Raw genomic sequence first — 144179 nt, 5'->3', positions numbered from 1 at the left:
CTGCTATAGATCTGTCACTTCACCCTCTTTGGACAGTCTCAAAAGCCTCCTTTCTGACCCAATCAAATTTGTCTATGGAGAGGGGGTTTCCCCATCAAATAAGGGGGATTCTCTGAGTTCAGTGTTCTCCCCTCTGTTGCATTTCCCCCCACTCCATTGTTGCAGGTCCCATCCCCGTTTCTCTTTTCTCTTCCTCTTTCTCCTTTTTTTTTTTTTTTCTTCATCTTACATAGTTATGCTGGGATCTTTGTAGTCCTTTCTAGTGTCCAAGGTCTTCTTCTAGTGTTCAGCTGGTTTTCTGTGGAAGTTGTTGCATCCACTAATGTACTCCTGATGCATCTATGCATCTGAGGAGAGAGATGCACTCCATGTCCTTCTATTTTGCCAACATCTTTACTCCTTCTCAAATTTTGTTTCTTTTGATTTCCATCTAACTGTGGGGTGCTTTAGAGGGCCCCTGAGGTATCTTAAGGAGAAATACTTAACTAGGATTATTTGGTATGTTATATGTAATCATTCATAATTACAGTTATTTTAGGTAAGTTTATTGATTATACTATAATGAGATGTTTAACTATATCTTTTAAGTCTTCTGTCATTTAGAGATTTTTTGTACTCTGATGCTGGAACAAAAAGTGATTCTTCATCAATGAGATTCATAGAAAGGTTATGGAAGCAATTACAACAGTTCCACACCAAGATGATGGCTATGAGAGTATTCCAGCCTATACTCAAAATAAGAAGATGTCCTGCCCAAGGGGCCCCTAGATCTCTCATCCAGTGATTTTTTAATTCCTGAAAGGCAGGGTCAATGCCACTACTCAGCCTTGAAGGGGTTACAAGGGATGGACTATTGGCCTTCTGCTTTCCATAAGAATATGGGAGTAAAATTTCTGTGGGGGGAATGAAACATGAGAGGAGGGGGCAGGGCATAGCCTTTGAAAGAATTGCATAGCCTGAGAACAGGACATAAAATGAGTAGAGGCAAATGGGTTCAAGATGGCAGACAAGTTGACTTCCACTAGACCTTGAGCCTCAGTAATAATCATAAGTATCAAAAAGTGGGCAATGGCCTATTTCTTGGAAATCCCTACCCCTTCCTGAAGTAGTTGGAATACTCTTCCCACTTATTAGCCTATGTAATTGCCTACCACATAACAACTGACAGCCCCAAACCCTGGTTCCTTTCTCACCTTCTGACATGGCCCACAGTCTGTCTGTGGAGTGTGTTTCTCTCTAAATAAATCCGCCTCTTGCCTATCCGTTTGTCTTATGATGATTTTTTTCTTTGATGTGATATTAAGAACCTGGGCTTCAGTAAGTCCTGAAACCAGGTGTGTGATCTCAGTTGGAAGACCTTAGGTTTTGCCTGAGATTGAGTCCTAACCTCTGTGTATATTCCTAAGCTAAGGTTCTCTTTTCCAATTTTTTCATCATGTCAAATTGATTGATACAAATTAAATATAAAAGCAGCCATGACCTGGACTTACCTTGTGGAACAGTCGAGAAGATTCTGGCCTCCCAATGCAGGAACCTGGGTTCAATACATGGTCAGGGAAATAGATCCCACATGCCACAACTAAGAGTTCACATGTGACAGCTAAAGATCCTGCATTCTGTAACTGAAGATCCCATGCACTGCAACAAAAACACACACAGCCAAATAAATGAATATTTTTTTAAACTCAAATGCTATTCCATTGTATACCTCTACTATATTTTCTTTATCCATTCAACTCTTGATGGATCTAAGTTGTTTCTACCTCTTGAGTATTGTAAATGATACTGTAAAGTACATGACAAGACAAATATCCCTTTGTGCTTATGATTTTTGGCTTTTGTAATAAATACCTAGAAATAAGAATGCTTGATCAAACAGGCATTCTCTTTTTTTTTACTTTTTTGAGGCGTCTCGATTATGTTCTCCAGCAGCTACGACATTGCACATCCCCACCAACAGTGTGCAGGCTTCCACATCTTTGTCAACACTTGGAAACTTTTGTTTTTTGATAATAACCATCCTAATGGATGTGAGATGGTATCTTAGTGTCATTTGATTTGTATTTTCCTAATAATTAGTGAGGAAGCACTATCCTTTTCTCACATTTACAGAATGGAAAATCGATCTCCAGAAATGAACTTATCAGAGTCACTAGTAGGTTTCAGAGGTGAGATTTGAATGCAGGCAGAAAAGCTCCAAGATGTTCATGTCTGGTGGGTGTGCTGCACTGTCTTCCATGTGCTTAGCAAGCCTGGGATCATGCTGCTTTGCATTCTCTTCTTTTTTTCTCAATGTTATATGAGAATGATTTCACAGAACACTAAATATTCTCCTAAAAAACAATTTTAAGGAGGTTGATTGCATGACGGGCTATCTATACTGTGGACACTTTATGTTTAATGGGTCTTGGGAATGTCCGAGCTTTTCCCATTTGTAAGAGACTCTGAGGACTACATCTTTGCTTATTAAACTTTTCAGGTGGTTCTGTTCAATGCTTCAGCATAAACCTTAGAAGCAAAATTGCTGGGACAAAGACCATACATATTTTAAGAATATGTCATCTCAAAAATATTCTACTAATTTACACTCTTTGAAGAAATGTTCAAGATCTCTTTTTCCTTTATTTTCTACCATTCCCCTCACTAGTGGCTATAAAATTCTATGGTTTGCAATGAGTAAAGGATAAAAGTGGAATGTGGAGGATGTTTATTGCTTTCAAATTCAGAATTTGGGGCTTCCCTGGAGATTCAGTGGTTAAGACTCTGTTCTTCCAGTACAGGGGATGTGTATTTGATCCCTGGTCAAGGAAATAAGATTCCACATGTTGTGTGGTATGGGGAAAAAAAAAGATAGATAAAAAAGTTGATTAAGATCATAATTTATCCTCATGTTGGTAGCCCAAGGTACAAATATAGAGCCTCAGGTACAGTGACCTCATTAATAAACACATCTCCAGCACTGGCCTTACATTCATCTAGGGAAGAAAAGCCTGACTTTATCTGTTTGATATTATGGCAGTAAGCCATGCTGACACCATATGTCTCCCAAAATGGATGGGGCAGTGTGTTCTAGTGGAAACATCTATAAATTCATCCACTCATTTATTCAACATGTATTTATTGAGGGCCAACTATGTGACTGTCACCAGTACTGGGGACATAAGAGTGGAAGTGGCTTCTTTCATCTATACAACATGGGTCATGCCCCGCAAGGAGATGAGGAGACAGCGAAATGGCATAAGTAATCAACCAGAGCTATTCTTCTTCTTCTTCTTCTTTTTTTTTTTTTTTATTTCTGGTTTCTTACCTACAGAGAGACCTTGCTTATAGTTCCATGAAAGGCACTTGGTAAAAGTGTTTGGCAAACTGCTCACTTGAGTCTCCAAAAGACCAGATCATGACATTTACTGTTTAAAAATTAACACAGGTTCTGTTTTCACATTTACCACCTTTATGAACTTTTGCAACTGATTTTATTTTACTCCATTCAGGGCAATCATTATCCAGTGCCATCCCAAAGGGACAAGGCAGATCTGCACACACATGGGAACTGCAGGGCTTAGGAGTGTGTTTTACCATTGGGTAATAAGATTGAAATCAAAGTGCTCCCCTTGACCTACTGCAATATTTTCCTGGCTCCCTAAAGAGGAAGCCCCTCAGTCCTCTGGTCTCCTACCCACACATCTATTGTTTTCACTGTCTGGCCTTCCTCATTGGGGTTTGTCTCTTTGTCTCCATGAACCGTTGGTGGATTCCTAACCTGACCCTTTATCCCTGGGGTCTACCACAGCTCCTGGAACACAGGAGGTGCTCAGTAAATTTGCACTGAATGACAAGATGGGGAAGGAAGGGAGACGTCCCTTTTGCTGATGTTTGTCTTGCCTGAGTAAAGACCCATACTATTCATTGGAGTGTGTTTTCCATCTTATTCAAGCTTTCCTGCTTCTTCTCTCATCTAGGTCTCCGTCCGCCTTTAATCCTTACTATCCCCATTTTGTGTCTCTGCCTAGGGTCTCCAGGTTGAAAGTAGTGATGTGTCCACTCTAAATGTGCCTAACCATGGTGACTTGAACCAAATATTTTTAGCTCTGCCCCTGGTGGCAGCTCAGAAAGGCTGAAGGCTTTGTGCACCCTGAATACCCCTTTACATGAGTGGCATTCATCCCAACAGCCTTGTCAGCCAAAGGGACAAACATGCTGAGGCCTGGAGGGGTGGGGCTGGCTAAGGTATCCACAAAGACTTTCAACTGAGAAGTACAACAGGAAAGGAAACTGCAGGGTTGGTGGCAGAGAGTTGGTGACTGGATTGTGGGGACAAAAGTGAACCATCTCAGCATGAAGGGCCTCACCCAGAACACCCCTGCTTCTGGAGGACACTGCCAAATATCCTCTGAGATGGGAATAATAGATTCTATTTTTATTACCCCTTTAAATCTATCTGAATTGGAAATGGCAAAGTTTGTGCGGCCGTTACCATCTTTTCCATGGTGTAACAAATCCTTTTGACACTTGCTTTGTGGCTGGCTCTCCCTAGCTCCAGTCACATGATGCTGGAAGAAACTGTCAAACATGTTGGACAGGGCCACGTGACCCAGTAAAGTCAATCATAGTACCACATATGCCTTCCTGAATGGTTGGTCTAGGGCTGGACACATGATCTGCAGTGGACCAATCAGAATCCGCCTGGTACCCAATGTTTCTTGAGCTTATTTCCTTAAGGGTTAGATCCCTTGGAGATGTATGTGTAGAGGCCTGAGGGAAGAAATTTGTCAGGCTAAGAGAGTCAAAGATGAGAGAATGGAAAGTGTGAGGCACAGAAAGAGTGAGCTGATGCCATCTGATTTTTGGTCCAATAACTGAGGTGTTCGGATCTGGTCTGTGTCCTGTATCCCAGATGCCCAGTATCCTTCCAATAAGCCTTCCCTTTCCTTGAATCTGGTTGCAGTTGGGATTCCCTCATCTGTGGTTCAGATGAGGTTCAAGTTCCTGCCCAATTATGATGCACCTCCCTGACTCAAAGACAGGTACTCATTCATATTAGCACCATTCGGTATGGAATCCTTTTTTCTCTACTGAGGATAGGTCTTTGCAGACAACCAAACACAGTTCACCACCATCTCTGGGTGGTATTGCCCTATGTGTAAGTGAGTGTGTGCTTGGAGTGGGCCTGATTGATTCCTGAAACAGTGCAAGGATTTATCCTGAGAGAGCGAGGCCAATCCTATTGTTTCCCTGATCATAAACTGAGAAATACAGCCTCAGGAAGGTGTCACCCAGGATCCGTGTCACAGGCAACTTCCACTTCTCTGTGCCCCCTTGAAACTTGCTGAGACAGGTGCCCTGGGGTTCCTGGGGGAGATAGAAATACACCCCAATCAGCCTCATCCATTACCTGCCACCCCCCTTGGTGTCCAGAACAGGCAGCTTCTTAGTTTGATTTCCCCCCTTTAGTAAGAACAAAGTGGCTCTCTCAGCAGTTGTGGAAGTGGGGTGCCCATTCAAGAACAAGAATGGCCAAGACATGTGGTTGCCCTGTGGGAGGGCAGTGGGTGACGGAAGGATTGGGAGTTTGCTATTAGCAGATGCAAAGTACTATATACAGAGTGGATAAACAGCAATGTCCTCCTATATAGCACAAGGAACAATATTCAACATCCCATGATAAACTCTAAAGGAAAAGAATAGAAAAGAAAAAAAAAAAAAACACAGGTACATAACTGAGTCACTCTGCTGTACAGCAGAAATGAACACATCATTGTAAATCAACTCTACTACAATATAACGATAAAAAGAAAAAAAGAAAAGAAAAAGACAAGAATGGCTGTAGTTCCCTTGTTCTTTCCTTCTGTCCCATGCTCACTGTTTTCTCTGCAGAGAATGCCTTTGCTTCTCTTTCTTCTCCATCACCTATTCTTTAAAACTGTGTTCATCCATTCTAGGAAGACTTCATGGACCTACGCTCACCTGAGCTGGCCACTGAAGGCTGGGTTGTATGACTTACCCTGGTGCTCTCTTTGTCTCTAGCCCTCATCACACCTGTTCTGGCCAGGCTGTCTTAGGTTCAGTCCCCGGGGGTGATATTGCATACAATCTAGTGTAGATTTGTGTCAACTCAAGCACGCCTCCTCATGCCTCCATGAGGCTGAGGGTTTCAAGTTACTGAAATTCCCAGTCTTCCTCAAAGCCTTCTCTGATCCCATCAGCCTGCTCTGAACTCCCAGAGGGAGATGACATTAAGCCTCAAACCTGTGCCAGAGCTGTGCAGTCACTGTGCACCCTTTACACATGTGAGCATCCAACCTCACCACAGAGGGGCCTGGTAGCCCAGCTCAGAGAGGGAGAACTGGAGCTTAGCAAAGGGAAGTTTCAACCAAGGACTAGAGGAATCATGTAACTGATCAATCAACCCGTACAATTTTGAGATAGGAAGGGAGACCGTTAAACATTGTGATGTGACAAAACACTGAGACTGTCCCCAACCAATGCCACTGGTCACTTGGCCAATTTCAGGGATTGTTAGAACTGATTTTCCACATTCATCCATCTGAGAGATCTCTTTGAACTGGGAACAGGCCCTTAGTGTTACCCTCTCCTTGATCCTCACACCATGCAGGCATGGGGTGGTGTCTCTCTTTATTCCAGGATGATGGCTGTCCCAGGCTGCCCTTCACTGACAAGTGGGTGGTTTTGTGGGAGACACCAGCCCAGTGACAGGGGCTCAGCAGCATCTGCAGTGGTGTGGCTTGGCCTGCAGATGGCCACCTACTCCCAGCAGCAGCTCAATGGTTCCTGCAAGGCCCAGATTTGAGAACCAGCCCCCAGGATTGGCCCTTCACCTTCCAGATGTAGGTTTGAGTAGGCACTGGGTAGTGGTTGCCATTGATGGTGCAGATGATAGTAGGCAGATGCCTGTTATTGCTACATGGAACCACATACTGTTAGAGAAAGGAGAGAGGTTGGCCCAGCTGATCCCTGGTGTGTGGAGAGCCCAAGAGAGAGCCTGTGGCATATCACTTCTCCTCTTGACTGACAGACCTGGCAGTGATGAGCCTTTTGAATGGTATTCACCAATCTAGTTGGGCCAAGAAAGAATGTAGTCCTGATGTTCAAGATGGCCTGGCAGTCTGAGTAACAACCAACAACTATCCCATTCATGGTGATGCTGAGGGTCAGTGGGACAAACTGGGACCAGGATCACTCTGAGGTCTCCTCTCACAATTGCCCCCCTCCCTGACTGTCTCCAGAACAGCCCTTCAGCTTATGACCTGACTCTATTTTCCTTTTCTCTGGTCACATAACCTTCTTTGACTTCCTTTGAGCTCCTGAATCCACCAGGCTCTTTTGTGCATTGGGCCATGGCACATTCTGGTAACCTTCCTAGAAGACCTCCATCCCCTTTGTCTAGCTAATTTCTCCTCATTTTCCATGTTCTAGCTTAAATGTCACTTTTGCAGGAAAGTTTTCCCCGGAAACGAGATGAGGCTCCTGTCTTTTTCACTATCTGTAGACTCTTCCTTATTTGCAGCAAGTATCAAAGCGGTAATTCATTATGTGTGTGACTAGTTCCATATATGTCTGTCTCATTTGATGTGAGGGCAAGTTGTATCCTCAGGGGCCCCCTCAAGTGCCCAGCACACAGTGGATGCACAATGTATGTTTCTTGAGTGAATGAATGAACGAGTGAATGTGTGAATGAGTGAGTGAGTGAGTGAGGAAATATATGAGGAATAACGAGAGACCTGTGTCTGGTGCCTGACCAATAATGCATCAACTCACAGAGTGAAGATGCATGTTCTTTTGGGCATCAGATGCTCAAAGTGTTGAGGAGGGAAAAACAGGCTGCTCTGGGAGAGGCTGTTTCCCTTCCCAGCCCCCTCACCTGGATCAGACACTGAGGCCCCTGGCCAGTTGATGCCTGAGCTAGCCCATGGGAGCCTCCAAAGGATCCTCAAGCTTCCACCTGAGAGTATCACACAGATTCCCAGGAGTTATTGCCCCTTGTTCTCAGGCCACTCCTGGACCCCAGCTTCCTTATTCTCTCTGTCACAGCCTCTGCCCCACTGTGTGCCTGGCATGGGGTGGGGTTGGAGGCAATGGGTAGGGGGTATGTAACTTCGTATGAGTTACTTTCAAGTCCTAAGAATGCACCTAAACTCTCCCCACTGTTGGTAAGCTTCTCCTTAAGGAGTCCAGTTTTCCCAGTTTGTCCAGAACTTTCTGTGTTTTAAACTAGCGAATTTTTGTGTGAAGAACTCCCCCATTCCTGCATAGCCCTGGAGAGATGGACATGTTTTCACAACCCTGTTCAGGATGTTGAAATTCTCCCTGATACTCTTTTTACCACACTTTAAGGCCCTCAAACCATGTCATCTGTGTCACAGCACAGTGGATGCAGCCGTCTCCAGGCTGTACAAACCACCCAGGACTCTGTTCAGGACCCTGTTCAGGGCCCTAGTCAGGAGGCCTGGGGCAATTATGTGCCCATGGGTGGGTGGTGAGTGTATATGTGTGTGTGTCTGTTTGTGGGTCTGTATGTATATCTGTGTGTGTGCCTCTGTGTCTCTGTGCCTGTGTGTGTGTGATTGGGTGTGTATCTGTGTCCCTGTGGATGTTTATATGTTTGTCAATGTATGTTCTTATATGTATCTCTGTGTGTATTTGTAGGTGTGTGTTTCTGGGTGTCATATATGTGTCTGTGTTTGAATGTTTGTCTCTGTGAGCATTTATGTGTGTCTGCATGTCCATGTGCACCTGTGGGAATGTCACTTGGGGTGACCCTCAGAGGGAAAGGCTTACCAGTTCATGGTCATCTGCCAGTAGTGGGTATGGACACTGGTATCCAACTGAACTGTCCTTTTTGATAGGTGTAGTGCACACCAACAAATATTACCATGCTGCCATTCTCCTTCCTACTGAGGAGAAAAGGAAGAGGGAGGACTCCTTGTTAGAGATAACACCACTCATTGTCTGAGGACTGTGGTTATCCACCCATCAGAGGCACTACTATGGTCCCCATTTTACAGATGCAGAAATTGAGGCACAGAGGGATTGAGTACATGACCAAGGTTGCTCAGCCACTAATTAGTGACACAGAAGAGGTACACAGCTCGACAGCCTGTCTGGGCTCTGACCACCCACCCTCTGAAGAGAGCCTTGTCCCTTCCAGCAACCAGAGTGCTCAGTGATCCCCCCAAAAGACACCATGCTAGAGGGGTCTGGCTTCCCCTTTCTGTAGCCTGCCATTTTTCACAAAAGCTGAGGCCCAAGGGCACGAAGGGCATGGGTACAAGTTGACTCAGGTTTCGCTTCAGAGGCCTGTGGCCTGTGACATTCATGGGGTCCCACACTCAGCATGGCCACATGGCTCTGTTATCCCTGTCTTGAAAGTCCTAATACTTTTTGAACAGGAGGTCCCCATTTTCATTTTGTCCTGGCTTCTGCCAATTGTGTAGCTAGTCATGAGCTCAAAATAAAATGTTAGTGAGGAAGTAACTATTCTTGCCGTTTCTTTCCTTCTTTCCATGTCAAATCCATCAGCAAATCCTGTTGCCTTTTCCTTCAATCTGTATCCTGACACCTTCCATCGCTCTCCCTGTTCCCTCCACTTCACTGAACCAAATGACTGCCCTTGAGCTCATGAGTATGGCTGTGTTCCAACAAAATTTTATTTACAGAAATCCATGGTGGGCCAGATGTGACCCTGGGGCCATAGTTATGCTGGAGTAGACAGTCTCTCAGTAAACTTCTGCATCCGGTGGTCTATCATCTTTCATGCAACTGAAAACATCTTAGAGTTAATTTATGGAGTGTTTGTCCAGCTCAGACTTATGTGCTCAAGTAGAAGGCAAAGACAGGCTAAGAAATGATACCCTGTCTCTTCAGGTTGTCGAAGATGGGGGTGATCCTTTGGTGGGTGAGGCAAGGGTAGCCCAGGCCCAGGATGCCATCAAAAGATGCAAGATCCACCCCCATCTATTTTTTGAACTGGCTAAATGCCTAGCCCAGGTCGACAGGTTCCCAATCTGTGGGAGTAGAGAGTGTTCTCACAAAAAGTTTAGGAATGTGGGGCTGGGACTGGGTCAGTTGGAGGTGCCATTAGCATCTCAGAGAAGCACTGAGGCCTGGCTGTGCCCTGGGTTGACCTCATATGGTTAGACTAAGCTGGGACAAGAATTTAGGTTCCATTTGTGCAGGGCTGTGGATTTTAACCAAAACCTGCTCCTCCTGCACACACCATCTGAAGGGAGTCACATTGGTCTCATGCCTGCTGTGTAGGTGTGGATTTGGAGACTCAGGACAGGACAAAATTGTTCCCACTTGAGGACATAATGAGTAGAGTGCAGAGTAGTCTTGTGTTTGGCATCACTATGATCAGATGACAGAAACAGACTGAATTCATTGCAATGCATTGTCAATTCTGCATCTGCCCAGGAAAATAGAAATCCATTATACATTGGTGCTGCCAGAGCTCTTATGAAAATTCTGCCTGGGAAACATACTTTTGGGGATAATTGTGTGTGTGTGTGTGTGTGTGTATATATGTGTTTGTGAGTGTGTGTGTGTGTGTGAGAGAGAGAGAGAGAGAGAAAGAGAAAGAGAGAAAGAGGCATGCCATAGATTTTATTGGACTCTCAAAGGTCCCCTTGAGTGAGAACCCATTTATCAGGCCCCTCCACATCTGTGGTCCCCTGCTTTCCTTACCAAATTGCCTGAAATCTGCCCCCAGTAGCACAATATCAATTTTATCCTTTCCCCAAATACCCTGCACCTGCATGAATTCTGATTGGCCAGCACAACTCCACCACTTATCAGATACTTGACCTTGGCAAGGCCCTGGCTCTCAAGACCTCAGTTCCTTCTTCTGGATAAAGGAGATAATTATAGTAATGCTGTGTGGGTTTGTTGTGGGATTAAGCATGTTATTACTATGAAATTGCATGCCAGAGTCTGAGAATAGAAATGTGGGTGACTTTTGACCCATGTGCCTGCTCCCAGCAAAATGAATCTTGAGCTGCTCATGGGCAAAGGAACTGCAAATCCACACCCCAAGCCTCTCTCTTTTGTTAACTGTTCTGGGTTATTGCATGTCAGCAGGGGGCTGTGTCCCCAGGGACACACACTGCTGGTCCTGCAGTCAACCACTTGGGGCCAGGGGAAAGACTGACCCCACCACTTTGTCCTGAATCACTTTTAGAGCAGTGGTGTTTCCCAGGGTCAGCTTTGACAAAACTTCTGGTTTCTGGTTACCCGAACTGTGTCATAGCCCCAAAATCCAACCACCCTTCCAGAGTTGTTTGTGATGTCAATGGGCCAGCCTGAGAGCTGGAATGTGATGGATGAATGAGAGTCAAAGAGCTTGTGTGTACCTACAAACACAAGAGATGAGTATCCCTCTGGTGACAAGGATGGAGAGATGGATAGGCCAGGGAGTATAAGATGGGCAAGGAATGGGCTAGAACCCATGGCAGGAGGGACTGAAGCAGTTGATGGAGGGCAAGCGCAAGTCGGTTGAGCTGGTGTCAAAGAGGACCCTGAGGTCCTAAGGGGGTGATCCACTGCTGATATTGCCAACATAGGACAGCTACAAGGGGCAGGGAGGGGTGGTTATGGCAGGCCTGGCTGTACTGGCCACCCTCATTTCCCAGAGTGCTGCCCGCCTCAAAGTGTCGATGTCTCCTGAAATCACTTTAAAGCCACCTCACCTCACAGCCTCTGCTGAGACTGGTGGCTTCATGTGATTGATTGTTCTTTGTCCATGTGTGATCTTAGTTCCCACAATCCAGATCAACCTCAGAACAGTGCAGCATTAGTGCAGAGTCTTAACCACTGGACCTCCAGGGAAGTCCTGGTGCCTTTGTTTGAGAAGCACTCCGTTCTCCTCTTCAAGGACCAGGCTAATTTTTTTCCTTCTCCATGTGGTCCTCCTCGGTCACCCTGGGCCACTTCCTCTTTACTGAGACCACATCCTGTGAACATCACACAGGTGGCACTATTATTGGACATGTATTTATTCTTTGCCTATCACTCAGATTGGGCTATGCATTCTTGAAGGACCTTCTTTAAAATCAATAACAATAATCAGAATGTTTGATTTTTATCATAGCACAGATCATAGGGCTTAATAGCTTTTACTGGTGTCTTTCTTGGATTTGTGGAGTCTGACCTTCCTCTAATGGGGTTTTCAACCTTGATGTGCAGTTTTCTTTATCTTTTGATCAGACATGGTTCACCTTTCATCTGTAACTCCATAGGTCACTTAGTTCAGAAAGAACAATCTCCCTCAAACTAATGATATATCTTTGGCACAGAAATGGAGGTTTACCTTCCACTTTGTCATTTCTGTGCCCAATCACCACAGACCAAGAGCTAAGGCTGAGAGTGCCTTTTCCTCTAGGAATGGGGTCCCTGTTCCCCAGTGTTTCTTCTTCCTGCAACAGCCCCAGGGACAGCATCCAGGCTGGCACCTCCAAGTGAATCCCATTGCTTGGCCAGAGCACCAGGACACGCAGTGGTATTCCATCCTCCTAAAACACCAGCATCCCTTAGTTCCTCTGTCGATGATGAGAAATATTTGTGTCATCAGTGGCATTCTGGGACAGGTTATCAGTGTCCTCCAGGAAATTTGTCAGAAGGTTTTTCTCCCTTAGGGTTTCTCACATGGTCTTGATCTTTGTTAGAGGGATATTTCACTGGGCATTGGGAAAAGAAAACAAAAAAAGGCAAAGAACAATTTCAAGAAATGCCATTTTCATGTAGATTATGATGTGACCGTCATCCCCAGTGTTGTGCATACCTGCATGTCGACCCCATGACCCTTGGGCCCCATGGTGCCCATGGAAAGATACTCATCAATAAGTATGAGTTGAACTTGAAGACTGTCAGGGAATGACTACCTTTCCTTCTAATTCTGACAGATGTAAGAAAAAGAGGAAAAGGAAAACCTCAGAAAGAGAGATGATGCCATTTACAGTCCCAGTAGTTACATGACAAGATGCCCTGAAGAAGGCCACCAGCCCAAGGATCACAAGCCACTTTATGTTTCTTTCCCGGGGTCTAATTATTCATGAAAAAGTGTGCAGTGGTGGCCAGGAGCTCCTAGTTTTATATGTTCTGACCTGCCCTAATTGTCCCCTTTAGGCCACTGATGTATCCAATAAGAATTATGAATCTCTTGATAAACACCTTCCCTCCATCATCTCCCACGGGGAGTGGACTTAGAAAATTCTCACAATACAGAGATTTCTACTTTAATCTCTTACTTGGGTCTTGGCTGCAAAACCAAACTGAACTGCATGGTGTAGCTAAGAGTGGGGAGACTCTTGCCAGCTTGGATATAAAACACTGCTACTGCCAATCTCCCAATATAATGTGATAGCCATATATACATTACTAATAAGAAAAAAAATATATATTAACCTGTATACTTTAAATATACGCAGTTAATTGTATGTCAATTATATCTCAATAAAAGTTCTTGAAAAATAAAACACAGCTACTAACATGATAAACGTGTTTGCTAGGGGCCATGCTTGACATTCGTGATCTCATATGGTCTTCCTAGCAACTTCATGAGATGAGCATTGCTGTTCTCAGTTGGAAAGGAGATTTCTCAGAGGAAAAGTGTTCAAATGGCAAAGTGAAATTTGAGGGGAAGCACAGTGACATTCGAGTAGCTTTAGGTAATGCGAGAGATGGCAAAAATCAGGGAACTTATGAGGCCAATCTGCATTAAATATCTAGGCTAGAGTAGTATTACAATTGCAGAGTTTCACTCTTGGAGGAGATGCGATGCATGCTTCCACAAGATACTTTCTATCATCCAACAGACATATACAGAGAACCATGTGTGCTAGGTTCCGGGTTAGACGCTAGGAAATGAAAATCGAGTAAGACACAGGTGGTCCTTATCTCCAGGGAGGTAGCACTCTAGACCAGTGCTCAAAAACTCATGGCCCAGAAGGCAAGAGTAATAAATGGAAGAGCTGAGTGGGTATCATTGACTTGGGGCAGACAGCACATACCCTACCAGTTGGGGCAGGCTCTCCTCAGCTCCAACCAGCTTCTGCCATGCTGGAACACAGCCTGGTTGGACCATGTTTTCAAGAGAAGGCAGAAGTTTGGAGATTTATGTAAAATCTCCTGATGTTGAATGTTAGCAATGTTTTTTTATTTTTCTTCACAAATCACTGTGTGAGCCAAATCTGAAACAACTGTGTGCTGGATTCAGCCTGCAGTCTGTGCAGGTTTTTATTTCTAACCTAGAGGTGGGTGTACCGAGAGAAGAGAGAGTGGATTCAATTCATGTTGGTTGAAGGAGTAAGAAACTGAATGCATCTTAACCATGTTAATTTTCCTTCCATTTGTAAAGAAAAATCACCAGAGTCTATAAGCCAATGAATTTAATAATGTCCACTTGCTGAGCATTTCAGATAATTCCCCAATAGAATCTCTGCCTTGAGATGTTTTGTCTTCCAAAATAAACATACAAAGGAATAACTTTTAAGTGTCATGAATCAAAAAGAAAGAACAAAACACTCAGAGTTCCTGCTCAGCCTGAGATGAACAGGGTAACTCTTAAATTGTTATTCCAGCCAAAGTAAAGACAATGGAAGTTTATGGGTCCTTCCAGGATTCCAAGTGCCTAGGTGTTCCTGGGTAGGCTCTATCCAGGACTGTCTGCTGGGGAGAATAATGGGAGGCTGACTTGGTCATCATGTGGGCAATTGATGGGGTGCTGCATCTTCCTACTTAGTTTTGCATGTTGTTACAATTCAGTTTTGCTGGTTCAATCCCTATGGAAGAGATTTGACAACACTTAGCAAATGACATGCACAAAAACCATTTAGCTCAGCAATTCTACCTCTAGGGCTTTATCCCAAAGATACACTGGCAAAAATACAAAAAGCCATATGCACAAGGTATTCACTGCAACGTTGTTTGTAAAAGCAAAAGAACAGAAACCTAACCAAAGACTATCCATGGTGGAGTGTTGAATAAGATATAGGGCATCCAAACAACTTGGGTAGAACTGGGATGGAGGGAGGCGTGGAATGGGTGAGACCTTCAGGGTATACTGTTTAATTTTTTAAAAAAGAGGGACCAGAAAAGTGCTTACAGTTTGTTGCTTTTTCATAAAAATATGTCTATTTTCAATAATAAAGAGTGGAAAAATAAACTAACAACTAATAAAAATTGTAATTTATTTGGCAGGGGCAGGGACAGGGACAGACATGAGATTTTTCTTGTTTTATAGTTTAACTTTCCAACCATGTAAATATGTTACAGCATCAAAAACATAGATAAATAAAACTAATTTGTCAAAACTGAGAACACTAGTGAGCCTAATTCTGTGAAGCTGGTAATATAGACCCAAAGAACAACACATTCCTTAAGCAGATTTAAAATGAAGAATTTAGCTCTGAGCGGGATATCTTCTAAAGACAAAGACAAACAAAGAAACAAAAATACCCTCCCCCCAAAACAAACCAAAAACACAAACCACAAGAAATCTGAAACTGTATCCAACAACTTATTGTTGGTGATATTGCTACTGTTACTTTAAAAGTATCATATACATGTGCATACAAGTTAAAGCAAGCGAGTAAGTAATGCTCTTGTTTTTATGAAGGAAGACTTTCAGTGGAAGAGAGAAAAGAAATTTAATTATGCAACATAAATGCTTAAGTAAAACTCTGTGGTCTTAAAACTTGAATTGGAAGTATAAGTTTGTACCAATGAATTAGTTTCCCTTTTTTAAAAAGATAATCTGTACTTCTTGACTTTGACCACTGAAAAGAGTAGAAGCAATTGCATCTTGATAACAGTGACTGTCCCGAGGCCTAGCTTGGTGCCTCTAAATACCATTTCCCACCAGAGAATCCAGAGATTCCTGAAGAGATGGTAGTATTCTGGCCTGGGCCAAGAAATGCACAAGATAAGCCTTGGAATATTAAAGAACCAAAAAGCTGAGGGCCTTCAAAGACTACCAGGAGCCAGACAAAAATTTTAGGAATCCATATGAAGAGGTCAAATGTGGGAGAATTTTGAAATAGGAGGAAAGGGGGAAGGGCACAACCTTTGAAAGAATGACATAGCCTGAGGATATAACATAAACTGAGTAGAACCAAATGGGTTCAAGATGGCAGAGAAGGTGATTTCCACTAGCACTTCAGCCTCACTAGTACAACCATAAGGATCAAAATAGGGTTGGCACCCAATTTCTGGAAATCCTTGTCCCTTCCTGAAATAGCTGGAATATTCTTCCCACTCATTAGCTTCTGACAATACCCACCCCTACAAAAACTGACAACCCCACACCCTGGTGCATTTCTCACCTTCTGAGATGGCCCACCGTCCTTCTATGGAGTCTGTTTCTCTGTAAACAAATCCACTTCTTTCCTACCAGTTTGTCTCTCACTGAATTCTTTCTGTGATGATACATGAAAAACCTAGTTTCCTTAAGTCCTGAAACCAAGCATGTGATCTCAGTTGGAAAAATTGGGGTTTTGGCAGGGTTTGAGTCCTGGCCACTTGGTTCAAATCCAAATCAGATTTTTGGCTGGTTTTGTGTCCTGGCTAATGGGTTCAAGTTCCAATGTGAGGTGCACTGTTTCAGAGGGTGACTGGAAAGTGGCAGTGGTAAGGTAAGACAATGTTGAGAGTTAGGTCTTGCTCCAAAAGAGGCTAATGGTCCTGATCTCAGAGAGGCAGCAATGAGTGGTAGCATGAAACAAGATCTTATTTCACTGTCCAGGAATTGAACCTGGGTAGCCTGCATGAAATCTAGGAGTCCTAGCCACAAGGCAAGCAAGGACAAGTGGCTAGAAGATATTGTTGCCTTGCTCTTGTCTCCAGTGAGAAATGCATTTCTGGTGGAGGTTAAAACTATAAAAGCAGGTACAAAGTTTATTATTAGACACATAGCATAAAAACAAGTGGGGAAGTACACAGAGAAACAGTATGTTTAGTTAAGATAGAAGCAAGGCAGAGATGAACACCCAGAAAGAAAGGGTGTGGGTGTCCTCCCTAATGAGGAGAAGTGCAGCAAGAAGCAATTTAGTCATTTACATTGGGCAGTTCTTCTGAGTCTTCATTTACCTTTTGCCAATTATCTGGTTTGTTTCTTCAGAGCTGACCTGTCCCAGGACCCTCCCCGTCAGGTGTGCACAAACATTGTCCAAGGTGGATTTCAGCCCAGAAGCCTATGGAAAATCCTTAGCCTGACATATTATGGGGTGGCATCCCCTCCATTATAACTGCCAAGGAGCCTTTCTATGCATGTGTGATGTCTCCCTTTTCCCATGATGGGGAAGGTGTGGCCTCTTGATTTCTTAACAGGGTTTAGGTCCTCCCTGTCCCTTCCAGAAAAGTGTCCAATGTTCAGTTATTTATCCTATTCCTGTTGCTCTTTCTTATATCAAAGTGCAGACAATGAAATATAGACAGGAGTCCAGTCATAAATATGTAGTCCTGGAGCCGATATGTGTCTTGCTTCAGGAAATTTAAACATGGGGCTGGTGATGAATGTAAGGCCTGGGGCTCATCTTCTTCTCTGCCTATTGAGATACAAATGGGAGGCCAGCTGTAAATGCCTAGCCTGGAGGCCATCTATCTCCTACCTCAAATCTGCCGTGAGAGATGAGAACCCCAATATATATTTGCTGTGAAGATTAAAGGCAAAGGTGTCTCTTCTGCATAAGTCTCATAGACCCTACCTAGTTGGGTTACATAGCTTTCATTTTGTCTCACTAAGGGCCCAGGATGATTTCTGTTTTATTTCAGCAAGATCTCCTCCGAAGCATGGCTAGATTCTCTGCATTACTGTCATCTTCCCTTGGAAATTGTTGTGTCCTTGGGATGAACAAACTATAGAAGTATATTTAGAAGCAGGGGCCAAAGATGAGTAAAAAAAAAGAAAAAAAGATTGTAAATAGGAGTTCAAGCAGGTGAACTCAAAGCTTAGGTTACGCTATCCAAAGATATTGAGGCAATTGGCATGGTCATATATAATTTTGGTTTCCTCTCCTATTAGCCCAGTATAATTGATGTAGGTGCAACAGACCTATTTAGAAGTAGTTGGAGGAGGGACAACCTGAACATTTAAAAAAAAAAAAAATAGTCTTTTTTTTTTTTTTGAGAATAACCCTGAAACCTAGTTCGGAGCTAGCATTTTGGCATTTTGGGGAGACATCTAACCAGGTAGCCAGTTGCCTTTCATCTAAGTAGGTTTTCACTTTTGATGTGGTATTAACACATAGATAACAGGTGCTATTGGTCTGAAAATTTTCTCTCTAATAGCCAAAGCAGATGTTACTGTTAACGATGTAAGTGTTTTTTTCTAGGTATGAGAAGAGGCAAGAGTTTGGACTTATACAATCTTTCTCTGAATGTATCTATCTATCTGGAGGCCTGTTCTGTTAGCTTTTTTCTGGAGCAAAGTGTGGCTCATTTTTTATTTCCACCCTGAACTCCCTTCAGGGGATCTTGAAGGTCAGCAGCTGCAGTGGCGGTAATTTAATCATGTATATGGCAAGTGTTAATTTCCAGTTGGCAGGGCCCCTACATGATCATGACTTTATCCATGGTTTTGGGGGCATTTCATGACTGTTTCATCCTATGGTGCTAGGAAGGCTCTTTCCTAGGTCTGGTAAAGTTTTCATTGACATGACAATCAATGTGCTGGTACTTCACTAATCCCTGCTAACAGTATCTAAAAACCTCTGGACAACCTGCCTAGCCTTTTATGGTCCAGGAAAATATTCCATCTTTTTGCATCTTTCCATACCTAGAGTTACACTGTTACCATCACAGATCTCATGTGGACCTATATACCATCATTTTATTGGAGGCTCATTCACACATTTGGTAATGCCAAAACCAATAATTTCTTGAAGCAGGCAATATAGAAAATAACATAGCTAGCAGTATTAGTAAGGTCATAAGTAAGAACGTAAGTCAAGAACTTCGATTAGGTGCAGTCTAGTATAAGCCCAGGTTATCTGACCTAGTCTGTTCTGTACCAATCTTTTTTTTCAGGAAAGTTATATACTGGCATTGTTTGTAAGGCACTTAGGCCAATTTTCTAGTGTACATAAACTAATTATCCTTAGTATGATTTAATTGTTCCAAGCTCAGAGGAGATGATAATGCTTCTGAGAATGTGAGAGTTTGTAATCCAGGAGGGAGCAGGTAGAGAGAAAAAAAAAATGTTTTAATTTTACCCACCAGTGTAAATTACCAAATTATTGTTACCCATAAGTAGCTTGAGGAGAAGAGAGTCTTTATATGTGATAAAAACCAAAGATTAAAAGTCAGAAATATGTTAGACAGAATTCATAAAAGAAAAATCTCATATTTAGCAGTTTGTTTAATCCCATGTAACTAATTTTTGTTTTGTTTGAATCCATTGAAGTTGGTACCTTGATCCCTGGAGATTGTAGAAGGCATACCAAAAGTTGAAAAAACTTTAACCATTTCTTTTCATTGGGAGGGCAACAGCCCTATAGAAGAAAAGGCTTCAACCCATAGAAATTATAAAATGAGGCTTTTCACAGCACCAGTGAAAACCAAGGCACAATCTTGGATTTCCCACAACATTGACTGTTTACTTCACAGCCTTTGACTTAAGGGAAGTGAACAGTTTATATAAATACTCATAAATACAAAATAATCTTGTCAAAATGAATTTCATGTTCATATCCTCTGGAAAATATTCAGTGCTAAACTGATATCTGGTATTCATGGTGTCATAAACTTGTTGGCTGATTAATATAGGCATGTCTTTAGAGTCATTTATGCAGAGTATAATATATCTGTTATACTTAGTTTCACTAGACTTCAAATAAAACTTAGTCTGTTATAAATTTGTCAACCACCAAAGTAACTTTATGGGGAAATATAAACCCTTACAAGGAAAGTAAGATGTATGCCTTCAATAAGAGATGGTGAGAGGAATGAGAAAAAAATATATATATACTAAAGAGTTGTGCATGATCAGGACTGTCTATGATTGGATTAAATTTAGTTTGCTATACAGAGGCGCTAACACTTATCCTTCTCAACTCTTCCAAATTATAGCCGAAGGAAGAACCCTCCCAAACTCACTCTATGAGGACACCATCACTCTGATACCAAAACCAGGCAAAGATGCCACAAAAAAGGAAAACTACAGGCCAATATCACTGATGAATATAGATGCAAAAATCCTCAACTAAATACTAACTAACAGAATCTAACAATATGTTAAAAAGTTCATACACCATGATAAAGTGTGATGTATCCCTGGAATGAAAGGATTTTTCAATATATGCAAATCAATCAATGTGATACCTCATATTAACAAACTCAAGGATAAAAATCATATGATCATCTCAATAGATGCAGAAAAAGCTTTTGACAAAATTCAACATTCATTTATGATAAAAACTCTGCAGAAAATGGGCATAGAAGGAAATTACCTTAACATAATAAAAGCCACATATGAAAACCCCACAGCCAACATCATTCTACATGGTGAAAAACTGAAAGCATTCCCTCTAACAGGAGGAAAGAAACAAGGGTGCCCACTCTCACCACTACAATTCAACATAGTTTTGGAAGTTTTAGTCAGAGCAATCAGAAAATAAAAAGAAATAAAAGAATTCAATTTGGAAAAAAAGAATTAAAATTGTCATTCTTTGCAGATAACACAATATTATACATAGAACACCCTAAAAATGATGCCAGAAAACTTCTAGTACTTATTGATGAATTTAGTAAAGTAGCAGGATACAAAATGAATGCAATAAATCTCTTGCATTCCTATACATTGACAATGAAAGAGCAGAAAGTGAAATTAAGGAAAAATTCCCATGTAACATTGCAACAAAAAGAATAAAATACCTAGGAATAAACCTGCCTAAGGAGCCAAAAGACCTGTACAAAGAAAACTGTAACACACTGATGAACAAAATCAAAGATGATAAAAACAGATGGAGGGACATATGTTCCTGGATTGGAAGAATCAACATTATGAAATGACTATAATATCAAAGGAATTTACAGATTCAACACAATCCCTATCAAGTTACCAATGACATTTTTCACAGAACTAGAACAAATATTTTATAATTTCTATGGAAATGCAAAAGACCCCAAATAGCCAAATCAATCTTCAGAAGGAAAGGCAGAGCTGGTGGAATCAGGCTCCCTGATTTCAAACTACACTACAAGGCTACAGTGATTAAGACAGTATGGTATTGGCACAGAAATAGAAATATAGATCAATGGAACAGCATAGAGATCCCAGAGATAAACCCACTCACATATGGGCACCTCATCTTTGACAAAGGAGGCATGAATACATAATGGGAAAAAGACAGCCTCTTCAATAAGTGGTGCTGGGAAAATTGGACAGATATATATAGAAGAATGAAAATAGAACACTTCCTAACACCATACACACACACACACACACACACACACACACACACACACACACACACAAACCTCAAAATGGTTAAAAGAGCTAAATGTAAGGCCAGTGAGTATAAAACTCTTGGAGGAAAACGTAGGCAGAACAGTCTATGATGTTAATCAAAGCAAGATCCTTTTTCACCCACCTCCTAGAATAATAGAAATAAAATCAGAAATAAAGAAACGGAATCTGATGAAACTTAAAAGATTTTGCACAGCAAAAGAAACCATAAACAAGAAAAGAAGACAACCCACCGAATGGGAGAAAATATTTGCCAATGAAGCAACTGACAAAGGATTAATCTCCAAAACATTCAAGGAGCTCTTGCAGATTAATACCAAGAAGGCAAAAAACCCAATCCAAAAATGAGCAGATGACCTAGGAATTTCTCCAAAGAAGACATGAAAATGGCTAACAAACATATGACAAGATGCTGAACATCACTAATCATTAGAGAAATGCAACTCAAAGCCACAATAAGGAATCACCTCACATCGGTCAGTATGGCCATCATAAAAAAAAAAAAAAAAAAAATAGAAACAACAAAGCTGGAGAGGGTGTGGAGAAGAGGGAGACCTCCTGCACTGTTGGTGGGAATGTAAATTGGTACAGCCAATATGGGAAACAGTATGAAGGTTCCTTAAAAAATTAAAACTAGAACTACCGTATGACCCAGCAATACCACTAGTTGACATATACCCTGAGAAAGCCATAATCCAAAAAGATACATGTACCACAATGTTCACTGCAGCACTATTTACAATAACCAGGAAATGGAAGCAACCTAAATGCCCATCAACAGATGAATGGATAAAGAAGAATTGGCACATATATACAATGGAATATTATTCAGCTATAAAAGAGAGTGAAATTGAGTTATTTATTGTGAGGTGGATGGACCTAGAGTCTGTCATAAGAGCAAAGTAAGCAAGAAAGAGAGAAACAAATACTGTATGCTAACTCATATATAGAGAATCTAAAAAAATGGTACTGATGAACCCAGTGACAGGGCAAAAATGAAGATGCAGATGCAGAGCATGGACTTGAGGACTCAGGGTGGAGGAGGGGGGCTGGTGCAAAGGGGAAGATGGGATGAAGTGAGAGTGTAGCATTGACATGCATACACTACCAAATGTAAAATAGATGGCTAGTGGGAAGCTGCTGCATAACACAGGGAGAACAAATTGATGATGGGTGATGACTTAGAGGTCACTGGAGGGAGGGGATTTGGGTATGTATGTATAAGTATAGATGATTCACTTTTTTGCACAGCAAAAAAATGACACAAGTGTGTACAGCAATTATATTCCAATAAAGAGATTAGAAAATTTAGTTGGTAACTGGATTTTGTTGTTATTGGGCTGGGACAAAACTGAACTTTCTTACCTCCTCCAAAGTTTTCTTGAAATGCTGCTTTTAATGACAGATAGTGTGAATTTATTTGCCTTTAAGTGATCTGTATTTGCTTTTGAGATATTTTGAAACAGTTAAGAAATAAGCATTTTGTCATAGTGACATATGGTCTTATTTGACAAACTTTCCAAATATCAAATTTTTATTAAGGCCCTTTTCATTTCCAGCTAACTGTGGGGTGCTTCAGAGGGCCCCTGAGGCCCCTTACAGAGGAATATTTTACGAAGATTTGTTGATATAAGTGTAATCATTCATAATTCTGGTTATTGTAAAAATGTTTATTGATTATACTTTAATGAGAGGTTTAATCATGCCTTTTAATTCTTCTGTCATTAATACATTCTTTTTTGCACTCCATTGCTGGTATAAAATGTGCTTCTTCATCAAGGAAATTCATAGAAAGGCTATGGAAGAAATTACAACAGTTCAACACCAAGTTGATGGGTATGTGAATATTACAGCCTATACTGACATAAAAAAAGGAGCTGACCTGCTTTGGGGGCCCCTAGGTCAGGCATCCAGAGATTTTTACTCCCTCACAGGCAGAGTTGATGTCCCTATTCAGCCTTGAAGTGGTTACAGAAGATAGACCATTGATTACCCTTCTGCTTCCCATAAGATTATGGGAGTAAAATCTCTGAGGGGGGACTGCAACAGGAGGGAAGGGGGTAGGGCATAAACTTTGAAAGAATGACATAGACTGAGGACATGAAATGAACTGAGTAGACCCAAATGCATCAAAGATGGCAGACAAGTCAACTTCCACTAGAACTTAACTTCAGTAATTCAATCATAATGGTCAAAGTGTGGGCTGTGGTCGATTCCTGGAAATCTCCACCCTTTCCTGAAATAGTTGGAATAGTCTTCCCACCCATTACCCTTTGAAATGATCCACCCCTATAAAAACTGACAACCCCATACCCTGGTGCCAAATTGATTGAAGGAAATTAACTACATAAATAGAAATATTTCTCATCAACAGATGGACATTGGTTATGGTTCCACGAAGAGCACTTGGAAAAGGAGGTTGACCAACTGTTCACTTGAATCTCCAAGTCCAGATAATGGTATTTACTATTGAAAAAAAAAAAAATACTGGTTATCCTCTCACCTTTCTCCCCCTTTTCAGCTTTTCAACTGGCCCTATTTCACTCCCCTCAAGCTGATCATAACCAAATTCTATTCCAAAGGAATCAGGCAGCAGACACTGTGAACATATAGTAGATCTGCTCACACAAATGATATCCACATGTCTTAGAGGTGTGTTTCAGGGTGGGGTGGCAAGACTAAATTCAATGCTCCTACCTCACCCTACTCCAGCCTTTCTCTAACTTCCTGAAATGGAAGCCCCTCACTCCTCTGGCCTCCGACCCACACCTCTATTGTCGTCTACATCTGGCCCTCCACATTGCGGGTTGTCTCTTTATTTGTCTCCATGAACTGGTTGTAGATTCCTAACCCTGCCCTCTATCCTTGGGGTCCACCACAGCACATGGAACACAGTAGATGCTTTGTAAATTTGTACTTAATGAAAAGATGAGGAAGGAAGGGAAAGGTCACTATCACTGATGTTCTTCTTCATAGCAATTTCACGAGATGTGCATTGCTATCCTCAATGGAGAGAGGACTGCTAGGAGGAGAAGAGGCCAAATAGCAATGTGAAGACTTGAGGGGCAGCCAATTGACATATGAGTGAGTGGTTTTAGGTAGTGGGACAGATGGCACAGATCGGGGGCTCTCATGATGCCATTCCGCATCAATAATCAAGGCTTGAGCTGTATTACAATTGCAGATTTCCACTATTGGAAGAAATGTGATACATACACTCACAAGGTACTTTATATCATCCAGCAAACGTGTATATATGGTGGATCCTGTGTGCTGGGGTCTGGGTTAGATGATGGGAAGTCAAAGTTGGGTAAGAAATAGGTGGTCCTTTTCTTCATGGAGCTAGCTGTCTAGGGCAGTTCTCACAAACTCATGGACCAGGAGGCAAGAAAAATGAATGGAAGCACTGGGAGGGCATCAAGGACACAGGACAGGTAGCACATGCCCTACCACTGGAGACAGCCTGTCCTCACCCTTATCTAGAGTCTGCCATGCTTGAAACCAGACTGGCTTGTTTCAAGACTGGTTGGGTTAAAGTTTTCAAGAGAAGTCAGAAGTCTGGATATTTATGTAAAATCCCCTGGTTTTAAGTGTTAGTAACTATTTTTTTTCTTCACAAAGCATTGTATGAGCCAAACCTGAAACAACTGTGTGCTGGATTCAGCCTGCAGGCTGTGCAGATTTTTATTTCTAACCTTGAGGTGGGTATAGAGAGGGTTCAATTCATGTTGGTTGAAGGAGTAAGAGACTGAATGTGTCTTAACCATGTTAATTTTCCTTCCATTTGTAAAGAAAGATCACCAGGGTGTAATAAACCAATGAATTTAATAATGTCCACTTGTTGAGCATCTGATATAATTCCCTTATAGTATCCATGACTTGAAATATGTTGTCTACCAAACCAAATATAGAAAGAAATAGTTTTTAAGCATTTTATCTCTCAAAGAAGACAGAAAAGACCACTGAGATCTCCTGCTCAGCCTGAGATGAACAGGCATCCTGTTACTGTTACTCCTGCCAACTAAAAACATTGGAGTTTTATGTCTCCTTCCTGGTTTCCCAGGGCCTGGGTGTTCCTGTGTCAGATCGATCCAGGCCTGTCCCTTGGGTATAACAATGAGGTGCTGGCCTGGTCACCAGGTGCACGATAGATGGATTGCTGCATCTTCCCACTCATTTTCACAGATTGTTAAAATTCAGTGTTGGTGGTTCCATATCTACGGGGCCATTCGACAGCATCTAGCAAATGATACACACAATTACCATTTGGCTAAGCCAATCTACTTCTAGGTATAGATCCTAAAGATCCACTGACAAAATACAAAAAGACATACCCACAAGCTATTAACCACAACATTTTTTGTAAAAGCAAAACATTAGAAACCTGCCTGAAGTGACCATCCATAGGGGAGGGTTGAATAAGACCTAGTGTATTTTAACAAATGGGTATAATAAGTGTGGAGGCAGGTGTGGAATGGTTGAGATCTTTAGGGTATACTTTTTAGTTTTTTTTCTAAAAGAAGAACCAGAAAATGCTTATAGTTTGTTGCCTTTGCATGCACACATATGTATATTTTCAATAAGAAAGTGTGGAAGGAGAAGCCAAAAACTAATAAAAATTGTAATTTTGGAGGTGGAGCAGGGATGGAAATGAGATTTTTCATGTTTTATAGTTTGACTTTGCAATCATGTAAATGTGTTTCATAATCAAAAAATAGATAAATAAACACATCTCTCCTAATTAAGAACCAAGACAAATGAACCAAATTCTATCAAGTTGGTGACATAGCCACACAGAACAAAACATTACTTAAGGGGCTTTAAAACGCAGAACTTTGAGTCTACATTCAGAGTTGGATATCTTCTAAAGACAAAGACAAACAAATAAACAAAATCATCCTCCTTCCAAAACAAAACCAAAAACAAACAAGTAATCTGAAACTGTATCCAACAACTTATTTTTGGTGATAAAGCTACTGTTGTTTTGAAATTATCCTATGTATGTTACAGTTTAAAGAAAGTAAGTAATTAATGCTAATGTTGTTATGAAGCAAGACTTTCAGTGGAAGAGAGAAAAGAGATTTAATTATAACCAAAAATCTTTAGTAAAACCCTGTGTTCTTTAACACTAAAATTGGAAGTATAATTTTGTATCCATGAATTGTTTTCCTTTTTTCAAAGAAAATCTGCACTTCATGGTTCTGACCACTGAAAAGCCTAGGAGAAATGGCAAGTTGATAACAGTGACTATCCTGAGGCTCTGCTTGTGGCCTCTAAATACCATTTTCCAGCAGATGATCTGGAGATTCTTGAAGAAATGGCTGATTTCAGGGCTGGTTCAAGAAATGTACAGGATAATCCTGGGAATCTTGAAGAACCAAAATGGTGTAGGCCTTCAAACTTACAGTGGGTTGGACAAAAAGTTTGGAATCCATGTGAAGAGGCCAAAAGTGGGCCAATGTTAGCATCACATGAAATCCATGGAAACAAATTAAATATATCAAGAGCCATGACTGGGACTTTTCTGATGGTGCAATGCCTAAGACTCCATGCTCCCAGTGTAGGAGGCTTAGGTTCAAACCCTGATCAGGATACTATATCCCACCTACCACAACTAATATTTCTCTTTCTGCAACTGAAGTTCCTACATGTCACAACAGAAGATTCCATGTGCTGCAGTAAGACCTGTTGCAGCCAAATAAGTAAATACATAATTTTAAAAAGGGCTGAATTATATTCCATCATATGTCTCTACCACATTTTCTTTATCCATTGAAATGTTGATGGATCTAACTTGTTTCTACTTCTCCGTTATTGCAAATGATGCTGCAATGTACATGACAGTGATCTTGGTGAGACATCAGTGACTGTTCCTGATGAGAGATTTTAATTTTTGCCCTGGAATTGAACTGGGTAACCTGGAAGAAAAACCAGGAATTCTAACCTCTAGATCACTAGGGGCTAGAGAGTAGAAGAAAAGTAGCCCTAGCTCTTTCCCCCATTTGAAAGCTAGAATGTTTCAAGGAAATAAAAAGTGTAAAATCAGGTGCAAAGTTTATTATTAGAGACACAGCACAACATATGGGAGAGCACACAGTAAAGCATTTTAGGTATTTAAGATAGAATCAAGACAGAAATAACACACCCAGAGAGAAAGCCTATGGGGATTCTCTCTAATGTTCAGGAGTGCAGTAGGTCAGAAACTAGGCAGAGATACACACACAAGGAGAAGTGGGGGCATCCTGGACAAGTAATGCAGTAAGTCAGAAACTCGGCAAAAAATACACACTTGGAGGAGTGTGTGGGCATCCTGAACTAGCAGTGAAGGGAAGAGATGATTTAAGTTACTTATGTAGGAGAGCCCTCCCATGTCATTGTTTATATTTGGCCAACAATCCTGTTTAATTTTTCACACCTAACTTGTCCTAGGATCCTCTCCAAGATGCATATGCAACTTTTTGCTAAGATGGATCCCATTGAAGAGGCCTATGGGTGCATGTACACACTTTTTATGGGGTGATGTCCCCTCCCTCATTGACTCCAAGGAGCCTTCCTATGCATGTGCAGACAGGGAAGATTTCCTTGAACTCAGGAGTGGGCACCTTATCTCTTCACTTCAGCAGAGCTCAGCTCCACCCCCTAGTTTTGTCCTTGGTGTGTCGGGTTGAGGATGTAGCGTCAGTTTTATTCCACATGACAAACACTAGCTGTCCAGCCCAGGGCCCCATTTATCTCCTACTTTAGGAAGGCAAATATCCATGTGAGATCATGATTTTAATTTGGGGGGATAAATACCCAGAAGTGGGAATGTTGGATCAAAAACGAATACTCTTTTTATTTTTTTGAGGAATCTCCATTATTTTTTCCACTACCTACATCATTTTACGTCCCCACCAACAGTGTACAGGGTTTCATATCCTCGTCAACACTGGTTATTGTATGTTTCTTGGTAATGACAAGCCAATGGATGTGAGATGGTATCTCATTTTCATTTGATTTGTATTTTCCTGATGGTTAGTTGAAGAGGAAAGTTAGAAACTTACACTCAGCTAAAAAGAACTGCATGCTTGTTTTTCTTTTGTGAAATATGCTTGCTGCACTGAGAAAAACAGAAAAACAGGATGACCTAACAATCCAATGTAACTTTAAGATATTTTGCTAAAAAAAAATGGAATTTTCTGCACCTGCTCTTGTAAGTTTCTGTTTGGAAACTTCTATGCTCTGTAAACATGTGCACTATAAAAGTAAAGCTTACCCTGAGTTTGGGGCCCAGAACTTTAGAGTGTTAACTTGTCTGGGCCTGCTGGCTTAATAAACCTGACTTCTCCAACCCTGCAAGTGTAGTGCTAGGTTTCTCGACAGATTGATTTCTGCAACATAGTGAGGGTGGAACTACCTTTATCCCAAATTTACAGAATAGGAAATCAATGTCCAGAAATGAACCTATCAAGGAAACTTGACTGGTAGGTTTCAGAGGTAGGATTTGAACCTGGGCAGAATATCTCCCGGATGTATATGCCTTGTGAGTATGCTGCACTGTCTTCCATGTGTTTTGGAAACCTGGGTCATGTTGTTTTCTATTCTGTTTTTTTTTTCTCTCAATGTCATATTGGAACGATTTCCTGTAACACTAAATATTCTCTTAAAATCCTTTTTTTTTTTTTTTTTGCTATTTTGAGTCTTTTGTGTTTCCATACAAATTTTATTTTATGTATTCATTTTTCTTTCAATCTTTATTTCAGTATAATAGCTTTAAACTGTTGTGTCAGTTCCTGCTCTACAACAAAGCAAAGCAGCTGCATTTATACATATATGCCCATATCCCCTCCCTTTTGATCCTCCCTCCCACCCTCCTTATCCCACCCCTCTAGGTCATCACCAATCATCAAGTTGATCTCGCTGTGTTATGCAATTTGTTCCCACTAGCTATCTATTTTACATTTGTTTGTGTATAAATGTCAATACTAGTCTTTCACTTTGTCCCAGCTTCTCCTCCCCACCCCACACCCACATCCAGAAGTCTTTTGTCTACATCTGCATTTTTATTCTTTCTCTGTCACTGAGCTCATCAATAGCATTTTTTTTTTTTAGATTCCATATATATGTCCTATCATACAGGATTTTTGTTCTCTTTCTGACTTACTTCACTCTGTATGATAGACTCTAGGTCCATCCACCTCATTACAAATAACTCAATTTCATTTCATTTTATGGCTGAGTAATATTTCATTGTCTATATGTGCCACATCTTCTTTATCCTTTCATCTGTCCATGGACATGTGGGTTGTTTCCATGACCTGGCTGTTGTAATAAGTAATGCTGCAATGAAAATTGTGGTACATGTATTTTTCGGAATTATGGTTTTCTCCAGGAATATGTCCAGTAGTGATATTGCTGGATTATATGGTAGTTCTATTTTTAGTATTTTGAAGAACCTCCATACTGCTTTCCATAGTGGCTCTATCACTTTACAGTCCTACCAGCCTTTCAGGAAGGTTCCCTTTTCTCCACTGTCTCTCTAGCATTTATTGTTCCAAGATTTTTTGATGATGGCCAGTCTAACTGGTGTGAGGTGATAGCTTACTGTTGTTTTGATTTGCATTCCTCTAGTGATTAGTGATGTCAAGGGTCTTTTCATGTGTTTGTTGGCCATCCCTTTATCTTCTTTAGAGAAATGTCTGTTTAAGTCTTCTGCCCATGTTTGGATGATATTGTTTGTATTTTTTGACATTGAGCTGCATGAGCTACTTACATATGTTGGAGATTAATCTTTTGTCAGTTGCTTCATTGGCAAATATTTTCTCCCACCCTGAGTGTTGTCTTTTCATTACGTTTATGTTTTCCTTTGCTGTGCAAAAACTGTTGAGTTTCATTAGGTGTCACTTGTTTATTTTTGTTTTTATTTCCTTTATTCAAGGAGGTGGGGCAAAAAAAGGTCTTGCTGTCTTTTATGTCATAGATTGTTTTCCTCTAAGGGTTTTATACTGTCAAGCCTTACATTCAGGTCTTTGATCCATATAGAGTTTATTTTTGTGTGTGGTGTTAGGGACTGTTTTAAATTAATTCTTTTACAAGCAGCTGTTTGGTTTTCTCAGCACCACTTATTAAAGAGGCTGTCTTTTCTCCATTGTATATTCTTTCCTACTCTGTCAAAGATAAGGTGACCATATGTATGTGGCTTTATCTCTGGGCTTTCTATCTTGTTCTATTGATATATATTTCTGTTTTTGTGCCAGCACCATACTGTCTTGATCACTGTAGCATTGTAGTACAATCTGAAGTCAGGGAGCTTGTTTCCTCCAGCTCCGTTTTTGCTTCTCAAGATTGCTTTTTTCAAAAGCTTAGGCTTCTAAGATGTTTGAGGGAAAAAAAGAGGGTGTGATGTGCATCAAGTTCTTGGTGATTGTTTTAGACAGTTTCGGCACCTCGTGCCCTGGCAGGTAAATTAACATGATGGATTTCTCCAAGCTACCCTTCAAAACTGGAACAAAGGAATGTTTGTTTTATATAAGACCTACCAAATAAACAGGGAAACAAATGATAACACACATAGGCACTAGTCTCAAAGCTGCACACTAAAGAAACAAAGGGTTTGAGATGAGAAATTTAGGAAAATATACACATATGAGAACTTGCTGAGGAAAAGGAGGAAATAAACCACAGTTCTAATCTTCAAGGCTACGGAATGCATTTTGCATATCTTCAAGAAGTTGTGCATAGTTGGCCTTGATCTTTGCCTCACCATCTTTCACTGGATCCTTGAATTTCATGGAGGGAAGCTTATAGAGGATCTCTCCCATGCTCACAGATAATGGATCATGTGATTTTATTGTCACTCCGAGAAGTGGTTTCAACAGCTCTGGGGGCCATATCATAAAACACAATCATGTTGGACAGCATCCCTACTGTCTTGTAGAATGGGCAGAACCTGTCATTAGGAGTATATCCATTTTGTTGAAGGAAATCATCTTTGATAAGTTTTGCTACCTCCAGAGTGATTTTATCTGCTCCTGCTAGTGAAGTCTTTCCCACAAGCTGTACAATTTCTGCCAAGTATTTTTCTTCTTGCAGAATCTCCTTAGCTTTGGTTCTCAGAGGGACAAACTCTGTGAAGTGTTTGTCATAGTATTCATCCAAGGCACACATGTACATGCTGTAGCTGATCAGCCAGTTGACAGAGGGGAAATGCTTATTTTGAGCTAGTTTCTTATGTAAGCCCCAGGACAACTGAACATTACCAAGAGTAGCAGACATAACTGGATCAGAAAAATCACCACCAGGTGGAGAATCTGCTCCTAAAATGCTGACACTCCCTTCTCTCTCAGGGTTTCCAAGACATTTCACTCTGCCAGCTCACTCATAGAAAGAGGCCAGACACTCACTGAGATATGCAGGATATCCACTATCTGTGGGCATTTCAGCTAAGTGACCAGAGATTTCTCTAAGAGCCTCAGCCCATCTAGAGGTAGAGTTAGCCATCATACTGACATGATAGCCCATGTCACAGAAATATTCTGACAGTGTTATTCCAGTATAAATAGAGGCTTTTCTATCAGCAACAGGCATATTGGTGGTATTGGCTACCAAAGCTGGCCTCTTAATAATTGACTCTACCTTCCCATCAACTTACATCGTGAGCTCTGGGAAGTCCCAGAGGACTTCAGACATCTCATTTCCTCTCTCACCACATCCTACACAGATGATCACATCACTGTTCGAATACTTGGATAGAGACTGTGATATCACTGTCTTTCCACAGCCAAAAGCCCCAGATATTGCAGTAGTTCCTCTGTGTACACATGGAGAAAGGGCATCAAGGACTCTCTGGTCAGTCAAGAGAGAATGATTTGCTGGCAACTTCTCAGTGACAGGCTGAACCTGATGTACAGGCCATACTAGGACCATGCTGAACTTCTCCTTTATAACTTCAAGTTCAAGCTCCAGCACAACATCAGAGTTATTGTGACTTCCAGGTGGAGCAATGTAAGTGACAGTTCCTCTGTTTGGTGGAGGCAACATGATTTTGTGTTTGATGAGTGAGTTCTCATTGACATTTCCATAAATATCTCCACCAGTGATGTGACTACCAGCCTGTAAGTTTTTGCAAGGTGTGAAATCCCATTTGGCATCTCTGCTAAGAGCAGAAATATTTACTCCTCTGGGAATGTAAATACTTTGAGTTTGACTGCTGATATCTGACAAAGGTCTTTGAATACCATCAAAAATGGCTCCCATAATGCCAGGACCAAGCTCTACCAAGAGGGGTTTACCAGTGCAGAGTACAGGATCTCCAGCAGACACACCAGAGGTTTCTTCATACACCTGGGTAGTAGCCATGTCACCCTCCAATTGGATAATCTCTCCAACAAGCTCATGGTGGCCCACTCTCACCAGTTCATACGTGGCAGCACCTGCCATGTCACAGGCTGTAACTACAGGTCCTGAGACCCCATGCACATAACCAAATGTGCTTTCTTTATCTTCATCGTGTGTTTTGGGTAGCTTGGAGAAACCCATCATGTTAATTTACGTGCTGGGTCTCCAGGAGCAGAAACTGTCTAAAACAATCACTGAGAACTCGATCCACATCACATCCTCTTTTTTGCCCTCAATCATCTTAGAAGCCTAAGCTTCTGAAAATCACTTGGCAGTGTGATGGGCAGTAAAATGCCACAGAGAAGATATTTAGTCATGGTTAAAGGCTGTTTGCACCTGTCAGGACCAACTGGGCTTTAGTGATTCTTGGGGTCAGAATGACATTATATTGTTACAAGATAATGATATGTGTCACATGTTTGTGTTTGCTTATTTAATTTTTGAACAACTAGTCTCCTGATTGTAAAAAATATTATTCTTTCATGTGGTTTTTGATTCACTGGCTCAAAAGATTTCCCAGAATATCTGTAGCTGTAGCAGCATAACAGTTTCCATTCTGTTTCATAGGGATGAAATAAATTCTTATTTTTGCTGATAACAGAATTTGGGTCATGTGAAAAAAGGATCATTTCTTCCTATCTTTTAAGTATATGTTTTAAAATAATAGTTTCTGTGTTTGTATGATAAGGCACACTGCAGAACAGCTCTGAAAATATCAGTTTCCCGTGAATTATTTCTGACCAACCGTGCTGGCACCATTGTTTCCTCTTTGGGAAGAGGAAAGGGTATGGGAACGTGTCTAAAATTTCAAATACCCAAATGTAATAGCATAAATAATTTATTTTATGCCTCAGTATGTTATTATTTAAATTTTTAGGTAATGTATTTCTTTTGGTCTATTAAGGAAAGATGCAGTCAGTAGAGAGTTCAGCTATGTTTGTTTAAATCCTTGCAGATTGCATGTTCTAACAGTGGCCTGCTCTTCAGGATAAATATTCTTCCATGTGTCTTTTTTAACCTTTCAGAATATTGGAAGATAAAAATTATGCAGTGATTTGTTGAGATGTGGGTGTGATGGTGCTGCTTAATCAATTTGCTTCCAATGTGGCCTCCTACCCAGAGGCCCTAAGACCAGTGGAAATTAAAAGAATTTCAAAAATTTTCAGTTCCTACCTAAAACCTACCAGAAAACTTGGATTGTGATACTAATGAATGATATGATGAAGAAAGTTTGACCAAGTTCATTTTTTGTTGTTCTGAATTTGCAATGCACATTCTTAACTCCTTTTTAAGAATGTTGATGGATGGGTGTGAAGATGCTAGAGAAACTTTGCTCAGAGCCTCACTGTAAGTGTCCCTTCACCTAAATGTTGTAGAATTTCACATTGGTCACTAATAATATTTCTTTAGTAAGAATGTGTTCAAGTTACAGCAATCTTTTAAAAAGATTATACAGTACTATATTTATTGTGCTCTGCCTGGTCCTAAGTGGAGCCAGTTAACAAGCTTCACATGGATTTTTCCAGTGTTAAATCTCATACATTGTACCCTTTGGAAATTTCCTTCCATCCTGACAAATGAATAGAGGACATCATATATATTGCCTCCTTATCCTTGAGGTTTCATCATCTTCATGTTAAAAGTGGTGTATAATTGTTAAAATATATAAAAGAATAAAAAGTGGATTTAAATTAAAAAAAAAAAAAAACATTGCTTTGGCTATGCAGGGTCTTCTGTGTTTCCATGTAAATTGTACATTTTTTTGTTCTAGTTCTGTGGAAAACACCATTGGTAATATGATAGAGATTGCATTGAATCCGTAGATTGTTTTGGTAATATAGTCATTTTCACAATGTTGATTCTTGCAGTCCAAGAACATGGTATATCTCTCCATCTGTTTGTGTTTTCTTTGATTTCTTTCATCAGTGTCTTATAGTTTTCTGCATACAGGTCTTTTACCTCCTTAGGAAGGTGTATGCCAAGGTATTTTATTATTTGTTTTGCAATGGTAAACAGGGGCGTTTCCTTAATTTCTCTTTCTGATTTTTAATTGTTGGTGTATAGAAATGTAAGTGATTTCTGTGCATTAATTTTGTATCCTGCAACTTTAGCAAATTCTGTGATTAACTCTAATAGTTTTGTGGTAGCTTCTTTAGGGTTTTCTATATATAATATCATGTCATCTGCAAACTAATTTTTTTTTTACACCTTCTTTTCCAATTTGGGTTCCTTTGATTTCTTTTACATCTGTGATTGCTGTGCCTAGAACTTCCAAAACTATGTTGAATAATAGTGATGAGAGTGGGCACCTTTGCCTTGTTCCTGATATTAGAGGAAATGCTTTCACTTTGTCAGTATTGAGGATGATGTTGGCTGTGGGTTTGTCATACATGGCCTTTATTACTTTGAGGTATGTTACCTCCATGCCTACTCTTTGGAGAGGCTTTTTTTTTTTTTTTTAAGCTCTTTATTGCAGTATAATTGCTTTACACTTGTGCCAGTTTCTGCTGTACAACAACATGAATTAGCTGTATTTACACATATGTCCCCATATCCCCTCCCTCCCATTACTCCTTCCCACCCTCTCTGCCCCATCCCTCTAAGTCATCACCCATCATTGAGTTGATGCTCTGTGTTATGCAGCACTTTCTGACCAGCTATCTATTTTACATTGGATAGTGTATATATGTCAATGCTAATCTCTCACTTCATCCCAGCTTCCCCTTCAACAACGCCCCCCCACCCCCCGCAGCATGTCCTTAAGTCCGTTCTCTATATCTGCATCTTTATTTTTGCCCTATCACTGGGTTCATCAGTACCATTTTTTAGGTACCATATACATGTCAGCATAAGACATTTGTTTTTTCTCTTTTTGGCTTACTTTTCTCTGTATAACTGTCTATGTCCATCTACCTCACTACAAATAATTCAATTTCATTACTTTTTATGGATGAATAATATTCCATTTTATATATGTGTCACATCTTCTTTCTCCATTCATCTGTTGATGGGCATTTAGGTTGCTTCCATTTCCTGGCTACTGTAAATAGTGCTGCAATTAACATTGTGGTACTTGTATCTTGTTGGAACATGATTTTCTCAGTGTGTATGTCCAGTAGTGGGGTTGCTGGGTCATATATCAGTTCTAGTTTTAGTTTTATAAGGAATCTTTATACTGTTTTCCATAGTGCCTGAATCAATTTACATTCCCACCAACAGTGCAGGAGGGTTCCCTTTTCTCTGCAACCTCTCCAAAATTTATTGCTTCTAAATTTTTTGATGATGGACATTCTGACCAGTGTGACGTGGTACCTCACTGTAGCTTTGACTTTAATTTCTCTGATTAATAGTGATATTGAGCATCTTTTCATGTGTTTGTTAGACATCTGCATGTCTTCTTTGAAGAAATGTCTATTTAGGGCCTCCACCCCATTTTTGAATTGGGTTATTTCCTTTTTTGATATTGAGCTGCATGAGCTGTTTGTATATTTTGGAGATTAATCCTTTGTCACTTGCTTCATTGGCAAATATGTTCTCCCATTCTGAGGGTTGTCTTCTTGTCTTGTTTATAGTTTCTTTTGCTGTGCAAACCTTTTTAAGTTTCATTAGGTCTCATTTGTTTAGTTTTGATTTTATTTCTATTATTCTAGGAGGTGGGTCCAAAAAGATCTTGTTTTATTTATGTCGTAGAGTGTTCTGCCTATGTTTTCCACTAAGATTTGTATAGTGTCTGGCCTTACATTTGGCTCTTTAATCCATTTTGAGTTTATTCTTGTGTATGGTGTTAGGAAGTGTTCTAAATTCATTCTTTTATTTGTAGCTATCCAGTAATCCCAGTTCCACTTATTGAAGAGGCTGTCTTTTCTGCATTGTATATTTTGGCTTCCTTTGTCAACAATAAGATGCCATATGTGCATGGGTTTAACTCTGTGCTCTCTATTCTGTTCCTTTGACCTATATTTCTGTTTTTGTGCCAGTGCTATACTGTCTTGATCACTGTAGCATTGAAGTATAGTTTGAAAGCAGGGAACCTGATTTCTCCAGCTCCATCTTTACTTCTCAAGATTGCTTTGGCTATTCAGGGTCTCTTGCCCTTCCATATGAATCATAACATTTCTTGTTCTAGTTCTGTGAAAAATAAGATTGGTAATAGGGATTGTGCTAATCTATAAGTTGCTTTGGATAATATATTCATTTTCACAGTGCTGATTCTTCCAATCCAAGAGCGTGTTATGTCTCTCCATCTGTTTGTATCATCTTTGATTTCTTTCATCAGTGTCTTATAGTTTTCTTCATATAGGTCTTTTGTCTCCTTAGGCAGGTTTATTCCTAGTTATTATAGTTTTTTTGTTTGTTTGTTTCAATGGTAAGTGGGTATGTTTCCTTAATTTCTCTTTCTGAATTTTCATTTTTGGTGTATATAAGTACAAGAGATTCCTGTGCATTAATTTTGTATTCTGCAGCTTTATCAAATTCTGTGATTAACTCTAATAGTTTTCTGATAATATATTTATAGTTATCTGTATATAGTATCATGCCATCTGCAAGCAGTGACAGTTGTACTTCTTCTTTTCCACTTTGGACCACTTTTATTTCATTTTCATCTCTGATTGCCGTGGCAAAACTTCCAAAACTATGTTGAATAATAGTGGTGAGAGTGGGCACTCTTGTCTTGTTCCTGAGCTTAGAGAAAATGCACTGAGTTTTTCAACATTTAGGATTATGTTGGGGATGGAGTTATCATATATGGCCTTTATTATTGAGGTATGTTCCCTCTATGTCCAGTTTTTGGAGATTCTTTATCATAAATGGGTGTTGAATTGTTTTGAAACTTTTTCAGTATCTATGGAGATTATCATCTGGTTTTATCTTTCAATTTGTTAATATGGTGTATCACATTGACTGATTTTGTGTTTATTCAAGAATCCTTGCATTCCTGGGATAAACCCCACTTGATGGCGGTGTATGATCCTTTTAATGTTGTGTTGGATTCCATTTGCTAGTATAATGTTGAAAAAAATATATCAATGTTCATCTGTGTTATTGGCCTGTAATTGTCTATTTTTGTGACATCTCTATCTCATTTTGGTATCAGGGTGATTGTGGCCTCATAGAATGTGTTTGACAGTGTTCCTCCCTCTGCTATATTTTGGAAGAGTTTGATAAGGATAAGTGTTAGTTCTTCTATTAATGTTTGGTAGAACTTGCCTGTGAAGTCATCTGGCCCTGAGCTTTTGTTTGTTGGAAGATTTTTCATGTTTCAATTTCAGTTCTTGTGATTTGTCTGTTCATGCTTTCTATTTCTTCCTGGTTCAGTCTTGAAGTTTGTGTTTTTCTAAGAATTTGTCCATTTCTTCCAGGTTGTCCATTATATTGGCATATAGTTATTTGTAGTAGACTCTAATGATCCTTTGTATGTCTGCAGTGTCAATTGTTACTTCTCCTTTTTCAATTCTGATTCCGTTGATTTGAGTCTTCTCACGTTTTTCCTGATGAGTCTGGCTAATGGCTTATCCTTTTTTTTTTTTTTTTAATCTTCTCAAAGAATTAGCTTTTAGTTTTGTTAGCCTTTGCTATTGTGTCTTTGTTTTCTTTTTCATTCATTTCTGATCTGATCTTCATAATTTCTTTCCTTCTGCTAACTTTGGGATTCCTTCATTCTTCTTTCTCTAATTACTTTAGATGTAGTGTTAGGTTGTTTATTCAAGATTTTCCTTGTTTCTTGAAGTAAGATTGTATTGCACTGAACTTCCCTCTAAGAACTGCTTTTGCTGCATCCCGTAGGTTTTGGGTCACCATATTTTCATTGTCCTTTTTTTTCTAAGTATTTTTAATTTTCTCTTTGATTTATTCACTGATCTCTTGGTTATTTAATAGCATGTTGTTTAGCCATCATGTGTCTGTATTTTTACAGTTTTGCTGTCCTGTAATTGATATCTAGTCTCATAGAATTGTGCTCAGAAAATATGCTTGATATGATTTCAGTTTTCTTAAGTTTATTGAGGATTGGTTTGTTACCTAAGATGTGATGTGCCCTGGAGAATGTTCCATGTGCATTTGAAAAGAAAGTCAGAGCACCAGAGAACTCCTGACCCCATGGAATAGTAATCAGAAAGAGCTCTCCCAGAGGCCTCATTCTCAGTACTAAGGTCCAAATTCACCCAAAGGCCAGCAAACTCCTCTGCAGGGTACCTCAAGCCAAACAAGTAGCAAGACAGGAAATAACCATGCTCATTAGAAGACAGAATTCCTATAGTCATATTAAGCTCTCAGACACATGAAAACACACCAACAGGCATGACCCTGCACATCAGAAGGATAAGATCCAGCTCCACACACAAGAATATAGGCACCAGCACCCCCTGCCACCATCCAACAAGGAAGCCTACACAAGCCAATGGATCAACCTCCCCACTGGGGAGAAACAAGAGATTTAAGAAGAATTGTGACCCTGTAGTCAGAGAAAAGAGGACTGTATTCCTATAAACTTCCCTCTTAGAAATGGTTTTGCTCTATCCCATAGGTTTTAGGTTGTTTTGCTTTCATTGTCATTAGTTTCTAGGTATTTTTTTTTTATTTCCTTTTTGATTTGTTCAGTGATTTTTTGGTTATTTAATAATATATTGCTTAGCCTCCATGTGTTTGTGTTTTTTAAATTCTTTTCCTGTAATTGATATATGATAGTATTTCTCATAGACACTGGTGCAACCTTCTTGGTGATAACCAAAAGGATTGGAAACCTTAGCAAACATATGGGATATGTAATGGGGTTCTAAAGGGAGAGACAAGTGCACACTTTCCTGGAACCCCTTTTGTGCAAAATCAATTGCCAGCTGTTTTTACCTTCTTCTCTGTTTGTACCTGACTGTCCCATACCTTTAATGGGAAGAGATTTATTAACTAAGTTAGGAACCACTGTGCTTCTTGAGAAGCAAGTGATTCACCCTCATCACCAAACAGTTCTAAGAAAAAGCAAAAAGGAAAAGATAAAATCTGAAGCTAAAATAGAAGACTATGTAAATAGAGGGTCTCCTAAGTAAAGACCTAGCATATCAAGGGTCTGGACTTGGCAAAAGATATCCAGCCAGTGATTATTAAGTGGAAGGCATTATATGGTATCTAAGTGTAAGGTACAGATTTTTTAAACCTAGAGAAGATTCTCAAAAATATTAGTAAAATTACCAAAATAGTAGGCCACAGCTCTGACTAAACTTACCATAGCTCATATTCCAAGTGGATAAGAATTTGGAAGAGGACTTCTCCCCTAAGCTAAGTGAGGAAAGTATGTCTTTCCAACATAGTTGTTGCAGAAATTGATCCCACGAGAAGCCAAGCACAACACTCGGAGGGTTGGAGAACTCAGGTTTATTGAGCTGGTGGACCCAGATGAGCTAACACTCCAAAATTCTGGGCACCATTCTAGGTGAATTCTCTGTTTATATAGGTTAAAACACATAGCTACAATTGACACTAATTGATTGCCTACAGTTGGCATTAATTGATTAGATTATTTGATTGGCTACTCCGTTTTCATAGGTTACAGGTGATTACAGAGCACACACGTTGCTACGGGTTACGTGCAAAGGGTTTTCAAAGGCGAGCAGGCATAAAGCTATGAACTACAAATTTTCCTCATCAAGGTGAATGGGTATGTCAGGCCTTCATTATCATTGAGGTAACCACCCATACTTTGAAAAAACAAAACAAAACAAAACAAAACTGTCTTGCGTTCCAAATGTAGTCTTTGCAGGACCAGAGGTGTGGCTTCAAAAGTAATCCAAAGTTCTCTAATCCTTTTACCACTCCCAAAACCTATTTAACTTAAGAGGCTTTAAGTATTAAACATAGGGGAAACAATGCCAAACTATGATAAATTTACCTGTACCTTTGAGCTGCAAATGTCCTATTTGGTCTTCTCAGGAACACTTATCTCTGCCATCATTTTAAAAGCAAATTTAAAAAATGAGGGTAAAGTAATTTAGAACTTGACTTGTCAGAGGTAAACAGAAATGCTGTGTCTTTTTTGTAATCAGTAGAGAAAAGGATTTAGCTATCTAGATGTGTGACCTTGAGTTGTTCCATTTGTTAGAAGCCCAATTTGTATCCCCCCTCTTGTAACTGATGGTTTTAGGTTGTACCTGAGTCAAGACTGAAGTTTTGGAATGGGAACTATGAAGCCTCAGTTTTTGTTTGTGTCTGTGTGCTCATAGATACCTATGTCTGTGTCATACATCAATGACATTGCCAAACATTAATTGTTAAAAGACACTAGTTACCTGACTTAAAGGAAATTAAGTGCTTATGTAAATACTCAGAAATAGAAAATAATCTGGTTAGAATGAATTTCAGGTTCATGTCATCTGGAAAATATTCAGTACTAAACTGATATCTGGTATTGAAGGTGGCTTAAAATTTTGGTTTGATTAATATAGACATGTCTTTAGAGTTATCCATGTGTAGTATAATACTTCTCTTGTACCTAGGTTTAATAGTGGTAAAATAAAAACTTATTCAAATAAAACCAAAATAGTAACTCTATGTGCAGAAAATCCAAAAACAAACAAACAAACAAAAAACCAAAAAAGAGCAAGAAAAAAAAAACCTTTTAAGGATAGTAAGATATATATTTTCAGTAAAAGAAGGGAGGGGGGATGAGAAAAAAATACTGAAAAGAGTTGTACATGATCAGAGTTTTCTAAGATTCAACTAAATATAGTTGGGTAAATGGATTTTGTTGGGAGTGGTCTGGGACAAGTCTGAATTTTGTTTCTCTCCCCAAAATGTTCTTTAAATGCTGCTTTTAATAGCAGATAGCATGATTTTCTTTACCTTTAAGTGATCTGTATGTGCCTTTGAGATCTTTTGTAACTGTGGTTAAGGAATAAGTATTGCCTCACAGTGACCATAATGTTATTTGACCAAATGATTTAAAATGTTTTAACAAATTTCCAAATATCATTCTTTTTTTCATTTTTAAATTATTTTAACAACTTTATAGACATAGAATTAACTACATAAATGTAAAGCAAATAATTTGATGTTTTGACATATATCTGCATCCTCAAAACCATCACTGCAATAAAGAGGATGAAGATATCAATTATTCCCAAAATTGTTCTCATGTTCCATTTTTATTTTTTTAATTTTTAATAAGCTCTTTATTGGAGTATAATTGCTTTAGACATTTGTGCCAGTTTCTGCTGTACAACAAAGTGAATTGCCTGTATTTATACATGTGTCCCCATATCTGCTCCATGCCTTGACTCCCTCAAACCCTCCCTATCCCACCCCTCTAAGTCATCAGCAGTCATTGAGTTGGTCTCCCTGTGTTATGCAGCAGCTTTCAATTGCTATCTATTCTACATTTGGTGGTATAAATATGTCAATGCTACTCTCAAACTTCATCTCAGATTCCTTCTGCCACCAGTGTCCTCAAGTCCTTTCTCTGCAACTGCACCTTTATCCTTGCCCTGCCACTGGGTTCATTAGTACATTCTTTTTTTTTTTTTTTTTAGATACCATATATTCACATTAGCATACAGTACTTGTTTTTCCCTTTCTGGTTTACTTCACTCTGAATGACAGACTCTAGTTCCATTCACCTCTCAACAAGTAACTCAATTTCATTCCATTTTTGGCTGAGTAATATTCCATTGTATATATGTGCCACATCTTCTTTATCCATTCATTTGTTAATGGGCATTGATGTGGCTTCCATATCCTGGCTATTGTATATAATGCTGCAATTAATATTTTGGTACATGTATCTTGTTGGATTCTGGTTTTCTCAGGGTATATGCCCAGCAGCGGGGTTGCTGGGTTGTATGGTAGTTCCATTTTTAGTTTTTTAAGGGACCTCCATACTGTTTTCCATAGTGGCTGAACCAATTTACCTTCCCACCAACAGTGAATGAGTGTTCCCTTTTCTCTCCACCTTCTCTAGCATTTATTGCTTCTAGATTTTTTGATGACGGCCAATCTGACCGGAGAGAGTTGATACCTCATTTTGCTTTGACTTGCATTTATCTAATTGTTAATGATGTTGAGCATCTTGTCATGCATTTGTTAGCCATCTGCATGTCTTCTTTGGAGAAATGTCTATTTAGGTCTTCCACCCATTTCTGCATTGAGTTATTTGCTATTTTAATATTGAGATGCATCAACTGTTTGTATATTTTGGAGATTAATCCTTTGTCAGTTGCTTCATTGGCAAATATTTTCTGCAGTTCTGAGGTTTGTCTTCTTGTATTGTTTATTCTTTTTCTGCACAAAAGGTTTTAAGTTTCACTAGGTCACAGTTGTTTGTTTTTTATTTTATTTCTATTATTCTAAGATGTGAGTCAAAAAGTATCTTGCTTTGATTTATGTCACAGAGTGTTCTGCCTATGTTTTCCTCTAAGAGTTTTGTCATCTCTGGCTTTATATTTAGCTCTTTAATCCACTTTGATTTTGTTTTTGTGTATGGTGTTAGGAAGTGTTCTAATTTCATCCTTTTATACATAGCTGTCCAGTTTTCCCAGCACTACTTATTGAAGAGACTTTCTTTTCTGCATTATATATTGTTATCTCTTTTGTCAGGATAATGTGTCCAAATATGCATGGGCTTTTTCTGGGCTCTCTCTTCTGTTCCATTCATCTATATTTCTGTTTTTATACCACAAACTACTGCGTTGATCAACTTAGCCTTGTAGCACAGGCTGAAATCAGGGAGGCTGATTCCTCCAGCTCTGTCTTTCCTTCTGAAGATTGTTTGGCTATTCGGGGTCTTTTACATTTCCGTACAAGTCATGAAATCTGTTGTTCTAATTCTGTGAAAAATTCCATTGGTAATTTGAAAGGGATTGCCTTGAGTCTGTATATCACTATGGGCAGTATATTTATTTTCTCAATGTTCATTCTTCCAATCCAAGAATATTGTATATCCCTCCATCTGTTTCTATCATCTTTGATTTCTTTCATCTGTGTCTTCTAGTTTTCTGCATACAGGTCTTTTGCCTTCTTTAGCAGGTTTATTCCTAGGTATTTTATCCTTGTTTTTGCAAAGGTAAGTGAAAGTGTGTCCTTAATTTATCTTTCTATTTTTTTTTAGTGTGTAGGAATTAAAGTGATTTCTGTGCATTAATTTTGTATCCTGCTACTTTACTAAAGTCATTGATTAGTGCTAGCAGTTTTCTGCTAGCTTTTTTACAGTTTTCTATGTATAATATCATGTCACCTGCAAAGAGTGACAATTTTATCTCTTTTCCAATGTGGATTCTTTGTATTTCTTTTTATTCTTTGATTGCTGTGGCTAATGCTTCCAAAACTATGTTGAATAATAGTTGTGAGAATGGTCACCCTTGTCTTGTTCCTGTTCTTAGAAGGAATGCTTTCAGTTTTTCTCCAGTTAGAATGATTTTGGCTCTGGGTTTGTCATATATAGCTTTTATTATGTTGCAGTAATTTCCTTCTATGCCCAGTTTCTGGAGAGTTTGTATGATAAATGGATGTTGAATTTTGTCAAAAGCTTTTTCTGCATCTATTAATGATCATGTGGTTTTTATCCTTCAATTTGTTAACATGGTGTATCACATTGATTCATTTGCATATGTTGAAAAATTCCTGCATTCCTAGGAGAAATCCCACTTGATCGTGGTGTATGATCTTTTTAATGTGTTTTTTGATTCTGTTTGCTAGTATTTTGTTGAGGATTGTTGCATTTGTATTCATCAGTGATATTAGCTTGTAATTTTCTCTTTTTTTGTGTGACATCTTTGCCTGGTTTTGGTATCAGCATGATGGTGGCCTTGTAGAATGAGTTTGGCAATGTTCCTCCCTCTGCTGTATTTTGGAAGAGTTTGTGAAAGTTAGGTGTTAGCTCTTTTCTAAATGTTTGATAGAATTCACCTGTGCAGCCATCTATCCCTGAACTTTTGTTTGTTGGGAGATTTCTAATTGCATACTCGATTTCAGTGCTTGTGATTGGCCTATTCATATTTTCTATTTCTTCCAGGTTCAGTCTTGGAAAATTGTACATTTCTAAGAATTCAGCCATTTCTTCCAGATTACCTAGGTCTTTGGCTGCTGGTAGTAGTCTCTCATGATCTTGTGTATTTCTACAGTGTTAGTTGTTAATTCTCCTTATTCATTTCTAATTCTGTTGATTTTTGTCTTCTTCCTTTTTTCTTATGAGTCTGGCTAATGGTTTATCAATTTTGTTTATCTTCTCAAAGAACCAGCTTTTAGTTTTTTTGTTTGTTTGTTTGTTTGTTTGTTTTTATCCTTGGTGTTGTTTCCTTTTTGTTGTTGTTGTTCCATTTATTTCTCATATGATCATTATGATTCCTTTCCTTCTCCTAAATTTGTGTTTTTGTTTTTGTTCTTCTTTCTTTAATTGTTTTCAGTGTAAGGTTACATTGTCTATTCAAGATTTTTCTTGTTTCTTAGCAGGATTGTATTGCAATGAACTTTCCATTTAGAACTGCTTTTGCTGCATCCTATAGGTTTTGGGTCATCTTGTTTTCACTGTCATTTGTTTCTAGGCATTGTTGATTTCCTCTTTGATTTCTTCAGTGATTTTTCAGTTGTTTAATAGTGTATTGTTTAGTCTCCATTTGTTTTTAATGTTTTATATTTTTGTTGTTGTTGTTTCTTGGTTTGTTTGTTTGTTTTTTCCTGTAGTTGACATCTGGTCTCATAGCCTTCTGGTCGGAAAAGATAGTTGAGAGAATTTCAATTTTCTTGAATTTACTGAGGCTTTATTTGGGACCCAAGATGTGATCTATCTTGGAGAATGTTTCATGTGCACTTGAGAAGAAAGAGTATTCTGTACTTTTTGGATGGAATGTCCTATAAATATCAATTAATCCATCTGATCTAAGGTGTTATTTAAGGATTGTGTTTCCTTGTTTATTTTCTGTTCGTATAGTCTTTCCATTGGTTTAAATGGGTTTTGAAAATCTCCTACTATTATTGTGTTAGTCAGTTTCCTCTTTTATGGCTGTTAGCATTTACCTTATAAATTGAGGTATTCCCATGTTGGGTGCATAGATATTCATAATCATCACTGGATTGATCTAATAACAATTGGGTATTCTTCTTTGATTGATACTTTGATCATTATTTTATGTCCTTGATTGTCTTTTCTTTAAACTCTAATTTGTCTGATATGAATATTGCTACTCCAGCTTTCATTTGACTTCCATTTGCATGGAATAACTTTTTCCATCCCCTTTCTTTCAGTCTGCATGCATCCCTAGGTCTGAAGTGGATTTCTTGTAGACAACCTATATAAGGGTGTTGTTTTTGTATCCATTTGGCCAGCCTGTGTATTTTGGTTGGAGCATTGAGTGTATCTTCATTTAACTCAATTATTTACATGCATGTTCCTATTACCATTTTTCTAAGTGTTTTGTTTTGTTTTGTTTTTGGTTTGATTTTGTAGGTCTTTTCCTATTCTTGTGTTACCTACCTAGAGAAGTTCCTTTAGTAATTACTGTAAGGCTGGTTTAGTGGTGCTGAATTCTCTTAACTTTTTCCTGTCTGTAAAGCTTTTCATTTGTTCATTGAACTTGAATGAGATACTTTCTGGGTAGAGTATTCATGGCTGTGGATTTTTCTCTTTCAATACTTTAATATATCCTGCCACTCCCTTCTGGCCTACAGAGTTCCTGAAGAAAGTTAAGCTATTATCCTTATGGGTTTTCCCTTATGTGTTATTTGCTTTTCTCTTGCTGCTTTTAATATGTTTTCTTTGTGTTTTATTTTTGTTGGTTTGTTTAATATGTTCCTTAGTATGTTTCTCATTGTGTTCATTCTCTAAAGAACTCTCTGGACTTCTTGGACTTGATTATTTATTTTCCCATTTTGGGGAATTTTTCAACTATAATCTCAAATATTTTCTTGGATCCTTTCTTATTTTCTTCTTCTTCTGGGACCCCTACAATTCAATTGTTATTGTGCTTAATGTGGTCCCCAATGTCTCTGAGACTGTCTTCCATTCTTTCTTTTTTTTCTTTTTCCTGTTCTGTGGCAGTTATTTCCACCATTCTCTCTTCTAACTCTCTCACTCATTCTTTGACTCAGTTATTCTGCTATTGATTCCATCTAGAATATTTTTAATTTCAGTTATTATGTTGTTCATTACTGTTTGTTTGTGCTTTAGTTCTTCTAGGTCCTTATTGAATGTTTCCTGTATTTTCTCTACTATTTTTTTTTCTTGAGATTTTGAATTATTTGTACTATCATTACTCTTAAATTATTTTTCAGGCAATTTGCCTATTTCTTTTTTCATTTATTTGGTCTTGGTTTTTATCTTGGTCCTTTGCCTGCAAAATATTTTTTTATTTCCTCATTTTGCATAAATTATACTCTTTGATGTCTTCTTTCCCTATGCTATCTGGTAGTAATTCCTCTTTTTTGTGTTGACTGCTCCTGTGGTAAGGTTGGTCCAGTGTCTTGAGTCTGTTTCCTGATGAGAGGGTCTGGTGCCTGCTTCTGGTGTGTGGACCTGAGTCTTTTCCCTCTGATGAGCAGGGATATGTCAGTTGGGGTGTTTTAGGGTATCACTGAGCTTAGTATAGCATGAAGTACCAATCCTGATCAAATTACCAATGGCATTTTTCACAGAACTAGAGCAAGAAATCTTACGATTTGTATGGAAACACAAAAGACCCCAAATAGCCAAAGCAATCTTGAGAAGGAAAAATGGAGTTGGTGGAATCAGGCTTCCTGACTTCAAACTATACTACAAGGCCATAGTGATCAAGACAGTATAGTACTGGCAAAAAATAGAAAGGAAGATCAATGGAATAGAATAGAGAACTCAGAAGTAAGCCCAAACACATATGGGCACCTTATCTTTGACAAAGGAGGCACGGATATACAATGGAAAAAAGACAGCCTCTTCAATAAGTGGTGCTGGGAATATTGGACAGCAACATGTAAAAGAATGAAATTAGAACACTTCCTAACACCATACACAAAAATAAACTCCAAGTGGATTAAAGACCTGCATGTAAGGCCAGACACTATCAAACTCCTAGCGGAAAACATAGGCAGAACACTCTATGACATATATCAAAGCAAGATCCTTTTTAACCCACCTCCTAGAATAACAGAAATAAAATCAAGGATAAACAAATGGGACCTCAAGAAACTTAAAAGCTTTTGCACAACAAAAGAAACCATAAACAAGACTAAAAGTCAACCCTCAGAATGGGAAAAAAATAATTGCCTATGAAACAATGGACAAAGGATTAACCTCCAAAATATACAAGCAGCTCATGCGGCTTCATACCAAAAAAGCAAATAACCCAATCTACAAATGGGCAGAAGACTTAAATAGACACTTCACCAAAGAAGACAAACAGATGGCCAACAAACACATGAAAAGATGCTCAACATCACTAATCATCAGAGAAATGCAAGTCAAAGCCACAATGAGGTATCACCTCACACCCATCAGAATGGCCATCATCACAAAATCTGGAAACAACAAATGTTGGAGAGGGTGTGGAGGAAAGGGAATTCTCCTGCACTGTTGGTGGGAATGTAAGTTGATACAGCCACTAAGGAAAACAATTTCGAGGTTCCATAAAAAACTACAAATAGAACTACCATATGATCCAGTAATCCCACTGCTGGGCATATACCCAAAGAAAACCATAATCCCAAAAGAAACATGTACCATAATGTTCATTGCAGCACTATTTACAATAGCCAGGACATGGAAGCAACCTAAATGCCCATCAACAAATGAATGGATACAGAAGATGTGGCATATATATTCAGTGGAATATTACTCAGCTATAAAAAGGGATGAGATGGAGCTATATGTCATGAGTTGGATAGAACTACAGTCTGTCATACAGAGTGAAGTAAGTCAGAAAGAGAAAGGCAAATAATGTATGCTAACTCACATATACAGAATCTAAAAATGGTACTGATGAACTCAGTGACAAGAACAAGGACACAGGTGCAGAGAATGGAGTGGAGAACTCGAGGTTTGGGAGGGGGCGGGGGGTGAAGGGGAAGCTGAGGGGAAGCTGAGACGAAGCGAGAGAGTAGCACAGATATATATATATACTACCAACTGTAAAGTAGATAGCCAGTGGGAAGTTGTTGTATAACAAAGGGAGTTCAACTGAATGATGGAAGATGCCTTAGAGGACTGGTACAAGGAGGGTGGGAGGGACTCGAGGGAGGGTGGGGGGAGAGTCAAGGGAGGGTGGGAATACGGGTATATGTGTATAAAAACAGATGATTGAACCTGGTGTACCCCAAGAAATTAATAAAAAAAAATAAAACAAAAAAAACCCAGATGATTGAACTTGGTGTACCCCCCAAAAATAATAAATAAATAAAATTAAAAAAAGAAAAAAAAGATTTGAAGATCCCTTAGGATTATCACTGGGAAATTAAAAAAAAAAAAAGCTATAACTGACACTGAATGGATCAAATCAATAGAATTAATAGTAATAATTCTGTTTCCTTGGAGTTTCAGCTATAAGTGTTCTTTTATATGCCTTGAGTCACAGGCCACCTTTGCCTCCCCCAAAGGCCCTTGTCTGCCTCTGGGATGGACTCTGAACCTGCTGTGGGCCCTGTGAGGTCCACTTAGGCTCTGATCTGGCCCAATTCCTTTGTGTGCTTGCTCCCAATGTCCACAGCTGCCAGAGATAGGCCTTTTTAATTGTGGAAACTTTCATTGCCTACTCAGATATTTCAACACGTAAGGTCTACCTAGCTGATCACAGGGATGTAGTCTGAAGCTTGTATAGCTGATGAAAATATTTTAGAATCTCTTCCTCAGTTCCCCATCCCTGGCATTCACCTTTGATTTTGTTCCCACCTCTGTGTGTGGTCCAAATGCAGGAGTCTGGTCCTGATGCTGCCTTTGAGGTCTTGGCTCTGCATCGGTGAGGGCTTCCTTCATCATTCATCTGCAGGTGCCAAAGTGTGTGGAGAAAGAGTGTACAATAGTGGCTCTTCTCCCTGTATATGACTCAGCAGTAGCACCCTACTTGGATCACAGGAGCCCCAGGGTTGATACCAAATGCTCAGGAATGCTGGTGACCTCAGTTATAGGAAATCTGACCTTAGTGTAGTTCTTTACTGGTGCCTGGCATAAGTCACATGAAGGCCAGGCATCAGGGGCTTTTTGTATTGTTCTGCAACCTGCAGAGCTTCCTTTACTGTTCATCTGTAGGTGCCAGTGTGTGGGGAGAGATAGGGTACAATAGTGGCCCCTCCCCCTGTGTATGAGTCACCAATAGTGCCCTGCTCGGATTTGCAGGAGCCCCAGTGGTGACACCAAATGTGCAAGGAAGCTGGCAGGCCTAGGCATAAGAGCATTGTCCCTAGAGATGGCCCCCCGGCCAGATGTCCTTTGGTTCTCATCAGCAGGCATGCTAGGATCATCTCTTGAGGGGGATTTTTCTATTATTTTTCAACTGGTGCTCAACAGCTAGGCCTAGCAGGGTCTTCCTTTAATTTTTGTTGCAGGCACCAAGAGAGAGGCCTACAATAGTAGCTCCTCCCCTTGTGCATGACTCAGCAATAGTGCCCTGCTACCATGACAGCCCAGTCTTCCCTGGTAGGCATTCCCTGCTGTGGACTTATTCCCTACCATATCCTCAATACATCTTCCCATAGCCAACAATGGTTCTCACCCTGGGCCTGTTCCCCAGTACCTATGTTTCACTCCCATACCCTCTGTATTCCTATGAACCCATGTCTCAGTCCAGGGCATTCAGGGCTGTGGTATGGACCATTTGTGTGTTTCTCACTCTTTCCCATCTGCCATAGATCAGTTGCTTCACCCTATTTAGACAGTCCCAAATGCCTCCCTTCTGACCCCATCAAATTTCCCAATGGAGGGGGGGATCCCCATCAAATAAGGGGGTTTCCCCAAATCAGGTATTCACTCCTCTGTTTTGTCTCACCCCACCCCAGGGCTGCAGGTCCCATCCATTGTTTTTCTCCTGCTCTTGCTTCATTTGTTTTTCTTTTTTGGCCCTACCCACTTATGCAGGTATCTTTGTAGTCCTTTCTGGTGTTCAAGGTCTTCTGCTAGTGTTCAACCAGTTTTCTGTGGGAATTGTTGCATCTATTGATGGATTACTGATGCATATATGGAGAGAGATACACTTCACATCCTTCTATTTCACCACCATCTTTCCTCCTCCTCAAATTTTAACTAAGTTTCTTTTGATTTCCAGCTAACTGTGGGGTTCATTAGAGGGCCCTTGAGGTATCTTAAAGAGAGATATTTCAGTAGGATTATTTGCTGTGTTAAGTGTAATCATTCATAATTCTAGTTATTGTAGAGAAGTTTATTGATTATACTGTAATGAGATGTTTAACCACACCTTTTAAGTCTTCTGTCATTTATAGATATTTTTATACTCTGGTGCTAGCACTAAACGTGATTCTTCAACAAGGAAATTCATAGAAAGGCTATGTAAGCACTTAAAACTGTTCCACACCAAGATGATGGCTATGAGAGAATTCCAGCCTATACTCACTGAAAATAAGAAGCTGTCCTGCCCAAGGGGCCCCTAGGTCAGGCATCCAGTGATTTTTACTCCCTGACAGGCAGGGTCAATGCCACTACTCAGCCTTGAAGTGGTTACAGGGGATGGACTATTGCCCTTCTGCTTCCCATAAGAATATGGGAGAAATATCTCTGAGGGGGAAATGAAACAGGAGGGAAAGAGTCAGGTTACAACCTTTGAAAGAATGACATAGCCCAAAAACATGACATAAATTGAGTAGAGCCATTTGGGTCCAAGAGAGTGGAGCAGTTTCGTTCCACTAGACCTTGAGCCTCAGTCATATAAGCATAGGTATCAAAAAGTGAACAATAACCTAATTCCTGGAGATCCCCGCCCTTTCCTGAAATATTTGAAATGTTCCTGTCACTCATTAGCATATGAAATTACCCACCATATATAAACTAACAACACCATACCCTGGTGCATTTCTCACCTTCTGCAATAGCCCACAGTCTGTCTGTGCAGTGTGTTTCTCTGTAAATAAATCCACCTCTTGCCTATCAGTTTGTCTCTCAATGAATTCTTTTTGTGATGAGATATCAAGAACCTGAACTTCAGTAACTCCTGAAATCAGGTGTGTAATCTCAGATGGAAGACATTAGGTTTTACCAGGGTTTGAGTCCCAGCCTCTGGGTATATTCCTAATCTGAGGTGCTCGGTTTCAATTTTAGCATCATGTCAAATCAACTGAAACAAATTAAATATAAAACAGCCATGACCAGGACTTACCTTGTGTCACAGTGGAGAAGATGCCACACTCCCAATGAGGGGCCTAGGTTCAATGCCTGGTCAGGGAACTAGATCCCACATGTCACAACTAATAGTTCTCATGCCACAACTAATGATCCTCCATGCCTCAACTGAAGATCCCATGTGCTTTAACTGACCTGCACAGCCAAATAAATGAATAGTTTAAAAAGCCTGACTAATAGTCCGTTGCATATCTCTACCACCTTTTCATTATCCATTCAACTGTTTATGAATCTAAGTTGTTTCTACATCTTGGCTATTGTGAATGATGCTGCAAGTACATGACAGGGTAAATATTCATTTGTGATCATGATTTTAGGCTTTTGGAATAAATACTCAGAAGTGAGATTGCTTGATCAAATAGCCATTCTCTTTTTGAGGTGTTTTTTTTGTTTTTGTTTTTGTTTTCTTTTTTTTGAGAAATCTCCATTATGTTCTCCAGCGGCTACACCACTTTACACCCCCCCCCCCAAACAATGTGCAGGATTCCACATCCTCGTCAAAACTTGGTGTCTTCTGTTTTTTGATAATGACCATTCTAATGGATATGAGATGGTATCTTATTGTCATTTGATTTGCATTTTACTGATGATTAGTGCAGGAGCAACTATCCTCCCAATTTTACAGCATAGGGAATAATGTCCAAAATGAACTTATCAAGGTCACATGACTGATAGGTGTCAGAGGTGGGATTTGAACCCAGGCAGAAAAGCTCTAGGATGTACATGCCTAGTGAGTATGCTATACTGTCTTCCATGTGCTCAGCAAACCTGGGATCATGCTGTTTTGTATTCTTTTCTTTTTTCTCAATGTATATTAGCATAATGTCTCAGAGCACTAAATATTCTCCTAAAAAAACAATTTTAAGGTGGTTGATTGCATGATGGCCTATCTATGCTGTGGACACTTTGTGTTCAATGCGTCTTGCGAATGTCCCACATTTTCCCCTTTGTAAGAGACTCTGAGGACTACATCTTTGCTTATTTAAGTTTTCAGGTGGTTCTGTTCATCACTTCAGCATGAACCTTAGAAGCAAAATCGCTGGGATGAAGACCATGAATATTTTAAGAACAAGTCATCAAAAAAAAAATCTACAAATTTACACTCTCAAAAAGTGTAGAAGATATGTCTCTTTCCTGGTTTTTTCTACTATCTCTCTCACTGGTGCCTATAAAACTCTCTGTTCTTCAATGGGTAACGGATAAAAGTGGAATGTGGGGGAAGATTGTTGCTTTCAAGGTCAGACATTGGGACTTCCCTGCAGAATCAGTGGTTAAGACTCCATGCTTCCAATGAAGGGGATATGTATTTGATCCGTGGTAAGAGAAATAAGATCACACACATTGTGTGGTATGGCCAAAAAAAAAAAAAAAGAAAGTTGGTGAAGATCAGAATTTACCCTCATGGTGGTAGCCCAAGCTACAAACATACAGCCTCGGGAACAGTGGCCTCATTAATAGACACAGCTCCAGCACTGGCCTTAGATTCATCTACGAAAGCAAAGCCTGACTTTTTCTTGTTGATATTATGGTAGTGAGCCAAGATGACACCATATGTCTCCCAATATGGATGCAGCAGTGTGTTCTAGTGGAAACATCTACAAAATCATCCATTCATTTATTCAACACATATTTATTGAGGGCCTACTATGTGCCTGTCACCAGTACTCAGGCCAGAAGAATGGAGGTAGCTTCCTTCATCTGTATAATGGGGGTCATGCCCTGCAGAGGCTCATGGGGAGAGAGGGAAATGGCATATGCAATTAACCAGAGCTCTTCTTCTTCTTTTTCTATCTTTCTTTCTTTCTTTCTTTCTTTCTTTTTTTTTTTTTTTCATTTGTGGTTTCTCATGAACAGAAAGACATTGCTTATGGTTCCATGAAGAGCATTTGGAAAATGAGTTTGACAAGCTGTTCTCTTGCGTATCCATTAACATCGTATCATGATATTTACTGTTAAAAATAAATACATACCAGTTCTTCTCTCACCTTTCCTCCCTTCACCAGCTCTGCAACCAGTCCTCTTTTATTCCCCTCAAGTCAATCATAATCCAGTGCCAACCCAAATAGACCAGGCACACATAATCATGGATATATGGCAAATCTACACAGACATGGTAACTGCAGGGCTTAGGGGTGTGTTTCAGGGTGGGGTCACAACACTGAAGTTAATGCCCTTCTTTTGCCCTCCCCAGCCTTTCCCTGGCTTCCTGAAGAGGAAGCCCCTCACTCCTGTGACCTACCCACACCTCTGTTGTTTTCTCCATCTGGCCCTCTCTATTGGGAGTTGTCCCTTTATCTGTCTCCAGGAATCAGTGGTGGGTTCCTAACCCTGACCTCTATCCCTGGGGTCTACTATACACCTTTGACAACCGAGGTGGTCAGTAAATTTGTACTGAATGAAAAGATGAGGAGGGAAGGGCAATGTCCCTTTTGCTGGTATTTGTCTTGCTTGAGTGAAGGCCCATACTATTCATTGTGTTGGGGTGTGTTTTCCACCTTATTCAAGCTTTGCTGCTCTGTCTATCCTCTGGATCTCCCTTCAGATCTGGCCCTCACTGTCCCCAGTTTGTGTCTCTGACTAGCGTCTCCAGGTGTGAAGTGATGCTTACGTTCCAAAAGTTCCAAACCATGTCAGCTTGAACCAAATGGTTTGTAGCTCTGTCCCTGGAGGAAGCTTTGGAAGGCTGAAGGCTTTGTGCACCCTGAGTGCACCTTTACATGAGTGGCATTCACCCCAACAGATTTGGAGGTCAAGGGAATGAACATGCTGGGCCCTGGAGGGGTGGGGCTGGCTCAGGTATCCACAAGGACTTGCACTTGGGAAGTGGGACAGGAAAGGATATTGCAGGGGTGGGTGGCAGAGAGCTGGTGACTAAGGTGTGGGGACAAATGGGAATCACCTCAGCTTGAATAGCTTCACCAAGAACCCCCCCCCACCTGCAGCTGAAGGCCACTGTCAAAAGTCCTCTGAAATGGGAAGAATAGAATCTATTTTGATTACCCCTTATAATCTCTGAATAGAAGGTGGTGGTATTGGTGGGGCTGTCACCATCTCCTCCATCGTGTTACACATCCTTTTGTTACTTCCTTTGGGGATGTCTCTCCCCAGCTCCAGTCACATGGTGCTGGAGGAAACTGTCAATCATGTTGGGCAGGGCCATGTGACCTAGTAAAGCCAATCATAGGACACCATAACCTGCCAAAATGTTTGGTCCAGGCCTGGACACATGATCTGAGGTGGACCAATCAGAGACCTCCTGGTACCCAGATGTTTCTTGAGCTTGTTTCTTAAGGCTTCGACCCCTTGGGGATATATGTGTAGAAGCCTGAGGGAAAAAATCTGTCAGGCTAAGAGAATCAAAGTTGAGAGAAGGGAAAGAGTGAGGCAGAGAAAGGGTGAGCTGATGGCTTCTGATTTTTGGCTCTAGTAACTGAGGTGTTTGAATCTGCTCTGGTTCCTGAGTCCAGGATCACCAGTATCCTTGCAATAAATCTCCACTTTCCTTGAAGCCAGTTGGAACTGGGATCCACTCACTTGTGGTTCAGATGAGGTTCTAGTTCCTGCCCAGTTATGATGCACCTCCCCGACCCAAAGAGAGGCACCCATTCATATTAGCACCATTAGGATTGGAATCCTTTATTCTTTACTTAAAATAGGGCTTTACAGACAACCAAACACAGTCCACAACCATCCCTTAGCAGAAGTGCCCTACATGTGAGTGAGTGTGTGTTTGGAGTGGGCCTGATTGATTCCTGAAGCAGCGCCAGGATTTACACTGCAGGAGCCAGGCCAATCCTGTTGTTTGCCTGATCATAAACAGAGAAATACAGCCTCAGGAAAGCATCACCCAGGATCCAGGTCTCAAGTGAGCTCCACTTCTCTGTGCCCCCTTTAAAGTTGCTGAAACAGGTGCCCTGGGGACCCTGGGATAAATGGAAATACACCCCAGTCAGCCTCATCCATTACCTGCCACCAACCTTAGCAACTAGAGCCAGTGGCTTCTCAGTTTTATTGCCTTCCTTTAGTAAGTACCAAGTGACTCTCAGCAGCTGTGGAAGTGGGATGCCCATCCGAGTCCATTATCAGCCAAGACATGTTGTTGCCTTAAGGGAGGTTGGTTGGGAATGGAAGGATTGGGAGTTTGGTATTAGCAGATGCAAACTACTATATATAGAGTGGATAAACAGCAATTTCCTCTGTATAGCACAGGGAAGAATATTCAATATCCTGTACAAACCCTAAAGGAAAAATAGGGAAAAAATATATATGCATAACTGAATCACTTTGTTTTACAGCATAAATTAACAACATGTTGTAAATAAACTATACTTCAATACAATCAAAAAAAAAAAAAAAAAGGACAAGAATGGCCCATTGTTCCCCTGTTCTTTCCTTCACTGTTTTCTCTGCAAAGAATGACTTTTCTTCTCTCTCTTCCCTACAACCTCTCCTTTAAGACTGTTCTCAGGCACTCGGGAAGACTTCCTGGACCCATGCTCACCCGAGCTGGCCAATCCAGGTTGTTTTCTGGGACCTACCCTGGTGCTCTCCTTGTGTGTAGCCTTCATCACTCCATATCTGGTCCAGGCTCCCACTGGCCCAACCCCCGGGGGTGATATTCAAATGGAATCCAGTGTAGTTTTCCTTTCACTCAAGCAGGCCTCCTCATGCCTCCATGAGGCAGGGGGTTTCAAATTACTGAAATTCCCTGTCTTCCTCAAAGCCTTTCTTGAGCCCATCAGCCACCTCTGAACTCCCACAGGGAGGTGACTTGAAGCCTCAATCCTTTTGCTGGGGCCATGCAGTCACTGTGCATCCTGTACTCTCATGAGCATTCAACATCCCAACAGATGGCTATGGTACTCCAACTCACAGAGGAGGAACTGGAGCTTAGCAATTGGAAGTTGCAGCTGAGTCCTAGGTGAACCAAGTATTAGATCAACCAACCAGGACACATTTGAGATGAGAAGGGATACGGTTAATCATTATGTTGGTACAGCACACTGAGACTGTCCTCAGCCAAGCCCACTTGTCATTGGCCGATTTCAGGGATTGCTAGAGCTGACATACTGTGCTCATGTATATGAGGGCTCTGGTTGAACTCGGCAGAGGCCCTTAGGGTTCGTCTCTCCTTGTGCCTCGCACCATGCCTACACAGGGTGGTGTCTCCATTTATTTCAGGATGATGGATGTCCCAGATTGCCCTTTACTCTCAAGTGTTTGGTTTTGTGGGAGGCACTGGCACAGCCACGGGGACTCAGCAGCATCTGCAGTGGTATGGCTCAGCCTGAAGAGGGCCCCCTCCTCCCAGCAACAGCTCAATGGTCCTTGCAAGGCCCAGATTTGAGAACCAGCCCCCAGGGTTGACCGCTCACCTTCCAGATGTAGGCTCGAGCGGACACTGGGTACTTAATGCCATTGATGGTGAAGACGACACTAGGCAGATGTGTGATGTAGTTACATGGAACCACGTACTGTTAGAGAAAGAGAAGAGAGTTTGGCCTGGATGATCCCTGGTGTGTGGAGAGCCCAATAGTGACCCTGTGGCATGTCCATTCACCTCTCGACCAACAGGCCTGGCGCCGATGAGCTTCTGGATGGCATTGACCATTATGGTTGGGCCAAGAAGGAATACAGTTCCAGTATTCACAATGGCCTTGCAGCCATGGAAACAAGCAACGACCGCCCCATTCAGGGTGATGCTGAGAGACAGTGGGACAAAGTGGACACAAAGATCACTCTGAAGTCTCCCCTCATGAATGCCAGCATATCTGACTGTCCCCACAACTGCCTTTTGCTCATGCCCTGACTCTGTCTTCCCTTGTTCTGGTCACATACCCTTCTTTGACTTCCTTTGAATTCTTGAATGCACCAGGCTCTTTTGTGCCTCAGGGCCTTGGCATGCCCTGCTAGCCCTGCCTAGAAGACCCCCATCACTTTTATCTAGCTAATTTATTCTCATCTTTAGGGTGCCAGGTAAAATGTCACATTTTCTGTGAAGTCTTTCCCAAAGACTAGATGAGCCTCCATTTTTTCACTCTCTGTAGACTCATCTTCATTTGTAGCAAGTACTGAAGTGGGAATTCATTATGTGTGTGACTTGTTTCATGTACGTCTGCCTCCTTAGATGTAAGGGCAAGTTGTATCCTCAGTTTCTCCCTCAAGTACCCACCACACTGTGGATGCAAAATGTATGTCTGTTGAGTGAATGAATGAGTGAGTCAGTGAGGGAGAGAATGAGGACAAACATGAAGATTAACCAGAGACCTGTGTCTGATCAAGTACATGGCAACTCACACAGTGAAGAGGAACACTCTTTTGGGCACCAGATGCAAAGAGTGCTTAGCAGGGAAAAGCAGGCTGTCCTGGGAGAGGTTGTTTCCCTGCCTGGCCCCTTCACCTGGATCAGACATTGAGGCCCCTGGCCAGGTGTTGCCTGAGGTAGCCCATGGGGGCCTCCAAAGGACATGTAAGCTTCTGTCTGACGGTAACACACAGAATCCCATCAGTTATGGCCCCTCGTTCTCAGGTAACTCATGAATTCCAGCTTCTTGCTTCTCTCTGTAACAGCCCCTGCCCCACTGCATGCGTGGAATGGGGGTGAGGGTGGATGCAATGGGCAGGTGGAGTGTCTCTTTGTATGGGTTACTTTCAGGTCTCAAGAATGGAGCTAACCTCTCTCCACTGCTGGTAAGCTTCTCCCTAAGGAGACCAGATTTCCCAGTTTGTCCAGGAGTTTCCCTGTTTTTAAACTAGCAAGTTTTTGTATGAAGAACTCCCTCATTACTGGGTAGCCCTAGACAGATGGTCATCTTATCCCAACCCTACTTAGGCTAGTGAAATTCTCCCTGATCCTCATTTCACCATAATTTAGGGTCCTCAAACCATGCCATTTACCTCACAGCACAGTGGATACATCCCTTTCCAGGCTGTATACACCTCTCAGGACCCTGTTCTGGACCCTGATCAGGGCCACAGTCAGAAATCCTGGGACCATTATGCACCCATGGGTGAGTGATGTGTGTATTTATGTGTGTTTCTGTGTGTTTCTGTGTGTGTGTGTGTGTGTGTGTGTGTGTGTGTGCCTCTGTTCTCTGTCTGTCTGTGGGTCTGTGTGTGTGTTTAGGTGTGTATCTGTGCTCCTGTGCATGCTGATAGGTGTGCCAATATGTGTGTTTGTGGGTGGAGTGTATGTGTCTGTGTATGACTGTGTGTCTGTGTGACCATCTGTGTGTGTCTGCATGTGTCCGTATGTACCTGTGGGAGCATCACTTGGGGTGACCCTTAGCGGGAGAGGCTTACTGGTTCATGATTATCTGCCAGCAGAGGGTGTGGGACACTGGTATCCAGTTGAGCTCTCCTTTGTGGTAGCTGTGGTCCACCCCACCAAACATCACCACGCTGCCATTCTCTTTCCCACTGAGGAGAGAAGGAAGAGTCAGGGCTCCTTGTCAGAGAATAACACCACTCACTGTCTGAGGGCTGTGCTTATCCACCCATCAGAGGCACTGCTATGGTCTCCATTTCACAGATGTGGAAAGTGAGGCATGGAGGGATTGATTACATGACCAAGGTTGGTCAGCAACTTATGAGTGTCACTGAAGAGGTTCAAAGCTGTGCAGCCTGGGTGGCCTCTGACCACCCACCCTTTTGAAGAGGGCCTGGTCCCATCCAGAAACCAGAGTGCTCAGAGATATCCTCAGAGGAAACCGTGCAGGAGGGGTTTCTCTTCCACTTTGTTCAGCCTGTCATTTTCAGAAAAGCGGAGGCCTGCGGTCACTAAGGGCTTGGGTATAGGCTGACTCAGTTTTGGCTTCAGAGGCCTGTGACCTGTGTCATCCATGAGGCCCCACACTCAGCAGGGACACATGGTGCTGTTATTCCTGTTTTGAAATTCCTAATAGTTTTTGAACAGGAGGTCCCCCATTTTTATTTTGCCCTGGCTTCTGCCAATTGTGTAGCTACTTCTGAGCTCAAAATAAAATGTTAGTGAGGAAGTAAACATTCCCGCCATCCCTGTCCATCCTTCCATATCAAATCCCTCAGCAAATCCTATTGCCTTTTCCTCCAACCTGTATCCTGACACCTTCCATTGCTCTCCCCCTTCCCTTCACTTCCCTGGACCAACCTGTTGCCCTTGAGCCCATGAGTATGGTTTTGTTCCAATAAAACATTATTTACACAAACTAGTGGGGGGACCATATTTATGTTGAGGTAGACAGTCTTTCAGTAAACTTCTGCATCAAGAGGTTGATAATTATTCATACAACTGAAAGCATCTTACTGCTAATTTATAGAGAGGGTTTGTCCAGCTCAGACTTACGGGCTCAAGTAGAAGGCAAAGACAGGCTGAGAAATAACACCCAGTTTCTTCAGGTTGTCGAAGACGGGGGTGACCCCTTGGTGGGCAAGGCGGGGGTCCCCAAGGCCCAGGATGCCATCAAAGTTTACATGATCCAAGTCAAACTTTTTATTGATCAGGCCAAATGCCTGGCGCAGGTCGATGAGTTTCCCAATCTGTAGGAGAGGAGAATGTTCCCACATAAAGGTTTGGGATGTGGGGCTGGGACTAGGCTGGGGTGGAGATGCCATTAGCACCTCAGTGAAGACTTGAGGCTAGGCTGTGCCTTGGTTTTACCTAAGTTGGTTAGAACAAGCTGGGACAGGAATTTGGGTTCCATTTGTGCAGGGCTGCAGATTTTTAAGCAGCACCTGCTCCTCCTACACACACCATCTGAAGGGAGTCAAATTGGCCTCATGTCTTCTGTACAGGTGGGGAAACAGAGACTCAGGACAGGAGCAAATGGAGGAGGCAGGCCATGGATTTAGCGGAGTCTCAAAGGCCCCCTAGAATAAGAACCCCTGTATCAGGTCCCTCCACACCTGCGGTCTCCTACTTTTCCTGCCCAGATGACTAAAGGCTGCTCCCAGGGACCCAAGATCAGTTTTATTGTTTCCGAAAATACCCACCACTGCACAAAATTTGACTGGCCCACCCAGCTCCACCACTTATCAGATGCCTGACCTACACAAGGCCCTGGTGCTCTAGACCTCAGTTTCTTCCTCTGTAAAATGGAGCTAATCATAGTACTTGCTCTGTGGGGTTGTTCCAGGACTCAACATGTTATTACCATGAAATTGCATGCCAGAGTCTGAGAATAGAATTGTGGGTGATTTTTCACCAGTCTCCCTGCTCTCAGCAAAATGAACCTTGAGCTGCTCAAGGGCAAAGGAGCTGCATATTCACACCCTAAGCCACTCTCTTGATTAGCTGTTCTAGTATATTGTGTGCCAGCAGGGGGCTGTGTCCCCAGAGGCACTCACTGCTGGGCCAGCAGCCAGCCACTAGGGCCCATGGGAAAGACTGGCCCCACCAGTTTGTTCTGAATCTCTTTTGTAAGCAGTGGTGGCTCCCAGGGCAAGCCCTGACAAACTTCTGGTTTCCAGTTACCCGAACTGTGTCATAGCCAATGAATCCAATCAGCCTCCCAGAGCCGTATTTGAGGTCAAAGCGCTGGCCTGTGGGCTGGAATGTGCTGGATGAATGAGGGTCGAAGAACTTGCGTGCACCTGCAGACACAAGAGATGAGTGTCTTTCAGGTGCCAAAGACAGAGAAGTGAATGGGCCAGGGAGCATGTGATGGGCAGGGAATGGGCAAGAACTCACGGCAGGAGGGAGTGGAGCAGTTGATGGAGGGCACCCACAAGTCAGATGAGCCAGTGTCAAAGACGACGCTAAACTCCTGAGGGGGTGTTCCAATGCTGATGTGGCCAACATAGGACAGCTACAGGGGGCAGGGAGGGGTGGCTAGCGCAGCCCTGGCTGCCCTGCACACCCTTGCTTCCCAGAGTGCTGCCCCCCTCAAAGTGTCTCGTGTCTCTTGAAATCACTTTCCAACCACCACACCTCATAGCCTCTGCTCAGAATGGTACCGTCATGCAATTCACTATTCCTTGTCCATGTGCAATCTTAGTTCCACACCCCACATTGACCCCAAGACAGTGCAGCATTAGTGCAGAGTGTTAACCACTGGACCTCCAGGGAAGTTCTGGTGCCTTCATTTGAGAAGCTCTCCAGTATCCCCTTCAAGGGCCAGCCTGAGTGTTCCCTTCTCCATGTGGTCCTCCTAGGTCACCCCGGGCCAATTCCTTTAAACTCAGATCAAGTCCTATCTAGGCCATGCAGTTGACTCTTCTATTGGACATGTATTAACTCTTTGCCTATCACTCAGGCTGGCCTATGCATTCTTAAGGAGAACAGGAGACTATTTTTAAAATCAATAACAATAACCATAGTGTTAGATTTTTATGGTGTCACAGGCCATAGGGCTCAGTATCTTTCTGCTGGTGTCCTTCTTGCATCTGTGGAGGCTGACCTTCCTCTGCCTGGGGTTTCAAACCTGATGTGCAATTGCCTTAGCTTTTGATTAGACATGGCTCACCTTTCTCCTCTAAGTCTGGGGCTCACTTAGTTCAGAAAGAACAAGCTCCCTCAAACTACTGACATATCTTTGGCACAAAATAGATGTTTACCTGCACTTGGTCATTGCAGGGCCCAGTCACCACAGACAAAGAGCTGAGGATGAGAGTCCCTTCTCCTCTGGGAATGGGGGTCCCTGATCCCCAGTATTTCTGCTTCTTGCAGGAGCTGCAGCCCCAACATCCAGCCTGGCCCCTCCAGATGAACACCAGTGCTAGGCCAGAGCACCAGGGGGCGTTGTGGAGCACCATCCTCCCAACACACTCACATCTATGAAGTTCCTCAGGGGGTGAAGAAAAATATTCGGGTCATCAGTGGCATTCTGGGATGGGTCTTCAGTGTTCTCCAGGAAATTTGTCGGAAGGTTTTTCTCCCTGAGGATTTCTCGCATGGTCTTGGTCTTCGTTAGAGGGATTCTTTCACCAAACATTGGGAAAAACAAACAAAGAAGCACAGCAATCAGCTGTCTGTATTATTGCATGACTGTCATACATTGCATTATAATGGTGCTGTGTATTTTTCCAACATTATTATGAGTGTCATGTTATTATCAGGATGCCATGTAAAGACCAAGGGAAAGGCCTCTGTTTGAATACACGTTCTGTCTTGTAATCTTGGGTAAGTCATGTGACCATTTCGAGTCTCAGTTTCCCTGATGGTGAAAAGGTGGAATATAATAACCCTCATCCCCCATATAGAATGTGGTGGGTATGTATTGAGATGATGGATATAATGTACCTGATATGTAGGAAGTGTGAACAATGGCAGCTATTACCATCGCTATTGCCATCCCACTGTATCTTTTTCCAAAAAGCTCTGGGAAGCAGGTAGAAGCAGGATCATTATCTTCTTTTTATAGGGAAGGTATTTGAAATGCAGGGAGTTTGTGAATTGGATGTGGTCCCACTGCTTGTTTGAGGTAAAACAGCCTCGAAGTAGCCTTCCTGATCTTTCTCCAGGGCTCAAGCAGCAGAGATTGCTGTGAGCGGAAGCCAGGAGATGGGGAATACATTAGGGAAATTAAAAGACTAGAGAAGGAAGGAAGAGTAAAAATAGGAAGCAAAAGACTCAGAGAGTTCTGCATGCTCAGAGATAGCCAATGTAATGGAGAGATAAAAGAGAAAGATACAGAGATAAAGACACAGGCACATTCACACTGAAAGGGAGAAAAGGCAGAGAGTAGACCTAGAAGCACATACAGGAGAAATGCTGCTCCATAGGGCCACACTTACAGTTGCAGAGGTTGTGCATTGCACAATTCCAAGGAATGCCATTTCCCATAGCTCATCATGTGACTGGCACCTCCAAAGTTGTACAACCCTGCAGGATGACCGCAAGATCCTCAAGGCCCATGGGGCCCATGGAAAGGTACCCATCAACAAGCATGAGTTGAAATTTAAGACTGTCAGAGAATAATTACATTTCCTCCTAACCCTGATGAATGGAAAAATAAGAGGACAAGAAAAAACCCCAAAAGTGAAATGCTGCTGCTTATACGCAGCATACTTACGTGACTAGGCACTCTGAGAGGGCCACCAGCCCTAGGATTCCAAGCCACTTCATGTTTCTTTGCTGGGCCCAAGTACACAGGAAAGAACATGCAGTGGTGGCCAAGAGCTCCTAGTTATATGTGCTCTGAGCTGCCCTAATTGTCCCCTTAGGCTACGAAAGGATCTGATAAGAAGTATGAACATCTTTAAACTCTTTACCTACATTAGTGTTCATGTGGAGTGAACTTAGAATACTTACACAATACAGAGATTTCTACTGTAATCTTTGCCTTGATTCCCGGCAGCCAAACCACACTGAACTGCATGGACTAAGAGTGGGGAGACTCTTGGCAACTTGGGTATAAAACAGTACTACGAACATGATCAAACTAAATGTTAGCAGCCATGCTTCATATTCTTGACCTCATGTGGTCCTCCTAATAGCTTCATGAGATGTGCCTTTCTGTCCTCTGTTGGAGAGGAGATTGCTAGGAGGAAAAGGGGTCAAAGGTAAAGTGAAGACCTGAGAGGAAGCCCAATGACATATGAGTAGGTAGTGGGACAGATGGCACCAATCTGGGGCACTGATGATGCCAATCTGCCTCAAAAATCTAGGCTAGAGAAGTATTACAATTGCAGAGTTTCACTATTGGAAGCAATGTGATGCATGCGTCTGCAAGCTATTTTATATCATCCAACAAACATACGTGGAGGACCCTATGTGCTGGCTTCTGGGTTGGATGCTGGAAAGTCAAAGTCAAGTAAGACACAGGTGGTCCTTATCTTCAGGGACCTAGCAGCCTAGGGCAGTTCCCACACACTCATGGCCCAGGATGCAAGAGAAATGAGTGGAAGGGCTGAACAGGCATCATGGACATGGGGCAGGCAGCATATGCCCTACCACTGGGGGCAGCCTCTCTTCAGCTCCAACCAGTGGGTGCCATGCTGGAAAGCAGCCTGGTTGGCTAAGTTTTCAAAAGAAGTCAGAAGTCTGAATATTTATGTAACATCCTCTGAGTTTCAATGTTTGGAACTATTTTTTTCTTCTTCTTCATAACCTATAGTGTAAGAGAGACCTGGAACAACTGTGTGCTGGATTCAGCCAGCAGGCTGTGTAGGTGTTTATTACTGGCCTAGAGGTGGGAGTAGAGCGGGAACAGAGAGTGGGTCCAATTTATGTTGATCAAACAAATGAGACTGAATGTATATTAACCATGTTAATTGTATTTCCATTTGCAAAGAAAGATCTCCAGGGTCCTGTAAACCAACAAATTCAATAATGTCCATTTTTTTGAGCATCTGATATAATTACCCAACAGGATTCATGCCTTTAAACATTTTGTCTACCAAACCAAACATAGAACAAAATAATTTTTAAGCATCTTATCTATCAAAGAAGATAGAAAAGATCATTTATATCTCCTGCTCAGCCAGAGATAAACAGGCTACCTGTTAAATTGTTATTCCTGCCAAAGTGAAAACAGTGGCGTTTTAGGGCTCCTTCCAGGATTCCCATAGCTGAGATGTTCCTGCTTGAGATCTATCCAGGCCTGTGCCTTGGGTAGAACAACGGGAGACTGGCCTGGTCATAAGGTGGCTGATAGATGGGGTACTGCATCTTCCTACTCATTTTTGCACATTTTTAAATTTTGGAGGTTCAATCCTTACAGAGTGGATTTGACAGCATCTAGCAAATGACATATACAAACAACATTTAGTTCAGCAATTCTACTTCTAGGTATATATCCCAAAGATACACTGGTAAAAATAGAAAAAGACATACCCACAAGCTACTAACTGCAGCATTGTTTGTAAAAGCAAAAGTTAGAAATGTACCTGAAGTGATCATCCACAGGGGAGGGTTGAATAAGGCATTGGGCATTGGAACAATTGGGCATAAATGGGATGGAGGGAGGTGTGGAATGGGTGAGATCTTCACGGTACACTGTTTAGTTTTTAAAACAAGGGACCAGAAATGTGCTTAAGGTTTGTTACTTTTCCATACACATATGTGTCTATTTTCCATAAGAAAGAGTGGAAGAATAAACCAAAAGATAATAAAATTTGTAATTCAGAAGAGAGGGGCAGGGACAGAACTGAGATATTCGTGTTTTATAGTTTGAATTTGAAGCCATGTAAATGTGTTGTGCAATCAAATAATAAACACATCTGTCAAAACTGAGAACTATGACAAATGAGCCTAATTGTATCAAGTCAATGATATATCCACAGAGAACAAGATATTACTTAAGCAGCTTGAAACTTCAGAATTTTGACTCTGCATTCGGAGTGGGATATCTTCCAAGGACAAAGACAAACAAATAAAAACACCCTCCCTCCAAAATAGAACCCAAATCAAAAAGACAAAGAAATCTGAAACTATATCCCACATCTTATTGCTGGTAACATTGCTACTGTGATATGGAAAGTATCATATGTATGTGCATACAAGTTAATGCAAATAAGTAATTAAGGCTCGTGTTGTCATGAAGCAAGCCTTTCAATGGAAGAGAAAGAAGAGATTTCAATATACAGCCAAAAAGCTTAAAAAACCCTGTGTTCTTAAAACTTGAATTGGAAGTATGTTTGTACCAATGAATTATTTTCCTTTTCCTTTTCTTAAGAAGATAATCTGTAATTCTTGTCTCTGACCACTGAAAAGCCTAGAAGCAACGGCAGTTTGATAACATGACTATCCTGAGGCCTGACTTGTGACCTCTAAATACCATTTCCCACCAGAGGTTCTAGAGATTCTTGAAGAGATGACTGATTTCAGGCCTGGACCAAGCATGCAGCAGATAAGCCTGGGAATCTTGATGAACCAGATAGTTGAGGGCCTTCAAAGACCACCGGGAGCCTGACAAAAAAGTGTAGGAATCCATATGAAGAGGCCAAATGTGGGGCACTTTTGAAACCCGAGGGAAGGGGGAAGGGCAAAACCTTTGAAAGAATGGCATAGCTGGAGGACTAGACATAAACTGAGTAGAGCCAAAAGGGTTCAAGATGGCAGACAAGTTGACTTCCACTAGATGCTTATCATCAGAAATACAAGCATAAGGATCAAAAAGTGGGTGGTGGTCCAATTCCTGGAAATCCCCCAACACTTTCTGAATTAGCTAGAATACTCTCCCCACTGATTAGCCTACGGGAGTACTCACCCTGTAAAAAAATGACAACCTCATACCCTGGTGATATTCTCATTTTCTGAGATGGCCGACAGTCTGTTTATGGAGTGTTTTTCTCTCTAAATAAATCCACTTCTTACCTATCAGTTTGTCTCTCACTGAATTATTTCTGTGATGAGACATCAAGAACCTGAGCTTCCTTAAGTCCTGAAACCAGGTGTGTGATCTCAGTTGGAGGACTTTGGTTTTGGGTGGGTTTGAGTCCTGGCAGTGTTGGTTCAAGTCCCAGTGAGGGTCCTGGCCAGGTTTGAGTCCCAGCCATGTGTTGTTTAGTTCCAATCGGATATTGGATGGGTTTGTGTCCTGGCACATGGATTCAAGTTCAAATGCGAGTTGCTTTGTTTCACCTGGTGACCACGAAGGTACAGTGATAAGGTAAGAAATGGTTGAAAGTCAGGTCTTGGTCCTAAAGTAGCCCATGGTACACCATGATCCAAGTATACTGGAGAGGTCCCTCTGCTGATGTCTGCTCATTTTTGACTGGAGAGTCAATCCTCTGTGTTTATACACATTCAACAGCAAGTGCAGGATAAAATTGTGAATGTCTGTACTCTTCTCCTAGACTGAGTTTTTTCTCCTACATTCTTACATTTTTATTCATTTCTGCTCTATTCCTTCTTTACTCCCTCACTTTTCTTTTGTTCTCTTTCCTTCTTTCTTTCCCTTCCTTCTGTCCTTTCTTTATTTTTCTTTCTTCCTCTGCCTTTCTTTCCCTTTCTTTCTTTCTCTTTCTTTTTCTTTCTTTCTTTCTTTCTTTCTTTCTTTCTTGCTTGCTTGCTTGCTTGCTTGCTTGCTTTCTTGCTTTCTTGCTTTCCTGCTTTCTTCCTTTCTTTCTTTCTTTCTTTCTTTCTTTCTTTCTTTCTTTCTTTCTTTCTTTCTTTTCTTTCTTTCTTTCTTTCTTTCTTTCTTTCTTTCTTTCTTTCTTTCTCTCTCTCTTTCTCTCTTCGTTTGTTTGTTTGTTTCTTTCTTTCTTTCTTTCTTGCTTTCTTTCTTTCTTTCTTTCCTTCTTTCCTTAAAACTAGAAGATCTGTGTGACAACTAAAGTATAATCTTTATTCCTTTTACTCCTCTCCCTCTGACCCTTATAATTGCTGACCCCTTATTCACAACTTATAGCTGGACCAACTCCCACTCATTGTCAATGCTCTTGGGGATATCTTCTGTGCCACTTCTTGTGACACCTTGTTGGGCACTGATGCCTGGTTGGTGACTACCTTGGAATGATAGTATCTCATATTGTAAGTACAAATCTTGACCAAATTGTATGCTGGATTTTGACATAAGAGTGGAATTTTGGGTAGTTCAGGAGTTAGAATTGCCATTTCAGGCTTGTCTGAAGTGGGTTAGGCTGCATCAATTCCAACCAATACCACTCTGGGACATATACTCCAGGATTGGTAAATATTTGGAGAAGAGGAATTAAAAGGAAAAAAAAAAAAAAAAACTTAGTAGGTTATGTCATCAGGATTGACCATAATATGAGTTAAGAAGTTTAAAATTGAGTGAAGTACCCTATGTTCAAATTTTCATGGTCTCGTGTCTACACAGTGGAACACAAAAGGATTTAAGAAATGTGTAGCTCACAGGGATAACTCCAGGAAGACACAGAGGACATTCTAACTGACACCACCTACAGGGCCATGCATCCCAAATGAACATAAATCCCTTCTCTCCAAAGGTTCAGGTCTTTTAGCTATGCACTTCCCTAGCTCAGTCTGCTCCAGACATTAGCAACAAAATTTAGGAAAAAATGGCTGGTCATCAGATTCTGATGAACGATTTGTTCAAATTGGTTTATTTAGTTTTCAGTAATAGTGATATGCAGAAAAATGTTGAACACCCCCAGAGAAATATGCAAAAGGCCCAAAAGAGGGCAATGGCTGTGTCTACTCAGAGACCACCAGAGGGGAAGCTGGCTTTTCCTGGACAATCTGACACTGGCAAACCACAAGGGCTGCCTATACCCATACAAGGTCAGTGTACTCTGTGTGGACCAAAGGGGCACTGAGAGAGGATTGTGATCAATGTGTCCTTTTCAAAAAGCCAGGGCATTGGAAGAGGGAATGCCCTATGTACCAGAGAGTGAAGTGGCTCCTCAGCTGTTGATGTTTTGAAATCAGAAGCCTCTGGGGGCCCAAGGCCAAAAGCGACTCTGCCTAGAGATACCATCTACAAAAGTAATGTCAAGCATTGGGTGGTAATTGATGTGGTGGGTGACATGATAGAATTTCTCATAGACACTGGTGCAACCTCTTTGGTCTTAAGCGAAAGGATTGGAAACCTTTGCAATGATAAGAAATATGTAATGGGGTTGTCAGGGAAGAGACAGGGTCACACATTCCTGGAACCCCTTTTGTGCAAGATCAATGGCCAGCTATTTTTACATCCCTTTCTGTATGTGCCTGACTGTCCCATCCCTTTAATGGGAAGATATTTATTAACACAGTTAGGGGACACTCTGTTTCTTGAGGGGCAAGGAAACCACTCTCATCACCAAATGATACTAAAAAAAAGCATATGGGAACAGATAAAACCTGAAGCTAAAAGAGAAATCTTAGTAAAGTCCTTGGAATGTAGAATATCAAGTTTTCAGGCTTGGCCAAAGGTATCCAGCCAGTGATTTTTTAAGTAAACAGCATTATATAGTGTCTAAATATCAGATACAGACTTCTTAAAGCTAGGTAAGATCCTCAAAATTGTTTATAAATAATTTACCAAAATAAGAGGCCACTGGTCTGACTAAACTGACTGTAGCTGATATTCCAGGGCTGATAGGAATTTTGGAAGAGGCCTTCTCTCTTAAGCTAAATGAGGAAAAGTAAAACTTTCGAATATAGGTGAATGTGTATGTCAGGCCTTCAGTATCATTGAGGTAATCACCTAATTCTTTGAAAGAAACAAAAAACCAAAAAAACAAAACTCTCCTTGTTTTACAAATGCAGTCTTTAGAAAACCAGGAATGTGTCTCCAAAAATAATCCAAAGACCACCAATTTTATCTCTCCTAAAACCTTTCCTATTTTTCTTGAATCTTGTAAATATTAAACAAAGGGAAAACAAAGGCAAACTAAGAGGAACTTGCCTGCATCTTTGAGATGAAAATATCCTATTTTATCTTCTCTGGAACCCTTATCTCTGTCATGTTTTTAAATGCAAATTTTAAAAAAGAGAGTAAAGTAATTTAGAACTTCACTTGGCAAGGATAAATAGAAATCCCATGTGTCTTTTCTATAAGCACTAGTAAAAAGAGTATAGCCATCTTGATAGGTGACCTTGATTTTTTCCATCTGCCAGAAGCCCAATTTGAATCCACTCTCTTGTAACTGCTGAGTTCTATGTTGTACCTGTCGACTTAACATCAATGCATAACATTAGAGTTGCAAGCTAAGATTTATTTGGGAAAAATGAGGAATGAAGTCCTGGAGTTAGCATCCCAGATAGTTCTGATTAACTGTTCCAAAGAGGCAGTGGGAAGGTCAGTATACATGTGATTTCAGTGAAGAGGAAGTACACAAAGTTGACCACATTTTTTTTTTTTTTTTCACAGAAGGTTTCTGCTAGTTACAAGGAGAAGTTGTCACCATGAAGGATTTTAGTATTTTTCTACATATGAGAAAGTACAAGAATTGGGCTCATAAAATCCTCTCCTGTAAATATCTGACTATCTGAAGACCTATTCTGCCAGGTTTCTATAGAGCACACATTGCCTCATTTTAGCTCTCTACCCTGAATTCTTTTCAGGGTGATTTTGAAAATCAGCAGCTGGATCAGTACATATTTTAATCCTTGCAGATTTAGATGGTAAGTGCCAATAGGGAGCGCCAATTGTAGTTGACATACCTGGTTTAGGACTGAAATTGTGGAAAGGGAACTATGAGGCCTCAGTGTTTGTAGTTGTGTGTTCATATGCAGCTGTGTGTGTATTGTAGATGTATGGTATAGCCAAATATTAAGTTGTATAGAGCTCTATTTAATTGACATAAAGGAAATTAGGTGCTTATATAAATACTCAGAAATAGAAAATAATCTGGTCAGAATGAATTTCAGGTTCATGTCATCTGGAAAATATTGAGTACTAAACTGATATCTGGTATTGAAGATGGCTTAAACTTGTTAGTTTGATTAATATAGACATGTCTTTATAGTTATCCATGTTGAGTATAATACTTCTGCTGTACCTTGGTTTAGTAGAGATCAAATGACACCTTATTTTGTTATAAATGTGTCAACAAGTAAAGTAACTCAATGTGACAAAAAAACTTATAAGGAATGTACGATGTATGTTTTCAATAAAAGAAGGTGGGAAGGATGAGGAAGAAAGTACTGAAAATAGCTTTGCATGATCAGGATTTTCTAGGATTGGATTAAATGTAGTTGGGTATATGGATTTTGTTGGGATTGGGCTGGGCCAAGACTGCATTTGATTTCTCCCTCCAAAATTTTCTTGAAATTCTACATTTAATAACAGGTACCATGAGTTACTTTGCATTATCTTACCTGTATTTCCTTTTGAGATCATTTGTACCTTTGGTTAAGGAATAAGTAGTGTCTCACAGTGACTTAATATCTTATTTGACCAAGGGTTTCAAAACTTTTTGACAATCTCCCCAAGTATCAAATGTAATTTAGTTTCCAGTTAACTATGGGGTACTTTAGAGGGCCTCTGAGGTATTTGAAGAGAAATATTTTACTAGGATTATTTCATTAATCCTAGTTAAATATAATTAAATATAATCACTCATAATCCTGCTTATTGTAACCAATTTTTTTTATTATACTGTAATGAGATGTATAACCATGCCATTTAAATCTTCTGTCATTTATACATATTTTTGTACACTGGTGTTGGTACAAAAAGTGTTTCTTCATCATGGAGATTCATAGGAAAACTATGGAAGAAATTACAAAGAGTTCCACACAAGGATTATGGCTATGTGAGTATTCCAGCCTATAGTGACTTAAAACAAGGAGGGGTCCTGCACCGAGGGCCCCTAGTTCAGACATCCAGAGATTTTTCTCCCTGACAGGCAGGATTGATGCCCCTACTCAGCCTTGAAGTAGTTATGGAGGACAGACCATTGCTGTTCTTCTTCCTATAAGAATATGGGAGTAAAATCTCTGAGGGGGGGAATGAATCAGGAGGGAAGGGGTCAGGTTACAACCTTTGAAAGAGTGACATAGCCCAAGGATATGACATAAATTGTGTAGCACTAAATACATCCAATTTGGGGACATGTCGACTTCCAATTAGTCTTGAGCCTCAATAATACAAATTTAGGATCAAAAAGTGGGCATAGGTTCAATTCCTGGAAATCCCCACCCCTTCCTGGAATAGCTGGAATATTCCTCCCACTCATTAGCTAATGAAATTACCCACCTCCATAAAAACTGACAACAGCTTACCCTGCTGCCTTTCTCACCTTCTGAGATGGTTCACAGTCTGTCTGTGGAGTATGTTTTTCTCCAAATAAATCCACTTCTTACTTATTAGTTTGTCTTTCACTGATTTTTTTTCTGCAATGAGACATGAAGAACCTGAGCTTCATTAAGTACTGAAACCAGGTGTGTGATCTCAGTTGGAAGACTTTGGGTTTTGGCTGGGTTCGAGTCTTGGCAGTGTGGGTTCAAGTCCCAGTCAGGGTTTTGGCCAGGATTGAGCCATGCCACGTGGGTTCCAGTCCCAGTCTGTGATTTGGCTGGTTGTGAGTCCTGGCCCTGTGTGTTCATGTCTCAGTCAGGATTTTGGAAGGGTTTAAGTGCCAGCCACCAGGGTTCAAATCCCAATCTGAGCTGCAAGGTTTCAATTTTATCATAAAAAGAAATTGATTGAAACAAGTATACAAACAGCCATGATTGGGACTCCCATGGGGGCACAGTTGAGAAGATTCCACACTTGCAAGTTAGGTGCTTGGGTTCAATGCCTGGTCAGGGGATTAGATTCCACATGCCACAACTAATAGTTCATATGCCCAAAGTAAAAGTCCTTCATGCCACAACTGAAATTCCCAGGTGCAGCAACTAAGACCCTGTAGAGCCAAATAAATGAATATATATTTTTTAAAGCCCAAAGTATAATCTTATGTATGTCTCCACCACGTTTTCTTTACCTATTCAACTGTTGATGGATCTACGTTGTTTTTACATCTTGGCTATTGTGCATGATGGTGCAATGTACATGCCATGAGACATATTCTTTTGAGATCACAATTATAATTTTTTGGAGTAAATACCCAAATGTGAGATTGCTAGATCAAATAGGAATTCTCTTTTTGACTTTTTTGAGTAATCTCCATTATGTCGTCCAGCAGCTAAACTATTTTACATCCCCACCATCAGTGTGCAGGGTTCCACATCCTCATCAACAATTGTTATAGTTTGTTTTTCGATAATGACCATCCTAAAAGATGTGAGATATCTCATTGTCATTTGATTGCATTTTCCTGATGATTAGTGAGGGAGGAACTATCCTCCCAAGTTTACAGAATAGGAAACTGCTGTCCAGAAATGAACTTATCAAGGTCACATGACTGGTAGGTGTCAGAGGTGGGATTTGAACCCAGACAGGAAAGCTCCAGGATGTACATGCCTGGTGAGTTCAGTGCACTGTCTTCCATGTGCTTAGCAAATCTGGGGTCATGCTGTTTTCTATTCTGTTCTTTCCTCTCAATGTCATATCAGAACAGTTTCTCCTAAGATTAAATAGTCTCCTAAAACACAACTTTAAGTTGCTGGTGGCATGATGGCTTACTTATGCTGTGGACCCTTTATGTTTATGGGCCTTGGGATATCCCAGATTTTCCCTTTTCTAAGAGATTCTGAAGACTACACCTGGCTTATTCATGTTTGCAGGGTCTTCTGTCATCATTTTCGCATAAACCTTAGAAGTTAAATAGCTGGGGCAAATACCATACATATTTTAAGCCACCTCCAAAAAGATTGTACCAATTTACACTCTTTTGAGGAGGGTTCAAAATCTGTCTTTTCCCTGTTTTTTCTATCTTTTCTGTCACTGGTGGCCATAAAACTCTATGGACTGCAATAGGTAAGTAACAAATGTGGAAGGTGGGAGAAGATAGTTGCTTTGAAGGTCAGGCTTTGGGACTTCCCTGGCAATTCAGTGGTTAAGACTCTGCGCTTCAAATGCACAGAGTGTTGGTTTGATTCCTAATTGGGAAACTAAGATATCACATGCCCGCAGTGCACCTGAAAAAATAAAAATGATGAAGGTTAGAATTTATCCTCCTGTTGGAGTCACAGTAGATGCTCAAAAAATTTGTCCTGAATGAAAAGAGAAGGAAGGAAGGGAGAGATTCCTTCTGCTGATGTTTTTCTTGCCTGCATAAAAACCCATCCTATGCATTATGTTGGGGTGTGTTTTCCACCTTATTTATTCTTTCCTGCTCCTTCTCTCATCTGGGTCTCCATCCACCACTGACCCCTGCTATCCCCATCCAGTGTCTCCAGGAGGGAAGAAGTGATGCTTCCACTCCAATTGTGCCAAACCATGGCAGCTTGAACCAAATGGTTTGTAACTCTGCCCCTGGAGGAAGCTCAGAAAGCCTGAAGGCTTTGTGCACCCTGGGTATCCCTTTATATCAGTGGCATCCTCCTCAACAACCTTGGAGCCCAAGTGAAGGGACATAGGGAGCCTTGGAGGGGTGGGGCTGGCTCAGTGATACACAGGGGCCCATCACTTGGATCACATGCCAAGTGGGACTGGAAAGGTCCCGCACTGTGTAGGTGGCAGAGAGCTGGTGAGTGGAGTATTTGACTAAAGGGAAAACATCTCAGCTTGAAGGGCCTCACCAAAACCCACCCCCTTCAACAGAAGGCCATTGCCAAAGTTCCTCTGAGATGGGAAAAATAGAAACTGCTTTCCTTACCCTTTATCATCCCTTGAATGAAGAGGTGGCAGAGTTTTGGGGCCCTCACAAATTCTTTCATGGGCTAGAATACAACCCTGCCACTTCCTTTGGGGATACCTCACCCCAGGTCCAGTCACGTCATCCTGGAGGAAACTTAATCATGTTGGGCAGGGCCATGTGTCCAAGTAAAGCCAGTCATAGTACTCCATGACCCCTCCAGGATGGATGTTCTAGGCCTGGACACATGATTAGAGATGGACCAATCAGAGTCCTCTCTGGTACCCTGATGTTTCCTGAGCCTGTTTTCTTATGGATTAGAGGTCTTGGCAATACACGTGTAGAAGCCTGAGGGAAGAAAGCTGTCAGGCTAAGAGATTAAAGATGAGAGATGGGAAAGAGCAAGCGAAAGAAAAAGTGAGCTGATGGTGTCTGATTTCTTATGTCCAGTCACTGAGATGTGTGGATCCACTCTGCTTCCTGTGTCCCAGATCTCCAGTGTCCCTCCAATAAATCTTCCCTTTACTTGAAGCCACTTGGAGTTGGCCTCCTTTCAGTTGTGGTTCAGATGAGGTTCTACCTCTTGCCTAGTTATGATTCACCTCCCCAACCCAAAGAGAGTCACCCATTCGTATAAGCACCATTGGGAATGGAATCCTTTATTCTACTGAGAATAGGGGATTGCTGAGAACCAAGCATAGTTCACCACCATCTCTCAGTGGTATTTCCCTATGTGTGAGTGAGTGTGTGTGTTTGGAGTGGGCCTGCTTGATTCCTAAAGCAGCCCCAGCAGTTACACTGCAGGGGTGAGGCCAGTCCTGTTGTTTCCCCAAATGTAAACTGTGGAATACAGCCTCAGGAAGATGTCACCTGTAATCCAGTTCTCCACGTCTCCAGGTGCAAATTCTCTGTGCCCCCTCAAAAGTTGCTGGCACGGTAGTCCTGACAAATCTTGGGGAGATGGAAATACACCCCAGTCAGCCTGATTCCTTATCTTCTCCACCAACCCCCCCTTCAGTATCCAGAGCTGGCATCTTCTTGGTTTTATTTCTCTCCTTTAGAAAGAAACTAGTTTCTCCCTCAGCAGCTGTGGAAGTGTGATGCCCTTCCAAGAACAAGAATAGCTAAGGCATGTGGTTGGCCTAGGGGGCGGGGAGGGAAGGATTGGGAGTTTGGGATTAGCAGATGCAAACTACTTTGTAGAGGATGGATAAACAGCAAGGTCCTCCTGTATAGCACAGGTAACTATATTCAATATCCTGTGATGAAACCTAACAGAAAAGAATAGGGGAAAAAAAAAACTATATATATATATATATATATATACACATACATACACACATACACACATATATATCCGAGTTATGTTGCTGTACAGCGGAAATTAACACAACATTGTAAATCAACTTTACTTTAATATAATTAAAATAAAAAAAAAAGAACAAGAATGGTTCATAGTTCCCCTGTTCTTTCCTTCTGACCATGTGTGCTGTTTTCTCTGCAGAGCATGCCATTTTTCTCCCTCTTCCCCATTATCCATTCATTTAAGACTGTGCTCAGCTCCTTTAGGAAGCATTCGTGGACCAATGCTCACCCTCTCTGGCCACTCCAGTCTGGGTTTGGTGACTTATCCTGCAGTTCCCCTTGTTTGTAGCCTTCATCTCTCATAATCTGGCCCTAGCACCCCATGGCACAGTCCCCAGGATTGCCATGTGCATGGAGTCCAGTGTAGATTTGCCTCAACCTAAGCAGGCTTCCTCATGCCTCCATGAGGCTGGGGGTTTTTGATTACTGAAATTATCTCTCTTTCTCAAAGCCTTCTTTGAGCCCATCATCCTCTTTGAACTCCCATAGGGAGCTCACGTGGAGTCTCAACCCTTTACCAGGACTGTGTGGTCACTCTGAACCCTATACAGATGTAAGTATCCAACCTCCCCACAGAGGGTCTGGTAGCCCAACCTATGGAGTGGGAACTGGCACTTAGCAAGGGGAAATTTCAGCTGAGGACTAAGAGAACCATTTAACTGGCCATCCAACCAGGACTCTTTTAAGATGAGAAGGGATACCATTAATTATTATGCTGTGACAACACACTGACTGTCTCCAACCAACCCCGTTTATCACTTGGCCTGTTTAAGGAATTGCTATAGCTGAATTTCCATGTTCATTCACCTGAGGGCTCTGGTGGAGCTGAAGCTCTTTGGGGGCAGAACCCTTAGTGTTCCCCTCTCCTTATGCCTCACACCATATCAGCATGGGTTGGTACGTCCCTTTATTCCAGGTTGATGGATATCCCAGACTGTCCTTTACTCTCAAGTGATTGATTTTGTGGGAGGTATTGGCCCAGCCACAGGGGTTCAGCAGCATCTGTGGCGGTGTGGTCTGGCCTTCAGAGGGCCCCTTCCTGCCAGCAGCAACCCAAAGGTTCCTGCAAGTTCCCCACTGGTTCCTGCAAGTTCCACATTTGAGAACCAGCCCCCAGAGTTGATTCCTCACCTTCCAGATGGAAGCAGGAGGGGGCACTGGGAAGTCATTACCTTTGATTGGCGAGATGATAGTATGCAATTGTGTGACAGAGATACATGGAACCATGTACTGTTAGAGAAAGAGGGTGAGAGGTGAACCCATCTCATCCCTGGTGAGTGGATAGACCTAGAGTGACCCTGGGGCATGTCCTTTCAGATCATGAGTGAAAGGCCTGGTGTCAGTGAGTATGTAGATGATGGTGTCCAGTCTAGTTGGGCCAAGCAGCAACATGGTACCTGTATCAACATTGTCTTGGCTGTGTGCAACAACCAAGATCCAGCCCTTGCATAGTGATTTTTATTTACAAAACTCAGTTCGCGGCCAGATGTCACCTTGGAGCCTTAATTATGCTGGTGTAGACAGTCTCTCAGTCAACTTCTGCATCAAGTGTTCTATAATGTTTCATGTAACTTGAAGCATCTTACTGTGATTTAAAGACAAGACTTGTGAAGCTCAGACTTATGTGGTCAAGTAGAACCCAAAGACATGCTCCAAAATGACTCCTCTTCTAGTCAGGTTGTGGAAGACAGAGGTGCTCCCTCGGAAGGTGAGCCTGGGGTAGCCCAGGCTCAAGTGCCAATAAAGGGTGAATACTCCATCCCAAACCAAACTTGCACAGGCCAAATGCCTGGACCACATTGACAAGGTTCCCGATCTGTGTGAGAGAAGAGTGTTCCCGCATAAAAGTTTGGGAAGTTGCGCTGGGACTGGGCTGGGATGAAGATGCCATTAGCACTGAAAAAGAGACCTGAGGCCTGGCTGTGCCCTGGGTTGACCTCAGATGATTAGCCCAAGCTGGTACAGGACTTTTGGTTCCATTTGTGCAGGGCTGTGCATTTTAACCAACCCCTGCACATCCTGCACACACTATCTGAAGGGAGTCAATTTGGCCTCACATCTTCACTATAGGTGGGGAAATGGAGACTCAGGACAGGACCAAATGGTTCCCACTTGAGAAGAAAGTGAGTAGAGAGCAGGGTAGTCTTGTCTTTGGCATCTCTATAATCAGATGACAGAAATGGACTGAATTCATTGCAATGCATTGTGGATTCTGCATCAGCCCAGGAAGACAAAAGCCCATTGTACAATGTTGCTGCCAGATTTCTTACGAGAATTCTGCCTGGGAAACATGCTTTTCAGACGTACATGTTTGTATATTTCTGTGTGTGTCTGTGTGAGTGGGTGTGTGTATGTGTATGTGTGTGTGTGACAGGGAAAGAGATACAGGGAAAGAGAGAGAGTACTATAACCCATTCCACATCTGTGGTCTCCTGCTTTCCCCTCCCAGATACCTGAAGCCCTTGAATGCCCCCAGGGCCCCAAGATCAGGTTTATCCTCTCCCCAGATAGCCCACATCTGCATGAAACTTGACTGGCCACCCCAGTTCCAACACTTATTAGATGCATGAGCTTGCCAAGGCCCTGGATCTCTGCACTTCAGTTCCCTCCTCTGTATAATGGAATAAATGATAGTAGTTGCTGTGTGGGGTTGTTGCAGAATTAAATATGGTATTATCATGAAAGTGTTAGGCACAGTCTGAGAATAGATAAGTGGGTTTTTTTTTTTAACCCTCTCTCCCTGCTCCCAGCAAAATAACCTTGAGCTGCTCATGGGCAAAGGAGCTGCAATTCCACAACCCAAGGCACCCTCTAGGTTAACCATTCTGAGAGTTTGTGTGTCAGCCGGGAGGTTTTATCCACAAGGACATGCACTGCTTGGCTGGTGGCCTGCCTCTAGGGGCTGTTGGGGAAGATGGGCCCTCCCAGTTGGTCCTGAATGTGTTTTGTAAGCAGCAGTTACTCTCACAGGCAGCCCCGACTCAGCTTCTTGTTTCCAGTTACCCCAACAGAGTCATAGCCAAGAAATCCAAAAATCATTCCAGAGCTGGATTTGAAGTTGATGGGCCAGCCTAAGAGCCGGCAAGTTGCAGAGAAGTGAGGGTCGAAGAACTTGTATGTATCTGCAGACACAAGTGATGTGTGTCCACCAGGTGCCAAGGATGGAGAAGGGCATTGGAAGGGGAGTATAATATGGGAGGGTGTGGTTTTCAGGGAGTCAAAGCAGGAGGGACTAGAGCAGTAGATGGAGGGCACCCACAAGTCAGATGAGCCACTGTGACCCTGAACTCCTGATAAGGCATTTCAGCAGTGATGTTGCCGATGAAGGCAAGCTAGTGTGGCTGGGGAGGCGTGGTTAGGGCAGGCCTGGCTGCACTGGCCACCCTTAATTCCTAGAGGGCTGCCTCCCTGGAGGTATCCCATGTCTCCTGAAATCACTTCCCAACCACCTCACCTCACAGCCTCTGCTCAGACTGGTGCCTTCATTTGATTTTCCTTTTTTTTTTGTTTTAATCCATGTGCGATGTTCGTTCTCCAGCCAGGGATCTAACCTGCATGAGTGCAGTATTAGCTCTGAGTCTTAACCACTGGACCTCCAGCAAAGTTCCAATGCCTTCATTTGAGAAGCTCTCCAGTCTCCAATTTGAGGTCCAGCCTGAGTATTTTCTTCTCCGGGCAGCCCTCCTAGGTCACCCCAGGCCACTTTCTCTAAACTCAGACCATGTCCTATCAACACCACACAGTTGGCCCTTTTATTGGACATGTATTTACTCTTTGCCTATCACTCAGCATGGCCTATGCATTCTTGAAGGAGAGACAAGACCTTTTTTAAAATCAATAACAATAAACAGAGTGTCAGATTTTTATGGTGTCACAGGCCATAGAGCTCAGTAACTTTTTTCTGGTGTCCTTCTTGAATCTGCAGAGGCTGACCTTCCTCTTCCTGGGGTTTCAAACTTGATGTGCCGTTGCCTTTATCTTTGGATCAGACATAGCTCACCTTTCATCTGTAACTCTGTGGCTCACTTAGTTCAGAAAGAACAAACTCCCTCAAACCAATGAGATATCTTTGGCACAAAATGGATACTACCTGCTATCTGGTCATTGCTGGGCACAGTCACCACAGACCAAGAGCTGAGGATGAAAGTGCCTTCTTCTTTGGGAATGGGGTCCCTTCCCAGCACCAACATCCAGCCAGGTACCTCCAGATGAAACCCAGTGTTAGGCCAGAGCACCAGGGAGTGCTGTGGAGTGCCATCCTCCCAACACACTCACATCCATGGTGTTCCTAAGGGGTTGAAGAGAAATTTTGGGGTCATCACTGGCATTCCGGGACTTGTCATCAATGTTTGCCTCCAGGGAATTTGTCAGCAGGATTTTCTCCTTGAGAGTTTCTCACATGGACTTGATCTTCTTTAGAGCGCTATTTCACTGGGCATGGGGAAAAGGAAGCAAAAAAAAATGCACCGAACAACTCCAAGGAACACCATTTTCACATAAATCATGATGTGACTGGCATCCGCAGAGTTGTGCAAACCTGCAGGTCAAAACGATGACCCTTGGGCCCGCTGGTGCCCAGGGAAAGTTATTCATCTATAAGTGTGAGCTGAGCTTTAAGATTGTCAGGGAATGATTACATTTCCTTCTAACCCTGATGTGTGGATGAATAAGAGGACAGGAAAAACCCTAGAAAAGGAGATGATGCCACTTATAGTCCCTGTATTTACATGACTATGTGTTCTTAGAGGACCACCTTCCTGAGGATCCCAAACCACTTCATGTTTCTTTCCTGGGTCTAATTATTCAGGAAAAAGCATGCAGTGGTGGGCAAGAGCTCCTAGTTATACATGCTCTGACCTGCTCTAATTGTCCCCATTAAGTCATTAATGGATCTGATAAGAATTACTAACCTATTGATAAACTCTTTACCTCCACCAGTGTCCATGGTGAGTGGACTTAGAAAATTCTCATAATACAGAGATTTCTACTATAACCTCTTCTTTGGGTCTTGGTTGCAAACTGGACTGCATGGACTAAGAGTGGGTAGACTCTTGCCAACTTGGATATAAAACACTGTTACTCCTAATCTCTCAATATATTGGGATTGCCATATATACATTACTAATAAGAAAAAATTATATATAAAATTGTACACTTTAAACATGTGCAGTTCATTATATGACAATTATATCTCAATACAAGTTCTTAAAAAATAAAACACGGCTACTAAAGTGATAAAAGTACTTGCTAGGGGCCACACTTGACATTCTTGATCTCATGTGGTCTTCCTAGCAACTTCATGAAATGTTCATTGCTGTCCTCAGTTGGAAAGGAGATTGCTAGGAGGAAAAGAGTTCAAATGGCAAAGTGAAGGTTGAGGGACAGCACAGTGACATCAAGTAGCATTAGGTAATGGGAGAAATGGCAAAGATGGGGGCAATTTTAATGCCAATCTGCATCAAAAATCTAGGCCAGAGTAGTATTACACTGGCAGAGTTTCACTTTTGGAAGAAATGTGATGCATGCTTCCACAAGATACTTTCTGTCATCCAACAGACATATATAGAGAACCAAGTGTGCTGGGTTCTGGGTTAGATGCTAGGACATCAAAGTCGAGTAAGACACAGGTGGTACTTATCTTCAGGGAGCTAGCACTGTAGGGCAGTTGTCACAAACACATGGCCCAGAAGACAAGAGAAATGAATGGAAAAACTGGGTGGGTATCATTGACTTGGGGCAGACAGCACATGCCCTACCAGTGGGGGCAGCCTCTCCTCAGCTCCAACCAGTGTCTGCCATGCTGAAAAGCAGTCTGGTAGGCCAAGAATTCAAGAGAAGGAAGAAGTGTGGATATTTATATAAAATCCCCTGATGTTAATTGTTAGCAACTATTTCTTTTTTTTTTCCCGTCACAAATCATTGTGTGAGACAAATGAGAAACAACTGTGTGCTGGATTTAGCCTGCAGGCTGTGCAGGATTTTACTTCTGGTCTAGAAGTGGGAATAGAGAGGGGACAGAGAGGAGCTTTCACTGATGTCATCGAATGAATAAGAGACAATGCATCTTAACAATGGTGATTTCCCTTTCATGTGTAAAGAAAAGTCACCAGAGTCCATAAACCAATGAATTAAATGATGTCCACTTGCTGAGCATTTGATATAATTCTGCAATAGAATCCATGCCTTGAAACATTTTGTCTACAAAAACAAACATATAAAGGACTAATTTTTAAGTGTCTTATCAATCAAAGAAGCCAGCAAAGAACACTTAGAGTTCCTGCTCAGCCTGAGATGAACAGGCTAGCTGTTAGACTGTTATTCCACCAAAGTAAAGACAGTAGAGTTTTATGGGTCCTTCCAGGATTCCCAGCACCTGGGTTTTCCTGGGTGAGATCTATCCAGGCTTGTCCCTTGGGTCAAACAATGGGAGGCTGACCTGGTCAGCATGTGGGTGATTGATGAGGTGTGGCATCCCCCTACTCAGTTTTGCATAGTGTTACAATTCGGTGTTGCTGGTTCAATCCTATGGAAGAGACTTGACAGCACCTGACATATAACACACAAAAATGCCATTCAGCTCAGCAATTCTACTTCTAGGGATTTGTCTCAAAGATATACTGGCAAAATACAAAAAGACATACACAAGAGGTATTCACCACAAGGTTGTTTGTAAAAGCAAAAGATGAGAAACCTACCTGAAGAGACTATCCATGGGGGAGTGCTGAATAAGGCATAGGGCATCTGAATAGTTGGGCACTACTGGTATGGAGGGAGACGTGGAATGGGTGAGATCTTCGAGGTATAGTGTTTTGTTTTTAAAAAAGAGGACCCAGAAAAGTGCTTATAATTTATTGCTTTCCCATACACATAGATGTCTATTTTTGATAAGAAAGAGTGGAAGAATTAACCAAAAGCTAAGAAAAATTGTAATTTATGGGGCAGGGGCAGGGACAGAGGTATTTTTCTTATTTTGTAGTTTGACTTTTAAACCATGTACATGTGTTACAGAGTCAAAACACAGATGAATAAAACACATTTGTTGAAATTGAGAACCAAGATGAACATAATTCTATGAAATTTGTGATACAGACCCACAGAAAAGCATATTACTTAAGCAGATTTAAAATACAGAATTTAGATACTACCTTCAGAGTTGGATATCTTCTAAGGAAAAGGCAAACAAACAAACAAAAACACCTTCTCTCCAAACAAAACAAAAAACCAAAAACCCAAGAAATCTGAAACTATATTTAATACCGACTCTTGGTGATATTGCTACTGATATTTTAAAAATATCATATGTATGTGTGTACAATTATAGCAGGTAAGTCATTAACACTCTTCTTTTTATGAAGGAAGACTTTCAGTGGAAGAGAGAAGAGAGATTTAATTTACAACCAAAAAGCTTAAGTAAAACCTTATGGTCTGAAAAACAAATTGGAAGATTAAGTTTGTACCAATGAATTATTTTCCTTCTTTTTTCAAAAAGTAATCTGTACTTCCTGGCCCTGACCACCGAAAAGCCTAGACACAAGGGCATCTTGATAACAGTGAGTATCCTGAGCCCTAGCTTGAGGCCTCTAAACACCATTTCCCACTAGAGGATCCACAAATTCTTGAAAAGATGGGTGATGTCAGGCCTGGACCAAGAAATGCACAAGAAAAACCTGGGAATCTTGAAGGACTAGAAAGCTGAAGGCCTTCAAAGTCCATCGGGGGCCAGACAAAAATTTAAGAAACCATATGAAGAGACCAAATGTGGGAGAATTTTGAAACATGAGGGAAGGGGTAGGGCACAACCTTTGAAAGAATGACATAACCTGAGAACATGACATAAAGTGAGTAGAACCAAATGGGTCCAAGGTGGCAGAGAAGGTGACTTCCACTAATCTTTGATTCTCAGTAGTACAAATATAAGGATCAAAAAGTGGTTGGCACCCATTTCCTGGAAATCTGCACCCCTTCCTGTAATAGCTGCAATATACTTCCCATTCATTAGCCTGTGAAAATACCCACCCCCACAAAAACTAACAACCCCATACCCTGGAGTTTTTCTCACCTTCTAAGATGGCTCACTGTCTGTCTATGGAGTCTGTTTCTCTCTAAATAAATCCACTGCTTACCTGCCAGTTTGTCTCTCACTGAACTCTTTCTGTGATGAGACATGAAGAGCTTAGCTTCCTTAGGTCCTGAAACAAGGTGTGTGACCTCTGTTGAAAGAATTTAGGTTTTGGCAGGCTTCGAGTCTTGGCCACTTGGGTTCAAGGCCCAGTCAGGTTTTTGGCTGATTATGTGTCCTGGCATGTGGGTTCAAGTTCCAATGTGAGGCACACTGTTTCAGGTGGTGACCAGAAAGTGACTGTGGTAAGGGAATAAAATGTTGAGAGTTAGGTCTTGGTCCTAAAGTGGTGCCTTTTACTGATCTCAGGGATGCAGCAGTTAGCAGTGGTGTAAAGCAATATCTTAATTCCCTGCCCAGGAACTGAACCTGGGTAGCCTGCATGAAAATGAGGAGTCCTAGGCACCAGACCAGCAAAGGCTAGTGCCTGAAGATATTGTTCCTTGGCTCTTGCCCTCAGTGAAAAATGCATTTCTGATGGAGCCTCAAGCTATAAAAGCAGTTACAAAGTTTATTATTAGACACATAGCATAACAACAAGTGGGAGAGCACACAGAGAAACCGTGTGTCTATTTAAGACAGAAGCAAGGCAGAGATGCACACCCAGAGAGAAAGCATCCTCCCTAATGGGCGTCCTCCCTAATGAGGAACAGTGCAGCCAGAAGCAGTTAAGTTATTTACATTGAGCAGTTCTTCCCAGTGTTGGTTTACATTTGGCCAATTACCTAATTTGTTTCTTCATACCTGACCTGTCCCAGGACCCACCCAATCATGCATGCACAACTTTTTTCCAAGATGGATTTCAGCCCAGAGGCCTATGGGAATAGCATGATACATTACGGGGTGTTGTCCCCTCTGTTATGACCTCCAAGGAGCCTTTCTGTGCATATGTACTATCTCCCTTATCCCAAGAATGGGGAGTGTATGGCCTCTTGATCTCTTAATGGGGTTTAGCACCTCCCTGTCCATGCCAGAAAAGTGTCCAATGTTCAGTTATTTACCCTATTTCTTTTGCTGTGCCTTATATCAAAGTGCAGATAATGAAATATAGACAGGAGTCTGCTCATAAATACGTAGTCCTCAAGCCCATTTGTATTTTGCCTCAGGAAAAGTAAACAGGGGCTGCTGATGAACATCTGGCCTGGAGCTCTTCTTATTCTCTCCCTCATGAGATGCAAATGAGGGGACAGTTTTCAAGGACAAGCCTGGAGCTCATCTGTCTCTTGCTCAAATCCTCCCTGAGAGATGAGAACCCCAATAAACCTGTATTGTGAAGAGGAAGGGTGAAGGTCTCTCTTCTGCATAACCTCTCTTCTTCATTGACCTTACCTAGTTGGGGTTACATAGCTCTCATTTGGTCTCACTAAGTGCCCTGGGTATTTCTGTGTTTATTTCAGCATGAGTTGTTCTGACGACTGGCTGGAGTCTCTGCATTACCATCATCTTCTCTGGGAAATTGGTGTGTCCTTTAGGAGAACAAACTAGATAAGTAGATTTAAAATGCAGAGGCCAATCATCAGTTAAAAAAAGAAAAAAGTAATGTAAACAGTGGTCCAAGCAGAAGTAGTCAAAACTTGGGTTACCCTCTCCAAAGAAATGGAGCCATTCGTTATGGTCAAATACAAGTTTGGTGCCCTCCCTTATTCGCCCAGGGTGATTGATGTAGGTATAACAGCCCATTTAGAAGTAGTTGGAGGAGTGAAAACCCGAACATTAAGAGAAAAAAAAAAGTCTTTTTTTTTTCCTTTTCTTTTTTTTAAAGGAGAATAAGCCTTAAACCTGGTCTGGACCTGGCACTTTGGGGAGACTTCTAGCCAGGTAGCCTGTTGTCTAGTTTCATCTAAATAGGTTTGAACTATTGGTGTGGTATTAACACAATAAGAAGCAGGTGCTATTGGTCTGAAAATTGTCTCCTTAATAGCCAAAGCAGAAGTTAAGGTTCATGATGTTAGTGTTTTATCTAGGGATGAGAAGATGCAAGGATTTTGGCTCATACAATCTTTTTCTGAATGCATCTTACTATCTGGAGGCCTCTTCTGCCAGTATTTTCCATAGCACAGAGTGGCTCATTTTTGATTTCCACACGGAACTCCCTCCTGGGGGTTTTGAAGTTCAACAGGTGCAGTGGCCATGCTTTAGTCATGTAGAGGTATATGGCATGTCAGTTTCCAGTTTGCAGGGCCCTACATGTTCACAAGTTTAACCATGGTTTGGGGGGCATTTCATGACCATTTCATCCCATGGTACTAGGAAGGCTCTATCCTAGGTCTGGTAAAGTTTTCATTGACATGACATTCAGTGTGCTGGTACTTCACTAACCCCTGCTAACAGTATCTAAATATCTCTGGACCACCTGCCTAGGCTTTTATGGTTCAGGAAAATATTCCTTCTTGTGGCATCTTTCCATATCTAGAGTTACACTATCAGCATCATTGATCTCATATGGACCTATATACCATCATTTTATCAGAGGCTCAGCCACACATTTGACAATGCAAAAAAACAACCATTTCTTGAAACAGGCAATGTAGAAAATAACATAGCTAGCTGTATTAGTAAGGTCATAAGTAAGAATTTAAGTCAAGAACTTCGATTAGGTGCAGTCTAGTAAAAACCCCCATTATCTGACAGTCTGTTCTGTAGTAATCCTTATTTTTCAGGGAAATTATGTATTGGCATTGTTTGTAAGGCATTTAGCCCAAAATTTCCTAGTGTAACTAGACTGATTATCCTTAGTATGATTTAATTGTTCCCAGTACAGAGGAGCTGATAATGGTGCTGAGAATCTGAGTTTGTAATCTCAGGAGGGAGCAGGCAGAGAGAAAAATAATTGTTTTAATTTTACCCACCAGTGTAAATTACCAAGTGACTGTAATCTATAAGTAGCTTGAGGAGAAGAGCTTCTTTATCTCTGATAAAAAACAAAGATTAAAATCCAGCAATCTGTGAGTCAAAATTCATAAAAACGATCTCATATTTAGCAGTTTGTTTAATCCTATGTAACTAACTTTTGTTCTGTTTGAATCCAGTGGAGTGGGTACCTTGTTCCCTAGAAATTGTATAAGGCATACCCCAAGTGGAGAAAACAATTTTAACCATTTGTTTGCATTGTGAGGGCACCAGCCCTGCAGTAGAAAAGGCTCTAACCCATAACATTTTTTAAAAAATGAGGTTTTTCAGGGAGCCAGGGAAAGCCAAGAGGCTGCCTTGAGCTTCCCATATCCCTGACTGTTTACTTCACAGCTTTTGTTGGCCCATTTTAAATTCCTTAATTTAGGAGTAGACCATTGTCATGCTATAAAGACATCAGGATGGCAAAAGTCTGGCAATGAGGGATTTTCATAGAAGCATAATTAACTTTATCTATACCTGCCATGATGTTCATAGATCATTGTGAAATTCTACTTATTCATTCATTCAAAGTAGCAAAAGATCTTCAAAGGAACTATAAATCACTTAAAGGCAAGGTAATTTACACTGGCTGTTATCCAAAGCACCATTCCAAGACAACTTTATTTTCTTACCAGAGAGAGAAAACCCAATTCCAGTCTGATACCAGCTTACTGTTAATCGTATATTTATTTACCTAATTAATTTTAATTTATTCATAGAAAGTCTTTTTTATAAATCATAAAGAGGCAGTATCTTTGCAAAGGCATCAGAGTGAAACCATAGATGTCTATCATGACAGAATCCTTAAGAAGGCACGTTTAAAATCTGATTACAATGCATTTCCTAAAGTAACTTGGTTACTATTTTGACATACAATATTTTTAGATAATAAATGGAACCGTGACTGATAATGTTTTACCAGGACATTTCAGAATTTCAGGAAGTCCATATCATTTCTAGACTATTCACATTAGGAAACAATTACCATACAATATCAATATGGTTTAGAACACTCAGTCAGATAGGATAAAATATCTGTGTGGCCTCAAATATATTTATCAATAATTTTAAACATTTTCTCTGTAAAAGGAAACCAATTTCCAGTAGTTAATGTTTAGTATCTTGTTTTATTCCTAAACTATTCACCCAAAGATCTTATCTCCTTTGCATTTTTCCCAAAAAGCTTTTTTACAGAGTTATTTTCACTGCTGACAAATTTGCAGCAGATAGCTTATATTAAACCAAGGTACAATAAAACTGTTATGCTTAATCTTGATAATTTTAAAGACATGTCTACATTAATTAAATCAACAAATATTAACACCAGGTATTAATTTAATGTTGAATATTTCCCAGTTCAGGTGAACCTGGAATTTATTCAGGTTAATTGCTCTTGCATTTAGCATTCTTTCATTCGTAAATGCTTACTTTTCTTTAAGGCCATTAAATAGAGCTCATTTGCAGATTAACTTCACCAATATTATACAAAGACAAAGACTCATACTGAGACATACACATATATCCAGACAGACAGGGATCTCATAGTTTCTGCTTGAGAGTTAAAATACCTCTTAGGGTTCCTCCCTTTTTTTTTCCCCTATACACTTGAAGTTCTACTAATTAACCCAAGGCTGAAATCTCAGGCAAATATGGTCTGTAATTGTATCTCAAGGGCCTGGTAACAGTTAACTTCAATCTTCCTCCTAGGCATATTTTTTTTCTCTCAGGGTTAGAATACTAAAAAAGATATTTTAACAAGCTAACTGTTTTTAATTACATATGCAAACAGAACCGGTTTTGTCCTTTAAAAAAACAAGTATCTTAACCAATTTTCTCTGAAATCTAAAAAATATTGTGGCCACACTGTCAAAAGTTCTCCTTCTCTTTCTGTTCTCATGGTTTCATAGCTAAAATTTAAATGAGATTGTACTAAAATTGGCTCTGATAACAGGGACAGAGTGGCTAATACAAAATTGTCCCAGTAAGGATTGTCTCTCTAGGGAGGTTGGGTCTTTATTTGACCTTAAGGGTCTGAAGGAGAAAGGGAAATTTCAGGAGTTGTGGAAGCTTGGTTGCTCACCACTGAGAGCTGGGAGAAATCAGTAGGGGATTCCTTAGAATGTTAGGAGAGTTTTTTTCTGATTTCTCAGGCTTTTGATTATAGGAGAATTTCCTGGACAAACGAGAACCTCAGTCCATTTTCCCATCCTGTGGTAATAAAGGTATAACTGTAAGAGACCCATTTTCAGGCCATTTTTGAATCCCCCAACTTAAATAAAGCCAGCCACTGTTAAAGTAGAATCTAAGTTTTTCCTTTTTCTCAGCCCATCTGGCTTAGAAAGAGGATCCTCCAATGTCAAGGAAACTGTAACCAACAGTAAGAGAGAACTCCTAGAATGGAATCCTGCATCCCAGAAACACTTACTAGGAGGCTTGTGCCTGAAGGAATTTGGGGCATCACCCTAATTCCCTTCAAACATGCTGGGGTTTTAAGTGTTTTTTTTCCCTACCAAATCCTCATCAGACAGCTCTGGTCCCCAATGAAATCCTGTGCAAGGCACCCAACCCATCATGGCTGGAGAAGGGCTTTTGAACGAGTGCAGACTAGTTTCCAGGACTTTTCTTAAGGGTGATCCTTTATCTATAGAGCTAACTGCACTGGAGTGTATTCCTGGAGACTGAGCATCTGCAAATTCTAGGATGTAGGCTGTTTGGAAAGGGCCAGCTGAATAGGTACTTTGTTACAGCCTATGGGCTGTTAAGGCCTGGAGTGAAGGCAGAACTCCTGGAGGAGCTGGAGTTGGCCATAATGGAAAGTGCCACAGGGGTCAGGATCTGAAGGATGGAAGGGATATTCCCATTGAGGATCTTTGGACCCAGAGTAAGGTGGGAGATTATTCAGCAGAGGAACCCCAAGTCTATAAATCTGCCTGTTTGCCACCTAAGGTAACATAGAAGGAGACAAAAGGCTTAGGTGAAAAAGAAACCTGCTCCCTGAGTAGAGTAATTCAGAAAATCTCAGGAAAGAAAAGTGAAAGGTGGGGTGTGTACCTGGGGGGCTGCTCAGGGAGGAAGACACTGGAAGGCAGGGGACCCAGGGGAGGTAGTTTTTCTTCCCTGAGAAATAACATGTGGTGCATAGAGGGACACAATTTGTGGGAGACAGCAGCAGTCAATAAGCTCAGACACCTAGTGCACTGCTCCCAATTTTGTTGAAGAAGAACCCCTTGTGTGGGGGGCATGCTGGGAGTTGTAGTTTAGGCAGAGCATTAGAAAGAGAGAGAGGGGAGAGTTCCACCAAATGAGTGAGAGAGGGAGTGTGAGTGAGAAAGTGTCTCCTTGAGCTCCTGATAGGAAAGGGCCAATATTAAGCCCTTCAGGTCTTGGAAAGAGAACAAAGCAAAGAGATGAGAGCAAGAAAGTTCTCATGGGACAGAAAGTGAAAGTCAGATATGTAAATAGGTGAATTTGATTCCTTCCCTCTGCCAGAAGCCCAATGTGAATCCACTCTCTTGTAACTGATGGGTTTTATGTTGTCCCTGATTTAGGACTATAATTTTGGAATAGGAACTGTGAGGCCTCAGTGTTTCTTTGTACTTCTGTGTTCATATATACCTATCTGTGTGTCATAGATATATGGTATCACCAAAAAATAATTAGTAAAAGAGCTTTATTTCATTGACCTCAAGAAAATTAAGTGCTCATACAAATACTCAGAAATAGAAGATAATCTGGTCACAATGAATTTCACACTGATGTTATCTGGGAAATATTCAGTACTGAACTGGTATCTGGTATTCATGGTGACGTAAAGTTGTTGGTTGATTAATATAGACATGTCTTTAGAATCATTCACGTGGAGTATAATACTTCTGTTAGGTTTACTAGGCTTCAAATAAACCTTAGCCTGTTATAAACTTGTCAACTGGAAAGGTAATTCTATGGGGAAAAATAAACCTTTATAAGGAAAGTAAGATGTATATTTTCAATAGAGATGGTGACAGGAATGAGGAAAAAAACATACTGAAGAGTTATGCATGATCAGGATTTCCTAGGATTGGATTCAATTTAGTTGGGTATGGAAGAGAGGTAACTCCTATCCTTCTCAAAATCTTCTGAAGTATAGCAGAAGAAGCAACACTCCTAAACTCATTCTATGAGGACACCATCACTCTGATAACAGAACCAGGCAAAGCTGTCACAAAAAAACAGAATTACAGGCCAATATCACTGAAGAATGGAGATGTAAAAATACTCAACAAAAGAATAGCAGACAGAATCCAGCAGCACATTAAGAAGATCTTACACCATGATCAAGTGGCATTTATCCATGGAATGCAAGGATTCTTCAATATACACAAACCAATCAGTGTGATACATCATATTAACAAATTGAAGAATAAAAACCGTATGATCATCTCAATAGATGCAGTAAAAGCTTTTGACAAAATTCAACATCCCTTTATGATAAAAACTCTTCAGAAAATGTGCATAGAAGGAAATTATCTCAACAGAATAAAAGCCATATATGGAAAACCAACAACCAACATTATTCTAAATAGTAAAAAACTTAAAGCATTCCCTCTGAGAACAGGAACAAGCCAAGGGTGCCCACTCTCACCATTAGTATTTAACATAGTTTTGGAAGTGGTAGCCACAGCAATCAGGGAAGAAATGAAATAAAAGGAATCCAAATAGGAGAAGAAGATGGAAAATTGTCACTCATTTCAGAGGACATGATATTATACATAGAAAACCCTAAAGATGTCACCTGAAAACTGCTAGCAATAATCAATGATTTCAGTAAAGAACAGAATACAAAATTAATGCACAGAAATCTCTTGCATTCCTGTGCACTACCAACGAAAGAGCAGAAAGAGAAATTAAGGAAGCACTCTAATTTACCATTGCAACAAAAACAATAAAATACCTAGGAATAAAAGTGCCTAAAGAGGTAAAAGACCTATATGCAGAAAGCTACAAGACAATGATGAAAGAAAACAAAGATGACACACACAGATGGAGGGACATACCATGTTCTTGGATGGGAAGACTCAACCTTGTGAAAATAACTATAGTACCCAAAGCAATTTACAGATTCAAGACAATCCCTATCAAATTACCAATGACACTTTTCACAGAATTAGAACAAGACATTTTACAATACATAGGGAAACACAAAAGATTCCAAAACCCAAATCAATGCTGAGTAGGAAAGATGGAGCTGGTGGCATCAGGCTTCCTCACTTCAAACTATACTACAAGGGTACAGTGATCAATACGGTATGGTACTGGCACAGAAACAGAAATATAGATCAATGGAACAAAATAGAGAGCCCAGAGATAAAGTCATGCACATATGGGCACCTTATCTTTGACAAAGGATACAAGAATATACAATGGAAAACAAGACAGCCTCTTCAATGAGTGGTGCTGGGAAATTGGACAAGCACATGTAAAATAATGAAATTAGAACACTTCCTAACACCATACACCAAAATAAATTCAAAATTGATTAAAGAGCAAACTGTAAGGCCAGAGACTATAAAACACTTAGAGGAAAATCATAGGCAGAAGAGTCTAAGATGTAAATCAAAGCAAAATTCTTTTTGAACCACCTCCTAGAATAATAGAAATAAAATTAAAAACAAACAAACAAAAAAACAAACTAGACTTAATGAAGCTTAAATCTTTTGCACAACAACAACAAAAAAGTCATAAATAAGACAAGAAGGCAATCCTCAGAATGGGAGAAACTATTTGCCAATGAAGCAACAGACAGAGGATTAATATCCAAAATATACAAGCAGCTCATGCAGCTTAATACTAAAAAAAAGCAAATAACCCAATCCAAAAATGAGTGGAAGACTTAAGTAGACATTTCTCCAAAGAAGACATGCACATGGCTGACAAACACAAGAAAAGATACTCAACATCACTAATCATGAGGGAAATGAAGGTCAAAGCCACAATGAGGAATCACGTCACACCAGGCAGAATGGTCATCAACAAAAACTCTAGAAACAATAAATGCTGCAGAGGGTGTGGAGAAAAGGGGACCCTCCTGCACTGCTGGTGGGAATGTAAGGTGGTACATCCACTATGGAAAACAGTATGGAGGTTCCTTAGAAAACTAAAACTAGAACCACCATATGACCCAGCAATCCTACTACTGAGCATATACCCTGAGAAAACCATAATCCAAAAAGAAACATGTACCACAAGGTTCATTGCAGCACTATTTACAATAGCCAGGACATGGCAGCAACCTAAATGTCCAACATCAGTTGAATGGATAAAGAAGTTGTGGCACATATATACAATGGAACATTACTCAGCCAAAAAAAAGAATGAAACTGAGTTTTTTGTAGTGAGGTGGATGGACCTAGAGCCTGTCATACAGTGCACAATAAGGCAGAAAGAGATAAACAAATACTGTATACTAACTCATCTATATGGAATCTAAAAAAAATGGTACTGATGAACCCAGTGACAGGGCAAGAATAAAGAAGTAGATGTAGACAACGGGCTTCAGGACACCATGGAGCGGGGGTGGGGGTGTGGGCGTGGAGAAGTGAGAGTGTAGCATTGACATATATACACCACCAATTGTAAAATTGATAGCTAGTGATGCTTCAGCAAGGAGATTTATAGAAATGCTATGAAAGCAATTGCAATTCCACACCAATATGATGGCTATGTGAATATTGCAGTGTATACTGACTTCAAACAAGGAGCTGTGCTGCTCTGAGAGCCTGTTGGTCAGGCATCCAGAGAATTTTACTCCCTGAAAGGCAGGGTTGATTCCCCCTACTCAGCCTTGAAGTGGTTACAGAAGATGGACCATTGCCTTTCTGCTTCCCATAAGAATATGGGAGTAAAATCTCTGAGGGGGGGAATGAAACAGGTGGGAAGGGGGCAGGGCATAGCCTTTGAAACAAGGACATAGCCTGAGGATATGACATGAACTGAGTAGAGCCAAATGGGTCCAAGATATTAGACAAGTCAACTTCCACTACAATTTTAGCCTCAGTAATTCCATTATAAGGATCAAAGTGTGGTCGGTGGCTCAATTACTGGAAATCTCCATGCTTTCCTGAGGTAGCTGGAATACTCTTCCCAGTCATTAGCCTATGACATGGCCCAACCCTATAGAAACTAACAACCCCATACCCTGGTGCCAAATTGATTGCAGGAAGTGAACTAGATAAACAGAAATGACTTGGACTTCCCCAGTTTCACAGTGGAGAAGACACCACACTCCCAATGCCGGGGACCTGGGTTCAATCCCTGGTCAAGGAAGTGGATTGCACATGCCACAATTAATAGTTTGCATGCTATAATTAAAGTTCCTGCATACGTAAACAGAAGAGCCCATGTGCTGCATATAAGACCAGGTACAGTACTACATAAATAAATAAATATATTTTAAATGTTGAATAATATTCCATTGTGTTTCTACCATATTTTTTTATCCATTTAACTGTTGATGGATCTAAGTTGTTTCTACATCTTGTTTATTATGGATGATTCTGCAATATCATGACAGTCATCTCAGAGAGATAGTAGTAAGTTGTCCTGAAGAGAGATCTGAATTTCCTACCCAGGAATTGAACCTGGGTAGCCTGGAGGAGAAACCAGGAATTGTAACTGCTAGACCATTAGCAGATAGAGGCTAGAAACCAAGTGGTCCTAGCTCTTTCTCCCACTGGGAAGCAAGAATATCTCAAGGAGGCAAAAACTGTCAGATCAGGTTCAAAGTTTATTATTATTTGAGGCAGCACAATGTATGGAAGAGTACACAGAGAAGTAGTTTATTTCTTTAAAAGTGAAGACAGAAATACACACCCAGAGAGAAATGGTATGGGCATCCTCCCTAATGAGGAGGAGCACAGTAAGACAGAAAGTAGGTAGAGATACACATTTGGAGGATTGTGGACATCCTGAACTAGCAGTGCAGGAAAGAGGTGATTTAAATGACTTGTATAGGACAGCCCTCATGGGTCCTTGTTTACCTTTGGCCAATTATCTTTTTTTTTTTTTTTTTTTTTTTTTTTTTTTTATCACACCAGACTGGTCCTAGGACCCTCCCCAAAATTCATGTGCAAAGTTTTGCTAAGATGGATCCCATTAAAGAGGCCTATGTGTGCATGTCCCCACTTGTTATGGGGTGGTGTCCCCTCCTTGTTTGACCCCACCAAGAAGCCTTCCTATGCATTTGCAGACAGGGAAGTTTTCCTTGACCTCAGGAGTGAGACCCTCATCTCTGTCCTTCAGCAGATCTCAGCTTTTGCCCCTAGCTTTTTCCTTGGAGTGTCTGGGTGGGAATAAAGCCTCAGTTTAACTCCACTTGACAAATACTAGCTGTCCAAACCAGGGGCCCATTTATCTCCTGCCTCAACATAGCAAGTATCCATTTGAGATCATGATTTTAATTTTCTTAAAATAAATACCCAGAAATGGAATTGCTGGAGGAAATGGGAATTCTCTTTTTAAGTGTTTGAGGAACTCCCATTATGTTCTTCAGAGGCTACACAATTTTACATCCCCACTAACAGTGTACAGCCTTCCACATGTTGGCAACACTTGTTATTTTTTGGTTTTTGGTAATGACCATGCTAATATATGTGAGATCGTATCTCATTGCCTTTGATTTTCATTTTGCTGCTGATTAGTGAGGGAGGACCTAACCTTCTCCAAAATTTGCAGAATAAGGAAATGATGTCCAGACATGAACTTATCAAGGTCACATGACTGTGAGGTGTCAGAGGTGGGATTTGAACCCAGTTAGAATATCTACAGGATGTACATGCCTGGCTCGTATGCTGTTCTGTCTTCTAAGTGCTTAGCAAACCTGGGATCATGTCTTTTATTATTTTATTCTTTTCTCTCACTGTCATATCAGAGTAATTTTCCTAACATTAAATATTCTTTTAAAACACAATTTTAAGTCAGCTGATTACATGATGGTGTCTCTATGCTGTGGACACTGTGTTTAATGGGCCTTAGACTGTCCCAGATTTTCCCTTGTGAAAGAAATTCTGTGAACTACACCCTTGTTTATTTATGATTTGTGGTGCTTCTGATCATTGCTATAGCATTAACATTGAGGTAGGTTCCCTCTATGCCCACTTTTTGGAGAATTTTTTTTTTTTATCATAAATGGGTGTTGAATTCTGTCAAAAGCTTTTCTGGCATCTATGGAGATTATCACCTGGTTTTATACTTCAATTTGTTAATATAATGTATCACATTGTTTGATTTGTGTATACTGAAGTATCTTTGCATTCCTGGCATAAAGCTCACTTGATCGTCATGTTTGATCCTTTTGAAGTGCAATTGGATTCTGTTTGCTAGTATTTTGTTGAGAATTTTGTGTTGATCTTCATCAGTGATATTGGCCTGTAATTTTCTATTTTTGTGACATCTTTGTCTGGTTTTCATAACCAGGAGATGATGGCCTCATAGAAGGATTTGGCAGTATTCCTCCTTCTGCTTTATTTTGGAAGAGTTTGGAAGCATAGTCATTACCACTTCTCTAGATGTTTGGTAGATTTTGCCTCTGAAGTCATCTGGCTCTGGGCTTTTCTACATTGGAATATGTTTAATCAGAGTTTCAATTTTAGTACTTGTGATTGGTCTGTTCAAGTTTTCTATATATTTCTGGTTCAGTCTTGGAAGTGTGTATTTTTCCAAGAACCTGTCCATTTCTTCCAGATTGTCCATTTTATTGGCATATAGTTTCTTGTAGTAGTCTCTCATGATCCTTTGCAGTTTTTCAGTGTCAGTTGTTACTTCTATTTGTTCATTTCTGACTCCATTGATCTGAGTCTTCTCCCATTATTTTCCTGATGAGTCTGTCTAATGGCTTATCCATTTTGTTTATCTTCTCAGTGATCCAGCTTTTAGTTTAAGTCAGGTTTGCTGTTATGTCCTTGATTTCTGTTTCATTTATTTTTGATCTGATATTCTTAATTTATTTCTTTCTTCTAACTTTGGGATTTTTTTTGATCTCTTTTATCTAACTGCTTTAGATGTAGGGTAAGTTTGTTTATTCAAGATTTTTTTTGTTTCTTGAGATAGGATTGTAGTGCAATGAACTTTCCTCTTAGAATTGCTTTTGCTGCACCCCATAGGTTTTGGGTTAATATATTTACATCGTCCTTTGCTTCTAGGTATTTCTTTTTAATTTTCCTATTTGATTTCTTCAGTGACCTCTTAGTTATTTAATAGCTTGTTGTTTACCCTCCATGTGATTGTATTATTTACATTTCTTTTGTCCAGTAATTGATATCTAGTCTGATAGCATTGTGGTCAGAAAATATGCATGATAAATTTTCTAAATGTATAGAGGCTTGTATTGTGACCCAAGATGTGATCTATCTTGAAGAATGTTCCATGTGCACCTGAGAAGAAAGTATATTCTGCTGTTGTTGGAAGGAAAGCCCTATAAATATGAATTAATTCCATCTGGTCTAATGTCTTATTTAAAGCTTGTGTTTCTTTAATTTCAGTTTGGATAATCTCTCCATTGGTGTAATCAGGGTGTTAAAATCCCCTACTATGTTTGTGTTACTATCAATTTCCCCTTTTTCAGCTGTTAGCATTTGCCCCTGTATTGGGGTTCTCCTGTGTTGAATCCATGTATAATTAGAACTGTTATTTCTTCCTCTTGGTTTAAGCCATTTATCACTATGTAATGTCCTTCTTTGTCTCTTTTAAGTCTTTATTTTGAGGTCTCCTTTGTCTGATGTGAGTATTGCTACCCCAGCTTTCTTTTCACTTCTCTTGGAATGGAATAACTTATTTCCATCCCTTCACTCTCTGTCTCTATGTGTCCCGAGTTCTGAAGTGTGACTCATGTCAACAACATATATATGGATCCTCTTTTGTATCCACTGAGCCAGTCTGTGTCTCTTGTTTCGAGCATTTAAGCTCTTCACATTTAAGGTAATTATTGATATGTATGTTCCAATTACAATTTCCTTATTTTTTGGGGGGGTTGTTTCTGTAAGTCTTTTCCTTCCCTTGTCTTTCCTGAGTAGAGAAGTTCCTTTAGCATTTGTTGTAAACCTGGTCTGGTGGTGCTGAATTCTCTTAGTTTTTGCTCTTGTGTGAAGATTTTAATTTCTCCTTCCAATCTAAATGGTATCCTTCCTGGGTAGAGTAATTTTGATTGCAATTTTTCCCCTTTCATCACTTTAAATATATCCTGTCACTCCCTTCTGTCCTGCAGAACTTCTGCTGAAAGATCAGCTGTTAACCTTCTTGGTATTCCCTTGTATGCTATCTGTTGCCTTTCCCTTGCTGCTTTTAATATTTTTCTTTGCATTTAATTTTTGAGAGTTGGATTGATATCTGTTTCAGTGTGTTTCTCATTGGGTTTATACTATATGGTACTCTCTGTCCTTCCCGGATTTGATTGATTATTTCTTTTCCCATGTTAGGGAAGTTTTCCTTTATAACCTTTTCAAATATTTTCTATGACCCTTTCTTTTTCTCTGCTTCTTCTGGGACTCCTGTAATTTGAATGTTGGTGCATTTATTGTTGTCCCAGACGTCTCTGGGACTTTCCTAATTTATTTTCCTGTTTTTTTTTTCCTTTATTTTGCTCTGTGTCAGTTATTTCTAACATTATATCTTCCAGGTTACTTATCTGTTCTTTGTCAATTACTGTGTCTCCATTCTTTCTAGAGTAGGTTTAATTTTTGTTATTGTGTTCTTCATGATTGTATTTTTGCTCTTTAGTTCTTCTCGCTCCTTGTTAAAGATGATTTTTTTTTTTCATTTGCTCTACCTCTGCCTCCATACTCTTTCTGAGATCTTGGATCAAATTTACTATCATTATTCTGAATTCTTTTTCAGGTAGACTGCCTATCTCTTCTTCATATGTTTGGCCTTGTAGGTTATTACCATCTTCCTACATCTGCTGCATCTTTCTCTGCTTTCAATTTTTGATTAAATTACTGTGTTTGGGGTCTTCTTTTCTCAGGCTGCAGGGTCATAGTTCTTCTCAACTCTGTTGTCTCTCCCCAGTGAGGAGATTGGGCCAGTCATTTTGGTAGGCTTCCTTGGGGGGCACGGTATTGGTGTCTGTGTTTTTGTGTGTGGAGCTGAATCTTATCCTTCTGTTGTGCAGGGACATGGCTGTTGGTGTGTTTTGGTATGTCTGTGAGCTTAGTATGACTATAGGCTGTCTGTCTTCTAAGAGGTGGGATCATGTTCCTGTCTTGCTAGTTGTTTGGCTTGAGGTACCCTGCAGAGGAGATTGCTAGACTTTAGGTGAATTTGGAACTTAATATTGAGAATGAGGCCTCTGGAAGAGCTCTTGCTGATTACTATTCCATGGGGTTGGTAGATCTCTATTGGTCTGAGGTACTGGATTCAGCTCGAATGCCTTGGACGTCTAGTGGACCCCTGGCCGGGACACCAAGACCCTGGAAGCTTCACAGCATGGAGAAAAAGTAAGAAGAACTAAAGAAGAGGAAAAAAAGAAGAAAGGAAAAGAAAACACACACCCCAAGAAGGGTAGTAATTGCAACAGTAAGCATTCAAAAACACACAAAGTGATGTACACACTTGCACTCAGAAAAAGTGAAGAAAAGAGAAGATAAAATAAAAGACAGGATAAAGAAAACAGAACAGAGAATAGTCAAACCAATAAATGCATACAATACATACATTAAAGATTAAACTAGCAAATGCATAAAATAGGAACAAGTGAAACAAACCAGGAAGTCCTCCAATATTTCTAGGTAGGTATCTGCACCTGCTGTGGGGACCATGGAGAGCTCAGACTGTGATATGGAGTTCACCTTGCATGTATTTGCCACCCCAGTCCACAATTGCCCTCTAAGTCCACAGCCTGTACTATAGAAACACTCATCAATTCAGGTTATCCACTGATGCAGGGTCTATCAAGCCCATTGTGGTTAGTAAACCTGCTCCTTCTGTGGCTGTTTCCCTTTGTCTTCTTTGGTCCTAGAGTGCCTGGGGATCAGTTTTCATTTTCATCCCATCTCTGCATGTAGTCTGCTCTCAGGAATCAGTTCCCTGCACAGGCAACTGGGGGTGAAAGTGGGTGATAAGGGCTCACTTGCAAACTCAGGCTGGGGAGAGGTAGGGATATGGCAGTCTAATTGAAATTTGCATGAGGGCTTGCAGCAGTGGAGTTTGGCAAAAGCCTGAGGTGTGCCAAGCATTCTCCCAGGAAAGTTGGTTCTGAATGCAGGACCCTTGGCAGTGGAGGGTTTCATCTGCTGCTGTGAGGGTGTGACAAATGACTTGGGTTGCACACAGAACCAGTGGTGGCCTCAGTGGCAGGCTCTGTGTTCCCATTTAGCAGGCATGGCTTGTGGTGATTTCTGCACAGGGGCTGCTTTGCAGCCTGTGGGCTTGTGGAACAGGAAGCTCTTCTTGAGCACCCTGAAACTAAGGTCTCCTGCCTCTCTATCAGGCCCAAGCTTTACCCCAGGCTCCACCCCACTTAGCTGTGGTGCACTAGCTCTCCAAGCTATTGTCTTTCAGCCAGCCCCAGTTTTCTCCTTGGTGTCTGTTCTCTGAAGTCCAAGCCTTGGGGTTCAGCCCCCACCCACCACTGTGGGTGAGCAGACTAGCCTCTCAGGCTGGGAGTGTTGCTTGTCACAGATTCTCCATGCAGGAATCTTTCCACTGTGCCCTCCGTGCCCCTGTTGTTGCCCTCCCTGACATGGGTTCTGAAGTTCCCCAAGCCATCCCCTCTAGTGAGGGGGCTTCCTAGTGTGTGGAAGCTTTCCCTCCTTCACAGCTCCCTCCCAGGGGGGCCCATTTCCCCAACATGCCTTTGTCTCCTTTTTATTACCTTATGTTTTTCTTTTTCACTACCAAGTTACATGGGGATTTTCTTGCCTTCAAGTCTGCGGTCCCTTGCCAGCATTCACAATGGGTTCTATAGGAGCTTTTCTACCTGTAGACGTATTCTTGATGTACTTGTGGGGAGCTCACAATTTAAGGTGGTTGGTTGCATGGCAGCCTATCTGTGCTGTGGACACTTTATGTTGAAGGGGTCTTGGGATATCCCAGATGTTCCCTTTGTTAGAGGCTCTGATGACTCTATCCTTGCTAATTTAAGGTTTCGGGTACTTCTGATCATCATTTTAGCAGAAAGGTTAGAAGAAAAATTGCTGGGACAAAGACTATATATATTTTAACAATAAGTCATCTCTAAAAAGATTGTAGCATTTTAGAAGTGTTTAAGATCTATGTTTTTCCTGTTGTTTTCTACCTTTTTTTCTCACTGTTGGCCATAATCTCTCTGGTATGCATTGGACAAAGGATAAAAGTGGAAGCTGTGGGAAGATTGTTTCTTTGAAGCTCAGACTTTGGGATTTCCTTGGTGGTGCAGTGGCTAAGAGGCTGCACTTGCAATGGGGGGATATGGGTTTAACCCATGGTTGGGGAACTAAATATCCACATACTGTGTGGTATGGCCGAAAAAAGAAAACATAGTTGATGACGATTAGAATTTATCCTCATATTAGTACCACCGGCTACAAAAACAGAGCCTGAAGAAGAGTGGTCTCATTAACAGACAAGCTCTAGCGTTGGCCTTAGGATCGTCAAGGGAAGCAATGCCTGGCTTTTTCTGGTTGATGTTATGAGAGTAAGCCTTGCTGACACCATATGCTGCCCCACATGAATGTAGCAGTGTGTTTTAGTGGAAGTGTCTATGAATTCACTCATTCATTCATTTATTCAACATGTATTTATTGAGGGCCTACCATGTGCCTGTCACTAGTACTGGGGCCAGAACAGTGGAGGAGACTTCCTTCACCTGTAAAATGAGGGTCACGCCCTGCAGGGGCTCATGGGAAGACAATGAAATGGTCTATGTGATTAATCAGAGCTATTACTCATACTCTTATTGGTGGTTCTCACCAACAGAGAGGTGTTGCTTAAGGATCCATTAAGACCACTTGGAAAATGAGTTTGAGAAACTCTTAAGTTGAGTATATATTAAGCCCAGACCAAGATACTTACTGTTAAAAATTTTCCAGTTCTGTCCTCACCTTTCCCCCTTTTATTACCTCTGTAACTGGTCCTCTTCTAATCCCCTCAAGCTGATCACAATCCAGTTCCAGTCCAAAGGGGCCAGGCAGACATAACCACAGAGATACTATAGATCTGCACACACATGGTAACTGCAGGGCTTAGGGGTGTGTTTCTGGCAAGGTGGTCCCCCTTCCCCTTCCCCAGCATTTCCCTGGCTCCCTGAAGAGAAATCCTTCACTCCTCTGGCCTCCGTCCCTCAACCTCTGTTGTTTTCTCCTTCTGGCCATCCCCACTGGTGGTTGTCTCTTTATTTGACTCCGTGAACCAGTAGTGGGTTCCTAACACAGCCCTTTATCCCTTGTTCCCACCATATCACTGCCTCACAGTAGAGGCCTAGTACATTTGTACTGAATGAAAAGATGAGGAGGGAAGACAGACTTCCCTTTTGCAGATGTTCCTCTTGCCAAGGTAAAGGAGCATACTATGCATTTCATGGATGTGTTTTCCCTCTTATATATTATTTCCTGCTCCTTCTCTCATCTGGGTCTCCTTCCTCCTCTGACCCTTGCTGTCCCCATCCTGGGTCTCCACCTAGGGTCTCCAGGTGGGAAGAAGTGATGATTCTACTCCAAATGTGCCAAACCATGGCAGCTTGAGCCAAATACCTTGCAGCTCTGCCCCTAGAGGATACACAGAAAGACTGAAGGCTTTGTGCACCTGGGTCCCCATTACATGAGTTGTATCCTCCCCAACAGCATTGAAAGCCAAGGGAAGGGGGAACATTGGTTCTGGAGAGGTGGGGATGGCTGAGGGATTCACATGGCCTGTCACTTGGGAAGTGGGACGGGAAAGGATTCTGCATGTGTGGATGGCAAAAAGGTGGTGACTGGGGAGTGGGGACAAAAGGGGGGCATCTCTGGTTGAAGGGCCTCACCCAGAACCTCCTGGAGGAGAAGGCCACTGCCAAAGTTCCCCTGAGATGGGAAGAAAAAAAAATATTTTTTGTATCCCTTACAATCCCGCTGAATGTGGAGATGGTGGAGTTGTTGGGGATGTCTCTGACTCTACCATGGTCAAGAATACCCCTCCATCCACTTTATGTTTGGCTAACTCTTTCCAGCTCCAGTCATGTAGTGCTGAATGAACTGTCAGTCACATTGGGCAGAACTCTGTGTCCAAGTAAACCCAATCATTGTACCTCATATCCCACCATGATTGATGCTCCAGGTTTGCACACATGATCTTAGGTGGATCATTCAGGGCCCTCCCAGTTACACTGATGCTTTCTGAGCTTCTCTCCTTATGGGTTAGACTCCTTAGGAATATCCATGTTGAAGCTTGAGGGAAGAAAGCTGTCAGGCTAAGAGAATCAAAGAGAAGTGAAGGGAAAGACAGAGGGAGAGAAAGAGTGAGCTGATGACTTCTGATTTCTTGGGTCCTTTCATGGCAATGTTTGGATCTGCTGTGGTTCCCATGTCACAGATCTCCATTACCCTTCCAATAAGTCCTCCCTTTCCTTGCAGCCAGTTGGAGTGGGGCTCCTCTCACTAGTGGTTCTGATGAGGTTCTGGACCCTGCCCAATTATGATGTACCTCCTGTCCCAAAGAGAGGCACACAATCATATTAGCACCATTGGGAATAGAACACTTTATTCTTTACTGCAAGTAGGGCTTTGCTGAGCACCAAACACAGGAGTGTCCTATGTGTGAGTGAGTGTGTGTTTGGAGTGGGCCTGTTTGTTTCCAGAAGCAGCCCCAGCATTTACACTGCAGGAGCCAGGCCAATCCTGTTGTTTTCTCGATCATAAACAGAGAAATACAACCTCAGGAAGGTGTCACCCAGGACCCAGATCTCTGACCTTTTCCATTCCTCTGTGCCTGCTAGAAAGTTGCTGAAACAGTTCCACATATCATCCTAGAAGAGACAAAAATACACCCCATTCAGTGGGATCCCTTTCCAACGACCACACTCAGTGTCCAGAGCAAGCAGCTTCTTGGTTTTATTTCCCTGCTATAAGAAGAACCAAGTGGCTCTCTCAGCAGCTGTGGAGGTGGAGTTCCCATCCAAGAACAAGACTGGCCAGAATCTGTTATTGCCCTGAGGGAGGGACATAGGGTAGGGAAGGATTGGTGTTTGGGATTAGCAGATGCAAAGTACTCTATAGAAGATGGATAAACAACAAGGATCTCCTGTATAGGACAGAGAAATATATCCAATAACCCATAATAAACCATTATGAAAAAGACTAGGAACAAGAATGTGCATATATATACATATATATATATGTATATATTTACACATGCATTACTGAGTCACTTTGATGTAAGTAGAAATGAACGCAACATTGTAAATCAACTATACATCACTATCAAAAAGAATAAAATAAATAATAAATAAATAAATTAAAAAAATAATAAAATAAAAGAATAGCTGGTAGTTCCCCTGTTCTTTCCATCTGACCCATGCCCACTGTATTCTCTGCAGTGAATGCCTTTTCCTCTGCCTCTTCCCCAAAACCTCTTATTTAAGACTGTGCTCAGCCCATCTAGGAAGATTTCCTAGACCCACGCTCACCCTCCCTGGCCACTCCAGGCTGGGTTGGGTGACTTCCCCTTGGGCTCCCCTTGTCTGTAGCCCTCATCACCCCTAAACTGGTGGCGCCAGTTGCATGGAGTCCAGTGTAAATTTACCTCAACATGAGCAGGCCTCCCCGTGGCTCCTAGATGCTGGGCATTTTGAATTACTGATATTGCCTGTCTTCCTCAAAGCCTGCTTTCAGCCCGTGAGCCTTTTCTGAGGTCCCACAGAGAGGAGACATTAAGCCTCAACCCTGTGCTGTGGCTGTGCAGTCACTGTGCACCCTTTGCTCATGTGAGCATCCAACTTCCCCACAGAGGGGTCTGGTAGCACAACACACAGAGGGGCAGCTGGGGTTGGCAAGGGGAAGCTGCAGCTGAGGACGAGGGGAACCATATACTTGATCATCCAACCAGAAGACGTGTGAGATGAGAAGGGAGACCATTAATCATTATGGCGGGAAAACACACTGAGACTGTCCCCAGCCAAACCCGCTCTTCACTTGGCCTACTTCAGAGACTGCTAGAGGTGAATTTCTGGTTTCAGTGATCTGAGGGCTGTGGTGGAACTGAAGGTCTTTGACAGCAGAGGCGCTCTGTGTTCCTCTCGCCTTGGGCCTCACCCCATGCCAGCACATGGTGGTGTCTCCATTTATTCCAGGATGATGATGTACCAGACTCTGCTTTACTCTCAAGTGGTTGGTGTTGTGGGAGGCACTGGCCCAGACTCAGGGGCCCAGCAGCATCTGCAGTGGTGTGGCTTGGCCTGCAGAGGGGCCCCTCTTCCCAGCACTAGCTCAATGGTTCTGGAAGTCCCACATTTGAGACCAAGCCCTGAGGGTTGGCCCCTCACCTTCCCGATGTAGGACTGAGCGGGCACTGGGTAGTCATTGCCATTGATGGTGAAGATGATTGTAGGCAGATGCTCGATGCTGTTACATGGGACCATGTTCTGTTAGAGAAAGAGGAGAGAGGTTGCCCCAGCAAATCCCTGGTGCATGGAGAGCCCCAGAGTGACCCTGTGGCATGTCCCTTACCTTTGTTTCAAAAGCGCTGGCACGGATGAGATTATGGATGGTGGCGATCACTGTAGTTGGGCCCACCAGGTACGAGTTTCCAGTATTCAAAATGGCTTGGCAGCCGTGGAAACAACCAATAACCTTCCCCAACATGGTGATGCTGAGAGACAGTGGGATGAAGTGGGCACTAGCATCATTCTGAAGTCTCCCCCCATGACTGCCCCCCTCCCTGACTGTCTCCAGAACAGCCCTTCAGATCATGCCCTGACTCTGTTTTTCTTTGCTCTGGTCACGTAAACTTATTTGACTTCCTCTCAGTTTTTGAATGCACCAAGCTCTTTTGCTCCTCGGGGCCTTGGCCTGTCCTGGTTGTCTTTCTTAAAGACCCCCATCCCCTTTGCCAAACTAATTTCTCCTCATCTTACAGGTACCACCGTAAAAATCACTTTTCCAGGGAAGCATTCCCCACAGAATAGATCTGGCTTCTGTATTTTTCACTCTCTGTAGACTCTTCCTCAATTGTAGCAAGTGTGAAGTGGTAGTTTATTATGTGTGGGAGATGTTCCAAGTACTACTGCCTCCCTAGATGTATGGTAAAGTTGTAACCTCAGTGCCTTCCTTAAGTGCCCATCACACAGTGGATGAATATTGTGTCATTCTTGATTGAATGAATGAATGAATGAATGAGGGAGTGAGTGATGAAATGCATGAGGAATAAACAGAGACCTGTGTCTGGTGTCTGACCAATAATGTATCAACCCACATAATAAAGACATATCCTCTGGGGCAGCAGATGCCAGAGTGCTGAGGAGGGAAAAACAGGCTGCCCTCAGAGAGGTTGTTTTCCAGCTTGCCCCCCTCAACTGGCTCTGATACTAAGTCCCTGGACATGCAATGCCCAAGCTAGCCCAGGGGGCCTCCAAATGACCCATAAGCTTCTGTCTGAGGATATCACAGAGAATCCCATCAGCTATTGCTCCTTGTTCTTAGGACCCTTCTGGGTCCCAGCTTCCTTATTCTCTCTGTCATAGCCCCTTCCCTACTGTGTGCCCAGGATTGGGGGGGGATGGTTGTTTCTGGTGAGGTGGCCTGCACTTTTTATGAGTTATTTTCAGGTCTCAAGAATGCAGCCAACCTTTCTCCACTGCTGGTATGTTTCTCTCTAAGGAGATCCATTTTCAAAGTCTGCCCACAACTTTCCTGTTTTTAAAGAAGCAGTTTTGTGTACTGAGAACTCCTTTGGTGTATCCATGGAGAGTTGGATGTTTTTTCACAACCCTGTTCAGGCTGGTGAAATTCTCCCTGATCCTCTGTTCAACACACTCTAGGGTCCTCAAACCATGCCATCTGCCTCACAGTGCAGATGTGAGACATCTGCTCTCCAAGCTGCACGTACCTTTTGGGAACCTTTTCAGGATGCTGCTCAGGGCCCTGGGTAGGAGGCCTTGTGTGATTATGAGCCCAGAGATGAAATATGTACCTGTGTGTTTGTGTGTCTGTGTGTGTATCTGTCTCTGCATTTATATGTGTGTGTGGGTGGAACATATGTGTCTGGGTGTGACTGTGTGTTTGTGTGTGCATTTGTGTGTGTCTGCCTGTGTTCTGGTGTAAGAGTGGGAGTATCACTTGGGGTGGCCTCAGAGGCAGAGGCTTACCGGTTCATGGCTATCTGCCAGAATTGGGTTCTGGACACTGGTATCCACCTGAGCTTTCCTTTGTAGTAGCTGTGGTCCACTCCACCAAACATCACCACACTGCCATTCTCTTTCCCACTGTGTAGAGAAGGAAGAGGGAGGGGTACTTGTTGGAAAATAATGCCACTCTCTGTCTGAGGTCCATGCTTTTCCACCCATTGGTGACACTACTATGGTTTCCATTTTACAAAGGTGTAAATTGAGGCACAGAGGGATTGATTACATGACCAAGGTTGGTCACTGACTAATGAGTGACAAAGAAGAGGTTCAAAGTTGCACAGCCTGACTGGGTTCCAGCCACCAACCTTCTTAATAGGGCATGGTCCCTTCCAGTGACCACAGTGCTCAGAGATACCCCTAAAAGACACCGCTCTGGAGAGGTCTCCTTTATGTAGCCTGTCATTTTTTCAGAAAAGGCAAGGCCCAAGGACATTAAGGGTGTGGGTTCAAGCTCACCAAAGTTTGGCTCCATGGGTCTGTGACCTGTACAATCCATGGGGCACCACGCGCTGTAGGGTGCCCTGCTTCTGTTATCCCTGTCTTCAAATTCCTAATACTTCCTGAACAGGAGCTCCCATGTTTATATCTTTCACTGGCTCCTACCAATTGTGTAGCTGGTCCTGGGCTACAACGGACATGTTAGTGAGGAATTAAACATTCTCACCATCCCTGTCTGTACTTACATATCAAATCCATCAGCAAATCCTGCTGTTTTTTCCTCTATCTTGTATCATGACACCTTTCATTGCTCTCCCTCTTCCCTTCATCTTCCTGGACCAAGATCCTGCCCTTGAGCCCATGAGCATGGTTGTGTTCCAATAAAACTTTATTTACAGAAGCTAGTGGGGCACCAGATGTTGCCCAGGGGGCATAGTTATGCTGGTGCACATCGTCTCTCAGGAGACTTCTATATCAAGTTGTCTCTACTTTTTGTTGCAACTGATAGCAACTTACAGCTGATTTAAGGAGAGTACTTGTCCAGCTCAGACTTACGTAGTCAAGTAGAAGGCAAAGACAGGCTGAGATATGATGCCTCGGGTCTTCATGGTATCGAAGACGAGGGGGACCTTCGGGGAAAGGCTGGGGTAGCTAAGGCCCAGGATACCATCAAAGTTGTCATGTTGCCACCAAATATGTGTCACGCCCAGACCAAATGCCTGGTCCAGGATGACAAGGTTCCCGATCTGTGGGAGAGGAGAGTGTTCCCACATTAAGGTTTGGACAATGTGGCTGGGACTGGGCTGGGTGGAGATGTCATTAGCACTTGAGAATGACTGAGGCCTGGCTGTTCCCTGGATTGACCTAAAATGGTTAGATCAAGTTGGGACAGGCATTAGGGTTCCATTTGTGCAGAGCTGTGAATTGTAACCAACACTGATCTTCCTGGACACACCATCTGAAGTGAGTCACATTGGCCTCATGTCTCCTATACAGGTGGTGAAAGTGAGACTCAGGATAGGACCAAATGATTCCCACTTGAAATCAAAATGAGTAGAGAGCAGGGTAGTCTTGTCTTTGGCATCATTCTGATCAGATGATAGACACAAACTGAATTTATTGCAATGCATTGTGGATTGTGCATCTGCTCTGGAAGCCAGAAGCCCATTATACAATGTGGTTGCCAGAGTTCCTATGAAAATTTTGCCTTGGACACATGGTTTTGAGGATGTGTTTGTGTGTCAGAGAGAGAGAAAGAGATAGAGACAGAGACAGTAAGACAGAGAGACAGAGAGAGGCAGAGGGCACTCAGGCCCTTTGGCGGAGTCAGGCCATAGATTTTATTGGACTCTGAAAGGTCCCCTAGAGTGAAAACCCATTTGTCAATCCTTTCCCACATCTGTGGCCCCCTCTTTCCCTGCCCACATACCTGAAGTTCTTGACTGCCACCAGGGGCCCAAGATCAGTTTTATTCTCTACCCAAACACCCCAAACCTACATGAATCCTAACTGACCAGGCGAGCTCCACCACTTACCAGATGCATGACCTTGGCAAGGCCCCAGCTCCCTGGACCTCAGTTCCCTCCTCTGTACAATGGAGCTAAACATAGCACTTGCTGTGAGTGGTTGTTGCAGGATTAAACATGTTATTACCATGAAAGTCCCTGGCACAGTAAGAGAAAAGTGGGTGCTTTTATTTCTCTCTCCCTGCTCCCAGCAAAACAAACATTGAGGTGCTCATGGTTAAAGGAGCTGCAAGTCCACACCCCAAGCCACTCTCTGGGTTAGCAGTTCTGGGAGTTTGAGTGTCAGCAGGGACGCTGTCTCCCCAGGGATATGTGCTGCTGGGTGGGCAGGGGCCAGCCACCAGGGGATGTTGAGAAAAGTGGGCCCTCCCAGTTGCTCCTGCATCTGCTTTGTAAGCAGAGATCACTCTAAGGGCCAGCGCAGACTCAGCTTCTCCGTTCTAGTTACCCGAACAGTGTCAAAGGCAATAATGCCAGTCATCCTCCCATAGTCGTAGGTGAATTCGAAATCATGGGCTGTGGACCGATAGGTGGTAGATGAATGAGGGTTGAACAGCTTGTGTGTACCTGCAGACACAAGTGATGAATGACCCTCACATGACAAGGATAGAGAAAGGGGTGAGAGGGTACTAAACGAAGAGCAAGGTGGCGGGGGGGGGGCGGTACTCACGGCAGAAGGGACTGGAGCAGTTGATAGAGGGCACACACAAGACAGATGAGCCTGTGTCAAAGATGACCCTGAACTCCTGAGGAGGTGTTCCAATGGTGATTTTTCCAACGTAGTGCATCTGGTGGGGGGGGTCAAGGAGGGGTGATTGAGGCAGGCCTGGCTTCCCTGGCCATCCTTGATTCCAGTAGTGCTGCACCCCTCCAGGTGTCCCATGTCTCCTAAAATAACTTTGTACCCACCACACCTCACAGCCTCTGCTCATACTCTCACCATCATGTGAATTTTCTTTTCTTTCATGTGCAATCTTCGTTCCTGACCAGGGATTAAATCAGCCTCAGTGAAGTATTAGCACAGAGTCTTAACCACTGGACCTCCAGGAAAGTCATGGTGCCTTCATTTGAGAAGCTCTGCAATCTCCCCTTCAAGGCCCAGCCTGAGTGTTTCCTTCTCCAGAGGTCCCTCCTACATCATGCTGGGCCACTTCTGCTCAACTCAGACCATATCCTATCAACACCAATTTGGCCCTTTTATTGGACATGCATTTACTCTTTTCCTATCACTTATGTTGGGCTGTGCATTCTTGAAGAAGAGAGGAGACGTTTTTAAAAACTCTATAACAATAAACAGAGTATTATATTTTTATGGAGTCACAGGACATAGGGCTCATAAACCTTTTACCAATGTCCTTTTTGGATCTGCAGAAGCTAAATTTCCTTTGTCTGGGGTTTCAAACTTCATGTACAGTTGGCTTTATCTTTTGATCAGACAATGCTCACCTGTCCTCTGTAACTCTGTGGCTCACTTAGTTCAGAAAGAACAAAGCTCCCTTAAACTAATGAAGTATCTTTGCCAAGAAATGAATGTTTACCTGCCACCTGGTCATTGCTGGGCACTGTCACAATAGACCAAGGGACAAGGATGAGAGTGCCTTCTCCTTGGGGAATGGGGTCCCTGTTCCCCAGTGTTTCTGCTTCCTGCATGAGTCCCAGCCCCAACATGCTGCCTAGCAGCTCCAACTGAACCCCAGTGTTAGGCCAGAGCACCAGGGGTACTCTAGAGGACCATTCTCCCAACACACTCACATCCTGGTAGTTCCTCAGTGGTTGAAGAGACATTCTTGTGTCATCATTGACATTCTGGGAACTGTCATCAGTGTTTTCCTCCAGGAACATTGTCAGCAGATTTTTATCCCTGAGAGTTTCTCGCATGGTCTTGATCTTTGTGAGAGGGATTCTTTCAACAAACATTGGGAAAAGCAAAGAAAGAAGGGGCAGCAGTAAGCTGTCCATTTTATTGTGTGGCTGTCATACCTTGCCTTGTAATGGTGCTGTGTATTTTCTCAGCATTTTCATGAGTGTCATGTTATTATCAGGACACCATGTGAAGACCAGGGCAAAGTCCTCCGTTTGAATACAGGTTCTGTTGTGTAATCATGAGTAAGTCCTAATACCATTTGGAGTCTCAGATTCCCCATCAGCAAACAGGTGGAGTATAATAACCCCCATCCCCCAAATAGAATGTTGTGGGTATTAAGTGAGATGATGGATAAAATGTACCTGATACGTAGGAAGTCTCAACAGTGGCAGCCATTATCATTGCTAATGTCATGCCACTGTATCTTTCTCAATGAAGCTCTTGGAAGCACATAGAAGGGGGATCATTATCTTCTTTTCACAGGGGAAGAATTGGAAATGAAGGGAGTTTGTGACTTGGCTCTGGTTACCCTGCATTTTTGAGGTAAAACAGTCTAGAAGTAGACTTCCTGAGTCTTTCTCCAGTGTTCAGAGAGAAGAGAGGGGTGAGAAAGGAAGCCAGGACATGTGGTATAAATTAGGAAATTAAGAGGCTAGAGAAGCAAGGAAGAGTCCGAATAGGAAGAAAATAACTCAGAGTGTTCTGCGGGCACAGAAAAAGACAAAGAGATAGACAGATAAAAGAGAGATATAGAGATGAAACAAAGATACTTTAGTGAAGAAATGCAGAGAGAGCATATGGAAGACCTAGAAAGAAATACAGGGGAATTGCTGTTCCATAGGACCACACTTACAATTGAAGAGGTTTTTCAGTGAACAACTCCGAGGAGTGCCATTTTCACATAGCTCATGCTGTGACTGGCACTTCCAGAGTTTTTCATCCCTGCAGGGCAACCCCAAGACCCTTGGCCCCACAGTGCCCCTGGCATAATACTCATAAATAAGTGTGAGGTGAACTTTAAGACTGTCAGGGAATGAATCCGTTCCCTTCTAACACTGAAGGGTGGAAGAGTAAGATTACAAGAAAAACCCAGAAAGTGGGATGATGCCACTTACAGTCCCCGTACTTACCTGACTAAGCACTCTGAAAAGGCCACCAGTCCGAGGATCCCAAGCCACTTCATGTTCCTTTCCTGGTTGCAATTTCTCAGGAAAGAGCATGCAGTGCTGGCCAAGAGCTCCTAGTTATATATGCTCTGACTTGCCCTCATTGTCCCCTGTAGGCCACGAAAGGATCTGATAAGAGATATGAACCTGTCCATAAAATCTTTACCTTCATCAGTATTTGTGGGGTGTGGACTTCAAAAATACTTAAACACACAGATTTCTAGTGGAATCTCTTCCTTGGGGCTTGGCTGAAAAACCAAACTGAACCATGCAGACTAACTACAAGTGGGGATATTCTTCCTAAGTTGGAGTCAGAACAGTGTTACTAACATGATGACAATAAATGCTAGGGCCATGTTTGACATCAGTGATCTCATGTGGTCTTCCCAGCAACTTCATGAGACGCACATTGTTGTCCACAGTTGCAAAGGAGATTGCTAGGTTGAAAACAAGTCAAATGGCAAAGTGAAGACTTGAGGGGCAACTGAGTGACATATGAATGACTCAATTTAGGTAATGGGAGAGATGGCAGAAATCAGGGTCACTTATGATGCCAATCTGCATCAACAATCTAGCCTAGAGTAGTACTACAATTGCAGAGTTCCACTATTGGAAGATAGGTGATGCATGCACAGGGTACTTTATGTTATCCAAAAATCTTATACAGAGGACCCTGTGTACTGGGGTCTGTGTTAGATGCAGGAAAGCAAAGTTGATTAAGACACAGATCATCCTTATCTTTACGGAACTAGCATTCTAGGGCCATTCTCACAAATTCATGGCCCAGGAGGCAAGAGAAAATAGGTGAGGGCCTGAACGGGCATCACGGACACAGGGCAGGCAGCACACATCATACCCATGGAGGCAGCATGTCCTTTACTCCACCTGTCACCATGTGAGAAAGAAGCCTCACTGTGCAAGTTTTCAAGACAAGTCAGAAGTGTGATGTTTAGGTAAACATCTCCTGATTTTAAATATCGTGGGAGCCAAAACTGAAACAACTGTCTGCTGGATTCAGCCAGCAGGCTGTGCAGGTTTTTATTTCTAGCCTAGAGGTGGGTGTACAGAGGGAACAGAGAGGGGGTTCAATTCATGTTGGTTGAAGGAGTAAGAGACTGGATGCATCTTAACCATGTTAATTTCCCTTCCATTTGTAAAGAAAGATTACCAAGATCATATAAACCAACAAATTTAATAATGTCCCCTGCTGAGTACCTGATTTATGTTCCCAATAATCCATGCCTGGAAACAACTTTTCTACCAAACCAAACAGAGAAAGAAATACATTTTAAAGGCTTTATCTCTGAAAGAAGACAGAAAAGACCACTCAGAGATCCTGCTCAACCTGAGATGAAGAGGCTACCTGTTAAACTGTTATTCCAGACAAAGGAAAGACAGTGGAGTTTTATGCCTCCTTCCAGGATTCCCAGGGCCTGTGCCTTTCTGTGTGAGATCTATCCAGGACTGTCCTTTGGGTAGAACAATGGGAGGCAGGTCTGGTCACCAGGTGGGTGATAGATGAGGTGCTCTGTCTTCATATAAGTGTTTTCACATTGCAAAAATTCAGCTTTGGTGGTTCAATCCCTGTGGAGGGGATTTGACAGCATCTAGCAAATTACACACAGAATAACATTTAGCTCAGCCATTCTACTTCTAGGGATTTATACCATGGATACACTGGCAAAAATTCAGAAAGACAAATGTACAAGGTGTTCACTGCAACATTGTGTGTAAAAGCAAAAGTTTAGAAACATGCCTGAAGTGACCATCCATTTGGGAGTGTTGAATGAGGCATATGGCATCCAAACAATTGGGTACAATGGGGATGGAGGGAGGTGTGCAGTGGCTGGTGCTTCATGATGTACTGTTCAGTTTTTTACAAAGAGGGAAGAAAAGTGCTTATACTTTGTTGCTTCTCCATACACATATATGTTATGTTCAATAAAAAAGATTTGAAGAATAGAGCAAAAACTAATAAAATTATAATTTATGGGGGAGGGGCAGGGACAGAGTGAGATTTTTGTTTTATAGTTTGACTTTGCAAACAAGTAAATGTGTTACAGAATAAAAAATAGATCAACAAACACATCCGTCAAAATTGAACAGTAAAACAAATGAGCCTAATTCTATCAAGTTGATGTGATAGCCACACAGAACAAAACATTACTTAAGTGGGTTTAAAATGCAGAATTTTGACTCAACATTCAGAGTGGGCTGTCTTGCAAGGGCAAAGACAAATAAAGAAAGAAAAACACCTTCTCTCTGAAAGGAAACCAAAAAACGAAAAGCCAAAGAAATCTGAAACTATATCCAACACCTTATTATTGGTCATATTGCTACTGTTATTTTGAAAGTATAGTATGTATGTGCATACAAGTCAAAGCAAGTAATTAATTAACCCTCATGTTGTTATGAAGCAAGACTTTCAGTGGAAGAGAGAAAAAAGATTGAAATACACAACCAAAAAGCTTAAATAAAACCTTGTTGTCTTAAAACTTGAATTGGAAGTATAAGTTTGTACCAAAGAATTATGTACAAAAAAAAAAAAGAAAAATCTGGGGCTTCGCTGGTGGCACAGTGGTTAAGAACCGGTAAGCCAATGCAGGAGGTACGAGTTTGAGCCCTTTTTCGGAAAGATCCCATATGCTGCGGAGCAATTAATCCTGTGCAGCAGAACTAATGAGCCTGTGCTCTAGAGCCCGCCAGCCACAACTACTGAGGTCATGCACCACAAATACTCAAGCCCTTGTGCCTAGAGCCCATGCTCCACAACAAAAGAAGCCACCTTATTTGGAAACCTGAGTGAGATCCAACAAAAGAGAAGTCCCTGCCTGCTGTAATGAGAGAACGCCTGCAGGCAGCAACGAAGATCCAACCCAACCAAAATAAAAAAGTATATTAATTCATTAATAAAAATGATGACAAATAAATATTTAAGTGAGAAAAAAAAAAGATCTGTATGTGTTGGCTTGGATCACTGAAAAGCCTAGAAGCAATGGTAACAATATCAATGAGTATTGTCAAGTATAAATTGGAACTTGTCATCTGCCTAGACAAGTTTTAAATCACTTTGTGCTGCTGTAGCTACTGACCTTCCGCATCCTCTGAAGGGAACTCAGGGTGGAGGCCAGTAATGAGGCATTCTGTGCTTTGGAGGATGGGCAGAACAGGTCTTTAGATAGATAGATATTTTAAGGAGATGACTTTACGAGCCCAACCCTTGCATCCTCTCATATCTAGAGAAGCACTAAATCCCTACATGGTGAGGTCTCCTCCTTGTGACTAGCAGAAACCCCCTACAAAAAATTGTATCTGATTGCATATACTCCTTTTCCAAAAATACGTATATACTAATCTTCCCCCCTGCCTCTTTGGAAGTTTCTCAGAGCTATCTGGGATGCTGTCTCCTGGGTTGCAGTCCTAAGTTTGTGCCAAATAAACTCAAGTTGCAACTCTTATTCCATGCATTTTTTTTAAGTTGACAGTTTTGATGACCACAAATGAGGGACCCAGGGTGCACTTCTTTCCTTCACTTGAACTCTATGAGGAACCAGAGCCTTGGTACCAGCAGGGGCCCCTTGAGCCCATCTACCTTCTTGGGGAGTCCAGGCAAATTTGGGTAAGTCTCTCCTGGTTCTTGGATCTCCTTTATTGGTTGATGATCCTGAGTTTTATTTGGTAGTTTAGTGGGTACCTACCTCCTCCCAGTTGAAAAATACTGGGGGCACCTTGGTTGAAATATACCAAGGAAATACCCACCCAGTGGAAAAATACTGGGGGGGGGGGGGGTGGCTTGGTTGAAAGATACCAAGGAATACCCACCAGGTGAAAGATCCTGTGGAGGCCTGGTTGAAAGATACCAGGGGAATACCCACCCAGTTGAATGATACCAGAAAATAGTTACCCAAGTGAGAGCTACTGGGGGAGCTCGGTTGAAAGATACCAGGGAAAACATACCTAGGTGAAAGATCCTGGTGGGGGAGCTGGCTGAAAGATACCAGGGTTTGCTCAGTTGTAGGAAACTGAGGGGTCTTGGCTGAGTGGTTAGACAAGAGGCTGATCGGATGCCTTTCCTCAATTTGGCTGCCTCAGTTGAATCTGTCAGGATAAAGTGAAGATATTACATGAGAGCTTTGCTCTGAACACAAGGGACAAGACTCCTCCTGGCCAGTATGGCTCTCTCAGGCGACTGAGGGATTTATGGGAGTGGTGGCCCCATAGGGAAACCCACTCATTACTTGAAACACTTGCTTGCCATGGGTCACAAAATAACAATTGGCCATTCAGCAACCTGAGCACCCATGGTACTCCTAGATTACCAAAGGGAGGACCGAGGCATGTAAGAGAGCTGAAACAACTCTGGGGTGATGCCTAGAGGAGTTAAGCTCACAAGCAGCACACTGACCCACCACACAATTTCACTACTTTTTTTTTTTTTCTTTTTATCCCAGAAAAATTCAACCTTAAAATGGGAAATAAAACTTCTCACAGAAACATGGGGCATCAGAAGGCCAGTTCCTTTCCAACATCTCAGCCAGACTTGTGTACATACAGAAAATTATACTTGCAAGTACCTACTTAATTGGGAAAGTTATACTAAGGGAGATCTCAACCCAAAATGACCAAATTGGGGTTCTTTTGATATTTCAAAAAAATATTTTTGCTTGCACACTTAGAAGAAAAAAAAAAAAAAAAGCCAGCTATAAGATCAAACATACTGAATGGAATGCTTGCTTTGATTGTTATCTGGAAGCTTCTAAAAGAGGACATCATAGAGTAACTTCTTTGTGGAACACCCAACAATTAACTACTTGAAACTATGTCAGACCAGATTTTCAAAACTATTCAAAAAAAAAAAAAAAAAGGAAAATGTGCATCTATGAAAATTATGAATGTTCAATTGTGTCAATTAAGTACACAATGCCAGTCGAAGGTTTAATCGACCCTCATTTAATTCCCAACCAGTAGAAAAAGCTAGTTTGAAAAAAAAAAAAAAAATCTACAGAATTCTGACCCTAAGGGAATAAGACCTACTAGGGAGATCCTGATTTTCTCTTCCTCTGCCCTGAGACCAGAGTTCTCAGAAAAAAATATCTTACCTAAACCATCTCTAATTCCTGAGATTAAAAAGGAAAAAAAAAAGTGGAAGAGGTCCTTTATTTTTTTTATTATTCCAGCTGTTTATAAACTAGTGAATTTCTGCATTTGATGTCTAATTCATGACTAATTTTGGATAATGAAGTTTTGAGTTCCTGTCTGTCTGGATATATGTATGTCTGTGTGTCTTTGTTTTTAGATATTGTTGTTGAGGTTAATTTGTAAATGAGCTCTATTTGAGTGTCTTAGGGAAAAAGAGACACTTACAAATTGAGCAATTCTTAAGTACAAGAGAAATTAAGCTAAATAAATTTCAGGTTCACCTGAACTGGGAAATATTCAGTATCAAATTAATACCTGGTATTAATGTTTGTTTGTTAATCTAAATGTGCCTTCAAAAATAATCCAAATTCCACCAATTATTTTACCACTCCCCAAAACCTTCCCTATTTATATTAAGAGGCTCCTAAGTGTTAAACAAAGGGGAAACAAAATCATCTTAGGGGGAAATTGCTTGTACCTTTGAGAGGTAAATGTCTTATCTGGTCATCTAAAGAATGGTAATCTGTGCTATATTTTAAATGCAAATTAAAAAAAAAGGGGGGGGGATAATTTAGACCTTGTCTTGTCAAGGGTAAATAGAAATCTTGTGTCTTTTCTGTAATTAGTAGTAAAAGTGTTTAGCATCTACATGACCTCCATTTTTTCCATCTGCTAGAAGCCAATTTGAATCCAACCCTTTGTAACTGATACCTTTTATGTTGTACCTGACTCAGAGCTAAATTTTGGAATGGGAACTATGAGGCCTCTGTGTTTGTTTGCGTGTTCATGTGTGCCTATGTTTGCTGTAGGTGTATGATATTGCCAGAAAGGAATTAATAAAAGAGCTCTTATAGTCTTAAAAAAAATAAGTGCTTATATAAATACTCAGAAATAGAAAATAATCTGGCCAGAATGAATTTCAGGTTCATGATGATGAGGAAATTGAAACTTCCATACTTGTAATTGCTTACTTTCCTCTATCTTGCAAAAGCCTGCTCACCACTCTCAATTAAACAGTAAAATGAATTACTAAGAGTGATCAGATAAGGGAAGAATGTCTTGCTCACAGGCACCCACCCCAAGCCTTTGTTTGAGACCCTTTGCACATAGACTTGTTAAGTGACCATTAACTTCAACCTGCAACCAATATGAGAGTGCAAATTGGGACCTTAGTCCTGATAGGAATGGCATGTCCGGCTCCTACAAGTTCCTGTTAGGACCCCCTACTATGTGGGTAACCCATGGCAACTCCTGCACTCTGTAACTGCCCGTGACCTATAGTAATTTGTAGCCAATTAATTTGTACCAATTATAGCTGTATGTTTTAACCTATATAAGGAGAAGACTCCCCTGAAACGGGGCCCCAGAATTTTGGAGCGTTAGCTCGTCTGAATCTGCCGGCTCAATAAACCTGAGTTCTCCAACTCTCCGAGTGTTGTGCTTGGTTTCTCGTAGAATCAGTTCTTTTCTGCAACATTTTGGAGGCTCCAGCGAGATTCCAACCACGCTGGCCCCTTGAGCCACCGGACAGTTGGCTCGGCTGGGTCAGGGTGAAGGAGCTCTGAGACGAAAGAGGAGGCATGCCACCCAATGGTATTCCGGGTTCTCTGTCAGACCAGAGCTCCAACTTTCTGGACGGCCGGCCCCGACCGGACTCATTAGAGAGGCAGACCAGCTCACCTGGATTGGTCGCAGGACCAGGTAAGATTCCCGGGGGCACAAAGCCCAGGCACTGAACCCAGTCAGGTCCCGTTTCTGGACGGAAGAGGAGCTTGATTACCTCCTATGGTCTTCAGTAAGAAGACCACCAGTGAGGGACCTTCCCAGAGGGGTGAGGCACCCACCAGCCAGGGACCTTCCCAGAGTGGGGAGGCACCCACCAGCCAGGGACTTCCCAGAGCGGGGAGGCACTGTGATAAACTCTGGTGTGAATGTGTGTGTGAGTGAGCGCCCTGGTTCGACCTTGTTCCAGGGCGATTGTGTGGCTCCACGGCCTTCATGGCTATGGAGTCCGAGTGGGCCCTAACCTGCGGTTCCGTAGTGACCTCATATGCCTCAGGGTGGTATCTGTCTCTGGGGGACCCAGTCCCTCTCTACGAGTCAGATTCAAGTGGGACTCTATACCACCCACCAAAGCTAAGAGGCACCTAAGCTCCCCACGGGGACATGGCCAGGTGGGCACCTGAGTGGCCTTCTCCTCGGAGGGGACACCCATCCTTGTTTGTCTTTGCATTATTGACACAGGGGGGAATTGGTTACTGATTTGATTTAGCAGTTGTGCATGTCCAAATGGCCCTTTTGCCCTAGGGCCCTCTGCAAAAGTTTTCTTAAAATTTTAAGGCTCACTCACCCCTTCCATCAGCTGACTCTTTGAGCTGACTTATTGAGAAATTAGGTTTTCCCCCAAAGACTTGCCCCTTTTGCCAGACAGATCTGCACTTCTCTCTAGGCCCCCTGGGCCGGTCCGTGTGGAGCGGCACACTCTGATGTGTTCTTGTATAATTTTGGATTCTCATTACGAGGCTGCCTTCATCTGTCACCTTTCCTTCATAATCCCTTGATTCCCCAAGGATTTCAGGCTCTTCACTTAGGCGAGGAGTACACATACTGCTCCTCCGCCTGCTCAGTGCCCTCGAGAGGGTCAACCACCCCAGACCCCCTCCGGAGCCCCACCTGAAGTTATTCCTATGTGAACCCCATTACAGGGGCACGCCTCCTTTCAGCCCCATCTCCCTGAGACATTTAATGATTAGGGCCATCTTCAGGAAGGCACGTAATTGTGCTGTCTGTCTGGGAATACTGGGCTTTCCAGGAGTGGCGACATCAGTGCTACCTAGGTTATTAGGCCCAAGACAAGGCCCTTTACGTGTGCGCCCCTCTCCTTCCTGGTCAAAGAAATAACAGTTTTCAACAAAGGGGAGACAAAGTCATCTTAGGAGGAACTTGCTTGTACCTTTGAGAGGTAAATGTCTTATCTGGTCATCTAAGGAACACTTATCTCTGCTATTGTTTTGAATGCAAAAAAAAATAATTAAAATAAAATAATTTAAAACTTGACTTGCCAAAGAGATAAATAGAAATCCTAAGTGTCTTTTCTGCAAATAGTAAAATGGTTTAGCCATCTAGATAGGTGACCTCGATTTGTTCCATCTGCTAGAAGCCAATTTAAATCCAACCCCTTGTGACTGATGGCTTTTATGTTGTACCTGACTCAGCACTGAAATTTTAGAATGAGAATTATGAGGCCTCTGTGTTTGTGTGTTTATATGTAACTATATGTTCATTGTAGGTGTATGGTATTGCCAAAAGAATTCATAAAAGAATTGCCTTTAAAAAATATTATTAAGTGCTTATAAATACTCAGAAATAGAAAATAATCTGGCCAGAATGAATTTCAGGTTCATGACATCTGGAAAAGTCAGTACTAAACTGATATCTAGTATTGAATATGGTTTAAGCTTGCTGGTTTGATTAATATAGACATGTTTTAGAGTCATCAACATTAAGTATAATTTTTATATAAAGTTTTATTGTGCCTAGATGTAATATAAGCTAAATAAAGTTTTGTTATATCTGTTATAAATTTGTTAGTATGGAAAGTAACCTGATGTAAAAAAAAAACTTCTGAGGAAAGGAAATATAAATGAGATAAAAGCTTTATATAAACCCTGTCAAGAATTATGCTTTAAGAATATCTACTTAAAATAGTCTCTTCAGATCCTGGTAACGTGAGATTCTGGAGTTGCCCTAAATTAAGTGATGAAAGCTTATTGACTAGCTGGATCATTTCCAAATAAAATAAGATACTGAAACATAAATTACTAAACATTGGCTTCCTTTTACAGAGAGACAAAAAGATATTTAGGACTATTGATAAATATGCTTGGTGCCACGTTTTGGGAAGAAAGCAAATGTTTTTAGAAATTATCACTGGTATTTATGTTCACCAATCTACAGAATGCTGTCACAAGAGAGTTCATGGTTGCTTAAGGAAAGTAAGATGTATATTTTCAGTAAAGAAGGCCTGAGGAATGGAGTTACATTTTATTAAGAGAAAAGAAAGTAGGTCTGACTTACAGGTGACTGAATGGGAGATAAAGTAATGATACAGAAAGCGACAAGATTTGTGGAAAGTGGACCCTGATTTTGTGCATGATCAGGTTTGACTAAGTTTAGATAAGTTTAGTTGAATAAATTAATTTTGGAAATAAGCTGGTGCAAAACTTGAATTTGGCTTTTCTCTCTGATAAGAGGACAAGTTTTCTTTAAATGTTGAACTGCCTTTTGATGAAAGATTTTAAGTTTCCTTACCTTTTAAGTGATCTGTCCTTGTTACTTTGGCTAAGTGACTAACTATTGTTTCATTTATCTGTGAGCCTAGCTGACAGAGTATTCTAAATCCTTTTTGTGTATTTTGGACAAAACTTCCTAAAACAAATTCTGATGAAACCCTTTTCACCTATAGCTAACTTTGAGATGCTTCAAAGGGCCCCTGAAACATCCCAAAGAGAGATATAAACTAGGTTCCTTTGGTACATTAAATTACATAAGCAGTAATAAATGTTTGACTTTAATCTATTAATATAGATATTCTAAAACTTATATGGAATTCCTAAAATTCTGATATGTCCTGGTATAATGTTATCGGTCATAATTCTAGTTATTATCTTAAAATGTTGTATGACACAATAATAACCAAATTGATTGATCTTGCAATCAGATTTTAAATGTGCCTTCTTAAGCTTTATGTCTTAAGATGATTCTGGTTTTATTCTGATGCCTTTGGAAAGTGCTTCCTCTTCAAGAAGGTTTATAAAAAGGATTTTTGGATAAATACAAGTTTCTGACTTTCAGACCATAATGCTGAATGGGGTAAAACAAACTGAAGAATCCTAATAAGAAACCTGATGGCTTCATAGGCTGTTAATGAAAAGAATGTTACAATAGGACTGAGAAAACTGGTGAATATGGTTATAAGTTTTATGGTTTCTATCTAAAAATTACTGGTTTACATCTGTGTTTTCCAGATGTAAGGAAAACCTTCCCCTCAAACTAATTATGGCTTACAGTAATATGGTAAATTATACCTTTGTAAGCAGGATTGAAACATTTATCTTTTCTCTCTATCTTTTCCCTCTAGACATTGGAAACTCTTAGGTTCTCAGCAGCTTTATCAGATAAATTAGGAAGGCTACCTCACTAACAGGTATAGAAGAAGCAAGGTATTTTGGGAAACCTGAAAAGGGAGGAATTCACCTGCATCTGTTAGGCAAAAATCAGTGATAAGCCCTTGGTGTGGCTTTCCTAGCACTGAGAGGTCTTTTAGAAGTCCAGTCTGAGACTCCTTATAAAAGATTCAGCAAAGCAAAAAGCCTATATGATCAATTATAGTTACATGAATTATCAGGCCAAGTTTCTTTTGAGACCAAACAAATTTGCAAACAAATTAGCCTTAATCTGATTATATTAGGTAAAAATGAGGGTAATTTTAGAGAGAATATTATGTTTCAATAAATATCAAGTGCCAGTTTTGCTGATGGAGGTCTGTATTTACTAAGATTCACTCCCTGGAAAGTTCCTTGCTGTTGCACTATTGTAATGTAAAATGCAAGTAAGTTTTTAAAAGGACACTCTAAGTTTGTTTCTGAAGCTTATCTCAGTAATCTATCTTTGGATGAAAACCAGATGCCCCACAACCTGCAACCAGGGGACTGTGGATACTAAAAGGATGTAATTTAAAGGACAACCTGCAACCTAGATGGAAGGACACTTATCAAAGGAGAAACTACACTCACTAGGATGAGAAGCCGACATCAGAAGTAGACAGCTAGCCCAAGATGCTGGACCTGACTCGTATGAACATTTATAATATTTTCTTGACTTCTTGGACCTTTCAAATGTTTTTCTATCATGGGCACAATCCTATGCTAATTTTGAAAATCAATCCGAATATTGGGTTTGCGGCCAATTACCTACGACTAGTACTTTTGGGTTGCCTTGGTGGGTTTCTCCCCTCCAAGGCTCTAATTGGATGGCCCTTAGGAAGTTTGCTATAAAAAATATATATATATTTATATATATTAGTAATGATTTCAACAACTATATATATATATATATATATAGTCCTGTTTAGGGATCCCCTTGCCTGGCCAATTAATAATACCTGTTCAGATTTCTGCAACCCACTGTGAAGTCTTGACCTCTTCAAAACTGGTTTGGTGTGGGAAGCTCATGGTTTAAGCATTTACTGGTAACTCTTGATGCTACTAGCTATATCATTTGTATTTTGCCTGCTTTTCAAGATGATTGCTTCTCGTATTAACAAATGTGTGACTGACCACCAACAAAAGTAATGATGACTAGGCTACTTGAAGCAGTTAATCAAATATATAGTTCTGTATGTGATCAATGATTGTAATAGTGTAACTCTGTATATGGGAAGATGCAACAAAAGGGAATTTTTCCTGGACCATAACAGATTAGGAATACAGGTGGTCCAGAGAGCTTTGGCTTTTGTTATAAAGACCTAGCCCAGTACTGGCACATTGAGTGGCCTATCAGCAAGATCTTCATCAGACCTAGGAATGAGCCTTCCTAGCACCATGGGACAAAATGGTCATAAAATGCCTCCCAAAGCATGGTCGAATTTATGACCATGAGGGTCCCCTGTCAACTACAAATTGGAACTTGCCATCTGCCTGTACAAGGACTAAATCACTTTGTGCTGCTGCAGCTACTGACTTTCCACATCCCCTGAAGGGAATTCAGGGTGGAGACCAGAAATAAGGCACTCTGTGCTCTGGAGGATGGGTGGAACAGGTCTTTAGATAGTTAGATATTTTCAGGAGCTGATTTTAAGAGCCCAACCATTGCATCTCCTCATATCTAGAAAAGCACTAAATCCCTACATGGTGACATCGGCTTGGGCAGAAGATGAGTCCTGGGGCTTCCGAACCCCAATTTACATGCTTAACAGAATTATTTGGCTCCAGGCGGTAGTTGAAATCATTACTAATAAAACAGCCAAGGCTGTTAATTTATTGATAAAACAACAAACCAAGATGCATAATACTATTTATCAGAATCATCTGGCCCTAGATTACTTACTGGCTGCAGAGGGAGGCATCTATGGGAAGTTCAGTCTCAGTAACTGTTGTCTACAGATAATGATAAGGGCAAGGTTATAGAAAATAATAATAACCAACAAGATGACTAAAATAGTTCATGTCCCAATCCAGACTTGGAAGGGATGGAATATCGGAGAGCTATTTGGGGGATGGTTCTCTTAGGATGATTCAAAATTTTTGTGGAAATAGTTCTACTCCTCCTTGGGACCTGCCTCCTCTTACCTTGCCTCTTGCCCTTATTCATGAGGATAACTTCCAACCTAGCTGAAGCCACGTTGGATAGGGGGGCCACAGCACACCTCCTAGCCCTGAGAGGTAACCAGCCCCTGGGCATGGATGACCAAGAAGTTGACACCTTATAAGAACTTTAAAGGGTGTCAAGAGGGGGCAATGATGAGGAAATTGAAACTTCCATACTTGTAATTGCTTACTCTCCTCTATCTTGCAAAGGCCTGCTCATCACTCTCAGGTTAACAGAAAAATGGATTACTAAGAGTGATCAGATAAAGGAAGAATGTCTCACTCTCAGGCACCCACCCCAAGCCTTTGTTTGAGACCTTTTGCACATAGACTTATTAAGTGACCATTAACTTCAACCTGCAACCAATGTGAGAATGCAAATTGGGACCTTAGTCCTGATAGGAATGGCATGTCTGGCTCCTACAAGTTCCTGTTAGGACCCCCTACTATGTGTGTAACCCATGGCAACTCCTGTGCTCTGTAACTGCCTGTGACCTATAGTAATTTGTAGCCAATCAGTTTGTATCAATTATAGCTGTATGTTTTAACCTATATAAGGAGAAGACTCCCCTGAAACGGGGCCCCAGAATTTTGGAGCGTTAGCTCATCTGAGTCCACCGGCTCAATAAACCTGAGTTCTCCAACTCTCTGAGTGTTGTGCTTGGTTTCTCCTGGGATCAGATCTTTTCTGCAACAATGACATCTAGAAAAATCAGTACTGAACTGATATTTAGTATTGAGGATGGCTTAAGCTTGTTGATTTCATTAATATAGACATGTTTTGGAGTCATCAACATTAAGTGTAATATATATATATTCATTTGCCTAGGTGCAATACAAGTTAAATAAAGTCTTGTTATATCTGGTACAAATTTATTAGCAAGGAAAGTAACTTGATGTGAAGAAAGTTCTAAGGAAAGAAAATGTAAATGAAATAAAATCTTTTAGATAAACTCTATTAATAAGAATTATGCTTTAAGAATGTCTACCTAAAATAGTCTCTCTAGATTCTGGTAACTTGAAATTCTGGAGTTGTACTGAATTAAATGATGAAAGCTTATTGACTAGCTAGGTCATTCCCAAATAAAATAAGATACTGAAACATTAATTACTGAACATTGGCTTCCTTTCACAGAGAAACAAAAGGGTATTTAGGACTATTGATGACTATGTTTGATGCTATATTCTCTAAAAAAGCAAACATTTTTAGAAAATAACCCTGGTATTTACATTCACCAATCTACAGAATGCTATCATAAAGGACAGTTCATGGTTGTTTAAGGAAATTAGGATGTGTGTTTTCAGTAAAGAAGACCTGAAGAATGGAATTACATTTAATTAAGGGAAAAGGAAGTAATTCTGACTTACAAGTAGCTGTTTCTGAGTGGGAATCAAAGTAATGATACAGAAAGTGATAAGAAGCCTTGTGGAACGTGGACCCTGAGAAAAGTGTTTTGTGCATGATCAGGATTGAATAAGTTTAGATAAATGTAGTTGAGTAAGTTAATTTTAAAAGTAAGCTAGTACAAAACTTGAATTTGACTTTTCTCTCTGTTTAGAGGACAAGTTTTCTTAAAATGTTGAATTACTTTTGATAACAGGTTTTAAGTTTCCTTACCTTTTATGTAATCTGTTCTGTATTTGCCTTTGAAATCTTTTATTGTTACTTTGCCTAAGTGAATAACTATTTTTCCAGTGATCTGTGAGCCTATCTGACTGAGTGTTCCAAACCCTTTCTGATATTTTTGACAAAACTTCCTCAAACAAATTCTGATGAAGTCCTTTGACCTCTAGCTAACTTTGGAATGCTTCAAAGGACTTCTGAAACATCCCAAAGAAAGACATAAACTAGGTTCATTTGGTTTATTAAGTTACATAGGAAGTATTGTCAAATGAATAATAAATCTTAAATTTTAGTGCATGGCAATTGTTATTAATATAGATATTCTAGAAATTATATGGAGTTCCTAAAACCTGAAATGTCTTGATAAAACGTTATCAGTCATAATTCCAGTTATTATCCTAAAGTGTTGTATGTCACAACAGTAATCAAATTTGTCAATCGACATTGCAATCAGATTCTAAACACACCTTCTTAAGCCTTATGTCACTATAGACAGTTATAGTTTTATTCGGATGCCTTTGTAAAAGTGTTTCCTCTTCAAGAAGATCTATAAAAAGGACTTTTGGATAAATACAATTTCTAACATTCAGACCATAATGCTGCAGCGGGTAGGCAGTTGAAGAATCCTAATGAGAAACCTGATGGCTTCATAAGGTGTTAACAAAAATGATACAACTGAGTAAACTGGTGACTATGATTATGATTTTTATGGTTTCTATCTGAAAAATTACTCGTTTAAGTCAGTTTTCCAGATGTAAGGGGAAAACCTTCCCCTCAAACTGATTATGATTTACAGTAAGTTGGTACATTATACATTTGTAAAGCAAGATTGAAACAATTAGCTTTTCTCTCTATTTGCCCCCCCCCCCACCGAAATTTGAAATTCTCAGGTTCACAGCAGCCCTATCCAATAAATTAGAAAGGCTATCTCACTAAAAGGTATAGAAAACTCAAGGTCTTTTGGGAAACTTGAAAAGGGAGGAATTCACCTACATCTGTTAAGCACAAATCTGTGATAAGCCCAAGCCCTTGGTGTGGCTTTCCTAGCCCTGAGAGATCTTTAAAAAAAAAAACTCCAGTCTGAGACTCCTTATAAAAGTTTCAACAAAACAAAAGGCCTATATGATCAATTATAGTTACATAAATTATCAGGTCAAGTTTCTTTTGAGACCAAACTTATTTTGCAAACAAGTTAGTCTTACTTTGCTTATATTGGGTAAAAATGAGGGTAATTTTAGAGGGAAAAGGTTATGTTTCAATGAATATTAAGTGCCAGTTTTGCTGATGGAGGTCTGTATTTCCTCAGATTCACTCTCTGGATAGTTCCTTGCAGTTATGCTGTAGTAATGTAAAGTCCAACTGAGGTTTGTTTGTTTGTTTTTTTTTTAATTTTATTTATTTATTTATTATTTTTTGGGGTACACCAAGTTCAATCATCTGTTTTTATACACATATCCCCATATTCCCTCCCTCCCTCTATTCCCCCTGCACCCTCCCTCGAGTCCCCCCCACCCTCCCCGTCCCAGTCCTCTAAGGCATCTTCCATCCTCGAGTTTAACTCCCTTTGTTATACAACAACTTCCCACTGGCTATCTATTTTACAGGGTCCAACTGAGTTTTTAAAAGGACACTTTAAATTTGTTTCTGAAGCCGATCTCAGTAATCTATTCTTGGGTGAAAATCAGATACGCTACAACATGCAACCAGGGGATTATGCATACTAAAAATGACATATTTTAAAGAACAACCTCCAACCTAGATGGAAGGACACTTGTCAGAGGAGAAACTACACTCACACCACGATGAGAAGAAGCTGAAGTCAGAAGTAGACAGCTAGCCCAAGATGCTGGACCTGACTCATATGACCATTTATAATGTTTTCTTGACTATATGGACCTTCACATATAAATTAAATGTTTTTCTATCATGGGCACAATCCTATGCTATTTTAAAAAATGAATCCAATTGTTGGGTTTGCGGCCAATTACCTATGAGTAGTACTTTTTTTTGCCTCGGTGGGTTTGTCACCTCCAAGGCTCTAATTGGATGGCCCTTAGGAAATCTACTCTAGAGAAAGAGAAAAAAATATAGTCCTGTTGAGGGGATCCTTTCACCTGACCAATTAATAATACCTGCTCTGACCCTAGTCATAAATTAAAATTTCATTTTAAGGTCACTCAGGCTCAATCAGAATAACAACTAAGTCTCAAACAGAAACTTTTACCTCTCATCTATTAAAGGGAAACCTCCCACAATTATGGGATGGATTTATGTGGTAAACAGCAAGCTATGATCATTTAAATTAGGCTGGGTGCCTTATAAATAATACCTACATGTTATTACCCTTAGAGACAGGGATTGGAGTGGAACTGACTGACTCAGATGACCAGAGATTCACTGGTTTGCACCTAGTGGAACTCATTGGATTTGTGGTACTAATTTGTGGCCTTGGCCTCCACTGAAATGGGTAGGAAGATGGACCCTTGGAGTTCCATGGACTCAAGGTTGTATATGTAACAAATCAGAGGTCATTGGCATGAGCTGATGGTTCAAGAGATCTGTATTCGTTGGTATGACAATTTAGCAGCTCTTTTTGCACCATCTAATCAGCCATATCAAAGACTTAAGAAAATTCACTCAACAGACCTTAAAAGAAAGTAATGAGGCTATCACCCTATTGAATTCTGAGGTCTCTATGATGAGAAAAGCAGTGCTGTAAAACCACATGGCCCTTGACATCTTTACAGCAACTCAGGGAGGCACCTGTGCTGTAATTCAAACTGAATGCTGTGTTTTCATTGTTGATGAATCCTCTCATGTAACACATTTAATGAAGAATATGAAAAATCAGATTCATGCATTAAGCGCCCCATTCCCAAGTCTTGACCTCTTCAATAACTGTTTTGGCATGAGAAGCTCTTGGCTTAAATATTTACTTTTAACTCTATTAATGTTATTAGCTATATTGTATTCTGTCTGTTTCACAATTTTTTTTTTTTTTGTATTACCAAATATGTGACTGAGCCACCAACAAAAATAATGATGACAAGGCTACTTGAAGCTCTTGATCAAATATATAATTCTCTATGTGATCAATGATTGTAATAATGTAACTCTGGATATGGGAAGATGCAACAAGAGGGAATTTTTCCTGGACCATAATAGCTTAGGAATACAGGTGGTCCAGAGAACTTTGACTTTTGTTACAAAGACCTAGCTCAGTACTGGCACATTGAGTGGTCTATCGGCAAAATACTCATCAGACCTAGCAATGAGGCTTCCTAGCATTGTGGGACAAAATGGTAATGAAATGCCTCTCAAAGTGTCGTCAAATTTATGACCATGTGGGGGTCCTGCCAGTTGTAAATTGGAACTTGCCATCTGCCTGTACAAGAATTAAATCACTTTGCACAGCTGTAGCTACGGACCTTTCACATCCCCTGAATGGAATTCAGGGTGGAGGCCAATAATGAGGCACCTTGTGCTTTGGAGGATGAGCAGAATAAATCTTTAGATAGTTAGATGTTCTCAGGAGATGATTTTTTGAGCCCAACTCTTGCATTCTCTCATATCTAGAAAAGCACTAAATCCCTACATGGTGACATTTGCTCCTCATGACTAGCAGAAATTCCCTACCAAAAAAATGTATTTGATTGCATTCACTCCTTGTTTATCACAAACACATATATACTAATCTTCCCTCTTGCCTCTTTGGAACAGTTTCTCAGAGCTATCCTGGATGCTGTCTCCCAGATTGCAGTCCTAATTGTGCCCCAAATAACCTCAACTCACAACTCTCACAGTGTGCGTTTTTTTTTATGTTGACAGTATCCTGAGGCCTAGCTTCTGGCCTCTAAATGCCATTTTCCAATAGATGATCTATAGATTCTTGAAAAGATGGCCGATTTCAGGGCTAGGCCAAGAAATGCACAAGATAAGCCTGGGAATCTTGATGGACCAGAAAGTTGAAGGCCTTCAAAGACCACCGAGGGCCAGAGAAAAAGTTCAGGAATCCATATGAAGACTTCAAAAATGCAACACATTTGAAACAGGAGGGAAGGGTGCAGGGCACAACCTTTGAAAGAATGTCACAGACCATGGCCATGACATAAACTGGGAGAAAAACACGGGTCCAAGATGGTGGACAAGCTGACTTCCACTAGACTTTGAGCCTCAGAAATACAAGCATAAATATCAAAATGGGCAGTGGCCCGATGCAGGGAAATCCCTGCCCCTTTCTGAAATATCTGGAATACAATTCCTACTCATTAGCCTATGGAAGTAGCCACCTGTATAAAACTTGACAACCTCATACTCTAGTGCCTTTCTCACCTTCTGAGATGGCCTAAAATCTGTCTGTGGAGTGTGTTTCTGTCTAAATGAATGCACTTCTTACCTGTCAGTTTGTCTCGTTTTGAATTCTTTCTGTTAGACATTATGGAGAAGAGCTTCCTTAAGTCCTGAAACCAGGTGTGCTGCCTCAGTTGGAAGACTTTGGGGTTTGGCCAGGTTTCAGTCTCAGCGGCATGAGTTCAAGTCCCAATCAGGGTTTTGGCTGGGTTCATGACCAAGTACATGGGTCCAACTTCAAATCCCAGGTGCTCGGTTTCAGCTGGCCATCACAATCAAACAGGGATAATGTAAGAAACTATTGAGAGTTAGGTCTTGATTCTAAAGAGGCCCATGGTACACTATGACTCAGATATACTGGGGAGGATGTTCTGCTGATGTTTGCTCACTTTTGACTGTTAGATCAACCTCTATAATTTTACACATTTGATAGCAGGTCCAGGACAATTGTCAATTTCAATACTCTTCTCCTTGACACTGTGGTTTGCCTCCTAAATTCTTACATTTTTATGCATTCCTGATATCTTTTTTCAATTCTTTCCTTTTCTTTCCTTTTCTTACTTTTCCTTCCTTCCTTCCTTCCTTCCTTCCTTCCTTCTTTCTTTCTTTTTCTTTTCTTTCTTTCTTTCTTTTTCTTTCTTTTTCTTTTTCTTTCTTTCGTTCTTTCTTTCTTTCTTTCTTTCTTTCTTTCTTTCTTTCTTTCTTTCTTTCTTTCTTTCTTTCTTTCTCTCTCTCTCTCTCTCTCTCTTTTTCTTTCTTTCTTTCTTTCTTTCTTTCTTTCTTTCTTTCTTTCTTTCTCTCTCTCTCTCTCTCTCTCTCTCTCGTTCGTTAGTTCTTTCTTTCTTTCTTTTCTTTCTTTCTTTCTCTGCTTCTTTCTATCTTTCTTCTGTTAACCCCAGAATACTTGTGTGGTCACCAGTATGTACTTTTCATTGCCTTCACTCACACCCTCTAACCTTTACATGTGCTGACCCTTTATTTCCAACTTATATGTAGACCAACTCCTGCTCATTGTCAACACCATTGTGGACATCTTCTGTGTCATTTCCTTGTGACAACTTTTAGGGCACTAACATTTGTTTGGGAGACTACTTTGCAAGGGATAGCATTGATATCATAAGTGCAAATCTTGGCCATATTTTGTGACAGGTTTTAATTTAAGAGTGGAATTTTGGATAGCTCAGGACTTAAGAGCTGTCACTTCAGGCTTGTCTGAAGTGGGTCAGGCTCCATCAATCTCAAACAATACACCTTAGAGCCATGTGCTCTGTGATTGGGAAAGATTTGGAGAACAGGAATCAAAAGGAAAAACAAAAAGAATACCTTAGTATTTTTTGTCATCGGGTTTGGAAACAATATGAGTTAAAATATTTAAAATGGAGTGAAGTACACTATGTTCAATTTGTCATGGCCTTGTAACTAGGCAATGGCACCCAAAAGAAATTTAAACATGTGTAGCCCTGAGAGATAACTTCCTGAAGGACACAGAGGACAGTTTAACTGATACACCCTATAGGGCCATTGGTCCCAGGCCAAACTGGCACCCTCCTCCTGCATGTTTCAGGCCCTTTGGGCTCAACATTTCTAACCCAGCCTGCCCAAGACCTTTGGCACTAAATTCAGGAAACACTGGCTGCTACTCAGACTCTGATGAATGGTGTGTTCTGATTGGCTTTTTGGTTTTCAGTACAGAGTTATGGTTGAAAAGGCTGAACACACCCAGAGAAATATGCAAAAGACCTAGATGATGTCAGTGGCTTTTTCTGCTCAGAAATCATGAAAAGGAAGCTGGCTTTCTTGGCCAATCTGGCCCTGTAGACCACAAGGCCCATGAGTATCCACACAAGGCCAGTGTACCCTGTGTGGAAAAAAAGGGGCGCTGAGGGGAACTTGTGATGAATGTGCTTTTTTGCAAACAGCCAGCTCCTTTGAAGAAGGAATGTCTCAGACACCAGAGATCCATGCGGGTGCCTTGACCATTGATGGTTTTGCAAACAGAAGACTGTAAGGGCACAAGGCTAAAAGTGGCTCTTTCTTGATATACCATCTTCATAAGTAATATAAAGTCTTAAGTGATCATTGATATGGTGGTCCACTTAATAGAATTTCTCATAAACATCGGTGACACATTCTTGGTCTTAACCCAAAGGATTGGAAATCTTAGGTTCCATATGAAATATGTAATGTGGTTGTCAGCGAAGAGACAAAGGCACACTTTTCTGGTACCCTTTTGGTACAAAATCAATGGCCAGCTGTTTTTATATTATTTTCTATTTGTTCCTGACTGTCCCATCCCTTTAATGGGAAGATATTTATTAACTAATTTAGGGGTTGCACTGTTTCTTGAGGGGCAAGGGATCCACTCTCATCACCAAATTGTTCTAACAAAATGTGAAAAGGAAAAGATAAAATCTGAAGCTAAAATAGAAGATTATGTGAAAGCATCTTAAATAAAGAACTGTGATATCAAGATTCTGGGCTTGGCCAAAGATATCCAGCCAGTGATTATTAAGTGAAAAGTGTTATGTAGTATCTAAATATAAGGTGCAGATTTCTTAAACCTAGGGAAGATCCTCAAAATTATTTGTAAAGAATTTACCAAAATAGGAGGCCACTGGTCTAACTAAATTGATCATAGGTGATATTCCGGGTTGATAGGAATTTTGGAGGAGGCCTACTCCCCTAAACTAAGTGAAAAAAAGTAAAACTTTCCTACATAGGTGAGCAAGTATGTTAGGTCTTAATATCATTGAGGTAACCACCCAATTCTTTGAAAAAGAAAACAAAATCATCCTTTGTTTCCAAATATAGTCTTTACAGGACCTGATGTGTGGCTTCAAAAGTAATCCAAAGTCCATCAATCCTTTCTCCATTCCCAAAACCTTCCCAATGTAATTTAAGAGGCTTTAAGTATTTTACATAGGGTAAACAATGTCAAACTAGGAACAATTTACCTGTACCTTTGAGATGCAAATGTCTTATTTGGTCTTCTCAGGAACCCTTCTCTCTGCCATCTTTTTTAAATGCAAATTTTAAAGAAGAGGCTAAAGTGAGTTAAACCTTGACTTGTCAAGAAAAATAGAAATTCTAAGTGTCTTTTTTGTAAACACTAGAAAAAAGGGTTTAATCATCTAGATATGTGACCTTGATTTGTTCCATCTGCCGGAAGCCCAATTTGAATCCACTCTCTTGTAACTGATGGGTTTTATGTTGTACCTGATTTGGGACTAAAATTTTTGAATAGGAGCTATGAGGCCTCAATGTTTGTTTGTGTTTATGTGTTCATATGCACCTGTGTATGAGGTATAAATCTGTGATATTGCCAAAATTAATTGTTAAAAAACACTTTTTCTGACTGAAAGGAAATAAAGTACTCATATAAATCCTCAGAAATAGAGAATAATCTGTTGAGAATGAATTGAAGGTTCATGGAATCTGGAAAATATTCAGTACCAAATTGATACCTGCTATTGAAGATGGCTTAAACTTGTTTGTTTGATTAATATAGACATGGCTTTAGAGTCATCCATGTGGAGTATAATTCTTCTGTTGTACCTAAGTTTACTTGAGGTCAAATAAAACTTTATTCAATTATACATCTGTCAACTAGAGTAGTAATACTATGTGTGAGTGAAAAAAAGAAAAAAAAAACTTTTTAGAATATTAAAATGTATATTTTCATTAAGAGAAGAGGTGAAGAATGAGAAAAAAATACAGAAAAGAGTTGTGCATGATCAGGGATTTCTAAGATTTCATTAAATACCATTGGGTAAGTGGATTTTTCTGGGAGTGGGATGGGACAAGACTGAATTTAATTCTTCCCACCAAGCTTTCTTGAAATGTTGATTTTAATAACAGATAGCATGAGTTTCTTTGCCTTTAAGTGATCTGTATGTGCATTTGAATTATTTTGTAACTGTAGTTAGGAATAAATATTGCCTCACAGTGTCCTATGATCTTATTTGACCAAATGTTTTAAAACTTTTTGAGAAACTCCCTAAATATCATTATTTTAAAATTTGTAAATTAGTTTAACAGCTTTAATGAGATACAATTAAACACACAAATTTGTAAATTGGATAATTTGACATTTTGACATATGTATACCTCCTTGAAACCATCAGTGTATTAAAAAGATAAAGATATCAATTATTTCCCAAACCGTTCCCATGTTCCTTTTCTTCTTTTTTTTTTTTAAGTTCTTTATTGGAGTATAACTGCTTTAGGCACTTGTTCTGATTTCTGCTGTAGATCAAAATGCTGTATTAATACATGTGTCCTCATATCCCTTCCTTCCCTTGACTCCCTCCCACACATTCTATTTCAGCACTCTAACTCTCCAATCATTATCAAGTTGATCTCCATGTGTTATGTAGCAGCTTCCCACTAGCTATCTATTTTACATTTGGTAGTGTATATATGTCATTGCTAAACTCTCACTTCAGCCCAGCTTCCCCTTTGCCTTCACTCTCAGTGTTCACAATTCCCTTCTCTGCATCTGCATCTTTATTCTTGCCCTGCCACTGGGTTCATCAGTACCATGTTTGTAGATTCCAAGTTTATGTGTTAGCATATGGTATTGTTTTTCTCTTTCTGGCTTACTTCACTCTGTATGACAGACTCTAGGACTGTACAACTCTACAAATACCTCAGTTTCATTCCTTTTCATGGCTAGGTAATATTCCGTTTTATACATGTGCCACATCTGCTTTATCCATTCATCTTTTGATGGGCATTTAGGTTGCTTCCATGTCCTGGCTTTTGTAAATAGTGCTGCAGTGAACATTGTGGTACATGTGTCTTTTTGGATTATGGTTTTCTCAGGGTATGTGTCCAGTAGTGGGATTGCTGGGTCTTATGGTAGTTGTATTTTTAGTTATTTAAGGAACATTTATACTGTTTTCTATAGTGTCTGTACCAATTTACATTCCCACCAAGAGTGCAGGACAGTTCCCTTTTCTCCACACCCTCTCCAGCCTTTATTGTTTCTAGATGTTTTGATGGTTATCTTTCTTACCAGTGTGAGGTGATGTCTCATTGAGGCTATGACTTGAATTTCTCTTATGATTAGTGATGTTGAACATCTTTTCATGTGTTTGTTAGCCACTTGCATGTTCTCTTTGGATAAATGCCTATTTAAGGCATCCACACATTTTTGGGTTGGATTATTTGGCTTTTGATAATTGAGTTGCATGGGCTAATTCTATATCTTGCAGATTAATCCTTTGTCAGTTGCTTCATTGACAAATATTTTCTCCCATTCTGATTGTTGTCTTGTCTTGTTTATGGTTTCTTTTGCTGTGCAAAAGCTTTTACGTTTCTTTAGGTCCCATTGGTTTGTTCTTGATTTTATTTCCATTATTCTAGGAGGTGGGTCAAAAAGGATCCTGCCCTGATGTATATTATAGAGTGTTCTTCGTATGTATTCCTCTAAGAGTTTTATAGCCTCTGGCCTTACATTTAGCTCTTTAATCCACTTTGAGTTTATTTTTGCATATTGTGTTAGGAAGTTTTCTAATATTATTATTTTACATATAGCTGTTCAGTTTTGCCAGCATCACTTATTGAAGAGTCTCTCTTTTATGTACTATATATTATTTCCCCCTTTGTCAAAGACAATATGCCCATAGGTGCATTCATTTACTTCTGGGCTCTCTATCCTGTTCCATTGATCTATATTTCTGTTTTTGTACCACTAACATACTGTCTTGATCACTGTATCCTTGTAGTATAGTTGGAAGTCAGAGAGCCTGATTCTTCCAGCTCTGTCTTTCCTGCTCAGGATTGCTTCAGCAATACTGTGACATTTGTGTTTCCATACAAATTGCAAAATTTGTTCTCCTGGTTGTGTGAAAAATGCCATTGGTAATTTGATATGGATTACATTGAATCTCCAAATTACTCTGGCTAGTATAGCCATTTTCACAATGTTGATTCTTCCAATCCAAGAATATGGGTTGTTCCTCCATATGTTTGTATCATCTTTGATTTCTTTCATCAGTGTTTTATACTTTTCTGCATACAGGTCTTTTGCCTGCTTAGGCAGGTTTCTTCCTTGGTATTATTTCTTTTTTGTTTCAATGGTATATGTGAGTGTTTCTTTAATATTTCTTTCTGATTTATTGATGTTATTGTATAGTAACAGTAGTTATTTCTGTACATTAATTTTGTATGCTGCTACTTTACTAAAATTATCAATTAGTGCTAGCCATTTTCTCATAGAATTTTTAGGATTTTCTATGCATAATATCATGTCATCTGCAAACAGTGACAATTTTACTTCTTTTCCAATTTGAATTCCTTTTATTTTATTTTATTTTCTGATTGCTGTGAGACATTTCTCCAAAGAAGACATAAAGATGGCTAACAAACACATGAAAAGATGCTCAACATCACTAATCATTAGAGAAATGCAAGTCAAGGCTGCAATGAAGTATCACCTCACACCAGTCAAAATGGCTATCATCAAAAAAATCTAGAAACAATAAATGCTGTAGTGAGTATGGAGAAAAGGGAACCCTCTCGCACTGTTGGTGAGAATCTAAGTTGGTTCTGGCACTATGGAAAACAGTTTGTAGGTCCCTTTAAACTCTAAAAATGGAACTACCATATGACCAAACAATCCTACTACTTTGCATATACCCAGAGAAAACCATAATCCAAAAAGAAACATGTACCACTGTATTCATTACAGCACTATTTGCATGACATGGAAGCAACCTAAAAGTCCATCAACAGATGAATGGATAAAGAAGATGTGGCATGTACATACAATGCAATATTACTCAGCTTTAAAAAAAGATTGAAATTGAGGTATTTGTAATGAGTTGGATAGACCTAGAGGCTGTCATACAGAGTGAAGGTAGCCAGGAAGAGAAAAACAAATACCATATGTTAACTCATATATATTGACTTTAAAACAATGGTAATGATGTATCCAGTGACAGGGCAAGAATAAAGGTGCAGATGTAGAGAATGGACTTGAGGACGTGGGGTGGGGGGCAAGGGGGAAGCTGAGATGAAGTGAAAGTTTAGCATTGACATATATACACTACCAAATGTAAAAGAGATAGCTGGCGAGAAGTTGCTGCATAGCATATGGAGATATACTCAATGATAGGTAATGACTCAGAGGGCCAGGATTAGGAGGGTTGGAGAGAATTGCTGGAGGGAGCGAATATTGGGATATGTGTATAAATACTGCTGATTCACTTTTGTGTACCTCAAAACCTGGCACAACAGTGCAAAGCAATTATAGTCCAGTAAATAGCTTTAAACAAACAAACAAATAAACAGGTTCCTTCTATGGCCACTTTTGGAGAGATTGTATCATAAAAGGGAGTTGAGTAGTGTGAAAATATTTTTCAGCATCTATGGAGATTATCACATGGTTTCTATCCTTTGAGTTGGTGTATCACATTGATTGATTTGCATATAATGAAGAATCCTTGCATTCCTTTGATAAACCCCACTTGACTGCAGTGTATGATCCTTTTAATATGCTGTTGGATTCTGTTTGGTAGTATTTTGTTGAGAATTATGCATTGATGTTCATCAGTGATATAGACCTTTAATTGTCTTCTTTTCTGATGTCTTTGTCTAGTATAGGTATCATAGTGATGGTGGCCTTATAGAATGACTTTGGGTGTGTTCCTCCCTCTGCTATAATTTGGAAGAGTTTGAGAAGGATAGGTGTTACCTTATCTCTAAATGTTTGAAGGAATTTTGCTATGGGAATTCACTCTGGTCCTGGGTTTTTGTTTGTTGGAAGATTTTAATCAGAGTTTCCATTTCAGTACTTGTGATTTGTCTGTTCTCGTTTTCTATTTCTTCCCAGTTCAGTCTCAGAAGCTTGCATTTTTCGAAATATTGGTCCATTTCTTCACGGTTGTCAATTTCATTGTGTATAGTTGTTTGTATTACTCTCTCATGATCCTTTGTATTTTGGCAGTGTCATTTCTTCCTTCTTTTTCATTTCTGATTCCGTTGATTTGAGTCTTTTCCCTTTTTTCCTGGTGAGTCTGGCTAATGGTTTATCAATTTTGTTTATCTTCTCAAAGAACCAGTTTTATTGTATTGATCCTTGCTTTTCTTTACTTAATTTCTTTCTTGTTTATTTTTGATCTAATCATTATTATTGCATTCTTTCTGCTACCTTTTTTTTTTTTTTTTTTTTTTTTTGTCTTCTTTCTCTAATTGCTTTAGGTGTAAGGTTAGGTTGTTTATTCAAGATTTTTCTTGTCTCTTGAGTTAGGATTTCATTTCAATGAAATTCCCTGTTAAAACTTCTTTTGCTGTGTATCAGAGGTTTTGTGTGGTAGTATTTTCATTGTCATTTGTTTCTAGGTACTTCTTGATTTTGTCTTTGATTTGTTTTGTGATTTCTTGGTTGTTTAATAGCATATTGTTTAGCTTCCATGTGTTTGTATCTTTTACAGTGTTTTCCTGTAATTGACACTGAGTCTCATGGCACTGTGGTTGGAAAAGATGCTCGCCATGATTCCAATTATCTTGAATTTACTGAGGCTTGATTTGTGACCCAAGCTGTGATCTAGCCTGGAGAATGTTTTGTGTGCATTTGAGAAGAAAGTGTATTCTGTAGTTTTTGGATGGTGTGTCCTACAAATGTCAATTAATTCACCAATCTAATGTGTCATTTTGAGGCTTGTTTCTCCTTATTTATTTTCTGTTTGGATGATCTATCCATTGGTGTAAGTGGGGAGTTAAAGGCTCCTTCTATCATTGTGTTACAGTCAATTTCCCCTTTTATGGCTCTTAGCATTTGCTTTATGTCTTGAGGTGCTGCTATGATGAGGGAATAGTTATTTAGAATTGCTATATCTTCTTCTTGCATTGACCCCTTGATCATTATGTACTGTCCTTTCTTCTCTCTGGTAATAGTCTTTACTTTAAAGTCTAATTTGTCTGATATGACTACTGCTACCTCACCTTTCTTTGACTTCCATTTGCATGGAATATTTTTTTTTTTCCATCCTCTTACTTGCAGTCTGTATATGTCCCTAGGTCTGAAGTGGCTTTCATATAGACAGCATATATAAGGGTCTTGTTTTTGTATCCATTCAGGCAGCTTGTGTCTTTTGGTTGAAGCATTGAATCTATTTACATGTAAGGAAATTATTGACATGTATGTTCCTATTAGCATTTTATTAAATGTTTTGGGTTTATTATTGTAGGTTTTTTATTCTCTTGTGTTTCTCACCTCAAGAAGTTCCTTTACACATTATTATAAGGTTGGTTTGGTGGTGCTGAATTCTCTCAACTTTTACCTGTCTGTTAAGCTTTGATTTATTCATCAAACCTGGATGAGATTCTTGCTGGGTAGAGTATTCTTGCTGGTAGCTTTTTCTCTTCCAAGACTTCAGGTATATCCTGCTATTCCCTTGTGGCCTGAGGAATTTCTGCAGAAAGATCAGGTGTTATCCTTATGGGTTTTTGCTTTATGATATTTGCTTTACTCTTGCTGATTTTAGTATTTTTCTGCTTTATTTTCATTAGTTTGATTCATATGTTCCTCAATATGTTTCCCCTTGTGTTTATACTGTATGGGAATCTCTGGGTTTCTTGGACTTGATTGATTATTTCATTTCCATCGTTGGGGAAGCTTTCAACTACACTCTCTTCAAATAATTTCCCAGACACTTTCTTTCTTTCTTTTTTTTTTTTTTTTTCTTCCTCTTGTTATGGGACACCTATGATTTGAATGCTGGTGCACTTAATGTTGTCCCTGAGGTCCATACAACTGTCTTCCATTATTTTACCCTTTTTACATTTTCCTGCTTTCTGGCAGTGATTTCCACCATATCTCTTCCAACTCACTTACTCGTTCTTTGTCTCAGTTATTCTGCTATTGATTCCACCTAGAGTAATTTTAACTTCAGTTATTGTGTTGTTCACTACTGTTTGTTTGCTTTTTGGTGCTTCTAGGCCCTTACTGAATGTTTCCTGTATTTTCTCTATTTTGATTTTTAGATTTTGGATCATCTTAAGCATCACTACTTTTGGATTCTTTTTTAGGCAATTTGGCCTATTTATTCTTCATTTATTTGGTCTTGTGGGTTTTTATCTTGGTGCTTTGCCTGTAAAATGTTTCTTTGTTTTCTCATTTTGTCTAATCTACAGTACTTGGTGCCTCCTTTCCCTATGCTTCCTGGTGGTAATTCCTCTTGTTTCTGTTCTCTGCTCCCTGTGGTGAGGTTGATCCAGTGTCTTGAGTAGGCTTCCTGATGGGAGGGTCTGCTGCCTGCTTCTGGTGTGTGCATCTGAGTCTTTACCCTGTGCTGAGCAGGGTTGTTTCAGATGGTGTGATTTAGGGTGTCTGTCATCTTAGTATGGCTTTAGGTAGTCTGTGTGCTGATGGGTGGGTTTGTGTTCCTGTCTTGTTTGTCATTTAGTGTGAGGTATCCAGTACTGGCAGTTCCACCAGTCAGGTGAAACTGGGATATAGATACTGATACCGGCCTCTATAGTAGCTCTCTTCAATTATTATCCCCTTTGGCTAGGGAGTCTCTAATACTCAAGCATCCAATAACTCAGTGTTCCCTCCCCAGCAGCTCATGCTTGTCTTCCAATCAAGGAATCCAGATGTCACATGTTACTTGTCCTGGCAATAGAGAGGGTTAAAAAAGATGATCCAATCACCAGATTCATGGTAAGAGGTTAAGTCAAACACACAAATACTGAATCAAAGAAACTTTTACATGCACAAGATAAACAAAAACATAACCCAATAGAACATAAAACCCTTCAACAATGAGAGAGTAGAACCCCAGAACACAATAAGGTAATTAAAGAGAAAACCAACAAAAGTTTAAAACAAAACAAAATAAACAAACAAAAAAACCTAAGCAGAGTGGCAACTAAAGATGGAAGCAAGTAAACATAACAAAATGACAAGCATTGTAAAGAAACAATGAAAAAGAGTGTGACAGAAAGGGGAAAGAAGACAGTACAACGTAAGAGGAATGTAAATATGGAAACATAAAACCAAATTTTAAATGGAAGAGAAAAGCAAAGCAAGAAAATGAAAAAGATAAGCAAACAAACAAAACCCCAGAGGAATTTTGAAAATGAGGAATGAATATAACAGGGGCCAAATAGAAACAAGGAAAAAATATAGCAATGAGCAAGAGAACAACCAGTTAGGCTGATGATCCCCCAAACTAAATTGAACAATTATACATAGAAGTAAGGTAAAGAAAGTGCATAAAAACCAAAACCAAAACAGTGTGCCATTTGAAGAATAAACAAGGAAACAGAGCAGAACAATAAAAATCATTAAAAGAATAAGATAAAATAATATAAATAAGGTATAAAACACAGAGCAACAGACCAGTTAGTATCACTGGATATTTAATAGGAGTAAGAAAAAATAAAATAGGAATGTATTAAAGATTAAGAAGAAAAAGAATAGAGGAGATAAATTTGGCATTTATGACCAAGGATGCTGTAGTATAAAAATTCAATTTCTCCACATTTGTTTTTCTTGATCCTCAACAAATTTTGTGTGGGTTTTGGAAGTAAACTAATATTAGATCCATGTCTCTTACCATGTATCAACACTAATAAAGAAATTTAAAATTTAATTGTAATAAAACTATAAAAATCCTTTGGAAAAAAAAGAGAAGGACAGAGGAGATAAACTCAGCTCTACAGAAGTGCTAGCTAGAAATACAAATACAGGAAAATGATAAAAATAAAAATTAAATTAAACAATAGAATAAAATATATGTTATAAGACATGAAGATACCTAAGGAATTCCCTTAATCCCTTGAGAAAAAAAAATATGCCATAAGTGACACAGAATGGATCAAATGAATAGAATTAGTGATAAAAATTCTGTTTCATTGGGGTCTCAGCTGCAAGTGTCCTTGTAGATGTCTTGAGGCACAAGCCAACTTCACCTCCCCAAAAGGCCCTGCTCTGCATTTGGGATAGACTCTGGACCTTCTGTGATCCCTGTGGGGTTCACTTAGGCTCTGATCTGGCCCAATTCTTTTGTGTGTTTGCTCCCAATGTCAACAGCTGCCAGAGCTAGACCTTTTTACATTTGTGGGAAATTTCATCTTTTACTCAGATATTCCAAAGACATGGATAGGGTCTACCTAGCTGATTGTGGGGATGTAGTCTGCAGCTTGTACATCTGATGGAAAGATTTTAGAACCTCTTCCTTAGTCCCCCTGTCCCTGGCATTCAACTTTGGTTTTGTTCCCACCTCTGTGGGGTCCAACTGCAGTAGTCTGTTCCTGAGGATTCCTTGGAGCTCTTGGGTCTGCCTCAATGAGGGCTTCCTTTATTGTTCACCTGCAGGTGTTGATGTGTGGGGAGAAAGAGGTTTTGATAGTGGTTTCTCTCCCTGCATGTGATTCAGCAGTAGCACCCTGTTTGGATCGTGTGTGCCCTGGAGGTGATGCTAAATGTGCAGGGATACCAGCAGCCATGGGTGTAGGAAATCTGGCTTTAGTGTTGTGCTTTACTGGTGCCCATCATAAATCTCATGAAGGCCAGCCATCAGGGGGCTTTTGCTATTACTCTGAAACTTGCAGAGCTTCCTTTATTGTTCATCTGTAGGTGCCAGTGTGTGGGGAGAGAGACAGTACCATACTTGCTCCTTCCCCTGTGTATGAGTCAGCAATAGGGCCCTGCTTGAATTGCAGGATGCCCGGTGGTGACACCAAATGCACAGGGATGCCTGGGCCTCAGGTGTTAAAAATCTAGCCTTAGTATGCTTCTTTAATTTTGTCCCATGTAAGGCGTGTGAAGGACAGCTATCAGGGAGCTTTGTGTATTACTGTGCAACCTGTGGAGCTTCCTTTGTTGTTCATTTGTAGTCACC

At 40.8% G+C, this 144179-nt stretch overlaps 1 protein-coding gene and 1 pseudogene across 1 annotated transcript; both read right to left on the bottom strand.

Moving 5' to 3' along the window:
* Positions 1-31140: 31140 nt before the first annotated feature.
* On the bottom strand, positions 31141-32995 carry LOC130850068 (V-type proton ATPase catalytic subunit A-like; annotated as a pseudogene).
* Positions 32996-55907: 22912 nt separating this feature from the next.
* Positions 55908-112862, bottom strand: LOC130848350 (pregnancy-associated glycoprotein 2-like). The gene is made up of 9 exons (XM_057726779.1): positions 112810-112862; positions 111568-111718; positions 61807-61924; positions 61591-61709; positions 60463-60656; positions 59442-59558; positions 57700-57841; positions 57515-57613; positions 55908-56062 (listed from the first exon to the last, which is right to left on the bottom strand). Exons 1-9 carry the CDS (start codon positions 112860-112862, stop codon positions 55910-55912), a joined length of 1146 nt encoding a protein of 381 aa, XP_057582762.1. The 3' UTR covers positions 55908-55909.
* Between the last annotated feature and the right edge of the window lie 31317 nt (positions 112863-144179).

Source organism: Hippopotamus amphibius, chromosome 3 (genome assembly GCF_030028045.1).
Source record: "Hippopotamus amphibius kiboko isolate mHipAmp2 chromosome 3, mHipAmp2.hap2, whole genome shotgun sequence".
In the NCBI taxonomy this organism is placed as follows: Eukaryota; Metazoa; Chordata; class Mammalia; order Artiodactyla; family Hippopotamidae; genus Hippopotamus; species Hippopotamus amphibius.
The sequence above is the reverse complement of the archived record's forward strand: the minus strand, read 5'-3'. Positions and strand labels throughout refer to the sequence as shown.

Coding starts and splice junctions, on each gene's coding strand:
- LOC130848350 (XM_057726779.1), bottom strand. CDS start 112,862: ATGAAGTGGCTTGGGATCCTCGGACTGGTGGCCTTTTCAGAGTGCTTA. Junction 111,719..112,809: donor TTTTCAGAGTGCTTAGTCAG/GTAAGTACGGGG, acceptor GTTTGTTGAAAG/AATCCCTCTCACAAAGATCA. Junction 56,063..57,514: donor CTCGAGCCTACATCTGGAAG/GTGAGCGGTCAA, acceptor CATTTATCCCAG/GGTCCCCAGGGCACCTGTTT.